Source organism: Salmo trutta, chromosome 4 (assembly GCF_901001165.1).
Source record: "Salmo trutta chromosome 4, fSalTru1.1, whole genome shotgun sequence".
Lineage (NCBI taxonomy): Eukaryota > Metazoa > Chordata > Actinopteri > Salmoniformes > Salmonidae > Salmo > Salmo trutta.
Genome location: NC_042960.1, coordinates 32,730,891 through 32,875,069, shown reverse-complemented (window position 1 = coordinate 32,875,069; position 144,179 = coordinate 32,730,891). Strand labels below are relative to the sequence as shown.

The 144,179-nt window shown below is 42.7% G+C and overlaps 3 protein-coding genes and 3 long non-coding RNA genes across 9 annotated transcripts; 2 read left to right on the top strand and 4 right to left on the bottom strand.

Moving 5' to 3' along the window:
• Window positions 1-78,161: 78,161 nt before the first annotated feature.
• On the bottom strand, window positions 78,162-101,797 carry LOC115192248 (uncharacterized). Its single transcript, XM_029750543.1, has 2 exons — window positions 101,249-101,797; window positions 78,162-80,281 (listed from the first exon to the last, which is right to left on the bottom strand). Exons 1-2 carry the CDS (start codon window positions 101,465-101,467, stop codon window positions 79,442-79,444), a joined length of 1,059 nt encoding a protein of 352 aa, XP_029606403.1. The 5' UTR covers window positions 101,468-101,797; the 3' UTR covers window positions 78,162-79,441.
• Window positions 80,703-81,858, bottom strand: LOC115192249 (uncharacterized). The gene is made up of 3 exons (XR_003877904.1): window positions 81,242-81,858; window positions 81,071-81,148; window positions 80,703-80,931 (listed from the first exon to the last, which is right to left on the bottom strand). It is a non-coding gene; the product is annotated as an uncharacterized LOC115192249 (long non-coding RNA).
• LOC115192251 (uncharacterized) lies at window positions 100,175-107,622 on the top strand. The gene is made up of 3 exons (XR_003877906.1): window positions 100,175-100,554; window positions 106,990-107,039; window positions 107,363-107,622. It is a non-coding gene; the product is annotated as an uncharacterized LOC115192251 (long non-coding RNA).
• Window positions 107,623-108,620: 998 nt separating this feature from the next.
• Window positions 108,621-111,572, top strand: LOC115192250 (uncharacterized). Its single transcript, XR_003877905.1, has 2 exons — window positions 108,621-108,724; window positions 110,488-111,572. It is a non-coding gene; the product is annotated as an uncharacterized LOC115192250 (long non-coding RNA).
• Window positions 111,573-131,081: 19,509 nt separating this feature from the next.
• LOC115192247 (tetratricopeptide repeat protein 4) lies at window positions 131,082-136,787 on the bottom strand. Its single transcript, XM_029750541.1, has 10 exons — window positions 136,498-136,787; window positions 134,142-134,259; window positions 133,884-134,045; window positions 133,488-133,565; window positions 133,042-133,166; window positions 132,785-132,871; window positions 132,428-132,666; window positions 132,093-132,177; window positions 131,888-131,970; window positions 131,082-131,788 (listed from the first exon to the last, which is right to left on the bottom strand). The coding sequence occupies exons 1-10, from the start codon at window positions 136,609-136,611 to the stop codon at window positions 131,665-131,667; spliced, it is 1,215 nt and encodes a 404-aa protein (XP_029606401.1). The 5' UTR covers window positions 136,612-136,787; the 3' UTR covers window positions 131,082-131,664.
• An 862-nt stretch (window positions 136,788-137,649) lies between these two features.
• Window positions 137,650-140,142, bottom strand: LOC115192244 (probable proline--tRNA ligase, mitochondrial). 4 transcript variants are annotated; one of them, XM_029750537.1, is made up of 3 exons: window positions 140,024-140,142; window positions 138,814-139,415; window positions 137,650-138,677 (listed from the first exon to the last, which is right to left on the bottom strand). In XM_029750537.1, the coding sequence occupies exons 2-3, from the start codon at window positions 139,390-139,392 to the stop codon at window positions 137,796-137,798; spliced, it is 1,461 nt and encodes a 486-aa protein (XP_029606397.1). In that variant the 5' UTR covers window positions 139,393-139,415; window positions 140,024-140,142; the 3' UTR covers window positions 137,650-137,795. The 4 variants fall into 4 exon arrangements, with proteins under 4 accessions (XP_029606397.1, XP_029606400.1, XP_029606399.1 ...); XM_029750540.1 differs by having other exon boundaries at window positions 139,933-140,027; XM_029750539.1 differs by lacking the exon at window positions 140,024-140,142 and adding an exon at window positions 139,807-139,908.
• Window positions 140,143-144,179: the final 4,037 nt, after the last annotated feature.

The window sequence follows — 144,179 nt, the reverse complement described above, 5'->3', positions numbered from 1 at the left end:
GCGCGCCAATACGTTTTATCTATAATTTATTTTCATATGACAAGGATTAAAAAGGATTTGCCAGTAGATTGTTAACTTGATTATTGATGATGACTGCTTGTCTAGCTTGCTAGCTTAGATTTTGAAAGTATGATGTTGACATGATCAGTCCAATCAAGCTATGGTAGATATAAGTGATTTGACGTAATTCTATCTGTGGCCAATGACCTTGAGCCTTCTTGGATGGGCACTTCTAATGTAAATCTATGGCTGCACCCAATGGGCTTGAATTTTCGAGCGGTGACGTAGTGTCCCCATGAGTGACAGAAACTGAGCCAATCACAGCGGAACTAGACAACATCACCAACCCCTACACTCGGTATTTTCCTTTGGCTGCCCCACCAACACGGAAAGCACTGAGCTAGGCTAAAAAACCTGCATTTTGGAGTTGCCTTACTCAAGAAAGCGAAAGAAAAAGACAAGGTTTATAAAAATCTTTATTAACTCAATGATTTCTTTTTTTGCATTGTTGGCAAAAATAATGCCTAAATAACATGCAAAACATTAGCGACCCCCTGAATGACAGGTCGCTACTGTTTGTAGGTAAGACAGCATTCACCATTCTATGGTCTATACTTGGCATGTAGGTTTGTCATTTATGGGTGACACAAACTGGGATATGGGGAAGGGGAATGGGCAGGATATATGCAAATTAAATACCGTAGTATATATTATAGTAGTTACTGTAGTGTTTTTGTAGACAGTAGTATTTTTGTGAACATTACTGTAGTATTTGCTGTGGTGTTTGTGCAGTCTGTAGTACACTGTAATATTTACTAAAGTATTCTACAGTATACTTCAAAATTCTATAGTAAGTACTACACATGATCAAGGGATATTTACAGTGTATAGAATAGATTTCTACAGTATACTACAGTTTGCAACATAATTCTATAGTAAATAGTAATACTGTAAAATAAAATCATCTGGGTGGGGGCAGATACTGGTCTGGGGTAGTTCACCAGACAAAGAGTGGACAGAGCCTGGGACTGGCTTTTGTTCATACTGACTTTCCCATTGATTTAGGTAAGTGGTGTGGTGCAATGGGCAGTATGGCCTGAAATGAATTGAAAATGAAATACAGAAATATCTCATTGACGTAAATATTCACACCCCTGAGTTAATACTTTGTAGAAGCACCTTTGGCAGTGATTACAGCTGTGAGTCTTTCTGGGTAAGTCTCTAAGAGCTTTCCACACTTGGATTGTGCAACATTTGCCCATTATTCTGTTCAAAATTCTTCAAGCTCTGTCGAATTGGTTATTGATCATTGTTAGACAGCCATTTTCAGGTCTTGACGTAGATTTCAAGTAGATTTAAGTCACTGCAACTCGGCCACTCAGGAACATTCACTGTCTTCTTGGTAAGCAACTCCAGTGTAGATTTGGCCTTGTGTTGTAGGTTATTTTTAGACTACCTTTGTGAGGCATTGGAAAACCTCCCTGGTCTTTGTGGTTTAATCTGTGTTTGAAATGCACTGCTTGACTGAGGGAGCTTACAGATAATTGTATGTGTGGGGTACAGAGATGAGGTAGTCATTCAAAAATCATGTTAAACACTATTATTGCACACAGAGTGAGTCCATGCAACCTATTATGTGACTTGTTAAGCAAATTTCTACTCCTGAACTTATTTAGGCTTGTCATAACAAAGTGGTTGACTACTTATTGACTCAAGAAATTTCTGCTTTTCAGTATTTATTCATTGGTAAAAATTAAAAAGGAAAAACATCATTCCACTTTGACATTATGGGGTATTGTGTGTTGGCCAATTAATTTAATCAATTTTAAATTCAGGCTGTAACACTTTTTTTGTTGTTGAAAAAGTCATGGGCTGTGAATACTTTCTGAAGGCACTGTACACACTTCTGTCGTGCTTAAGTCTAAAGTAATGGAAACAATTTGGCAAGTGACTCAAATGCCTTGGTCCAGTCATTATATGATTTGTGAAACATATAGCTTTATGTTGAGATCATGTTGAAATGATGTTGTACACAGGATTGATATGTGGATGTCTAAGAATCCTTAGTGAAAATATGACCTGTTTTACTTGACTCCTTACACTGCTGTATGAGAGATCATGCTGCTCTCTGTTGGTCAGATGATGTCAATGGATGTGATTTGATATTGAGCCTGTTCTCTGAAAGACTCATCCCGAATGAATGAATGGTTGACAAAAATGATGATTCGAGTAAATGAGGGTGAAGACTTCCCCTTAACAGAGTAAAGTTAAGTACTGGTTGCATACAGGTTGATATTATCATATTATGTATAAGGCAGTCATTGTAAAAAAAAATGTGTTCTTAACTGACTTTCCGAAGTTAAGTAAAGGTTAATAAAAAAAAATTAAAAAATAAATGTATAGATGTTCATATCTGATCATTTTCCTCTTACAGGCACATAAACCACGGAATGCCTCATCATGCAACTGAGTATGTTGACACTGTAATTACCCTTACATAAAGTTACGTTGCAAATGTTTGATAAACAGTTTTGCTTTAAAAAACCCATGATTAGAGTTGTTTAATACAACAGAGAACCAACGCACCTAATACAAGTGATTTAGAGAACTGCAAAAATGTACTTTGGAATGTACAATTTGTGGCTTGAATGAATGTTACTTGTGAGTTTAATATTTTTATGGCCTATAACTTTATTGCATTGGCATAGCAGTAGCTTAAGTTATACAACTTGTCTTTATCTAGTCTGTCGGGCAACATAGTCAACTTCTCAATGTAGAAAGTGGGCTAGATCTATAAATCTATAACCTTTCATCTATGTTCATCACTGCTTGTGCCTGTGGTCACCAATCTATTTAGAATTACATTATTAATGGGGGCTCATCTGGGATAAATCCATTAAACCCACCGGACCCTGCTGCACTGAACTCTCGGTGAGTAGTGATTGAGGTGTGATTGTAGGTTGTGAGTTTGGATGACTTGTTTAGTTTATGTGTGTTCAGTAGGCTGCAGTGTACAAGATGGATGCCTCAGTTTTTTTGAAGCGCCCTCTGTTGATCGTTTGGTGGGATTGCGGAAAGTAAGACCTTTTCGCTATAGCTGACCATTATGGACTCTTCGTCCCTGAGAAAGCCCAAGCTGTTGGTGCTAGTCAGGGAGGGTTTAGTGTTATGTTACGTACGCCTCTAGGAAGAGGGAACGCAACAGCCTGCTGCAACTCAACTCGCCGTGGAGTGAAAGAGCTATGGGATTGTAGGTGCGAGTAAGGATGACAAAAGGCAGAGAATTTACCATTTACAGGGAATTTACTCCATCACACAGTAATTTTGGGGAAAAGGGGCTGGACGGAACAAAAGCAAAGAAAGTAAATATCAAAGCCCCCTCTCCTACCTTACCTGCCTACCCACTACTTACCACCACCTGGTGCGCTAACCAAAATACAGGGGGTGGTCCGCCCAGGCAGGGGCGGAAATCCCGGGGGGGACGGGGGGGGCACACGACCCCCCCATCCTGGGAAAAATATGATTTGTCCCCCCCAATATATCACTGAAACATAACTATGTAATTTAAATAATATTAATAATACGCAATGAAAGCAATTGTGCTGATTATAGACACTTAATAGCTCGTTTTTAAGTTTCAAAAGATTGCGACCCCCCCACCCTTTGCCTCACAATGGTTTGATCCACTGCCAGTTCCTTAGTTGGCAAGGTAACAGAGGGGTTGTATCTACTGTCTGAAAGGCACTCAATGCACGTAACTGACGTGAGGTTCATCCAGTCAATCGCGCCAATGCAATGTTTTGTTTTATGTTGGCAGGGTTCACACTAACACTAGCTTAATATGCAGAGCTAGCGCTCAAATATTAACTATTAAGCTAGCTAGTACCTATTCCATTTATGTGGCGTCGTCAAAGATGGAATCTTTGCTATCGTCAATGTATTCCAAGATCAGCATGCAGATGATGTAAGTTAGTGCTTCAAAGTCCCTGCGATAAGGTTAGCGATAAACTGAAGTCCAAACTGAACAGAACTACACTCTCTTCTCCCATTGTCTTAAATATATTTAATGGTCTCGTTGCAAAAGCTAAATTGTCGCAAGGGAACTTTTATTTATTTATTTTATTTCAACCTTAACCCGGGTAGCAAAGATTATAGCAAACACCACTGAAACGGAATTGGTGCTCGCTAGCTTTGCAAATTCAGCTATTGTTGGAAGCCAGCCAATATGAAACAAACAAATGGTGAACTCATACAGCTGTCAACTCTTGTCACTGCAATCCATTTCACATTTGCTAGCTACCTTCCTTTTAGATCGAAGCCCAAATAGAATGATAGAAGATAAGATGATAGAAGCTCATCTCCTACTGTAAATAACCTACACACTGTGTGTGTGTGTGTAGCCAGCCAGCCAGGTAGAAAAATAAAATACGGACATCAGAGTATTTTTCAGTGCACCAAAACGCAAAGTAAGAACCCTAGTAGCCTAATATCTCAAAGACTAGTTGATAAAATGTTCATAAGAAAGAAATGAAATTCTAATGGAAATGTTTCACAATGATGTCATTAGGCAGAGCAGGCAACAGATGGCACACAGACAGCAGAGTTGGGGACAGATATGCAGGGACAGACTGGCAGAGACAGGGAGTCTCAGGTAAGTTTGTTGAGTCTTTGTTTGGCAACATTATGAAAGGTTCTCAATTTTTTTGACTTGTAAAATAGGAACATAATTGGAAAATGCCATCGATACCCCCACTCTCAACTTAAACTGGTGACTGAACTAAGATTTGTTAAAGGCAATGGTATTGCTGTTGTGATTAGTTGTGTAGTTTTGGGTACCGGCAGTTAGGAGTACGGCAAACACCTTGTTTCTTTGGTTCCTCAATATACATTTACCATATTACAATGTAGGCTATGTGTTACAGCACTACTTTTGGTGTCCCCCTCAGGAATTGCTCTTGAGAAAATTTCATGTAATTGTCCCCTCCAAAGTTGATATCAGATTTTTGCCCCTGCGCCCAGGTCTTACCTAGTGTGCATAGACAGTGAATACTACAGGTTATGTATGCCCGCGGGCCTCTTGCCTAAGCACTCCCCCTTCCCCCCTGGGAACAAATGAAACAGAATAACAAACAATTTCAATAATTAAAAAACACTACCTCCTATGGGGACACACATACCTTAGAAGCAGCAGCTACAAAGTACATAACAAAAACCTGTCTCTCAGCAATAACCAACACAGGACACACTCATCTCTATCTGAGAAACAACCAACACAGGATATAACCCTCATCTCCCTTCTGAGCAACAGAACACTGGCTTATATAGCTGGAGAAGGAGTCTGTAATGGGATACAGTTGTATCCTGACAAGGGGGCGTGGTCAGCTTTCCAATTAGCAATGGGGGCCGACCAATCAGCTGCTTGGGGGAATTTCAGGAAGCCATCCTGAAACACACACATACATACAAAACCACAACACAGAAACTGGGGAACGTAACACAAGGTAAAAGGGAAATTCCTTGCTGATTTACCCTGTCAGCATAACAAATAATAAGCAGTGGCACAAAGTACTTAAGTAAAAATACTTTCAAGTACTGCTTAAGTAGTTTTTTGGGGGTATCTGTACTTTACTATTTATATTTTTTGCAACTTTTACTTTTGCTTCACTATATTCCTAAAGCAAATAATGTTATTTTTACTCCATACATTTTCCTTGACACGCAAAAGTACTTGTTCCATTTTTAATGCTTAGCAGGACAGGAAAATGTTTCAGAACACTTTTCAAAAGAACATCCCTGATCATACTTACTGCCTCTGATCTCGCGGACTCACTAAACACAAATGCTTAGTTTGTAAAGATGCCTGAGTGTTGGAGTGCACCCCTGGCTATCCGTAAATAAATAAATAATGGTGTCATCTGTTTTGCAAACAGTGTAGTTATTCCCTCCGCAAGGCAATCAAGCAAGCAAAATGTCAGTATAGAGACAAAGTGGAGTCACAATTCAACGGCTCAGACACCTGGACACCGACGTCCAGACAACGTAATACAGTGCCACCGATGCGGCCCGCTACCAAGGACTGTGGGCTCTCCTCCGCGGCCGACGTAAGACATTTAAACGTGTTAACCCTCACAAGGCTGCCGGCCCAGATGGTACCGCTAGTCGCGTCCTCAGAGCATGCACAGACCAGCTGGCTGGTGTGTTTACGGACATATTCAATCTCTCCCTATCCCAGTCTGCTGTCCCCACATGCTTCAAGATGGCCACCATTGTTCCTGTATCCAAGAAGGCAAAGGTAACTGAACTAAATTACTATCCCCCCGTAGCACTCACTTCTGTCATGATGAAGTGCTTTGAGACTAGTCAAGGATCATATCACGTGACACCCTAGACCCACTTCAATTTGCTTACCACCCCAATAGGTCCACTGACGATGCAATCGCCATCACACTGCCCTATCCCATCTGGACAAGAGGAATACATATGTAAGAAAGCTGTTCATCGACTATAGCTCAGCATTCAATTCCATAGTCCCCTCCAAGCACATAATTAAGCTTGAGGCCCTGGGTCTCAACCCTGCCCTGTGCAATTGGGTCCTGGACTTCCTGACGGGCCATCCCCAGGTGGTGAAGGTAGGAAACAACATCTCCACTTCTCTGATCCTCAACACTGGGACCCCACAAGGGTGCGCTCAGCCCCCTCTTGTACTCCCTGTTCACCCATGACTGCGTGGCCAAGCACGCCTCTGACTCAATCATCAAGTTTGCAGACAACACAACAGTAGTAGGCTTGATTACCAACAGCAACGAGACAGCCTACAGGGAGGAGGTGAAGGCACTCGGAGTGTGGTGGCAGGAAAACAACCTCTTACTCAACGTCAACAAAACAAAGGAGATGATCGTGGACGTCAGGAAACAGCAGAGGGAGAACCCCTCCATCCACATCAACGGGACAGCAGTGGAGAAGGTGGAAAGTTTTAAGTTCCTCGGCATACACATCCCGGATAAACTGAAATGGTCCACGCACACAGACAGTGTGGTGAAAAAGGCGCAACAGTGCCTCTTCAACCTCAGGAGGCTGAAGAAATTTGGCTTGTCACCTAAAACCCTCACAAATCTTTACAGACGCACAATTGAGAGCATCCTGTCGGGCCGTATCACCGCCTGGTACGGCAACTGCACCGCCCACAACCGCAAGGCTCTCCAGAGGGTGGTGCAGTCTGCACAACGCATCACTGGGGGCAAACTACTTGCCCTCCAGGACACCTACAGCACACGATCTCACAGGAAGTCCAAAAAGATCATCAAGGACAACAACCACCAGAGCCACTGCCTGTTCACCCCGCTACCATCCAGAAGGCGAGGTCAGTACAGGTGCATCAAAGCTGGAACCGAGAGACTGAAAAACAGCTTCTATCTCAAGGCCATCAGACTGACAGCCATCACTAACACAGAGAGGCTGCTGCCTACCTACAGACTTGACATCATTGGCCACTTTAATAAATGGATCACTAGTCACTTTAATAATGTCACTTTAATGATGTTTACATATCTTGCATCACTCATCTCATTTGTATATACTGTATTTTATACCATCTATTGCATCTTGCCTATGCCGCTCTGTCATTGCTCATCCATATATTTATATGTATATATTCTTATTCCTTTACTTAGATTTGTGTGTAGTAGGTTGATGTGGAATTGTTAGATTACATGTTAGATATTGCTGCACTGTCAGAACTAGAAGCACAAGCATTTCGCTACACTCGCAATAACATCTGCTAACCACATGTATGTGACCAATAAAATTTGATTTGATTTAAAATGAGCTACCTTTCCTGCATAAAGAATTCCGTTCCAAGTACAGAGTTATTCTATATAATAGATCAACATTGTTAGTTTAAAGGCACTTGTCACGCCCTGACCAGGTGAACTCTTCTATTTTGGTCAGGGTGTGGCATTTCTATAGTTTATTTTCTATGTTTTTGGTATAGCCTTGCTTTGGGGCGTATTTCTATGTTGGGTTCTGTCGATTCCCAATCAGAGACAGCTGTCGCTAGTTGCCTCTGATTGGGGAATCATATTTAAGTTCCTTTTCCCCCCACGATGTTTGTGGATTGTTGTCTCTTTTTGTTGGAGCAGTAACGATACGTTTATTCTCTGTTTTGACCGTGTTATTTCAGTCTGTAATAAATAACATGTGTTCACTCCCAGCTGCGCCTTGGTCCACTTCTTCCTTTCTGCACGACGATCGTTACAGAACAACCCACCGAACCAGGACCAAGCAGCGGGAGGATAAGGAGCGCGAGAGATGGGCTCCCGAGGGGAAGGAGTTCTGGACCTGGGAGGAGATCATGTCGGGGAAAGGACCCTGGCGGAAGGATTCCCAGGTCGAGGAGGTGATGCCAGCCGGTGGAAGGAGTCGCAGGCGGCGGTCGAGGAGGCCCGGAAGACACCCCCAAGAAAATTTTTGGGGGGGCTAATGGGGTAGTCCGGAAGGGCAGAGGAGGAGCCCAGACCACTGCTCTCGTGGGGGATAACGGCGAAGGAGGAGGCAGAGATGTGGCAGGTCCTGGAGGACCTGCGTAGGGACAGCGTGGAGGAAGAGCCTTGGGTGGCAGAGGTGCGCACGGTATCGCCAGTGCGCCTGCACAGCCCAGTGCGCTCTGTGCCAGCGCCCCACATTTGCCGGGCTAGGGGGGTGTTCAGCGAGGACGTGTTGTGCTGGCTCAGCGCTCCTGGCCTCCGGTGCCCCTTCTCGGTCCGATGTATCCTGCGCCGAGGACGCGCACTGTGTCTCCGGTACGGCTGCACAGCCCAGTGCGTTCTGTGCCAGCGCTCCACACTTGCCAGGCTAAGGTGGGCGTTGAGCCAGAACGGGTGATGTCAGCTGTGCACTCCAGACCTCCAGTGCGCCTCCTCGGTCCAGGATATCCGGCGCCGCTTATGCGCACTGTGTCGCCGGTGTGCGGTCACGGTCCAGCACGTCCTGTGCCAGCACCTCGCCCTTGCCGGGCGAATGTGGTGCGTGTCCACAGTCCTGTCCGGCCCATCCCTGCTCCCCGCACCAAGCCAGTGGTGCGTGTCCCCAGTCCTGTCCGGCCCATCCCTGCTCCCCGCACCAAGTTAGTGGTGCGTGTCCACAGTCCAGTCCGGCCCGTTCCTGCTCCCCGCACCAGGTTAGTGGTGCGTGTCCACAGTCTTGTCCGGCCCATCCCGGCTCCCCGCACCAAGCCGGTGGTGCGTGTCCCCAGTCCAGTCCGGCCCGTCCCTGCTCCCCGCACCAGGTTGGTGGTGCGTGTCCCCAGGCCAGTCCGGCCCGTCCCTGCTCCCTGCACCAGGTTGGTGGTGCGTGTCCCCAGGCCAGTCCGGCCCGTCCCTGCTCCCCGCACCAGGTTGGTGGTGCGTGTCCCCGGTCCGGCCCGTCCCTGTTCCCCGCACCAGGCCCACGGCGCGTGTCCACAGTCCGGCACGGCCTGTGTCCGGTCCACCGGTGACCAGTCCTGTTCCGGTCGGCGGCTCCGCTCCGGAGCCTGAGCATGCCGCTCCACCGTGGTCCAGTCCGGGCCAGAGGGGTAGGGCTAGGGTGGAGGCAGGGGGAGAAACACGCCCGGGGCCAGAGCCTCCACCGAGGGTGAGGCGCCCACCCGGGTCCCCCCCCCCTAATAGACTTTAGGTTGGTGCGCCGGGAGTATGCACCGTTGGAGGGGGGGTACTGTCACGCCCTGACCAGGTGAACTCTTCTATTTTGGTCAGGGTGTGGCATTTCTATAGTTTATTTTCTATGTTTTTGGTATAGCCTTGCTTTGGGGCGTATTTCTATGTTGGGTTCTGTCGATTCCCAATCAGAGACAGCTGTCGCTAGTTGCCTCTGATTGGGGAATCATATTTAAGTTCCTTTTCCCCCCACGATGTTTGTGGGTTGTTGTCTCTTTTTGTTGGAGCAGTAACGATACGTTTATTCTCTGTTTTGACCGTGTTATTTCAGTCTGTAATAAATAACATGTGTTCGCTCCCAGCTGCGCCTTGGTCCACTTCTTCCTTCCTGCACGACGATCGTTACAGCACTTAAATATTTTGTCTTGCCCATTCACCCTCTGAATGGCACATTTACACTGATTGAAATGGATTTAACAGGTGACATCAATAAGGGATCATAGCTTTTACCTGGTCAGTCTATGTCATGGAAAGAGCAGGTGTTCCTAATGTTTTGTATAGTCAGTGTATATGGAAGTAGTTTAATGGCAACTTTTATTTGTTAAATATGTGTAAAAAAAATCCTGATATTTCTTATCTCTCAGATACAGGGCAAACACTTTAAAACAAACTTCCTTTTGGTACATTTTTTGACTGTTTTTCAATGTATGAATCTGTTATTCAATGCGTTTCTATGGGCTATTAGTGGTAATAACTAAATGTTTCAACAGTTAATTTTGTAATATTTTTTTTGATACCTAAAGAGATCTTAAAATTCTAAATCAAGTAGCTAAATGATTCATGGTATGACCATCTTAAAACAATTCCATATGTTAGCTTAGTGGAACCCCCCCTCCCCCCAACTCAGACTCTTAGGATTAAACACATCTGTACTTTTTCCAGGTGCTTATTCTTTTAGAAATTATGGCATCTATTCCAGATGTTTTACCACTTCTAAGAAAGGAAAATACAACTTGAAAGTGAATGCATAGACAAAAAAAGGCAAAAACAATAGTACAATTTGGACCAGGAGACTTTTTTAAATTGTACCTTTATTTAACTAGGCAAGTCAGTTAAGAACAAATTCTTATTTTCAATGACAGCCTAGGAGTATTGGGTTAATTGCCTTATTCAGGGGCAGAACAACAGATTTTTATCTTGTCAGCTCAGGGATTTCATCTTGCAACCTTTCGGTTACAAGTCCAACACTCTAACCACTAGGCTACCTGCCGACTTGGACCAGAGAACTCGGGCTAAGGCACAGTAATTAATCATCTATTGTACCGGACATCATGGATATATTAATCCTGTTGCACACCCAGAGCCCAGTACTTTACAATAAACTTAAAAACAAATAAAATACCTGAAATCATTATTTACCATCAAAAGTTCTAGATGAGATCAGGCATGTGCAATTGAATAACCATGTGTGAATCTCATACATATACTACATGACCAAACATCTCATTCCAAAATCATAGGCATTAATATGGAGTTGGTCCCCCCTTTGCTATTAAAACAGCCTCCACTCTTCTGGGAAGGCTTTCCACTAGATGTTGGAACATTGCTGCGGGACTTGCTTCCATTCAGCCACAAGAGCATTAGTGAGGTCAGGCACTGATGTTGGGCGATTAGGCCTGGCTTGTAGTCGGCGTTCCAATTCATCCCAAAGGTGTTCGATGGAGTTGAGGTCAGGGCTCTGTGCAGGCCAGTCAAGTTCTTCCACACTGATCTCGACAAACCATTTCTGTATGGACCTCGCTGTGTGCATGGTGGCATTGTTATGCTGAAACAGGAAAGGGCCTTCCCCAAACTGTTGCCCCAAAGCACAGAATCGTCTATGATGTCATTGTATGCTGTAGTGTTAAGATGTCCCTTCACTGGAACTAAGGGGCCTAGACCGAACCATGAAAAACAGCCCCAGACCATTATTCCTCCTCCACCTAACTTTACAGTTGGCACTATGCATTCGGACAGGTAGCGTTCTCCTGGCATCTGCCAAACCCAGATCCGTCCGTCGCACTGCTAGATGGTGAAGCGTGATTAATCACTCCAGAGAACAGTTTCCACTGGCGGTGCAATTTACATGTAAACCCATTTCATGATGCTCCCGACGAACAGTTCTTGTCCTGACATTGCTTCCAGAGGCAGTTTGGAAGTCGACAATGACTGTTGCAAACGAGGACAGGCGATTTATACGCACTTCAGCATTCAGCAGTCCCATTTTATGAGCTTGTGTGGCCTACCACTTCTCAGCTGAGCCATTGTTGCAGCTAGACATTTCCACTTCATAATAACAGCAATTACAGTTGAGAGCGACAGCTCTAGCCGGGCAGAAATGTGACGAACTGACTTGTTGGAAAGGTGGCATCCTATGACAGTGCCACGTTGAAAGTCACTGTGCTCTTCAGTAAGCCCATTCTACTGACAATGTTTGGCTATGAAGATTGAATGGCTGTATGCTCGGTTCTATACACCTGTCAGCAACGGGTGTGGCTGAAATAGACAAATCCACTTTGAAGGTGTGTCCACATACTTTTGTATATATAGTGTATGTTATAACGTTAATACATTTTCTCTTTTTCACTTTGTGATGCCTTATTTCTTTCCATCTGATTCCTATGAGATCAGAGTCAGCATGGACATGAAATTCAGTGGAGCGCATTTCCTGAACACCTCTGACATCCAGTCACTAGAGGCAGGCTGTAGAGAGTAATACTCCTTCCTTATTCAGCTACATAGCCCATGCTGAACCAGAGACGGTAATGTTCTTTGCTGTGCGTTCTTGTGACAAGGATTCTCTGAAGTCTGACATCTCTTATGTTGCTCGAGCCACAAACATTTGACCATTTGTACTATTTGTTCCGACTAAGTCAACTATATCATAATATTCAGGTCCAAACCTAAAGCAGTCCACTGGATCAAATGTAGTAGCACTGGTTGTATTAGTCATTGGTACTGCTGCCTTCGTTATCGCTGTATTAGTTGTAAGCAGGATGCGACAGACTCGGGAATAATCCCGACCTCACCGAGACCCATGTCACGACAAGCTTGCTGTAACAAATCACAGCAAGTATAGGCTACGTTCAACAGGAAAAAAATCTACGGGTGTTATTTCACTTGCCTCTTTTCATCATATTAATCATTTTTTGGGGGAAACTTTCTATTATTCTAGGACAAACACCTATTCACATATTGCATGTTGTGAATATCTGATTAGAGATGTATTTGCTTAGTTTAACCACAGGGTGGCAGTCAAGTACCAGCATTTGCTTATCATCACTGTGATTAGTCTGTAGTGCTTTAGTATTGTGGTCATATCATGTGGGCACATTTAAAACTTTAGCAATTAAACTGGCTACAAAAACACATCTACCATACTGTTTTGTTGTACTGTGATTGAAAGGGGCCTATTTTACATTCATTTATTCATACAATCGACTGGCATCCCATTTTTTTATATTATACAGTGTGTGATGAGTCAATAGCATGAATACAAATCATATAAAGTGCCAGTTAATAGTCAGGATTAAATTCCTAGAATTTAAAACAGAAACCACCAAAAGTGTGTATGTTTGTTTCCTGATTCTAACAGAAACTAGTCTAGCATCATAAGGGCTTACTGAGACTATCCCATTCCTGAGACTATCCCATTCCTTTGCCGTGTATATCATATCAGATGTTTCCCTCAAACAAATCATTCAAACTCCATTTCAGGTCCGAATGAGCATTTCATTTACTTGAGTGACTTTCCAAGGATATTTATTGTCTAGCATTAGCAAATCAAATCAAATTGTATTGGTCACATACATATTTAGCGTATGTTATTGCGGGTATAGCGAAATGCTTGTGTTCCTAGCTCCAACAGTGCAGTAGTATCTAACATTTCACTGTGAAATGATCTCCTACTATCTCTCTTCAATGGAAGAGCCAAAACATGTTTATAGCCTAGCTGATTTATGCCCTATTTAAAAACTTAACACTTCAAATGATGCATAGTATGGAGGAGAAAACACATCTAATTGCAGTGAACAGGGTTACCAGTAAAAGCACTAAGGCTAATGATGTCACCTAATGTTTGCATTTAGGATCGTGAGGATGTAACACCACTAAATACAGTAAAGGCATTTCTGGGGACAAGCATGGGCACCTCCCCAGGAAAAACACCCATTAAAGTATCATCAAATTGTATTTGGAGAGCTTTTGAGTTTACATAGAAAACCCCCCCTTATCACTCATCATACCAAGATTTTCATGATCACACATTAGAGCTGGAAAGATGGTGGCTGTTGAATGAGTGTTACACCAATGTGCAGGTAGTATTGGGTGACCTTAACCAGGTTAAAAACTACAGCTGGTCCATTTTTGGGCAAGGAAGGAAACCGTGGCTGTGTTGTTCTTTTCACGGGATTGTCCCCAAAACTCATTATGCTGAATGTCTGTGGGCCCCTGCATCCTGTAGAGGGACACTGGCTTAGATAAAGACAAACGCTATGTTCAAATACCCATACTAACATACTGTAAACTATATAGTATTAGTTCATTTTTAATATACTATAAACGAACGGTATTGTTTCAGTTGAGCGTATTAGCACTTTGCCGGTCTACCAGAAGTTGATCTTGTTGCTATGTAACCTCTTGCTAGCTTGTTAGCATAACAAATGACTAGCTAGATATTTTATGATTTCGGTGTGTTATTAAATTCAAACCTGGAGTGCCAGAGTGCGCTCTGGGCTTTCGTAAACCCAGAGCGTTGTCAGATTGTCCATTCGTAAATTCAGAGCGCTTTGCTCTTGGAGCGCACACTGGACGCTCTGGCCGAGGAGTAGGGTTGATATGAGTGTTCAACGGCAGTCAAGCACCCAAGCTAACTGGCTAACGTTGGCTAGCTACTTCCAGACACAAATGAGAGAACACCCCACTCTGACAATTTCTCGTCCTAGCATAGCTGGTTAGGCTGTTTTCATGTTGTCCAGAGCGTTGGTGACTGTGCTGCTGGCAACAATTTAATTACGCTTTTTTTTTTGTCAAAGTTTACTGACACCGGCCATATTCAACTGGTATTGAGCGTTTGTAAATTCATCAGGTATTTGGCTCTCTGGCAAACTCAGACGAGTGCCATTAACTCTATTGAAATGCACAATGACTATACCACTTAGCTAAGCATGATGTAAATAATCAAGTCAAATAACATTGTGAAGTTAGTTAGATAGCAGATAGTTAACATAATGCCTGGCAAGTTCGATGTATTAGTAGCCAACTACGTTAGGTAACTAGCTAACATACTGGTGCTGTAATGCTATGCGGTTCGTAAGGATAGCTTTGTTAAGCCACGGCCATTTTCTGAAGAATTGCATTATGGGCCATTAAAGTACGGAAATAGTGTCCGCCGCGTGTATGCTTCGTATTTTGGCGAATTTAGTACGACATCCGGGAACTTTTGGCATACTAACTATATCCATACTATGACCAATACCAATACTATGACCAATACTATATACTCAATTTACATCACAAATAGTACGATTAGTATGAGTATACTAATTTCAGGGTTTTTCTTTATTTTGACTATTTTCTACACTGTAGAATAATCATTTTTAGTAACCAAAAAAGTGTTAAACAAATCAAAATATATGTTATATTTCAGATTCTTCAAAGTAGCCACCCTTTGGCTTGATGACAGCTTTGCACACTCTTGGCATTCTCTCAACCAGCTTCATGAGGTAGTCACCTGGAATGCATTTCAATTAACAGGTGTGCCTGTTAAAAGTTAATTTGTGGAATTTCTTTCATTCTTAATGCCATTAATGCCAACCAACCAGTTGTGTTGTGACAAGGTAGGGGTGGTACATAGAAAATAGCCCTATTTGGATAAAGACCAAGTCCATATTATGGCAAGAACAGCTCAAATAAGCAAAGAGAAATGACAGTCCATCAATACTTTAAGACATGAAGGCTAGTCAATTGGGAAAATTTCAAGAACTTTGAAAGTTTCTTCAAGTGCAGTCGCAAAAAACATCAAGCGCTATGATGAAACTGGCTCTCATGAGGACCGCCACAGGAAAGGAAGATCCAAAGTTACCTCTGCTGCAAAGGATAAGTTCATTAGAGTTACCAGCCTTAGAAATTGCAGCCCAAGTAAATGCTTCACAGAGTTCAAGTAACAGACTCATCTCAACATCAACTGTTCAGAGGATACTGCGTGAATCTGGCATTCATGGTCGAATTGCTGCAAATAAACCACTACTAAAGGACACCAATAAGACAAAGAGACTTGCTTGGGCCAAGAAACACGAGCATTGGACATTAGACCGGTGGGAATCTGTCCTTTGGTCTGATGAGTCCAAATTTGAGATTTGTGGTTCCAACCGCCATGTGTTTGTGAGACGCAGCGTAGGTAAACGGATTATCTCCGCATGTGTGGTTCCCACTGTGAAGCATGAAGGAGGAAGTATGATGGTGTGGGGGGGCTTTGCTGATGACACTGTCTGTGATTTAGGCACACTTAACCGGCATGGATCCCACAGCATTTTTCAGTGATAGGTGTAACCGATGTGAAATGGCTAGTTAGTTAGCGGTGGTGCGCGCTAATAGTGTTTCAATCGGGTGACGTCACTCACTCTGAGACCTGAAGCAGTTGTTCCCCTTGCTCTTCATGGCTGTGGCTTTTGTGGCGCGATGGGTAACGATACTTCGCGGGGTGTCAGTTGTTCATGTGTGCAGAGGGTCCCTGGTTCAAGCCCAGGTTGGGGTGAGGAGAGGGACGGAAGCAATACTGTTACATAGACCATCCCATCTGGTTTGCATTTAGTGGGACCATCATTTTATTTCAAAAGGACAATGACCCAAAACACACCTCCAGGCAGTTTAAGGACTATTTGACCAAGAAGGAGACTGATGGTGTGCTGCATCAGATGACCTGGCCTCCACAATCACCCGACCTCAACCCAATTGAGATGGTTTGGGATGAGTTGGACCGCAGAGTGAAGGAAAAGCAGCCAACAAGTGCTCAGCATGTGGGAACTCCTTCAAGAGTGTTGGAAAAGCATTCCAGGTGAAGTTGGTTGAGAGAATGCCAAGAGTGTGCAAAGGTGTCATCAAGGCAAAGGATGGCAACTTTTGAAGAATCTAAAATAGATATTGATTTGTTTAACACATTTTTGGTTGCTACATGATTCCATATGTGGAATTTCATAGTTTTGATGTCTTCACTATCATGTAGAAAATAGTAAAAATAAAGTAAAACCGTTGAATGAGTAGGTGTGTCCAAACTTTTGACTGGTACTGTATCTGATTTTCAATCTCACCACAGACATGACTTCAATATCATAAATCTAGGGGAAAACACGTTACATCAGAAGTTTGGTAACATACCAAAAGTTGGTTCATCATGACTTAAAAATAGATCATCACTAACAAACCAACATAAAGAGATAAAATTGACAATTATTCTGGATTATTTTCTATTTTTGAGAGTGGTATAATGGTTAGCTCTACAGTGCTCTCTGTGCATTCTGCTCAGAGAGCAACTCATCCATAATAACAGTCCCCCTATCTCCGTGCATCTCCCCGTCTCCAGCTGTCTCCCTCCTGCCCGTCTCTCCTGCCTCCTCCCTATTTCCCCCGACCCAGTCCCTGTCCAGCCAACTGTGTGATGTATTACCGAGGGAAAGTCAACATACAGATATATATTAATGAATAACTCAGCCTAGGCTCTAGTAGGGAGCACACAGACAGATGCTCCATCTTGTCTTGGAAGGATTGTCTCTCTCTGTCCATCACTCTCCCTCCATCTCTCATTTACCAGACTTGCTTTGTCATTCTGTCTCTCTCTGCATCTCTCCTCCTCAATGTCATTTGGAACCATCCTCCACTTCGCAGTTGGCCTTCCCTGTTTTACCACCACTGCAGTTCTCTACCATGTCCTTCTAAGGCAGGCAAGAGAGGCCAAATACAAAGGGCCAAAAGATTATGCCGTGCAAAACATTTGATTGAGTAACACTATAATAAGGCTGTGTTGCTATGAAAGTAATGGTACATTATCAATGGTGATTCAGGGCATTCATTTCTGATTAAAACCGTGCCATTCTTTATAAAGACATTCAGGTCCTTCAAGATTATTTATCTTGGAGATGGATGGCTTTCATATGAGTGTATTTCTACGTGTCAAATTACCATCACTTAAGAGACCGTCTATTCGCCAGAGCTTGCCAAAGTAAATTAAATATTTTCCTTTCAGACAAAAAAAACATACCCTATTATTATTATTCCATCATTCATCTTAAAGAGCCACTGAACACGCCAATTGGCACATGTGTTTTCTGTTGCTCATTAGAAAAACAAGATTTCAGTGTTGGAGGTGTGTTTCCTGACCGATTCCTCATTTGGTTAATGATGTTTGTCCCCCATGACAATGTGTTTGTCCCCCCTGTAGCCTATTTCATTTCCTAAAAATTGTCAGAATGAATCTAAGATATAACTAAAGAAAGCAATTTTACATCTAACTAAGGTGTTTGGGGCAGTATTTCAAAAGTAAAAAAATGTGTGGCATGTTGTCTTATGTAAACAAAGTTGGAGCTGCTGGGCAGGTCTGTCTCACGGTCTATACTATTGGATAGACGGCAATCACCTCCGCTGTTCACCCCACGTTAGTGGGCAAATGGGCATCTTCAAATTAAAACCCAACCTTCATTTACTAAAAGTATCCTATTTACACTTTGTAGTACATTTTGACACTAGAATAACTGTTTCTGACTCATATCAATGCAACATAGGCCATTTTCAAAGGGATTCGTTGTTTTAGACTCCATCACTGACTCAAATAAACTCAAATCAAATTCAACATCAACGTAATTGCACACTGATACCACATGCAGATGGCTTTAGTTAATCATTGGCTTGCTGAAGGATTCCTAAAACAGTACCATGTTGTGTTTCTAAACACTAGTTGGTTATGAACATCGGCTCACCATTCAACCTCGCCTGTTCTGTCTGTTTCTCAGTGGACGGCTTGGCCAATACCATCGGAGGAAATATTAAAAACAGAGAAGGCGCAGCTTGGCAGGGTTGTGTTTCAAAGGACGCATGGCTCTCGACCTTCGCCTCTCCTGAGTCCATACGGGAGTTGCAGCGATGGGACAAGACTGTAACTATCAATGGAAATCACGAAATTGGGGAGAAAAAGGGGTAAAAAGTACTAAAAATGTATTTTAAAAAACCCAGAAGGCATCCAGTACCATCCGAAATTATAAGGCCTAATTCAATGCATTGCTTAAATCCTTTCCAATCTATAAGAGGACAATTACATCAGAAAAACATCAAGGGAAAAACCCTTTAGTATTTCTCCTATTATGGTGATCTGAACTTTACTGAGCAGGTAGTGTATTTGACATCCCCTATCTGTACCTGACCCATTGTTTATAAGCTGAGGGAAGGAGTTTAGCACAGGGTTGTGAGATAACACAGACCTGCAGAAAAATGCTGCCTGCACATGTGAGAGCTCTTCGGAGACCCGCAGATACAGAGCTTTCATCTGTGACTAATGAGCATCTACTGATCAGATTGATCTTCCTAAATCTATTAAGTTATTTGGAGAGGGTCTGTCGTAGCCCCAAAGGTATGTTGACAAATGGCACCCAATTAGATAGGATTATACTGTATTTCAGCCTAGACTTTGAATCTGCCGTTAAATACATCCTGTCTTTTCACTCTTGATTAATCTGGAATGAAAAGAGGGGGGAATTTCTTTAGCAGATTGCAAGTTTAAAAACCTTACTCAACTTATTTGTCAACTCGGAAAGTTGACAAATAAATTATTAAATTAAATTATCTTAGAAAATGTAATTAAATTATTAAATTATCTTAGTGAAGTTCGCTAATCATGATCTCAGGACCAGGAAATGCAGGCTCAAGGGTTATGTTAACAAACTGGAATCCCAATCAGACTTCATCTCCGCTCCAATAGTAAATCAATAGTAAGGACTTACCAGGATACAAATAAAGTAGGGATGCACGATATATTGGTAAGCAGATCGGAATCGGCCGATATTAGATAAAAATGCCAACATTGGCATCGGCTCTATGTATAGTTTAACGCCGATGTGCAAAACCGATGTCAAGGCTGACGCGCATACCTGTATAACGTAGGTAGATGGCGTAATACAGCGCTACACGTGTAACACAGCATTCCTAACGTAGCCCACAATGTCTGCTGTGTGGATCTATATTGAAGTTTCAAAGGAAGATAACAAAAAGGCCATATGCAACGTTTGTGCTGCTATTATTTCCCGAGGAGGGGAGAAGTGAAATCTTTCAATACCACAAATCGAATTACTCATTTAAAATTGCATCACCCCCAGACGTTCAGCAGCTACTTAGAACAAAAGCAGAAAAGAACTAAGGGCACACTTCCAACAACTTAACAAGTTCAAGTCGTGCATTCATTTGAATGAGCAGTCATTTGAAAGAGCAAGACATTTTCAGTGAGACAACTCAAAGGCGAAATCCATTAACGCCAAGATAATGGTTTTCATTGCCTTTGACAATCAACCGTTCTCTATCATGGATGATGTTGGCTTTTGCCGACTGGTGGAGCACCTCGAGCCCTGGTACACACCACCAAGTAGGTGCTATTTTTCAGATGTTGCCTTACCGGAGTTACACAGTATTGTTGAAACGCACATCCATAAGCTACTTGCTATGGGCGTCACTGCTATTAGCTTCACGACTGACATTTGGACCAGCGAAGTCAGTCCCATGAGCATGCTGAGTCTGACAGCACAGTGGGTCGACGAGGATTTCGTACTGAGGAAAGCCGTATTTTCCTTCAATGGCATTTGAGAAAATGTTTGAAACTTGGAAAATCCCCAAGAACAAAGTACACTCTGTGCTACGTGATAATGCACGTAACATGACAAAGGCTTTGGAAGAATGCGGAGTCGCCAGTTTGCCATGCTTGGCACACATGCTGCAACTGGCTGTGAACGAAGGTGTTTTGCCCTCAACGCAGCATATCTGACACAGTGGCAACAGGTAGGAAGATAGTGGGTCATTTTAAACACTCACAGCTAGCATACAGCCGCCTGCAAGCAATACAGGAGCAGCTTGGAGTGAAAACGAAAAAGTTTAAGCAAGACGTTTCCACTAGATGGAACAGTACTTTTTACATGACGGAGAGCCTGCTGGAACAAAAATGAGTGCTTGGCGTGTACGCAGCCGACTATGAGTTACCTGCAACAATCACTACAAACCAGTGGACTCTCATTGAAAACACTCCTAGCTCCATTCAAACAACTGACTCGAGAAATAAGCTCATCAACTGCGTCTGCAGCAGACGTCATACCCTCTGTCATGGCATTGAAAAGCCTGCTCAACAAAACTGCCGACACAGACCGTGGGTTTAAAACTTGCAAATGTACTCGACTAGTGGTTGTGAACAAGCGATTCCGGGGCATTCTCTTTGAGCCTCTTTACTGTGTTTCCACCATGCTAGGTGCAAGGACCGCTCCTTCGATGCAGACAACAAACAGGGTTTACATTAAATGTTTCAGACACAGCTGAACAAGATGGAAACAGACACAATGACAGTGTGCAACGAGGAAGAGGACCCACGACAGAAGAGGCCACAGACAGACAGAGCTGAAACTTCACTGCTTGACATGTATGATGAAATCCTGGTTGAGAATGAAACGGCTGAACAAATGAACAACGAAACAGCACAGCAAGTAAGTGAAAGAAATAGGTTTTGATTATGTTTTACTGGTAATGGAGACATACGTAAATGCCAACAAAATAACTTTTTGGTGTGTGTGTGTGTGTGTGTGTGTGTGTGTGTGTGTGTGTGTGTGTGTGTGTGTGTGTGTGTGTGTGTGTGTGTGTGTGTATGTGAGTGTGTGAGACAGAGATGCGTTGCATTTTCATTTTCTGCTACTACATCGGCCAACCTTTTCCAATGTGTTGATCTATGTAATGATCCTTTTGGAATGCAAGAATAATGCCATATGTTGTATTAATTGTACTAACCCCCCCCCCCCACACACACACACACACACATTCCCATTATTTGCAGATACTAGCATACCTAAAAGAACCTACTATTCCCAGGAATGAAGATGCACTTGGATACTGGAGAAGTAACAAGCACCGTTTCCCCATCCTAGCTAAAGCTGCGCGCAAGTATCTTGGTGCTCCTTGTGCTAGTGTGGACAGTGAGCGCCTTTTCAGTGCAGCTTCACACATTGTAGATGAAAAAAATAAACCAAGCAGGTCCTCTTTGTGAAGAAAAACCTCCCCCAAATGTTAAAATTGTAAATGGGCAGTCATATTGATACCCAGCCATCTAGAATCACTGGGGGGAAAAATGTACTAAGCCCAATGGCTTTTCAGTTGTTTATTCATGGCTGGTATAGATCAAGATTTTCATTTAATTAAAACAAAGCAGTTTTGTTCTTTTGTTCCTTTTTTTAATGTCCTAAATGAAAGATGAGAAGATGTGTTGTAAATTTGCTCGCATTTTACTAGTCAAGTCAGTTGAGAACGTTATAAAAGTTTAATTTGTGCCATTTATAGCAGTTTATGACAGCCTAGAGACCATAATTTTTTCAAGCAGTTAAAGCTAAAATTATTGTAGTTTAAACCAATATTTCTTTCAAAGCATTTTTAAGTTTCTCCATACAGTCAAGATTGGATAGTAAGAAGAGTCACCAACAACTTCATCATCTTTGTAATGCGGGGCAGCTAAAATATTTGTGTCATGAATATCTGTTGTGCGATAAATTACATTCATGGATTTGTCATTTTTCTAATTTACAACTTATTGAACAATCTGTTCCAAACTGAACAAATGAACATATGACACTTTGTTTCAACTATTTAACTGTACTAAATATCAGTATCTGTATTGGTTTGTTTTGGCAAGGAAAATATTGGATATCGGTATCGGCCAAAAATATCATATCGGTGTCACGGTTGTCGTCGGTGATGGAGGACCAAAACGCAGCAGGTATGTGTATGCTCATCTTGAGAATTTATTAACTTCAAAAAATTAACGTACAAAATAACAAAACAAAAGAACGAACGAACAACTACAAACAGTCTGGCTAGCATAGGCTCAACACAGAACAATCACCCACAAATACCAAACACAAACACACCCTACTATATGGGACTCTCAATCAAAGGCAGATAGACAACACCTGCCTTCAACTGAGAGTCCCAACCCCAATTAACCAAACATAGACATACACTCACTAGACTCCACATAAAAATACCTAAACATAAACCACCACCCAGAATTACTAACTCAAACACCCTTTTAACAAAACACACCACCCTGAACCACATAAAACAAATACCCTCTGCCACGTCCTGACCAAACTACAAAACAATTAACCTTATACTGGCCAGGACGTGACAGTACCCCCCCCTTAAAGGTGCTACCCCGGAAGCACCTTATCAAAAATAACCCCAAGCAACACCAAAAGAAAAATTCCCCTTTTCTAAAGGGAGGGAAGGGAGGGTGGCTGCCGTCAACGACGGCACTGTGCTACACCCCCCCTCCCCAACCCACCTATTTCTGGAGGTGGCTCCGGCTCAGGCCGTTCCAGGCTGTCTGGGCAGTCTGGCAGCTCGGGACAGTCTGGGCAGTCTGGCAGCTCGGGACAGTCTGGGCAGTCTGGCAGCTCGGGACAGTCTGGGCAGTCTGGCAGCTCGGGACAGTCTGGGCAGTCTGGCAACTCGGGACAGTCTGGGCAGTCTGGCAACTCGGGACAGTCTGGGCAGTCTGGCAACTCGGGACAGTCTGGGCAGTCTGGCCACTCCGGCAGTTCAGGGCAGTCTGGCCACTCCGGCAGTTCAGGGCAGTCTGGCCACTCCGGCAGTTCAGGGCAGTCTGGCCACTCCGGCAGTTCAGCGCAGTCTGGCCACTCCGGCAGTTCAGCGCAGTCTGGCCACTCCGGCAGTTCAGCGCAGTCTGGCCACTCCGGCAGTTCAGCGCAGTCTGGCCACTCCGGCAGTTCAGGGCAGTCTGGCCACTCCGGCAGTTCAGCGCAGTCTGGCCACTCCGGCAGTTCAGCGCAGTCTGGCCACTCCGGCAGTTCAGCGCAGTCTGACCACTCCGGCAGTTCAGCGCAGTCTGGCCACTCCGGCAGTTCAGCGCAGTCTGGCCACTCCGGCAGTTCAGCGCAGTCTGGCCACTCCGGCGACTGTTGACTGGCGGGCAGCTCCGACGACTGTTGACTGGCGGGCAGCTCCGACGACTGTTGACTGGCGGGCAGCTCCGACGACTGTTGACTGGCGGACAGCTCCGACGACTGTTGACTGGCGGGCAGCTCCGACGACTGTTGACTGGCGGGCAGCTCCGACGACTGTTGACTGGCGGGCAGCTCCGACGACTGTTGACTGGCGGGCAGCTCTGACGACTGTTGACTGGCGAGGCTGGGTTTACGCACTTGCAGGCTAGTGCGGGGAGCGGGAACAGGACGAGTCGGACTAGGTTGACGCACTTCCGGGTCCGCACGAGAGACAGGAACTGGAAACCCAGGGCTATGGAGGCGCACAGCCGGTCTAGATCTTACCTCCCGCACAACCCGCCTTGGCTGGATGGAACTAGTAGCCCTGTACGAGCGGGGTGCTCGTACAGGGCAGACTGGGCTGTGCAGGGGCCTGATGGTAGCCGTGCGTAGAGCGGGAGTTGGGTAGCCTGGTCCTCGGAGGCGTACCGGCGACCAGATGCGCTGCGCAGGCATCCTCCTACCAGGCTGGATGCCCGCTCTAGCACGGCACCTGCGAGGGGCTGGAATAACTCGCACCGGACTGTGCGTGCGTATGGGTGAGAGAGTGCGCTTCTCAGCGAAACATAACGCTCTCCACCCCATACGCTCCTCCATATAACCACGGGTAGCTGGCTTCCGGCTCTTCCTACGCCTAGCCAAACTACCCGTGTGCCCCCCCAAAAACAATTCTTGGGGGTGCCTCTCGTGCTTCTCCCTCAGCGCGTCCATGGCCTCGTACCTCCGCCTCTCTGCCTTGGCTGCCTCAATTTCCCACTGCGGGCGGCGATACTCCCCAGCCTGGTGCCAAGGTCCGGCCCCGTCCAGTACTTCCTCCCAAGTCCACTTCTCCCGCCAGTCCAACTCGAAATCCGTCTGCTCCTTCCTCTGCTGCTTGGTCCAATGTTGGTGGGTGATTCTGTCACGGTTGTCGTCGGTGATGGAGGACCAAAACGCAGCAGGCATGTGTATGCTCATCTTGAGAATTTATTAACTTCAAAAAATGAACGTACAAAATAACAAAAGAACGAACGAACAACTACAAACAGTCTGGCTAATACCCTCTGCCACGTCCTGACCAAACTACAAAACAATTAACCTTATACTGGCCAGGACGTGACAATCGGTGCATCCATAAAATAAAGTATTGTGAATTGTTCCTATTGTCCGATCTCTGATCTCCACCATCTCCGATCTCCACCAGTGATTCAAAGCCCAGGTGCTGTTTGCATATTTATCACTACTGTCAGCCTGTGGAACAAGGCTATGTTATAATCATCGCCTCACATCGCCCCCTCCCCTGACACCCCCCCCCCCCCCCCCTTTACTGCACGGCTCCATCCATCTGGAAAATGGCCCCCACGGATTCTCTCCGCAGCCTGCACAAACATTCCGCATAAGGCGTCTGTCCCATGCACCTCCCAGGAAATAGCTCTTAGGTATCGCAATAATCATAAAAATAAACATTTAGGGTATCTGTGATTTATCTACAAGGCGAATGCCTTCCATCATCATCTGGAAGTGATCAAATGGAGCAAAGCACTGTCCCTGACCTCGAACAGCATGGTGGAGGAGAAAGAGAAGAAAGAGGAGGAGGACAAGGAGGAGACAGACGAGGAGTAGGGCAGCCACTGCTTAACTACTGATAGCAGATCAAAGGTTAAGCAACTACTTGTCCAGTTCTGCTGAGTCTGAGTGGACCAGAAGAGTGCACCAGAAGTTCACCCGCATAAAATTTGTCAGTAGATTTGCAGTTGATAGTTTGATATCCAAATAAAATGTGACCTAACCTTTCACTATCGATTCAAGGAAGAACTCCTCCATCACTTTTCTGATTGTTACTGTAAAGGGTTTTGGGTGATCAATACACTTTCATCAAGTAGAAGAAAACAGCAGCTGTTATAACTTAATTTGACCTCACCGTGCCACCTGTCAGTCTTGTTTTTCATAATGAATTAAAAGTTCCCTTTAGATGCCTCCTGGCATGTAGTTGTTGGCTTTGCTTTGAGGACATTATATCAGAGTCAAAAGTCAGATCATGGCAAGTTCACACAGACAAAAAACACATGTCCACAAATGAAATTACAAAATCCTCTTCTCTTTTTCTCTCTCTCTCTCTTTTTCTGTCTCCCCTTCTCTCTCTCAGTCCTTCAGAGTGCTTTGATTCTTCTATCCTTTTAGTGTGCAAATAGGGGTAAAACCTCTTCATTTGTGTTGCCAGGCGCTGATGTAAGGCGGTTGGTTGAATGGATTTAGATTCAGTGGGGAATGTAAAGCCCCTCACTAAGCTGTACTCTTACTCTGCCTGACAGCATGTAGCTTCAGGAAGATTGACAACAGCACTCAGATGTTTTCACAGCCCAACCCAGTCCAAGTAGTCCTGAAAGAGAATAGCAGAGAGAGGGCAAGAGGGCGAGAGAGGAGAGATAGAGAAAGAGAGAATAGAAGAGGTAGGAACAGAATGAGAATGGAGAGGGAGAGTAAGAGAGAAATGAAAGGGCGAGAGAGTTTGGCCTCTGATTAGGGTCTTGAGATGACAGTCTACTGCCCTCTCGCCTCCTCCCTGGCTCTCTGTTCAGATTCCTCACATCCTGACATTATCACTGATAGAACTGTGGTGGTCATGACATTTTGTTAACAGGTTAATGGCATGCAAAATACTGACTCATGGTAATTGACAATTAATTAACATAACCACAAATGTCAAAGCTGTATGGGAGTTGAAAATGCAAACAATTTGGGATTTTCAACACGTTTCTTATAAAAAATAAGTGATGCAGTCAGTCTCTCCTCAACTCTTAACCAAGAGAGACTGGCATGCATGGTATTTATATCAGCCCTCTTATTACAATGAAGAGCAAGACGTGCCGCCCTGTTCTTTTTTTTCACCTTTATTTAACCAGGTAGGCTAGTTGAGAACAAGTTCTCATTTACAATTGCGACCTGGCCAAGATAAAGCAAAGCAGTTCGACACATACAACAACACAGAGTTACACATGGAGTAAAACAAACATACAGTCAATAATACAGTAGAAAAATAAGTCTATATACAATGTGAGCAAATGAGGTGAGATAAGGGTGGTAAAGGCAAAAAAGGCCATGCTGGCAAAGTAAATACAATATAGCAAGTAAAACACTGGAATGGTAGATTTGTAGTGGAAGAAAGTGCAAAGTAGAAATATAAATAATGGGGTGCAAAGGAGCAAAATAAATTAATTAATACAGTAGGGGAAGAGGTAGTTGTTTGGGCTAAATTATAGATGGGCTATGTACAGGTGCAGTGATCTGTGAGCTGCTCTGACAGCTGGTGCTTAAAGCTAGTGAGGGAGATAAGTGTTTCCAGTTTCAGAGATTTTTGTAGTTCGTTCCAGTCATTGGCAGCAGAGAACTGGAAGGAGAGACGGCCAAAGGAGGAATTGGCTTTGGGGGTGACCAGAGAGATATACCTGCTGGAGCGCGTGCTACAGGTGGGTGCTGCTATGGTGACCAGTGAGCTGAGATAAGGGGGGACTTTACCTAGCAGGGTCTTGTAGATGACCTGGAGCCAGTGGGTTTGGCGACGAGTATGAAGCGAGGGCCAGTCAACGAGAGCGTACAGGTTGCAGTGGTGGGTAGTATATGGGGCTTTGGTGACAAAACGGATGGGACTGTGATAGACCTCATCCAGTTTATTGAGTAGGGTATTGGAGGCTATTTTGTACATGACATCGCCAAAGTCGAGGATCGGTAGGATGGTCAGTTTTACGAGGGTATGTTTGGCAGCATGAGTGAAGGATGCTTTGTTGCGAAATAAGAAGCCAATTCTAGATTTAACTTTGGATTGAAGATGTTTGATGTGAGTCTGGAAGGAGAGTTTACAGTCTAACCAGACACCTAGGTATTTGTAGTTGTCCACATATTCTAGGTCAGAACCGCCCAGAGTAGTGATGCTGGACGGGCGGGCAGGTGCAGGCAGCGATCGGTTGAAGAGCGTGCATTTAGTTTTACTTGTATTTAAGAGCAGTTGGAGGCCACGGAAGGAGAGTTGTATGGCATTGACGCTCGTCTGGAGGGTTGTTAACACAGTGTCCAAAGAAGGGCCAGAAGAATACAGAATGGTGTCGTCTGCGTAGCGGTGGATCAGAGACTCACCAGCAGCAAGAGCGACATCATTGATGTATACAGAGAAAAGAGTTGGCCCAAGAATTGAACCCTGTGGCACCCCCATAGAGACTGCCAGAGGCCTTGGGTTCTGGGACAGCTGCAGCTTAACTAGGTATTTCCTTGCAGCCCTCGGCCACACGACTGGACAATAATCAAGATAAGACAAAACTAGAGCCTGCAGGACTTGCTTTTTTGAGTGTGGTGTCTTTATTAAGGACAGACCTCTCCCCATCTTTACAACCTTTGAATCTATATGTTTTGACCATGACAGTTTACAATCTATGGTAACGCCAAGTAATTTAGTCTCCTCAATTTGTTCAACAGCCACACCATTCATTACCAGATTCAGCAGAGGTCTAGAATTAAGGGAATGATTTGTACCAAATACAATGCTTTAGTTTTAGAGATGTTCAGGACCAGTTTATCATTGTCCACCCATTCCAAAACAGACTGCAACTCTTTGTCAAGGGTTTCATTGACTTCATTAGCCGTGGTTGCTGATGCGTATATGGTTGAATCATCAGCATACATGGACGCACATGCTTTGTTTAATGCCAGTGTCAGGCCATTGGTAAAAATAGATAAGAGTAAAGGGCCTAGAGAGCTGCCCTGCGGTACAACACACTTTACATGTTTGGCATTGGCTGCCACCTTGGGGGCGGCAGCGTAGCCTAGTGGTTAGAGTGTTGGACTAGTAAAGAAAAGGTTGCAAGTTCAAATCCCCGAGCAAGTTACACATCTGTTGTTCCGTCCCTGAACAAGGCAGTTAACCCACTGTTCCTAGGCCATCATTAAAAATAAGAATTTGTTCTTAACTGACTTGCCTAGTAAGATAAATTAGAGAAGCATCCACTATTAGAAAGATAGTTCTGAATCCATGATATGGCAGAGGTTGAAAAGCTATAACACACATGTGTTTTCAACAACAGGTTATGGTCAATGATATAAAAGGCTGCACTGGAATCTAACAGTACAGTTCCCACAATCCTATTATCAATTTCTTTCAACCAATCATCCGTCATTTCTGTCTGTGCAGTACATGTTGAGTGCCCTTATCTATAAGCATACTGAATGTCTGTTGTTAATTTGTTGACAGAGAAATTACATTGTATTTGGTCAAACACAATTTTTACTACCAGTTTGCGAAGAGCTGGCAGCAAGCTTATAGGTCTGCTCTTAGAACCTGCTCTTAGAAGTGGTAAAGGCCACTTTACCACTCGTGGGTAGCAAAATTACTTTTGCTTCCCTACAGACCTGAGGACAAAGATTTTCCTCTAGGCTCAGATTAAAGATATGACAGGAGTTGCTATAGAGTCATCTACCATCCTCAGTAGCTTTCCATCTAAGTTAACAATGCCAGGAGGTTTTTCATTATTGATCGATTGTCATTTTTCCACCTCTCCCACACTAACTTTACAAAATTCAAACTTTCAATGCTTTTCTTTCATTATTAGTTTTTTTTATGCATAAATACGATGGCTCACTGCTTCTTTGTTGGCATTTCTGGCCTAAGTTTGCCCACTTTGCCAGTAATCATTAAAATAATTGGCAACATCAAATGGTTTTGTGATGAATAAGCCATCTGATTTGATGAGTTTAATTTGTCTTTCTGCCCATAATTTCATTTCAAGTACTCAAGTTTTTTTCCATCATTCTTTATATCATTGATCTTGACTTCATAATACAGTTTCTTCTTCTTTTTGTTAAGTTTTGTCTCATCATTTCTCAATTCGTAGAAAGTCAGATGTGCAGCCAGACTTATTAGCCACTCCCTTTGCCCCAGCTCTTTCTACCATACAGTTGTTCAATTCCTCATCAAACCATGGAGCCTTAACAGTTCTAACAGTCAGTTTTGTTACAGATGCATGTTTATCAATAATTGGAAGAAGCAATTTCATAAATCCATCAAGTGCAGCATCTGGATGCTCCTTTTTAATCATATCAGACCAACACATATTTTTTAACATCATCCACATAAGAGTTGCAGCAAAATATTATAGGCCCAGCTTTCCTGGATATAGCCACTATATTGTGATCACTGCATCCAATGGGTACGGATATAGCTTTAGAACAAAGTTCTACAGTATTAGTAAAAATGTGATCGATACATGTTGATGATCTTGTTCCTGTAGTGTTTGTAATTACCCTGGTAGGTTGATTAATAACCTGAACCAGATTACAGGCACTGGTTACAGTGAGAAGCTTCCTCTTGAGTGGACAGCTTGATGAAAACCAGTCAATAGTCAGGTCCCCAAGAAAGTAAACCTCTCTGTTTACATCACATACACTATCAAGCATTTCACACATTATTTAAATACTGACTGTTAGCACTTGGTGGCCTATAGCAACACCCCAAAAGAAAAGGCTTTAGGTGTGCCAAGTGAACCTGCAACCACAATACTTCAATCACACTTGATATAAGATCTTCTCTAAGCATTACAGAGATATGGAATATATACCACACCTCCCCATAAGCTGTCTCTTCTATGGATGTTATATCCTTGTATTGCTACTGCTGTATCATCAAATGAATTATCTAAGTGAGTCTCATAAATGGCTAATATGTGAATGTTATCTGATATTATACATTCAGCAGTCCATTAATCAATTGGTGTGTGTTTGTGTGCTGTGGGGTTGAAGCTACAAACCCATAGGCTTGGCTCTCTTATCCCTTCCAGGCTTCTGGGAGGGAGGGTGGACAATGAGCCTGTCATAACGGATGTAAGCAATGTCCCCACGCGCTCTGGCAGCTTTCATGGCTGGGATAAGTTCTTTCCTCTTCCAGCGCATAGCTTTAAGGTAGTCCTCGTTGAGGAAGATATACGTTCCTCTCAAGTTCTTGGATCTTTCCAGAACAGCTGCCTTGTCCATGAACCTCAGGAATTTGACCACTATCGGCCTGGGCCTGTCACCTAGGCCGGTGGTGGGTTTTCCAATCCTCTGGGCGCGCTCCACCTCAATCTTCCTGTGGTCCATCTTCAACTTTGTGTCCCACAGTTGACAGTGCATGTCAGAGCAAAAACAAATCCTTGAGGTCGAAGGAATTGTCTGTAGAGCTCCGAGACAGGATTGTGTCGAGGCACAGATCTGGGGAAGGGTACCAACACAATTCTGCAGCACCCCAAGAACACAGTGGCCTCCATCACAATTGAATGGAAGAAGTTTGGATCCACCAAAACTCTTCCCAGAACTGGCTGCCCGGCCAAACTGAGCAATCGGTGGAGAAGGACCTTGGTCAGGGAGGTGACAATAAAACTACTGCTCACTCTGACAGAGCTCCAGAGTTTCTCTGTGGAGATGGGAGAACCTTCCAGAAGGACAACTATCTCTGCAGAAATCCATCAATCAGGCCTTTATGGTAGAATGGCCAGGCGGAAGCCACTCCTCAGTAAAAGGCACATGACAGCCCTCTTGGAGTTTGCCAAAAGGCAATTAAAGAACTCTCAGACCATGAGAAACAAGATTCTCTGGTCTGATGAAACCAAGATTGAACTCTTCGGTCTGAATGCCAAGCGTCATGTCTGGAGGAAACCTGGCACCATTCTTACGGTGAAGCATGGTGGTGGCAGCATCATGCAGTGGGGATGTTTTTCAGCGGCAGGGACTGGGAGACTAGTCAGGATCAAGGGAAAGATGAACAGAGCAGAGTACAGACAGATCCTTGATGAAAACCTGCTCCAGAGCGCTCAGGACCTCAGACTTGGGGCGAAGGTTAACCTTCCAACAGGACAACGACCCTAGGCACACAGCCAAGTCAACGCAGGAGTGGCTTCGGGACAAGTCTCTGAATGTCCTTATGTGGCCCAGCCAGAGCCCAGATGTGAACCCAATCGAACATCTTTGGAGAGACCTGAAAATAGCTGTGCAGCGACGCTCCCCATCCAACCTAACAGAGCATGAGAGGATCTGCAGAGAAGAATGGGCCAGCATTTTGCTTTGTCATTATGGGGTATTGTGTGTAGATTGAGGGAAAAATATACTGTTTAATACATTTTTGAATAAGGCTGTAACATAACAAAATTTGTAAAAAGGTGGGACCCTTGATCCTTAAAAAGGTGGGATCCTTGAAAAAGGTGGGATCCTTGATTCATCCTCAGTTGATCCATTCTCAGTTTTTCTCCTATCACAGCCATTAAACTGTAGCTGTTTTAAAGTCACCTTTGTTGTGACTGGGTGTATATACCATCTAAAGTGTAATAATGCCACCATGGTCTAAGGGATATCTAATGTGCCTTTCTTTGCGAGGCATTAGAAAACCTCCCTGGTCTTTGTGGTTGATCTTCTAGATAAATGTATGTGTGGGGTACAGAGATGAGGTAGTCATTCAAAAATCGTATTATTGCCCACAAAGTGAGTCTATACAATTTATTATGTGACTTGTTTAGCAAATGTTTACTCCAGAACGTATTTAGGCTTGCCATAACAAAGGAATACTTGACTCAAGACAACAACAAAAAAAATACAAATACACTTTCACATTAGGGGGTATTGTGTGAGACAAAAATACCAATTTATTCCATTTTAAATTCAGACAAATTCAAACATAACTACATGGGGGAAAAGTTAAGCGGTGTGAATATTTTCTGAAAACTCTGTATGCCATGGATTCTCCAACCCTGTTCCTGCAGCCAGTGCTTAGTTTGTGAAACCAAGTGAAATCTATTCGGGAACAGCAATTGTGAAACCATATCACTAAGAAACACATTTAATTAAACTATTGACTGTCACACCCTGATCGGTTTCACCTGTCTTTGTGCTTGTCTCCACCCCCCTCCAGGTGTCGCCCAACTTCCCCATTATCCCCTGTGTATTTATACCTGTGTTCTCTGTTTGTCTTTTGCCTGTTCGGTTTATTTTGAGACGCCTACCAGAATTTTTCCCTCTGTTCCTGTCTCTTGGCTGTTCCTGTTTTGACCTTTTCTGCCCACCCTGACCCTGAGCCTGCCTGCCGTCCTGTACCTTTGCCCCACTACTCTGGATTATCAACCCCTGCCTGCCTTGACCTGTCGTTTGTCTGTCCGGTTGCTGTAATAAACATGGTTACTTCAACACAGTCTGCATTTGGGTCTTACCTGAAACGTGTTAGTGACAGCCCCTCTCTCTGCACGCTCAAAAAAGGAATGAAAGAATGAGGGGAGCAGATGGAAATGCATGATAGTGAGAGATTATGTAGCTAAAGATAATGTGTCAGCCTATTAATTATGAAAATATAAAAAATGCCCTATTACTAGGCTATTCAAAATTAAATACTAATTCACTATAATTATAGCCTAATTCTATAAGCTGCCCTGCACAATCAATGAACCAACAGCATCGCCTAGGCCTATATTTTCTCTCCCAGACTCATGGATAGAAAGTTTGGAGAGTAGCGTAAGGTAACCAGTCCATCCAGTATGCATAATAATAGAATCCACACTCAAAGGTGATTACTAGAATTTGATTAATTTTGGAGTATAGGCTAGACTAATTATGTACCAATTATGTTTTTCTGCTGTGCGTAATATGCGGTAGGCTATGTATTGTATTGTATAAAGGCACAGTCATTATTTTAATTAGTTTTTTTATATATAGGCCTATGTATATTAATAAGCTCTAATATGCATATGGGTGTTTTGAATGAGTCATCACCTTAGAAAACGCTGTCCATTTCATTGTGTTGCATCTGCCCGGAGTAGTCAGCATGTATGTTGATTTTGTCCATCCACACCAGACACGATCAGGACACGCAGGTTGAAATATCAAAACAAACTCTGAACCAACTACATTAATTTGGGTACAGGTTGAAACACATGAAACATTCATGGACATTTAGCTAGCTAGCTTGCTGTAGCTAGCTAATTTATCCTGGGTTGTTATTTTACCTGAAATGCACAAGGTCCTTTTTTTCCTGGATGTTTGTAGAATTCTGACCCATTTTGAGTCACACAAAATTGGGTATTTTCTACTCCGACAATTGTCCACAGACAAAAGGGGAAATTTAGTTAGATTCTAGTTATATCTCCTCCTTCAGTCTTGTTCTTTGGTATAATGGCATTGGCAACAATTCTGTGCATTCTTCTACCTACTGTACAGGTGGATAATAAAGATCCCAAAAGGAAAAAATGAGGGTTAAAAATAATAATAATCAATAACGACATTTTAATGTAACAAAATCAGCCTGCTTTGCTGTTCTAGTTAGGTTCCTACACAGGCTCAGAAGGATGGTAGTCCTTGCCGTTTAGTCGAGGACGCCCAAAAACTTATTGGCTGCAGATATAATGATGTCCAGCTTCTTGGACTTCTTAGACAGTACAATTAATAACTGTGGCTATAACTTCTACACAATCCACCTCACAATAAGTGTATCCAGATCACTTGATTGACGTATAATATTTGCAACTGGTTGTGGTGCATCCACCGTCATATCTTCTTCAGAATTGTGGCCTCTTGCCCCTTCAACTCTCTTCATCGCCTGCACATAGGAGATTTGCTGTACAGCCCTGATCCTTGACACCTCAACCTCTTTCACCCTAACAGGGCACTCATGAAATTCGGAAATATGATCCCCACCACAGTTGCAACGTTTCACGTTCACAGACTTGACAGGTGGCCAAACTTTTTACACGTCTTGCATTGCATCGGGTCTTGCACGAACGCTCTTACGGCGTACCTTATATACGCCGGAGCCAAATACATACAATTCCTGACATTTAATCCCAGTTAAAAATTCCCTGTCTTAGGTTCTTAGGTGAGTTAGGATCACCACTTTATTTTAAGAATGTGAAATGTCAGAATAATAGTAGAGAGAATGATTTATTTCTTTCTTTCATCACATTCCCAGTGGGTCAGAAGTTTATATACACTCAATTAGTATTTGGTAGCATTGCCTTTAAATTGTTTAACTTGGGTCAAACGTTTCGGGTAGCCTTCCACAAGCTTCCCAAAATAAGTTGGGTGCAATTTGGCCCATTCCTCCTGACAGAGCTGGGGTAACTGAGTCAGGTTTGTAGGCTTCCTTGCTCGCACACACTTTTTCAGTTCTGCCCACAAATTTTCTATAGGACTGAGGTCAGGGCTTTGTGATGGCCACTCCAATAACTTGACTTTGTTGTCCTTAAACCATTTTGCCACAACTTTGGAAGTATGCTTGGGGTCATTGTCCATTTGGAAGACCCATTTGCGTCCAAGCTCTAACTTCCTGACTGATGTCTTGAGATGTTGCTTCAATATATCCACATTATTTTGCATCCTCATGATGCCATCTATTTTGTGAAGAGCACTAGTCCCTCCTGCAGCAAAGCACCCCCACAACATGATGCTGCCACCCACATGCTTCACGGTTGGGATGGTGGCTTGCAAGCCTCCCCCTTTTTCCTCCAAACATAACGATGGTCATTATGGCCAAACAGTTATATTTTTGTTTCATCAGACCAGAAGTAATTTCTCCAAAAAGTATGATCTATGTCCTCATGTGCAGTTGCAAACCGTAGTCTGGCTTTTTTATGGTGGTTTTGGAGCAGTGGCTTCTTCCTTGCCGAGCGGCCTTTCAGGTTATGTCGATATAGGACTCATTTTACTGTGGATATACTGTGGATACTTTTGTACCTGTTTCCTCCAGCATCTTCACAAGGTCCTTTGCTGTTGTTCTGGGATTGATTTGCACTTTTCGCACCAAAGTACGTTCATCTCTTGGAGACAGAATGCATCTCCTGCCTGAGCAGTATGATGGCTGCGTAGTCCCATGGTGTTTATACTGCGTACTATTGTTTGTACAGATGAACGTGGTACCTTCAGGTGTTTGGAAATTGCTCCTAAAGATGAACCAGCCCGTTGGAGGTCTACAATTTCTTTGGCAGATTTTTGATTTTCCCATGATGTAAAGCAAAGAGGCACTGACTTTGAAGGTAGGCCTTGAAATACACCCACAGGTATACCTCCAATTGACTCAAATGATGTCAATTAGCCTATCAGAAGCTTCAAAAGACATGACATAATTTTCGGGAATTTTCCAAGCTGTTTAAAGGCACAGTTTATGTAAACTTCTGACCCACTGGAATTGTGATACAGTGAATTATAAGTGAAATAATCTGTCTGTAAACAATTGTTGGAAAAATTACTTGTATCATGTAAAGTAGATTTCCTAACCGACTTGCCAAAACTATAGTTTGTTAACAAGAAATGTGTAGAGTGGTTGAAAAACAAGTTAATGACTCCAACCTAAGTGTATGTACATTTCCGACTTCAACTGTATCCCAGCTTTACATAGGGTGGTAGATACTCTTCATCAAACAACAATACAGATAAACTGCACATTTTTTTCCCATTTTCTATACAGGTCAATCAACGTGCATTAACTACTCCTGGAATTATTTGCCTAAGATATTTATTATCAATGTCCAATGGGATGCCAGAGAACACCTTTTACCAGTGTCCTGCTCCGAAAATCAAAGCTGTCCACATTATGCCTCGATAATTTTGCGAGCCAGATTGCACACTCCTTTTTCTCTTTAGATACACACAATATCAACACCATACCACTCCTGATTACTTTGACTGCATCCACCTTTCCTTAAATCTTTTTTAAACTTTTTACACCAATTGGTAGTAGGTCTTGTCCCATTGCTGCAACTCCCATTCGGACTCGGGAGAGGCGAAGGTCGAGAGCCATGCATCCTCCGAAAGACGGCCTTGCCAAGCCACAGTGCTTCTTGACACAGTGACCGCTTAACCCAGAAGCCAGCCGCACCAATGTGTCGGAGAACCATACATCCCGGCCGGCCAAACCCTTCCCTAACCCGGATGACACTGGGTCAATTGTGCATCGCCTCATGGGTCTCCCGGTCGCGGACGGCTGCGACACAGCCTGGGATCAAACCCGGGTCTGTAGTGATGTCTCTAGCACAGCGATGCAGTGCCTTAGACCGCTGCACCTCTCAGGAGGCCTTGCACCCACTTTTCCCAACTCCGTCCTTGTGACTTAAAAAGGGGTTCCCAAATGAAAATCCTTATCCAAAAACCGTACTCCAACAAGCAACGATTCATCAGACTCATTTTCCACAACAAGTTTAGCAAAGTTTGTTCCATTCTTGGACTTCACTGTTGTCCACTGATCTTTCTCGCTAAGTTTACTCCACATGCTTTCAGCTTCAAGCGACACTTCTGCTTCCGCCATCTCTTCTGTCTGTTGGTGCATTTCCACTAGTCTTCTTCTTCTTCTTCCGTCTTCTTCTTCTAACTTTATATTATATGGACGTTGGCAACCAACTTTAAGGTGCATTACCACCATCAACTGGACTGGAGTATGAACCTCAGTTCAGCTTTCAATTACCCATGTGGGTATATGCTCCTGGGAGAGGCGGGACAAGCTGAGCGTCAAAAATAGAAGCAAGTGATATTTTAATGTTTGGATGAAATGATTGAATAACATGTATGTGTACATTTATTTTGCAATGCTCGCAACTCACGGTGAGGTGAGTTTTTTTTAATTAAGTTTTCTTGTTTTTCAATTAACCAACAAAACACATTCCACATTCACAGATGTGACAGACTTAAAAAAAAAATATTAAAATATATATATATACACATATATATACACACACACACACACACACACACATATATATATACATATATAAATATATACATATATACATATATATATACACATATATACATATACACATATATACATATACACATATATACATATACACATATACATATACACATATATATACATACATACATACATACATACATATACATACATATATATATATATATATATATATATATATATATATATATATATATATATATATATATATATATATATACACTGCTCCAAAAAATAAAGGGAACACTTAAACAACACAATGTAACTCCAAGTCAATCACACTTCTGTGAAATCAAACTGTCCACTTAGGAAGCAGCACTGATTGACAATAAATTTCACATGCTGTTGTGCAAATGGAATAGACAACAGGTGGAAATTATAGGCAATTAGCAAGACACCCCCAATAAAGGAGTGGTTTTGAAGGTGGGGACCACAGACCACTTCTCAGTTCCTATGCTTCCTGGCTGATGTTTTGGTCACTTTTGAATGCTGGCGGTGCTTTCACTCTAGTGGTAGCATGAGACGGAGTCTACAACCCACACAAGTGGCTCAGGTAGTGCAGCTCATCCAGGATGGCACATCAATGCAAGCTGTGGCAAGAAAGTTTGCTGTGTCTGTCAGCGTCGTGTCCAGAGCATGGAGGCGCTACCAGGAGACAGGCCAGTACATCAGGAGACGTGGAGGAGGCCGTAGGAGGGCAACAACCCAGCAGCAGGACCGCTACCTCCGCCTTTGTGCAAGGAGGAGCAGGAGAAGCACTGCCAGAGCCCTGCAAAATGACCTCCAGCAGGCCACAAATGTGCATGTGTCTGCTCAAACGGTCAGAAACAGACTCCATGAGGGTGGTATGAGGGCCCGACGTCCACAGGTGGGGGTTGTGCTTACAGCCCAACACCGTGCAGGACGTTTGGCATTTGCCAGAGAACATCAAAATTGGCAAATTCGCCACTGGTGCCCTGTGCTCTTCACAGATGAAAGCAGGTTCACACTGAGCACATGACAGACGTGACAGAGTCTGGAGACGCCGTGGAGAACGTTCTGCTGCCTGCAACATCCTCCAGCATGACCGGTTTGGCGGTGGGTCAGTCATGGTGTGGGGTGGCATTTCTTTGGGGGGCCGCACAGCCCTCCATGTGCTTGCCAGAAGTAGCCTGACTGCCATTAGGTACCGAGATGAGATCCTCAGACCCCTTGTGAGACCATATGCTGGTGCGGTTGGCCCTGGGTTCCTCCTAATGCAAATAATTAGTTTTTAGATTTTACAGCACCTTACACAACATGTATCTGCTCATTTCCCTAATCACCCCATTCACTCTGTCCAATTTGAAATATATTTTAGTAGTGGAGACCAGAGTCTATCAAACTTGGGCTGTCTCTTGCGGAGGTCATAAGTGAGCTTTTCAAGAGGGAGAAAGTCAACAATTTGGTCAATCCACATTTTAAATGTATGAGAGGTATTAGAGGCCCACAATAGAATAATACATTTCTTAGCAAAGTATGTAATAGTCATAAGCAAATCTTCTCTGTCAGGATCAAAAACAAAGTCCTGCTGGGCATTAAGAAGATAGATACACGGGGTTATATCAAACTATACATACAAACTATACAAGATCTGGCAATCTCTCTACAGCTCCAAAATACATCCATATAGGTTCCACTTTCAGAGGTACATCTTTTACAGTTAGGAGAAATGTCTGTTTTCATTCTATGGAGTCTCAAAGGAGTGTAATAAAATTTGTACAAAAATTTGTAATTACATTATTTCGTTTTTACATTAGTAGAGGAGCAGTATACCCTGTCGCAAACCTCCGCCCATAACTCATCACTGATAGTCAGACAAAGGTCCTTTTCCCAGATTATTTTCAAAGGAGTAAAGGAGGAGCCTCCTTTCTCAGAAAGGAGTCTATAGATATAGGAGATTTTGCCTTTAATGGATTGTGCTGTGACAAGAAGGGTTTCAACTTCATTTAACTGAGTTCTAAACCTCCTCTTGGAACTAAATGAGGAAATGACATGTCTAATTTGAAGATATTTTTAAAAAATGGGATCTTGGCACATTGAATTCACTGCAGAGCTCTTGAAAGGATTTCAGTGTAGTAGTTTTCTGATGAAATTGGTCTGAAAATGTCCTGATTCCTAGAGTATGCCAAAGATTAAAGTTGTCATCCCTTAGGGCTTTTTCGCAAGTCTGGGTTGCCTACTATAGGTGAGTGAGAACATATTTGGGAGGAAATGCCCAGGTATTTCTTACAGTCCCTCCACGCTAGTAGGGTGCTGTAAATCACAAAGGTTTTGGCTATGTTGCCCACTCCACTAAAGTTATTAAAGAATATAATTGAGCTTAGGGGCAATGAACCACAGGATTGGGCTTCTATCTGAATCCACGTTGACTCTTGTCTGTTTGTGATCCATGTTAACATGTTGCGGATTTGGGCAGACCAGTAGTTCAATTGAAGGGAGGGAAGGGCAAGACCACCCTTAGATTCAGGTTTCGATAGAGTGGAGAACTTGATCCTAGGTTTTTTATTGCCCCATATAAATTTGGTGATGCTTTGGTTAGTTGTTTTGAAAAAGGAAACTGGGAGATAGCATGGGAGCATCTGAAATAAATAGTTCAGTCTAGGGAGGATGTTCATACGGATGACATTAATTCTTCCTACTAAGCTAATTGGGAGGGAGATCCAGGTTTGGAGATCATTCTTGATTCGATCCAGGAGTGGAAGATAATTTTCCTTGAAAAGGCTATTCAGATCTGGTGTTATGAAGATCCCAAGGTATTGAAACCCCTGTGTCTTCCATTGGAATGGACATAGTGTCTTTATAGAGCTGGTGAGTGTAATGTTGAGAGGGCAGAGAGTGGATTTGTTAAAATGTATCTTATAACCTGAAAACTTGCCATACTGAGCAATTGTGTCTAAAATGGGAGGGATATCTCTGGGTTGGATATGTAGAGCAAGACATCATCCGCGTAGTGCGAAATCTTGTGCTGCAGGCCGCCTGCAGAAACACCCATAATACTTGGATTGCTCCTTATCAACTCTGCCAGAGGCTCCACCCCCAACAAGTAAAGGAGGGGGGACAGCGAGCACCCTTGTCTTGTGCCCCGTCCCAAAGGGAATCTGTCAGTGTTCAGTCCATTAGTAGTCACCATGGCATTTGGATGAGAGTATAGTGATTTGATCCATTTAATAAAGTTTGGGCCCATATTGAACTTTTCTAAGACTGAGAACAGAAAGCTCCACTCCATCCTGTCGAACGCCTTCTCAGCATCCAGTGAAGCCAGCAGGACAGGGGTCTTCTGTGCGTTTACTTGATCAATAATATCAAAAAGACGGTGAATGTTATCAGAAGAGTATCTGTCTCTAATAAATCCAGTTTGGTCCGCTTTTATTATTTTGGGAAGAAGAGTGTTTAGTCTTTTGGCGAGCAATTTGGTAATTATTTTGTAGTTGAAATCCAACAAGTTTATGGGCCGGAAGGACGAGCAGGATAGAGGGTCCTTGTCTTTTTTGAGCAACACTGTAATGCGAGCTGTGTGCATTGAGTCTGGGAGAACTCCGTTTTTGCAAAAATCCTCCAGCATTGGCATGAAAATAGGGCTAAGCTGGGGCCAAAAAGCTTTATAGAACTCTCTGGGGAATCCATCTGGGCCTGGGGACTTATTAGGTGGCATGGAGGTAATTGCCTCCAGGACCTCCTTAGGAGTGAAGGGGGAGTTGAGATCTTCTTGGTCGGTCTCTGATAATTTAGGTAGCGAGAGTCCCTCTAGGAAGGAGTGGAGTTCTGCCTCAGTGTGTTTTCTCTCAGAGGTATATATTTTGCAGTAAAAATCATGAAAAGTTGAATTTATCTTTTTTGGGTCATATGTGACCTCGTCCTCTGCTGTTCGGGTAGCCATGATTGTACGCTCTGACTGCTCTTTTTTTAATTGGTAAGCAAGCAATCTACTTGGCCTATTGCTATACTCATGGTATTTCTGTTTAGTAAAGAAAACTTTTTTTTTTTTATCTCCCGAGTATATTCCAAATTCAGTTTGGTTTTGGCTGCTTTAAGTTGACTCCAGGAGGAGCTGTCTGTGGATTGTTTTTGTACTTTTTCACAGCATTCCAGCTCCCTCTCAAGATCTAGCCTGTGTGCTTCCATTGCTTTTTTCTTAGAGGAAGCATATCCAATTAGATGACCTCTTAGTGTGGCTATAGCAGCGTACCCCATTGTGGCCGGAGAAACAGGAGAAACTTTGTTGTCTTGTGTGTAGTTGTCTATCCATGTAGTTACCAATGTATGGAACGCTTCATTTGATAACATGGAGGTGTTGAATTTCCAGCTCTTTGACCTCGGGATGTTTTTGCAGAGGTCAAAGCGGAGGTGGACAAAGGCGTGATCTGAAAGTGCTATGGGTCCGACTGTACACGTGGCTGAATTTATGAAACTCTTTGGGATAAAAATGTAATCTATACAGGAGTAGGTGTTATGGACATTAGAGTAGTATGTATAGTCCATAGATTAACTATTAGTCTCTCTCCAGATATCTATCAGTCCCATCTCTTTAGTAAGAGAGTTCAACATCTTTGCAGATCTAGGATTTGTGGTGGGGACTTGAGATGATTTGTCTAGGGTTGGGTTAAGGGTACAATTAAAATCTCCGGCCACCACGCCAAAGAAAACACAATGCTCATTGAACAGGGTTATCATTTTTGGCATGAAAGCAGGAGTATCTGTGTTAGGGGCGTATATGTTTAAGATAGTAATTGGTTGTCCATACAGTGACCCAGATATCAAAATAAATCTCCCATCCGGATCAGATATGTTTTTGTCAGTAATGAATGGAACATTCTTATGGATAAGTATGGCTGTACCTCTACTGTTTGATTTGAAAGATGAGAAATACACCTGTCCCACCCAAGCTCTGCGGAGTTTGGCATGTTCGGCATCACAGAGGTGTGTCTCTTGTAATAGCGCGATGTCTGCTTTTTCCTTCTTTAGAGCACATAGTATCTTTTTCCGTTTTATTGCATGACCTAGACCATGGCAGTTCCATGTCAGTAGATTTAAGGTACTAGTCATCGTCATCGAAGAGTAATCAAACTTTAGTGCAAGTCATCTCTGTGTAAAGGTGGATAATAGTTACAGCTGCGTTCACATAAAAGGAAAATAAATGATGTACATAAAATAACAATCTCTGAACACCCCAGGCAAGTTCCCAAACAACTCGACATATCCCGTTGGATCTATTACCACCCCGCTCAGTCTCAATTCTGCATTAAAAAAAAAACGAGAACAGTTAACAACGCACAACGTCTACCCCTCCCCACCAAAGTAATGCCTCATCCTCTCCGCCCCGCATTGAGTAAATGACAAGGTAGCCCCCGTCCAGACCACATATACCTCCCCCAAGGGACATAGGGAACCACAAGTAATAATAGCAACAAAAAAAGGGAAATAAAAGTAGGCTGAAACGTTAGTATGCCTAGTTTAGGCTATAGAGCCTATCCCTCTCAGCTAAAGGAAAATAAATATAGATTTGACGGCTATAATGACATTTAGCGGGGCGGGTGGGTCTTTGGATGTCGGCTATATGTTGTCTTACCTCCTTTAATAATAACACTAATTGCATTTAGTCATTGGTCCATTTCTCATTGACCAGGATTGTCTTTTAAAAAACGTTTTGCCTCTTCGGGAGTTTTGAAGTGTTGCAGGGCTCCTTGGTGAAGAATCCTGAGATCGTTTGGGTGTCTGAATCCCCTAAAGATGCCTCGGTCAATGGAGTATTTCTTCACCTCGTCACACTCTCGGCGCTTTCAGCGTATTCCAGCTGACAGGTGGTGTTAAGTGAGTTTGTCTTTTCCCACTGTAATGGTGTTGATTATCGCCATCTGAAGGACTCGTTCCTTGTTGGTGAATCTCAGGAAACGTATGGTGATTGGGCGCGGTGGTTGGCTGGCTGCTGGTGGGGGCCTCAGTGCTCGGTGGGCTCTCTCGAGTTCTATGGGCCTGTCGGTGGACAGGTGGAGCCACTCGGGAAGTTTGTCTTGCAGGTAGCGGATCAGTGGCATGTTTCCCTCCTCTTTTTCGCCCAGATTTAATAGAACACAATTATTCCTTCGCCCTGTTTTCCAGGTCCTCTGTTTTCTCTTCCAGATGCTCTATTTTCTTTTTAGCATATGCTATTGATTCCATGGCGTCTGTCAATAAGTTTTCCATGGATAGGATTCACCCCTCTGCCTCGTCCAGGCGCCCCGCGTTTATGGTTATCTTGTTGTTGATGTCAGGTAAAGCATTTTCCAGGATTGTCACCTTGCCCCCTATCGCACTGAGCTGAGAGTTAATGGCATCTAATTTAATGTTGAGTTCTGTACGTTGGGATCTCAGCTCAGAAAGGATGTCTTCGACAGAGTGCGAGGTTGGCATTCGTTGGGCTTCGGGGGGGAACGGGTCCTCTTGCTCCTGCTAATGGCGCTAGGTTTTTCTGAAGCTAGCTGCTTCTTGGAGGCTTTTTCCGTCGCTATTGCTCGACTCCGGGTAAAAATGTCACCTGTAATGACTTTTTGACTAAAGGAGTTTAAACTTGAAGTGGAGGTAAGATTAGGAATTGGAAACTACTTGTGCGGAGCTCTTAGTTCATGCGGCCATCTCGTTCAAGGTTCACGTGACTCCCCCCGAGGTGAGTTTTAAAAGCATGATACTGTTTTGATAATAAGTGTGTGATGTGATTTTTCAATTGCATTTGCATTGATGTCAGAGTGGTTAGAGGGACAATAGAGCCCTGAGTACCAGTCCATTAGGACCTGATGGTAGTTAGCAAATTGGATACTACCAACTCATGTCCAGAGTGCATAAAAGGAGATTCCCGTGACCCAATGGTCACATGGAATTTTACTGCGGTCATGGTGTGCCGGTAATACGGTCACTGCAAAAGCCCTATTCACTGATCTCTTCCTCTCTTGTTCTCTCTCCCTGTCTAATCTCATCTCCAGATACACACTTCTGATCTGCTCTGCTATCTACACCCCGGTTTTCAATTGCACTGTATGGCCAATCCAAACACACATGCACACGAACACACACACACACACACACACACACACTAGCGCTCACAAACACAAACACACTAGCAGCAGCACTGGTCACAGAAAGAGAGAGAAAGCGGGGACATCATTGAACTCCTGTGCATCCATTGTTGCCTCAACTAGGTTATGTCCTGTACAACTGGGTCACCCGGACCTGTTGACGACCAAAAGCGTTAATGCTGCCAATACACTGCTATGCTGAGAGCCTAACACCACATAACGGAGAGCTCATTAATCCCCTTCTACAGTACACCATTAGTCCATTAGTCCACTTGTTTGTAGGTCGCGAAAGTGAGATGCTCATGCTAGGAACAGAGAGCCTTTGAAAATGTCCACGGCCAGTGGATAAAGGAAGCACATACATACTTAATTTGATCACTCTTTTGTTGCTGAGAATTGTCATGCGCAGCAGGATATGAAAACATGTATTCAAGGTTTATAAAGGCTTCTAAAGTTTGTAATTTCTACTTAAATGTCAGACTTGATTTTCCCTAATGAAAAATGTATAAACCCCTACAATAAAAATGTGCATGAATTATAATACACATAATAATTCACATTTCCTGTTCCTGCAAGATTATTTCCCCGCTGTAGCAAACTGGCTGCAATTAAGATTGTTTGGCTGCCTCTACTGTAAACAGGTTTGTGATGACCAGGACAGTGTCAGATGGTTAGTGTGTGTCTGTGTGTGTGTGGACCTCAGCTTTCAGTAGCTCCCAGGACTGTCTCTTTAGGAGGTGTTTAACACATTACTGGCAGGACCTAACATTCCTCAAGTGCACTGGAGGCCCACAAAGACAGCAGAACTATCAGATGTATACTGTATAGTTGTTCAATATGTGATACCTCTATGACCCTATGAAGTCAAGATGCTGAAGGAACAGATGTAATGTTAATAAATGTTAGTGAGCAATGCTGTATTATTAAATCAAAACTCAGTGCAGAACCTCAATACAACCTACAAAACTGATATGAGCCCTTTGAGCCAAATTGAATTCAGAATTGCAGTCTTCCTGCAGAGGTTTGGTCAGGTCTGAAGTGCTGGTCTGTGATCCGTTCTTGACAATAAATGCATAAACCAGATAAACAGTTTATCGTTCAGGGTTCACATTGCAAGGAACTATCAAGCTAGCTACCTCCTTATTTAACTCAATATCAAGCTATAGCTAACGTCCAAGCAGCCTACAGATGCGGTCAAATATATTGGCACTCTTGCATGATTTACTATTTATTTTCAAATAAGATGAAATTGAAATGTTTGGTGGGTGTTCACACGTGTATTTGTTTGATTTACAACTTCACAGGACCAAAAGTAATAATATGAAATTTAGATTTTTCACTTCAATGTAAAAATGGCATGGACTAAATTATTCAACATTTGAATTAATGTGGTTGGAGGCAAGTGATTCTCATTTACTGGTAATTTATCTCACTAGTTGTAAGTTACAGGTGCCAGAGTAAAAATAGCTATTCAACCAGTTTTGAAAAGAGAAAACTTAAGGTGACTTGAGTTACCCCGGTTCTCTGATGATATGAGTGAGATATCTCACTTATGGGATTCGCTCCGGCGATCACCAATGATGAAGAAATCAATCTTACAAAGTTAGTCGGAGACAGACAGGTCGAGTGGGGAATGAGGTGAGCTCCTACCTCCTTTTTTATTAGCCATTTGCCCGCCCTCTGGTCATTCTTGAGCATGCCTCTATTCCTTGCGCTCTTGCGAGCAGGAAAATTATATTTCACTTCTTTCATCAGAGAACCAGGGTTATGCAAGTAACCTTAAAAATGATTATCTGAAAGAGAACCTCTCTCATTTATGGGATATGGCCAACTCCCGTATCGCAGACATGCTCTCCGAAGCTAGGGTAGTCCCAACAACATCACCCCTTGGAGGCTCTGAAACTGAGGACAGTATGTGCCAACGAAAATGCAGTGACGTCTAGTCGGTAAAACCTCAAAATGTATGCCTCACCGCAAATCTCTTATAAAGAGATGCCCAAGAGTTAGCCAACCCTCTGGTGGAATAAGCCCTCTGGGGCTGTAAACCCTTGCTATTATAAGCCAATATAATAGTTTCCACTATCCAGTGGGATAGCCGTTGATGAGAGAGGGGCCTCCCCTTTCAGGGAGGTCCCCAAGAAACTAAGAGTTGGTTGCTGTTGTGTAAAGCTCTCGTTGTATCCAAGTAGAACGTTTTATTCAAGTAGATGCGCAAAGCACTTACTGGACATTAACGGTGGAGACGCTCTTCTTCCGTAGAAGTGAAGGGCAGCTGATGGAAGTTCACGAGCTCCAATGAGAGACAGTTGAAATTGTTGCTAACCTTAGGCATAAAGGCTGCTGTGGAATAATGTTAAGCACAATAGAAAAGGTCCCAGGGCGGGATTAAAAACTTGAAGAATGTGTGTAAGCGACGCACTCCCTTCATAAAACGACATAACAGGGTATGTCTCCCAGTGGAGAAAGCCTTCCCTCTATCCAAAAGGTCCTGGAAGAACCACAGAACCATGGAAAAAGGGCATGGGTAAGGGATGATCTGTTCATGGTCACACCAAGTCTCAAAAACGTGCCAAGTGTATTAATACAGTGAGCGTGTAGAAGGGGCTCTGGCACTCTGGATAGTCTAAATCAGTGGTTCCCAACCTTTTTGAATCGTGGCACACCATGATGAGATATACAATTATGTGCCACACCAAAAATTCCCCAATTGTATTTATTTTGTAGTAATGACTTCCATCTTATTTGATCCATACTGCAAATCATCCATTTTCCATGACAAACGGAAAATAAATGAAATCGGGTTTATTTGAACTATTTTCAGAGTTGCTTACTCATAATGATTAATTAGTATCTCCAGTAAAATAGGTCTTTAGTTTGGGTTTGGTCTAGAAACGAGTGTTTTTCGGCATTGTAAATGTAACTGGATTTAGTCAACTGTGATGAATGTTCACCAAATCACCACTTTTTCCCAAAAAATGTTTTGCTTGAATCTCCTACTAGCGTTTTGTTGGGCTCTGTGTGTGACGTAAGCGCTGAGAGCGCAAACTTGTTCAGAGCTATTTGCATCTGAAAGAGGGGAGGAACAGAAAATGCATAGCCTAGATGAAATGTCCAGCCCTGATGTCCCCTTTCCTTTTGCACTGTGATCCAGAAATGTGAATAAAGCCAACCCTCAGACCCCAGCATGACTACTCTTTTAAAGGCGCCAGAACACAACGCAACACACCATCTGACATAGGCGCAGCATCCCCCAGGTGTAACGTTTGTCGTCGGGAATGGAGGACCAAAACGCAGCGGGGTTAAGTGTACTCATCCTCTTTATTACCGAAAAAGAAGGAAAAACTGGAAACAACAAACACGTACACTGAAAACACAACGACAAAATAACAGTCTGGCAAAGCACACAGCTAAACACAGAACAATCTCCCACAAACACTACACCAAACAAATACCCATATATAGGACTCTCAATCAGAGGCAACGAGAAAGCACCTGCCTCCAATTGAGAGTCCAACCTCCCATTAACCTAAACATAGAAATACAAACCCGAAAGAACATAGAAATACCAAAACATAGAACATAGACCAAAAACCCGGAAATAATAAATCAAACGCCCTTCTACAAAAACACCACCCCGAACCACATAAAACAAATACCCTCTGCCACGTCCTGGCCAAACTACCATAACAAATAACCTTTATACTGGTCAGGACGTGACACCAGGCTACATTGGTGCTGCGCCAGAACTTCAAGCGTCTACATAAGAACTTCAAGCGTCTACATAAGAACTTCAAGCGTCTACATAAGAACTTCAAGCGTCTACATAAGAACTTCAAGCGTCTACATAAGAACTTCAAGCGTCTACATAAGCTCGATCACTGTTGGACACCCATTAATGTGGTCAGTTTCATTTTGCCGGGTGCATGTGTTAAAACTATTGGACTTTTTAATCTAAATTATGAGGGTTATTAAGTCAATTTTAGTGTAAACACCATCCCTAGTGTAATATTTTGTGTTTTCCCACCATTTTATTGTGTACATCGATGTGAACATGGAGCCGCTAAGCGGTGCAAGGCTCAGGTTTCAGAGGGAAATGTATGTCCTACTATATTGAGTTTGGGAGAGGGTGATTGTTCAGAAATGAAATGCTCGTAGAGTACGTCTGATGAAATCCCCCAATTTCCGTTCTACCAGAGTACAAGGTGTGCCTCCTAGAGGCACACACAGCCCACCAACCACTAGTAATGTCGACCTAGGTAGTCTCATCACACAGCAAGCTAATTCAGATTGTTCAGTCAATAACAGCTCAGCTGTGTGACATGGATAAACGTGTTGGAGACAATGATGCAGCAAAGAGTGTGTCAGCAGCGAGCAGAGCAGAGAGGGACCTACACAGTTACGTCTCACAGGGGTCAAGCTAGTGATGCAGTCTGTCAAAGAGCCTCCATGCTTAAGGGGAGGTGGTTCAGACAGATGTTCAGTACGTGAGTGGGAGGACAGGGCTATATCTGCTGAAGAGGGCAATACCAACACATTAGCAGTCTCGAGAGATCTTGGTCAAGCTTTGGGACAGGCTCATGATGTTGTAAAAAAAATCACACTGCATAACAACCCCTATCGTGACCGCACTCAGACCCCCCACGTTGTCTTTGACATCTTGAAACAGCACTTGTGAACTGAGCATACCCCTAGCCATCTTTCAACCAAAGCCGAGAGAAAGTGCAATGGCATATTGGATTCGGTTGAGTGCCTACGGGGACAGGGCCGTAGTGTTGAAGACAAGGCTTGAGAGGTGACTGTCCAGATCCTAGGCTTGCATGTGTGTCCCTCTTCAAACCACCAGAGCAATGGACAACCACTGATAAATGACTACTGCCTAAATGACTACTGCCCCGTAACACTCACTTCGGTAGCCATGAAGTGCTTTGAAAGGCTGGCCATGGCTCACATCAACACCATCATCCCGGAAACCTTAGATCCATACCGCCCCATATCGCATACCGCCCCAACAGATCCACAGATGATGCAATCTCAATCTTAATCGCACTCCACTCTGCCCATTCCCACCAGGACAAAAATAACACCTATGTAAGAATGCTATTCATTGACTACAGCTCAGCGTTCAATACCATAGTGCCCAAAATCACTAAGCTAAAGACCCTGGGACTAAACACCTCCCTCTGCAACTAGATCCTGGACTTCCTGACGGGCTGCCCCCAGGTGGTAAGGGTAGGCAACAACACATCTGCCACACTGATACCACACTGATACCCCCCAGCATCACCATCACCAGAGTACTATACTGCACGTTCCATTGGGAGGAACAACTGGAACAGAAGAGAGTGTGAAGTCTGTGGGGCACTCGACCTCTCCACTCTGATGCACCGCAGAAGAGAGAACCTCTGCCTGTGCTGTTTCACTCCAGGCCATTGGAAGAGAGACTGTCAAGGACGCTGATCCAGACAGGTGAGACAGGCCGACACCGTCCAGAGGGTGCCGTCGGAAAACTAGAAAATCTGCACTTTAAGAGGGCCAGTGTGGGAGTAGGGAGTAGGGCAAAAATCCCTAAAGGAAGAAGACTTGGATCTTTTCAACACAAACACAGAGTTTCAAATAATAGTTCAGGGGTCAGCAGAGGTGCCAGCTTTTAGTGAGTTGTTTTATGCACAGGTTTTAGTTAGTGACCAGGTTGAACTGAAAGGCATGCTCGGTTCAGGTTCTATTGCTTGCACTCTTAGTGAGACAGCAGAACAAAAGTTGAGAGGAGCAGTTGCCCTTCCAGACGAAAAGCAGACAACAAAGCAGATTGTTTTTTTAGTTGGCTGTGGGGGGAAGCAGACCCATCCAAAATGCATGTACAAGCTGAAGCTACAGCTCTATGGAGTAAAGTGTGTTATCCCTACTCTTGTAGTGCCAGGCCAGCGTCACGAACTCATCATAGGTTCCAATGTCCTAAAACATCTAATGCCTCAAATGAAGAACGATGACGACTACTGGAGACACATACAGTATCCAATGAGGATTATCATCCATCCCCTGAACATGAGCAGTTTCTTGACATGATGGCCTGCATGACCCGATGGAAGGAGATCAAGATGCCAAACAAGGTGGGTACAGTCAAGCTGACACAGGCAGTCACCATACTCCCGAAACAAGAACACCTGGTGTGGGGAAGGCTAGCTAGCAACGTTCCCATCTCTCCAGGCAGCAAAGTCATGTGGAGCCATGTTCATCTCAAGTTATAACGAGACATCCTCATGCAGAAGGTCATCACAACAATGTGGGGAGACAAGTGGATCGGCATGAAAATGACCAACCTGTGAAAGCCCTTCACACTTAAACAGAACAGCATCCCTGGCTGTTCGGCAATCGTAAAACCCCAGTTCGCCCTCACCCCTGGACAGAAGAGAATAGGAAATACTGGAAACGCTGGAAAGAACCCAAGCACTTACCGTAATTTGAAAGCGTCCAACTGGAGCCTGGAATGTGAAGAGGCCTTCCACAAACTCAAGAGCTCCTGAACTGTGCAGTGCTGGTTCCTCCTGACTTCTCCAGGCCTTTGATCTTATCTGTGGATGCATCTCTGGATGAATTTGGAGCAGTGCTATCCCAAATTCCTGCTGGAGAGGAAAAAGCATAACTAATAGCATGCACTAGCAAGACGCTCAGCAAGTCTCAGCAGAGATATCCAGCATACTGGCTTGAGTTCCTGGGTCTGAAGTGTGTCAATGACAAGTTCAGTCACTGGATGAAGGGCAACCACTTCACAGTATGAATCTACAACAACCCGCTCACCCATGTGATGACAAAGCCCAAGCTAGACGCATGAGCAGAGGTGGATAGCCAAGCTTGCCTCCTACACCGTCGACCAGAAGTATATCCCAGGTCCAAAGAACAATGTGGAAGAAGCACTGAGCCGGGATCCCTTTGCAATCTCCATCAGCAAACGGGTCATTAAAGAACCCTGTGATCGTCCGAGCAAATCCCATAACGATTATCTGAAAGAGAACATTCTGCTCCATTGCAATCCATTGTAAATTGCAAGGATGTCAAAAAATGTAATTTGAACATAGGAAACTATTACAGTACCTTTGGAAAGTATTCAGACACCTTGACTTTTTCCACATTTTGTTAGGTTACAGCCTTGTTCTAAAATGTATTATAAAGTTTTCCCCCATCAATTTACACACAATACCCCATAATAACAAAGCAATAACAGGTTTTTAGAAATGTTTGCTAATATATAAAAAATAAGAAATTAAATATCACATTTACATAAGTATTTAGACCCTTTACTCAGTATTTTGTTGAAGCACATTTGGCAGCAATGACAGCCTGGAGTCTTCTTGGGTGTGACACTACAAGCTTGGCACACCTGTATTTGAGGAGTTTCTCCCATTCTTCTCTGCAGATCCTCTCAAGCTCTGTCAGGTTGGATGGCGAGCGTTGCTGCACAGCTATTTTCAGGTCTCTCAAGAGATGTTCGATCAGGTTCAAGTTCAGGCTCTGGCTGGGCCACTCAAGGACATTCAGAGACTTGTCCCGAAGCCACACCTTTGTCTTGGCTGTGTGCTTAGGGTCATTGTCCTGTTGGAAGGTGAACCTTTGCCCCAGTCTGAGGTCCTGAGTGCTCTGGAGCAGGTATTCATCAAGGATCTGTCTGTACTTTGCTCCGTTCATCTTTGCCTCTATCCTGACTAGTCTCCCAGTCCCTGCCGCTGAAAAACATCCCCCACTGCATGATGCTGCCACCACCGTGCTTCACCGTAGGGATGGTGCCAGGTTTCCTCCAGACGTGATGCTTGGCATTCAGGCCAAAGAGTTCAATCTTGTTTTCTTTAGACCAGAGAATGTTTAGATGCCTTTTGGCAAACTCCAAGCGGGCTGTCATGTGCCTTTTACTGAGGAGTGGCTTCCGTCTGGCCACTCTACCATAAAAGGCCTGCCTGATTGGGGGAGTGCTGCAGAGATCGTTGTCCTTCTTGGAGGTTCTCCCATCTCCACAGAGGAACTCTGGAGCTCTGTCCCCTCCCTGACAAAGGTCCTTCTCCCGCGGTTGCTCAGTTTGGCCAGGTGGGCAGCTCTAGGAAGAGTCTCGGTGGATCCAAACTTCTTCCATTTAAGAATGATGGAGGCCACTGTGTTTTTGGGAACCTTCAATGCTGCAGACATTTTTTGGTACCCTTCCCCAGATCTGTGCCTTGACACAATTCTGTCTCTGGGGATTGTGTAGACAGGTGTGTTCCTTTCCAAATCATGTACAATCAATTTAATTTTACACAGGTGGACTCCAATCAAATTGTTGAAACATCTCACGGATGATCAATGGAAACAGGATGCACCTGAGCTCAATTTCGAGTCTCATAGCAAAGGGTCTGAATACTTATGTAAATATGGTTGCTTTTATTTGTATTAAGGGTCACCTTTATTTGCAAAAAATTCAAAAAATCTGTTTTCACTTTGTCATTATGAGGTATTGTGGGTAGATTGATAAGGACATGTTTTTATTTAATCAATTTTAGAATAAGGTTGTAACATAACAAAATATGTAAATAGTCCAGAGGTCTGAATACTTTCTGAATGCACTGTAAATACCACCTTCCCACTTATGAACACAGGGTTACTGCTCATGTGGCACGAGCTAGCTAAACAGATGGCTCTGTAGAGCGTCTGTGTGATGTCACGGTGCTCAAGAAGTCTCATCCAATCGCCCGACGTGTTCTATGCTGACACTCATGAACTTTCATGAGATTGCCCCCAGCCTTCCCACAGAAGGAAATTTCACTGGGCGGGAAGGAGAAAGAAAAGAAATCACTCTTAATATGTAATATTGTATACTATCTCATATTCATTGTTATTCTTGGATTCTTTTTTTCCTAGACATGGCCAAATAACTCAAGCATAGGTTTGTTACTTTTTTCTAATTTGGCCCACAGAAATTAGAAGCCATGAGTAATTTGGTTAAATAGAATGTCACCGATTGGCCTATAGGGTTAGGGTTGGGGGGGGGGTCTACTAAGATAACATATGGGATTGTTCTAAGATGGTCATATCAAGGATAATTTGGTTATTTGTTTTTGAATTTTAGGACCCCTTTAGGTATAAAAAAAATATAAGAAAAATTTATGAGTGAGTTTGGCCTTACTGCTATTAGCCCATAGAATCGCATTGAATAACAGATTCATAAATGTAATTGCAGATAGTCAAAAGATAAATGAAAAATTCATTTGGTTTAGTGTTGTCGTATATATGAGAGGCATGTTTGCAAAGGGGTGTGATTTATATATACACTGAACAAAAATATAAACGCAACATGCAACAGTTTCATTGATTTTACTGATCATCAGCCAATATAAATAAATTCATAAGGCCCTAATCTATGGATTTCATGACTTGGAATACAGATATGCATTTGTTGGTCACAGATACCTTAAAAAAATGGGCCTCACAATGGGCCATGGTATTTGTGTGCATTCAAATTGCCATCTATAAAATGCAATTGTGTTCGTGGTCCGTAGCTTATGCCTGCCCATACCATAACCCCACCATCACCATGGGGCACTCTATTCACAATGTTGACATCAGCAAACTCCTCGCCCACACAACCACAACGCCATGCATGTGGTCTTTGGTATTGCGCCGGGGTGGACATACTCCCAAATTCTCTAAAACGATGTTGGAGGTAGCTTATGGTAGAGAAATTATCATTTAATTATCTGGCAACAGCTCTGGTGGACATTCCTGCAGTCAGCATGCCAAATTCATGCTCCCTCAAAACTTGATACATCTGTGGCATTGTGTTGTGTGACAAAACTGAACATTTAGAGAGGCCTTTTATTGTCCCCAGCACAAGGGCCTCCTGTGTAATAATCATGCTATTTAATCAGCTTCTTGATGTGCCACACCTGTCAGGTGGATGGATTATCTTGGCAAAGGATAAATGCTCACTAACAGGGACGTAAACATATTTGTGCCCAAAAGTTGAGAGAAATAAGCTTTTTTTGTGTATGGAACATTTCTGGGATCTTTTATTTCAGCTCATGAAAAAAACACTTTACATGTTGTGTTTATATTTTTGTTCAGTATAGCTACGTAGCTACTCTAATAGTGGTAAAATGTGAATGTAGGGTGTCTGCAAATCTAATTTAAAAAGTTTACCGTATTGATCTATGGCATAGATACTTATACTGTATGATTCCCCCTTTCATCTGTGTCTGGCGTTAGCTAATTACGGGCTAGCTATGTTTTCAGCCAGCATGGAACAAAAGGGGGAGGGTTGTTCAAAACTCTGATACAGTTGCCATGGCAACACATCCGTCTGTGCTGCTGTGAACAGACCGCATCACAAAAGACATGCCAAATGGGAGGTATAAAAATAGATAATATCATTGATGCAATTTCAGTGTTGTTTGAGTTGCTTTGTGAATCACCAAATTAGTTTGAGATGATTTTACTGCAACTCTGCATCCAAGTTGCTTGACATAGGCGTTTCAAAGAGTTGTCAGTCAATATATATGCTTACCAAAAGTGGCCCACTAGGCGGCTCGCATTCCATGCCCGGCTCCAAGCCAGCGAGCCGGGCTTCTTACCCATTTAAAGTTTGAGAATAGGTTGAGATCGTTTCGGCCCCAAGACCTCTAATCATTCGCTTTACCAGATAAAACTGTGAGACTTCGAGCGCCAGCTATCCTGAGGGAAAGTTCGGAGGGAACCAGCTACTAGATGGTTCGATTAGTCTTTCGCCCCTATACCCAGGTCGGACGACCGATTTGCACGTCAGGACCACTACAGACCTCCACCAGAGTTTCCTCTGGCTTCGCCCTGCCCTGGCATAGTTCACCATCTTTCGGGTCCTATTGCACGCGCTCACACTCCACCTCCCCGACAGAGCGGGCGAGATGGGCCGGTGGTGCGCCCCAAAGGGCCGGGATCCCACCTCAGCCGGCGCACGCCGGCCCTCACTTTCATTGCGCCACGGGGTGTGAAAACCGTCTGACTTGCGCGTGCGTTAGACTTGGTCCGTGTTTCAAGACGGGCCGGGCGGGTTGCCGACATCGCCGCTGACCCCTGGCGCCAGTTTACGTGAACCGATCCCTGGCAACGTAATGCGGGCGGGTGCGCACTGAGGACAGTCCGACCCGGTTGACAGTCGCGCCGGGGGACCCGTACCCCACCGCAGGGGGATATGACGCAGCGGGTACTAAGTCCTCGGCCCTGGAAAGCGGCGAGTATGGAGCAGGGGCGCTGTAAAGCTCACGGCCGAAACCGGTAGCCACCTTCGCCCCAAGCCCTTCCAAGCCGACCCAGAGCCGGTAGCGACGCACCACCGACGGAGGAAATGCGCCCGGCGGGGTTCGAGCCCAACCGGGGTTCAGTCCCACGAGGGGATCCGACGACACCGGAATGGCTGACCCTGACCCGCCGAGTTGAATCCTCCGGGCAGACTGCGCGGACCCCACCCGTTTACCTCTCAACGGTTTCACGCCCTCTTGAACTCTCTCTTCAAAGTTTTTTTCAACTTTCCCTTACGGTACTTGTCGACTATTGGACTCGTGCCGATATTTAGCCTTAGATAAAGTTTACCACCCACTTTGGGCTGCATTCACAAGCAACCCGACTCCGAGAAGACCGGACCCCGGCATGACGGGGGCCGTTACCAGCCTCACACCGTCCACGGGCTGAGCCTCGATCAGAAGGACTCAGGCCCCCGATCGACACCGGGCAAAGCGGTCTTCTATACGCCAAACTTCCCATAATTTTTTTTTAATAAGTTGGGTGTATCAACAGCCGTCACGACTTCCGCCAAAGTCGGCTCCTCTCCTTGTTCGGGCGGCGTTCAGCGGTCGACTTCACCGGCTTCCTAGCCATCGCCGCTCCATTTTTCATGTATCCATTTGTTTTGTCTTGTTCCCTGCACACCTGGTTTTCATTCCCCAATCAATCTACATGTATTTATTCCTCTGTTCCCCATTATGTCTTGAGTGAAAGATTGTTTGTGGTACGTGTTATTTGTTGACGCGCCAGACTGGTTTGTTTTTTCCGTGGTATTTCACGAAGATGTTTATTGTTAAACATAATTCTTGTGACTGTTTAGCGCGTTTTGCACTTTTGCCTCAATAAAGTGTGCGCCTATTCACAAATCTCTGCTCTCCTGCACCTGGCTTCACTACCAGTACGCACACACTTGACAGAATCTTTCACCTACCATGGAGTCAGCAGGAGCATGTACCCCGGTCAGAGGAGTCGAGGAGCGCGTCCAGGAACACGCGGCAATGCTACATCATCTCGGTGCTATAATGGATTGTGTTGTCCAGACCATGGACCGCTGGGAGAGACAGGACGTCTCTCCCTTCCCAGGGAGTATGATGGGACGGCCGCACAGTGCCAGGGGTTCCGTTTACAATTGGACCTATACCTGGCCACCGTTCACCCAGCTCCCTCAGGAAGGAGAGAGTATCCACCCTCGTCTCATGCCTCTTGGGGAGAGCTCTGGAGTGGGCAAACGCCGTGTGGGGAGAGGAAGGCGCGGCGTTGTACCACTTCGAGGAGTTCACTCATCGTTTCCAGGCCATCTTCGACCATCCGCCCGAAGGTAGAGCGGCGGATGAACAACTCTTCCATTTGAGGCAAGGGACGAGGAGCGCACTGGAGTTCCGGACCTTGGCCACCAGAGCAGGATGGAACGACAGGGCCCTCATCGACCACTATCGATGCAGCCTGCGTGAGGACGTCCGACGGGAGTTGGCCTGCAGGGATGCCACCATCCCCTTTGACCAACTGGTGGATCTGTCCATCCGGTTGGATAACCTGCTGGTCATCCGTGGACGTCCTGAGGGGGCTCTGTCGGTTCCATCTCCCAGCACTCCCACTCCGGTGCCCATGGAGTTGGGAGGGGCTGCCCGTAGGGCTGCTGGAGGAGGGGCCTTCATGTGCACCATCTGTGGCCGCAGAGGGCACACTGCCGGTCGGTGCCGGGTTGGTCCCTCTGGGAGTCGAGGCAGCAGGCAGGGCACTCTAGCGTCACCCCAGGTGAGTCTGCACCACTCTCATCCAGAGTCTTCTGTTGTCCACCTGTTTGTTTCCCTGAGTTCTCCCAGCATTCCCAGTATAATGCGCTTGTCGATTCAGGCGCAGCTGGGAATTTTATCGACAGAGTGTTAGCTCTTAGTTTAAGGATCCCCATTATTCCTGTAGATAGACCTTTCCAGGTTCACGCTCTGGATAGTCGACCATTAGGGTCCGGGCTAATCAGGGAAGCCACCATCTCCCTGGCCATGGAGACGCAGGGGGGCTCACGAGGAGAGAATCAGTCTCTTTCTCATTGACTCTCCTGCGTTTCCCGTGGTACTAGGCCTTCACTGGTTGGCTCGTCATAACCCCACCATTTCCTGGCAACAGAGGGCTAACCCCGAAGATGTTTATTGTTAAACATAATTCTTGTGACTGTTTTGCACGTTTTGCACATCAGGATAATTAATGTGGCAGGTTAAGAGAATGAGGTTAAGGTTAAGAAAATGGTTGGGCTTAACTAAAATGTCCCAGGACCAAGTTTGGGAAACCCTGATTTAGCAAAGACACTTATCCAGAGCAATTAGGGTTAAGTGCTTTGCTCAAAGGCACATTGACAGATTTGTTTTACCTTGTCGCCTCAGGGATTCAAACCCGAGACCGTTCAGTTACTGGCCCAATGGTCTAAACCGCTAGGCTTACCTGCTACCCCAAATCAGTGTCTGATCTTTTGCTGTCGCACATGCACCTCCCACGACTTCACTCCTCGACTTTTGTCTGTTGCTTTAACCTTTCCACTTAATTAAACGAGCCTAACAACAAATTTCGTTCCCATTCTTTAACCAACAAAATGTCATTAAATATTAATTACATTTCTCAAAACTACTAAATAAGTGCACAGAATTGGAAATATGTTAATTCTATGTTGAGGAAAATAATTGAAAAAACATAAACGTTTGTTTACACATAGTATAAGAACTCGGTAGCATGTTTGTTAGCATGACTGGCGGTGTTAGCTAGTTAGCATATTAGACTGTAGCTAATGGTCGTTATCCATACGGTCTCTGTCCCTTTTTAATCAAAGGTCAATGCTAGAAATGGCAATGTTGTAGACACAGAATATCAATGACAAAAGAAAGAAACTGTGCCTAAATGTTTTTTGTAGATACCAGGATATTTGCAATCTATTGTGCCACAAAGCTAACTAGCTAAAAGTGCCATAATTTCTGAATGTAACCTAATGGATACTGCGACCTTGGTACCAAATGAATTAAATGGGATGGATTGATCCTGTAAAGTTGACAAGATCAATACATCCCATTTAATCCTCTGGACAACAACATGGTATGAGTGATGTGTATAACCTTGGAGGAACATTGTCACTTTCATATCATTTTTAACCAGGCAAGTCAGTTAATAACAAATTCTTATTTACAATGACAGCCTACCCCGGCCAAACCCTAACCTGGAAGACACTGTGCCAATTGTGTGCTGCCCTATGAGATTCCCAATCATGGCCGGTTGTGATACAGCCTGGAATCAAACCAGGGTCTGTAGTGACACCTCTAGCACTGGGATACAGTGCCTTAGACCGCTGCTCCACTTGGGAGCCCAAATTAGGGTGTGCACATGTCTGTGGGGATTATTTCCATCTCTCACAGTATCAGATATACTGTGAGAGATGGAAATAATCCCCACAGACACGTGAGGGAGTGCGTGCACACACACACACCTCTATAACATAAAACAGCTTCCTCTGTAACCATATTATGGGATATTGTTACCGCAAACTTTTGGGGTTGGGTTGCCATTGGAGATAGAATAACAACGCCCCACGGGCTACCCTCTAACCTCTCCTAGCTTCTGATTGCATCACTTTGTGGGAACTACGTGGCCTATTTCTGCCCCTTTTGTTCACTTCCCCCCTAATCCCCACATCAGGTTCCATAGAGACAGGCTACCCCATAGTATCACACTGGCAACTTAATTATATAATAACTATAGCTGCAATACAGGGTGTGGAGGGGACAACCCAGGAAATGTGAATATGAAAATACTACAAGCATGTGGCTGTAAGAATGTGTGTGACACTGATCATTTTCAAGCCAGAGCAAAACAACGCGTATGCCAGACTCCAGATAGAGTGGGGTTTTTTTTCTGTCACTGTGGTCTAAGAGTCAAATATGTTTGTGTGTGTGTGAGGGACTGGGAGGAAGGCCAGACAGAGTTACGGTTTGGCCTTAGAGAGGAAGCAATACCGCGGGCTTTCAGCACACATTACATCCAAAACAAAGCTCTGTCTGTAACTACTGAGCTATTCTCCACTGTCCTGGATTGTGATCCTCTCTCTCCTAGGAGTACTATGTTAACATTGTAAACATTTCTTGCAGAGGGAGACCAAAAGGCTCCTCTGGTGTTGATTTGTGTTAATTTTAGATGAATGTTGGATCCCCACCTCCCCCTGCTTTTTTGTTCAGCATCTGTGATGGAACCTGTCCTGATGTTGTCTAGCCCTGTGCTGAAGCTCTCCTCCCCACTGTGTCTATGCTCTTTTACTGCCTCACAACAATCTGGGTACAATGGGTAATACCCACCGCTGTGCTGTGGTTGGAGTCTGAGTCTGATGGTTAGATTCCCAGGGCGAACACTTGCTGACACGCAGACGTCAACACAATCCACATGTGTTTAGCCTGGAGCTTTAACAGCGTGCGGGCCTTTTTGTTGTATCCTAGCATTCTTTATTAGTCCAGCACCTATGTTTTTTAAGGATGTGCATTAGGGTTAGGGTCTGTAGTTATACCACACATTATCAGATTCAAACACAACCACTCTGTCTCCAGATAGTTCAAATAAAAGGCCCTGAAACTACACCAGAATCAGCCAGCGTCAGGCAACAAAGTGGCCCGTCACAGCTGTATCACCGCCTGGTACGGCAACGGCACTGGCTGCAACCGCAGGGCTCTCCAGAGGGTGCCCAACGCATCACCGGGGGTACACTGCCTGCCCTCCAGGACATCTACAGCACCATTGTCACAGGAAGGCCAACAAGATTATCAAGGACTTCAGCCACCCGAGCCACGGCCTGTTCACCCTGCTAGCAGGCGGAGACAGTACAGGTGCATCAAAGCTGGGGCAGAGAGAATGAAAAACAACTTCTATCTCCCGGCCAGCAGACTGTTAAACAGCCATCACTAACCTACCTCCGCCCAGTACCCTGTCCTGCACCTTAGACACTGTCACTAGCTGGCTACCACCCGGTGTTATACCCTGAACCTTAGAAACTGCTGCCCTAGGTACATAGATTCATTGAACACTGGTAGCCTAGTGGTTAGGGCATTGGGCCAGTAACCTAAAGGTTGCTGAATTGAATCCCTGAGCTAACAAGGTCAAAATCTGTCATTCTGCCCCTGAGCAAGGTAGTTAACCCACTGGGCGCCGTGGATGTCGATTATGGCAGCCCCCTGCACGTCTCTGATTCAGAGGGCTTGGGTTAAATGCGGAAGACACATTTTAGTTGAATGCATTCAGTTGTACAACTGACTGGGTATCCCACTTTAATAATGTTTCCATAATGTTCATTGTTCTGAAATCGTTTCTGTAGTTAGATACAGATATGATTAGCATTTCTGCAACATTCTGACATTTAATTTGATCTGAGAAATTAAGCTAATTGATAACTCACTTTATATGTACATACTGTATTCTCGACATAGCTCATCCTATATAACAACTGTACGTATCTTTTTCCTACTTAAAAAGTGTCCATACTGTCTATGCACACCATATATTTAACATTGCTGGTTCTGATATTGTTCGATCGGATATATCTTAATTGCTTCCTTCGATTTTGTGTATTACTATTGTGCTGACATTTACTGCACTGCTAGAAACACAAGCACTTTGCTGCACCTGCTTTACCATCTGCTGATCTGTGTACGTGACAAATAAACTTTGATTTGATCGGTGACTGACAAGGCTCCATACGCTCTGTTTTTCTACAATGTGGCGTACATTCATCCCGGTTTACATACACAGATCACAAGCTCACCCTTGGCACCCCCCTAGGCATAGAGCAGTACACAGAGGTGGTTATCAGATCAAAAGAGCTGATACCATCTGTTCACTAAAAGCTACTCTCAAAAGGATAAAACAGTCTAGTGACACTGTTACTGTAACCTCAATTCATATGAGCTGTAGGGCTAGAGGAAGGCTAGAGCGCAGTATCGCCCTGTCAATTCACTTTTCTAAGGTGGATGTTCAATTCAGTTTGGTGGAGTGTAATGATGAACCCTTATAGAATATCGTCTCCTCTTGCCCACAGTATGTAGCTATGGCATTGAGTGTCATGGTTGCCATGGCACCGTAAAAAGAGAAGCCAAAGCAGAAAGCTCTGTAAATATTTGAGTGATTAAGTGATTTTTTAAAATGTTTTTGATAACCTGTTAAGAGTTGAGCTACAATATGTAAGGGATATATGCCAACGTTCTGTATCGCAGGAGACGGCATCAGCCGGGGGACCAGGAACCACCGTCCTGAGGAGGGAAACATGAAGAGGGTGAGATGGTGGGGAGTTCTAAAGGTTACCTCATTGAAGGGCCCCACAAACCTGGTGCTCAGCTTCCGGCAGGGCAGTCGGAGTGGGATGTTCCTGGTGGAGAGCCAGACGTGAACACCAGGATAGAACACTGGAGCCTCACTGCGATGGCGGTCCACCTGATCCTTCTGATTGCAGATGACGCCCAGGAGCCTCACGTGGGCGGAGTAGAAGGGAGTCAGACCAATGGAGGAGTGACAAAAAGAGTTCTGGGCGTATTTCGCCTAGGGAAGGAACTGGGCCCACTCCCCCTGCAGGTTCTGGCAGTGACTCCTTAGGAACCCCCCCAGCTCCTGGTTGGTCATCTCCACCTGCCCGTTAGACTGAGGCTGGTACACGGATGTGAGGCTGACTGTGGCCCACAGCTTCTCCATAAAGGCTTTCCAGACCCGCTACATGAATTGGGACCACGGTCGGAAACTATGTCTTCTGGAAGGCCATAGTGCCGGATGACCTGCTGGAATATTGCCTCAGCAACCAGGAAAGCGGTAGGTAGACCAGAGAGAGGGATAAAACTGCAGAATTTTGAGAATCTGTCAACAACAACTAGAATAGTGGTAAAACCATCAGAAAGAGGGAGATCCATTATAAAGTCTATGGACAGATATGATCAAGGCCGCTGAGTCACAGAAAGGGGATGTAGTTTACCTGCTGGAGCGTGCTGGGGAGATTTGGATTGAGTACATACCGAATATGAATTGACATAGTGGGCAACGTCCTGCGCCAATGTGGGCCACCAGTATTTATCAGAGATGGATTGGATGGTGCGGGTGATACCTGGGTGTCCAACGGCGAGGATTTGTGTGCCCAGGTCAACAGTCGATCTCTCACCCCTGTGGGGACGTAGATACGCTCTGGAGGGTAGGTGGCAGGAGTGGGTTCCCTCTCCAAAGCCTGGTAGATGGCCACATGTATATCTCAAAACACAGGGCCAACAATACGGGAGAACCGCTTGATGGGCTGGAGGACACTCACAGGGCCCTCCACCGACGTGGAACCACAGGGTGCTTGAAAGCATGTCCTCTGGCATCCTGGCCCCAGGCAGTGATTCTCATCTTTGACCAGGAAATGGTGGGGTTATGAAATTGGAGCCACAGGAGGGTGAGGTTGACCTTGTGTGTGGGTGCAGTGATGATGAAGGGAAGGCTTTCCTGGTGCTTGGGTTCCACGGTGAGGGTGAGTGGTGCTGTGACGTGAGTAATTGTTCCAGATCCCAATGGTCGCATATCTAGGGCTTGAAAAGGAAAGGAGCGAAGAGCGGGTATGAGGTTAAGTTCAGGGAGGAGGCGCGGGCCTGGTCGATAAAGTTCCCCGTGGCACCGGAGTCCACTATAGCTGTAGAGACAACACTTGAGGGACAGTGAAATGGGAACCAGAAAGGGTTTGGCGGAAAACCATGATAATGGAACACTCACACCTACCCTGGGAGACGGAAAGTCACGGGGCCGCCCCTCTGCTCAAGTGGACCTCGGGTTAGGATGCACCAAACACCACTGAAGGACCACCTGGCCGCAATAGGGACTGAGCCAAAGCTGTCTCCGGCGACGCCGCTCTGCCGCAAAAAGGTGTGTGGCCCCTACCTCCATGGGTTCAGGCTCTGCCTCAGGACAGCCAAAGGAGGGAGGTGAGTGGGGAGGTGGACACCGACGCTCCCGAAGAAGGTTATCCAAATGGATGGCCATGGAGATGAGAGCGTCCAAGGATGTATTGTCATCCCGACATGCCAACTCCGTCTGGACCTCTTTGCGCAGTCCACTGCAGAGCGCTGGGTCATTCCATCCACTGGAGGCTGCCCCAGTCCGAAAGGTAAGGGTGTACTATGCAGTGGTGTGGGCACCCTGCTGAAGTTGGAAAAGTTGCGCATCTCCCTCTCTGCCCACTGGAGGATGGTTGAAGACCGCCCTGAACAGAGCCATGAACATCTTATAGGAACCCAGATCCTCCTCTCCCTTCTCCCAGATGGCCGTAGCCCACTCCAACACCCGTCCGGTCAGCAGGGAAATGACCATGGCAACCTTGGACCTCTCGGTGGTGGGGCCTACCATCTGATAGGCGAAATAGAGGGAGCACTGAAGTAGGAAGCCACCGCATTTCGATGGAGTGCCTTCATACTTCTCCAGAAGGGACACTGGGGCATCGCTGACCTGAGTGTACAGCTGGGTAGGCTGGGGGACTGGCTCACTGAGACAACCAGTGGTAGAATGCCCTCTGTCAGAGGTATGGAGAACCTCGCTGGTGGTGTCAAGGCGGTGGAGAACGCAGAGGAACTGCTTCATGGTTGTACCCAGTAGAGCCAGTTGGTCGTGGTGTTGGTAGAGTAGATGACCCTGTTCCTCGACCATCTGGAAGAGGGTGTAATCATCTGCTGCTCCCATTATTTCTTGAGGCAGTATTCTGTAAGAAGACGCAGGGAGTCAGGAAGCAGGTGCAGATGGTGAGTTTAATAACAACGAACATGGAGCGTTACAAAACAAGAGCAGCATCTGGACATGAAAACAAAACCAATACTGCCTGATGACTGAGGTTGGTGAGGGCTATATGAAGGGAGATTAATCAGGGTGGTTATGAAGTCCAGGTGTACTTAACGATAGGGAGCAGATGTGCTCAATGATGGTTGCCAGGTGTGCACAATGTGGGTTGCCAGGATCGGTGGTTAGTGGACTGGCGACATTGAGCGCTGGAGGGAAGGAGCAGGAGTAGGGGTGATACTTTCTCATCTTTTGGTTGCTAGAGATGCGACCCAGTCGTTTGTTCGATTAGTTCGATATTTACGGACGCGACCCAGTTGTTGCTCACAACGTTCTTGTCCCTTGCTTGCTAGCTAGCCAACTAGCTATGGCTGACACACTCATAACTTCTGCAGCCAGAATAACAGCAAAGTAGCGGCATTTTCATTTGTATAAGCTGTTTTCTATTGACATTCATTTGGATACATCCATAACAATGAGCTGATGATGCCTGATTTTGCATGTCATGGCTAGAAAAGTTTGCCTTCTCGTCAGGACACCGTTCATTACGAGGAGATCACATTGCATATCGAACACTAGTGTGAGGATCGACGCTGGAGACAGGAAGCAGGTACAAGGAGAACATTTAATAAACTACGGACATGAAACGGGACAAGAACAGCGTCTGGACAGGGGACAAAGTAACGACATCATTGCAGACACGGGGAACAAACAGAGGAGACAGACAGATAAAGGGGAGGCAATCAAATAATGATGGAGTTCAGGTGGGTCAAATGAGGCGCAGGTGCGCGTAACGAAGGGGACAGGTGTGCGTAATGATAGGCAGTCTGGCGCCCTCGAGCACCAGAGAGGGAGAGCGGGAGCAGGCATGACAACTAGGCTAACATTAAAAACTAGCTAAACAAGTTTGTTGCTAGCAAACCTGCCAATATGGCAACCAAATTAAAAAATACCAGTTGCTGAAAACAGCTGGTCAAACTAGAAACGTGGGTAGAATTAAGAGCATAGCGTCGGTTGTGTCAGGACTGTAAGAGTAGGGACAAGAGAAATTCATGTTCATCACTCACCACATTTGGTCATCAGATGCTCTAAAAAAAATATGTCTCTGCAAAAACAAATCAATGCTAGCTAGCTAAACTTCTCCTCGTTGGACCTGCGTTTATAATGTGTGATTGTTGGTTTAGCTTTCTGCAACTTTGTAGCAAGTACGGTCTGCCTGTGTAAGCACATATTGCATCATGATTGCAAGGTATCTCTACCAATATATTTTCCAACTGTCCAGATATCTTTTCCAACTGTCCCGTTTTCCGGTTTTAATGTCCATTCTAGAATGGCTTCTAGCCAATCAGAAACAAGTATTCAATAATGCTGTGGTATAACTGGTGGTAACCCATGGATTTGCTGACCATGGTAAATCTGGTAAACCATGGTAAATCTGTTTACTTGGCTTGGCTAGGTATACATTTCAATGATGCACTGGCTGTTGGTTTCACCTGCCCCGGTTTCTGGGAGGATGTGGACTGTGGTGTGAGGGGATGACAGAGGCTCGCCTCCTAGGAGACTGTTGCTGTTTACTGCTAAGGTGTGGTGTTGATGAGGTGGTTTCAGCCTACCTTCCTACATTGTAAAACGTTTTACTGTAAATTTGCAGCATTATACTGCCACCAGAGTTGCCAGCTTAATACTGTAATTTTGCTTTACAGCAGAGATGATGTAATTTACTTTACATTACTATTTTCCTTACTGTAAAACATATTTTAGCATTCTGGTGTCAGGATAATGCTGTACATTTAGGGTGAAATTATCTCTGAAATATAAATGTAAGATTATTTATTATTTTATACGTAAATACATTTATTCAACTTGGCAACAACATTAATAACAAATGTAACAACATAATTTATAATAGAAGTAACCACAGTTAACACAAATAAGAGCATCATTACAACACTCATTTAAAAACTATATTGTGTGCCAGTGTGTGGGGGTGTGGTGGAGAGACAGACAAAGAGAGAGAAGGAATTAAAATTGGGATTGAGTGGGTCTAGAGGGGTCCAGAGGTGGTGAAACAATGGAACAGTTTCGGCAGGAGAGCATCCAGGAGAGAGAAGTCAGGGCAGCATCAGATGTTTCTTATTGGGCTATGTAACAATCCTCCTCATTTGTAATTGGTCAGCTCTTCTCACCCCTAGGACAAGCATAGAAATATAAATAATTCAATGAGCAACAGGGCACACCAGGGCTGTTACTCTGTAGGTAAAAAGACAGGGGACAAGGGACATATCAAGCTGTTGTATGTGTGTGTGTGTGCATGTACTTACCTCGCAATAGGTCTTCATTCAAACTCAGTTGAGAACAGCTGGCTTCCTCTAAGCCACCTTGTCAAACACTTTGTCCGATCTTCAGGGTTCATCATCTCAGGTGGATTTGAACCAGGAATCTGTACAGCCATATACACTGAGTATAAAAAACATAAGGAACTCCTTCCTCATATTGAGTTGCACAACTCCCCCTTTGCCCTCAGAACATTCTCAATTCGTTGGAATGGACTTTACAAGGTGTTGAAAGCGTTCGACAGGGATGCTGGGCCATGTTGATTCCAATGCTTCCCACAGTTGTGTCAAGTTGGCTGGATGTCCTTTGAGTGGTGGATCATTCTTAATGCACACGGGAAACTGTTGAGCGTGAAAACTCCAGCAGTGTTGCAGTTCTTGACACAAACCGGTTCGCCTGGCACCTACTACCATACCCCACTCAAATGCATTTAAATATTTTGTCGTGCCCATTCAACCTCTGAATGGCACATATACACAATCCATTTCTCAATTGTCTCAAGGCTTAAAAATCCTTCTTTAACCCATCTTATCCCCTTCATCTACACTGATTCAAGTGGATTTAACAAGTCACATCAATAAGGGATCATAGCTTTCACTTGGATTCAAATGATAGTCCCACTAAGCCTTGTGAATGTTGACCTGTTTAAAGGTCTTACTCACATCGGCTATGGAGAGCGGGCATGGAAGTAATTTAGCTCGACACGAGCCTACCAGATGAGCTGAATTACTTCTATGCTCGTATCGAGGCAAGCAACACTGAAGCATGCATGAGAGCATCAGCTGTTCCGGAAGACTGTGTGATTACGCTCTCCGTAGCCGATGTAAGACCTTTAAACAGGTCAACATTCACAAGGCCGCAGGGCCAGGCGGATTACCAGGACGTGTACTCCGATCATGCGCCAACATGTTTCAAGCAGACCACCATAGTCCCAGTGCCCAAGAACACTAAGGTAACCTACCTAAATGACTACTGACCCGTAGCACTCACGTCTGTAGCCATGAAATCCTTTGAAAGGCTGGTCATGACTCACATCAACACCATTATCCCAGAAACCCTAGACCCACTCAAATTTGCATACCTCCCCAAAAGATCAATAGATGATGCAATCTCTATTGCATTCCACACTGCCCTTTCCCACCTGGACAAAAGGAACATCTATGTGAGAATGCTATTCATTGACTTCAGCTCAGCGTTCAACACGATAGTGCCCTCAAAGCTCATCACAAAGCTAAGGACCCTGAGACTAAACACCTCCCTCTGCAATTGGATCCTGGACTTCCTGACGGGCCACCCCCAGGTGGTAAGGGTAGGTAACAACACATCTGCCACGCTGATCCTCAACACGGGGGCCCCTCAGGGATACGTGCTCAGTCCCCTCCTGTACTCCCTGTTCACTCATGACTGCATGGCCAAGCACAACTCCAACACCATCATTAAGTTTGCAGATGACACAACAGTGGTAGGCCTGGTCACCGGCAATGATGAGACAGCCTATAGGGAGGAGGTCAGAGACCTGGCCGTGTCGTGCCAGGATAACAACCTCTCCCTCAACGTGATCAAGACAAAGGAGATAATTGTGGACTACAGGAAAAGGAGGACCGAGCACGCCCCCATTCTCATCGACAGGACTGTAGTTGAGCAGGTTGAGAGCTTCAAGTTCCTTGGTGTCCACATCACCAACAAACTATCATGGTCCGCACACACCAAGACAGTTGTGAAGAGGGCACAACAAAGCCTATTCCCCCTCAGGAGACTGAAAAGATTTGGCATGGGTCCTCAGATCCTCAAAACGTTATACAGCTGCACCATCGAGAGCATCCTGACTGGTTGCATCACTGCCTGGTATGGCAACTGCTCAGCCTCTGACCGCAATGTACTACAGGGGGTAGTGCGTTTGGCCCAGTACATCACTGGGGCCAAGCTTCCTGCCTTCCTACCATTCCTACCAGCCTCTATAACAGGCGTTGTCAGAGGAAGGCCCTTAAAATTGTCACTCCAGCCTTATTTCTTATACCGCACAGCAAGAGGTACCGGAGCGCCAATTCTAGGTCCTAAAGGCTTCTTAATAGCTTCTACCCCCAAGCCTTAAGACTCCTGAACAGCTAATAAAATGCCTACCTAGAGTGTGCAAAGCTGTCATCAAGGCAAACGGTGGCTACTTTGAAGAATCTCAAATATAAAGTATATTTTGATATGTTTAACACTTTTTTGGTTACTAAATGATTCTATATGTGTTATTTCATAGTTTTGATGTCTTCACTATTATTCTACAATGTAGAAAATAGTAAAAAAATAAAGAAAGAAAAACACTAGAAAAAATAGGTGTCCAAACTTTTGACCGGTACTGTACATCTTCAGTGACATTCAGTCTATTTCTTCATCCTTTGCGGCTGGTCAAATGGACTTCTTCCCTTCTCTCACTTCCTTGGCTGCCCTCTCAAGCTACCAGCTCTCACAGTATCCCTCAGAATTAGATGTTCATCCATGTTTCTCAAACGTCAAATTTCAAAGTTGTTCCAAACGTCAAATTTCAGTGTTTATGGTTAAGTTTAGGCATTAACTGCACATGTTTAAGGTTAGAGTTAAGTTCAGGCATTAACTCCAAGTTCTTAAAGGTTAAGCATTAACTCCGAAGGATTAAGGTTTGGGATAGGCTTAAAACAAAAATATCAAAAACAACTTTCTATCTGGATTCGAATTTGAAACATTTGGAATCAGAGGGAGATACTTACTTTGTTCACATTATTCATTTTGGGTATGGTTCCTAGAAACAAGGGGTGGCTCAACTAGCCTTTTGGCTCAACTTATCCCACTCTCCCCTATGAGTATAAAACTCAAATATTGGTATTTCATATGAGCTTGGTCACTGTCTACTAGGTTGTAAGACATTTTTGCATTTTATTATCAGATGCCCAGTATAGTATGTTTACTCATCAGGTGTCCAGTGTATAATGTTTGGTTTGACTCCAGGTGCCAAACACTCATAATCTATTCTGAGCAGCTGGCAAACAGAACATGATTGTACACAGTAACAGATATTGACTCAGTTACCATGGGAATGATCCCAGGTTATACATATTTGAATATTCATGGCTGTAAAGTGTGTGTATTGACTTTGTGCTACTAAACAAGACAATGCTGTCATGTTCAAATGCACAAAATACTGTATTCCCTATCCTTCCTAGGGAAAGTCTAGTACAGTTAAAGGAAATGGAGTTGTCTTCATTCTTGTCGGCCTCCTGTATGGTCTTATCAGCGACGTTGCCAACAGGTCGTCAGAAATGTTCACACCAACCATCATTCTATGAACCTGTAGCAGCTCGTCATGGAAGATATTATCATCTCTGTCATAGGGGAAGCTTTTAACCAGTCACCTTTCAGCATCGGGTTGCTTACAGTATTTCCCACATTCTGGATTAGAAAGCCAGTCTGTGTTTCAAACACATAAAAGACACACCCTCCTCCATTTACCCTCACCTTATGCTCTTTGGGGAACCCCCGGGGCCATCTTTGCCGTTAGTCCAAACAATTAGCCAAGCAAGGGAAGTTGGCAACGTAAGCCCCTCAGTCCTCGTTTGCAATCGAGTGTGTGAGTGTACAATTATTTTCACTCCGGGGCCTGAAATGCCCCATAATTCAATTGGCGATGATTGTACATCTGCTAAGAAAAGTCAGCCACAATTGAAAACCAACATCAATATGGAGAACTCGACATACAAGTGTAAGTAAAAACGAATGTCAATGAGTTCTAAATTGTGCTACTAATGCACATGACGGCAAAAACACGTATCGTAAAAGTAATGAGGAGCGGGGGATCTGATGACGGGCCTTTCGTTGGTGGTGGTGAGGAGGTGGATGATCCATTGGAAGTCAGAAACAAACGGTGAGTGACGAGTGAGAGACAAGGGGTGAATTAACATAGAAATACTCCTAGATGTATGCCTATGGTTTGAATGGACGGAAAGGGATTATTGCACGAGTAAGTTATTCAGGAAGCGTGGTGGAATTGCCTTAGTGTGCCATGCTCATAGGCTGAAGTTAATAGGTGAATGACATTCTGCACGCTTGCTAATAGTGAAGGAGGAGAGACGTGATGCTATACTGACGAGGTCACATTAATAACACTACCATGTAAATGCCTGCTAAGCTGATTAGGCAATGTTAGACACTACCATAAAAATACCTGCTATGCTGATGAGATAGCATTATACACTACCATAAAAATACCTGCTATGCTGATGAGATAGCATTATACACTACCATAAAAATACCTGCTATGCTGATGAGATAGCATTATACACTACCATAAAAATACCTGCTATACTGATGAGATAGCATTATACACTACCATAAAAATACCTGCTATACTGATGAGATAGCATTATACACTACCATAAAAATACCTGCTATACTGATGAGATAGCATTATACACTACCATAAAAATACCTGCTATACTGATGAGATAGCATTATACACTACCATAAAAATACCTGCTATACTGATGAGATAGCATTATACACTACCATAAAAATACCTGCTATGCTGATGAGATAGCATTATACACTACCATAAAAATACCTGCTCTGATAATGAGGTAACATTATAAATGCTACCATATGAATACCTGTTATGACTGTGAGATAGGAAGTGATGTGAATTATATTGTGCATACTAGATACAATTAAAAGTGACGAGCCATTCAGAACAACCTTACTGATTGAACTTCCGTAAACTACATTTATTGCATTCATCTTAAGATAGCTGGGTGAGACAACCACATATCACAGTCAAATATACAGGATACGAACATTCCATTCCATCTAAACAATGGATATATAGCATTAAGGTAGGCAATCATTTCTGATGAAAAAACACAAATGTGAAAAATGTGTGTATATAGCATTTTGGAACTAAACTCTTCATATAGATTCTTACAGTGGGTCTTGTCTCAGTCTGTAATACAAGTTAAACCATTAGGAAAATATCTGGTATTTATATATGATCTGACATGTTTGTTGATCATGGGATCCTACACTAAGAATCTGTCTCCTCCATTTGGGGTGGGCTAATTTGAGAAGAAATCCACAAACTAGGAGGGAAACACAGACTCGTTGGCATGCCATGACTTAGTACCAGCCAACCCATCTGTGAAATACCATACCTAACGGGACACCCAACATCTAACCATGGACAGTCTTTTACTTTATTAGCAGGCATGCACATTCTATTTCTTACCATAGGCCCAGACAGAGAGAGAGACAAAAGAGGCAATAGGGATTTAAATGATGCAGTCATGGGTCTGTAAGGCAAAGCATAAATTTGGAGGCCAGTTTTGGCATAGTCCCCCCTCCTCATCCCCAGGATTGAGTTATGGCCATTGTTTCCCCATTGCAGTCCTTATCGTACCATGGCCCTTGAGTAGACGAGCACAAAATGTGCATGTTGGCACTGGACATGTATTTCCAGCAAGTCATTGTGGTGGAAAGCAGGATGAAAAAAACTGGAGGAGGAGAAAGAAAAACACAGTTTAAAAGTGAAGGAGGTGGAGTAGGGGGGTGGAAATAGGGACGGGTGGGAGGATGGGTGTAGTGTGGCCAGTGACGTGCGGTGAGGTTAGAGGCTGGGTAAGGACTGGCTATTATCAAAGCCAGATTTACTCACAAATAAACCTTGATGAAGCCCAAGTTCACCATACAACAAATAGCTCCAACAACCAGAGTGACATTGGTTATTAACCAAAATTGACGAACAATTTTCACCAAATGTAAATACCAATGTAGCTAAGGTACACAAGCGATAGTCTCCGATGGCGGCATATTTAAATTACATCTGACAAAATGACACACTGCTCAACTCAGCTCAGCCAAAGACCGATGTGGCATCCACAGTTACAACTGAAAGGTGGCACTAAAATACCAATATTGGCACATTTCATCAGAATAATTTGCAACACAAACTCCATAGTCTTTCACAATGGATTTACAATTCTTCCAATGCACGGCGTGCGCAAACACACACGCACATAATAATATTATTATATGAAATATTATTACACACACATATAAAATAAACAAGGTTCTAACGAAATGTCCATATCAACAATCGAAATTACTGAAAAATGTAGTTCAAAACGTTAAAAAAAGTGTCTCATCAAACAAAACTCTAGCTGGATAAATCAAATGCACTCAAATGGATGTTGTCTATTCTCATGATTCAACAGTAGCCTAACCTGCAAATTGCAAAGAAAAAATAATTTAGTCCTACATTGTATATTAAGTACATATGTCTGTCCTTCAACATGGAAAATAGTTTGAGGTGCAATAGTGTCCATCTGTCAGGTAACATGTTGTTTTTGTTAGCTAGCTAACTTTGTTCAGTTCAGGGGAGGATACGAGTGCCAAATTACGTAGATGTGACCGGTGTAGATTGTTACTGCGTTGTGTTTTGATCGGCTTACATATGACCAAAGGATCAAGGTTGGTGTTGATCTTTTATTCTCTGATAATGACAGGAAAAACTTCCATAAACAAATGCTGTACTGCCCTTTTATGCCAACTCCTCTCTTCCACATGGGTACAGTCGACAGGGCCCATATAACAATAATCTGAAGAATGACATAACAATGTAATACAAACGCAATTTACATTATGAAATAGAAACTTACAGTACAGACTATAGGCGTTATGTACAGTGACATGGTGTCCGCTCACAGTCAGTAAGATATTGTCAGAATATTTTAAGAAACAAAAACACAGGACATACCGGATAATGACAGGAAATACTTCCATAAACAAATGCTGTGCTGCCCTTATACGCCAATTCCTCTCCAAAGTACACATTAACAATGAAAGGGGATATGAATAGCCATGCTAGGTCAATGATGTACAGAGAAAAGGACAGTAACTAGCTAGCATGTACAGCATTCACAAATCAACAGATAAAAAGTTAATAAATAACTGAAATACATACACTACCGTTCAAAAGTTTGGGGTCACTTAGAAATGTCCTTGTTTTGAAAGAAAAGCAAATGTTTTTGTCCATTAAAATAACATCAAATTGATCAGAAATACAGTGTAGACAGTGTTAATGTTGTAAATGACTATTGTAACTGGAAACAGCTGATTTTTTATGGAATATCTACATAGACGTACAGAGGTCCCTTTATCAGCAACCATCACTCCTGTGTTCCAATGACACGTTGTGTTAGCTAATTCAAGTTTATAATTTTAGAAGGCTAACTGATCATTAGAAAACCCATTTGCAATTATGTTAGCACAGTTGGAAACTGTTGCCCTGATTAAAGAAGCAATCAAATTGGCCTTCTTTAGACTAGTTGAGTATCTGGCGCATCAGCATTTGTGGGTTCGATTACAGGCTCAAAATGGCCAGAAACAAAGACATTGCTTCTGAAACTCGTCAGTCTATTCCTGTTCTGAGAAATTAAGGCTATTCCATGCGAGAAATTGCCAAGAAACTGAAGATCTCGTACAACACTGTGTACTACTCCCTTCACAGAACAACGAAAAATTGCCTCTAACCAGAATAGAAAGAGGAGTGGGAGGCCCTTGTGCACAACTGAGTAAGAGGACAAGTACATTAGATTGTCTAGTTTGAGAAACAGACACCTCACAAGTCCTCACCAGTCTCAACGTCAACAGTGAAGAGGCGACTCCGGGATGCTGTCCTTCTAGGCAGAGTTCTTCTGTCCAGTGTCTGTGTTCTTTTTCCCAACTTAATCTTTTCTTTTTATTGGCCAGTTTGAGATATGGTTTTTCTTCCCAACTCAGCTGTGCTAACATAATTGCAAAAGGGTTTTCTAATGATCAATTAGCCTTTTAAAATGATAAATTTAAATTAGCTAACACAACGTGCCATTGGAACACAGGAGTGATGGTTGCTAATAATGGGCCTCTACGCCTACGCCTATGTATGCCTATGTAGATATTCCATTCAAAATCAACCATTTCCAGCTACAATAGTCATTTACAACATTAACAATGTCTACACTGTATTCCTGATACATTTTATGTTGTTTTAATGGACAAAAAATGTGCTTTTCTTTCAAAAACAAAGACATTTCTAAGTGACCCCAAACTTTTGAATAGTAGTGTATATATCACAATATATTGGTGGGAGACCATTATAATACACTGTCAGTGAACATATAAACTCATTATAAGTGTTTTAACATATACAATTGATAATGATTTTCATGGGACAGTTTTACAGTAACCTAACTCTTCCGCATACAGTTGAAGTCGGAAGTTTACATACACCTTAGCCAAATACATTTAAACTCAGTTATTCACAATTCCTGGCATTCAATCCTAGTAAAAATACCCTGTTTTAGGTCAGTTAGGTCAGTTTATTTTAAGAATGTGAAATGTCAGAATAATAGTGGAGAGAATGATTTATTTCAGCTTTTATTTCTTTCATCACATTCCCAGTGGGTCAGAAGTTTACATACACTCAATTAGTATTTGGTAGCATTGCCTTTAAACTGTTTAACTTGGGTCAAATGTTTCGGGTAGCCTTCCACAAGCTAAGTTGGGTGAATTTTAGCCCATTCCTCCTGACAGAGCTGGTGTAACTGAGTCAGGTTTGTAGGCCTCCCTACTCGCACATGCTTTTTCAGTTCTGCCCACAAATGTTCTATAGGATTGAAGTCAGGGCTTTCTGATGGCCACTCCAATACCTTGACTTTGTTGTCCTTAAGCCATTTTGCCACAACTCTGGAAGTATGCTTGGGGTCATTGTCCATTTGGAAGACCCATTTGCGACCAAGCTTTAACTTCCTGACTGATGTCTTGAGATGTTGCTTCAATATATCCACACAATTTTCCTGCCTCATATTGCCATCTATTTTGTGAAGTGCACCAGTCCCTCCTGCAGCAAAGCACCCCCACAACATGATGCTGCCACCCCTGTGCTTCACGGTTGGGATGGTGTTCTTCAGCTTGCAAGCGTCCCCATTTTTCCTCCAAACATAGTGATGGTCATTATGGCCAAACAGTTCTATTTTTGTTTCATCAGACCAGAGGACATTTCTCCAAAAAGTACGATCTTTGTCCCCATGTGCAGATGCAAACCATAGTCTGGCTTTTTATGGTGGTTTTGGAGCAGGCTTCTTCCTTGATGAGCGCCCTTTCAGGTTATGTCGATATAGGACTCGTTTTACTGTGGATATATATACTTTTGTACCTGTTTCCTCCTGCATCTTCACAAGGTCCTTTGCTGTTCTTATGGGATTGATTTGCACTTTTCGCACCAAAGTACGTTCATCTCTAGGAGACAGAACGCGTCTCCTTCCTGAGCAGTATGACGGCTGTGTGGTCCCATGGTGTTTATACTTGTGTACCATTGTTTGTACAGATGAACGTGGTACCTTCAGGCGTTTGGAAATTGCTCCCAAGGATGAACCAGACTTGTGGAGGTCTACAATTTTTTTCTGAGGTCTTGTCTGATTTATTTTGATTTTCCCATGATGTCAAGCAATGAGGCACTGAGTTTAAAGGTAGGCCTTGAAATACATCCACTGGTACACCTCCAATTGACTCAAATGATGTCAATTAGCCCATCAGAAGCTTCTAAAGGCATGACATAATTCTCTGGAATTTTCCAAGCTGTTTAAAGGCATGTCAACTTAGTGTATGTAAACTTTTCACCCACTGGAATTGTGATCCAGTGAATTATAAGTGAAATAATCTGTCTGTAAACAATTGTTGGAAAAATTACTTGTGTCATGCACAAAGTAGATGTCCTAACCGACTTAGTAACACTATAGTTTGATAACAAGACATTTGTGGAGTGGTTGAAAAATGAGTTTTAACGACTCCAACCTAAGTGTATGTAAACTTCCGACTTCAACTGTAGATACAGTAGACAGGGAAGAGGTAAGGGGGGCAGGGGATGTTGATGAGGGGGAATGCAGAAGTAAAAGGAAGTGTGCGACATTAAAAATAAACTTACAACAACACACGGAATGTACACTAATATCAGACGTGAACTTTTCAGATTTTGTGTAATTATACAACATGAAATGTAACACTCGTTACATAGACACGCCCAAATATGCACAGCTTACCCCAGGGCAATAACCACACAACATAGTGAGGCAATACGCATGCACACAATATGAAATCTGAATCTTGAATGAAGCTACGAAAAACTAGTCAAAGCTGAACCTGTCCATTAACAGTGACTGGGATGGAATCGGGAAAGTCAGTGCACGTCAAGGATTTCAATGGCTTTGATGGATGGAAAGGCATGAATACCCTGGTTCCTTTCCTGAGGTTTTGATGCAGTTTTAGGAAATGATTCGACTTTTAAGGGTGTTTAATTATTTCATAACAGCTTTTTTTAATTAGACTATCACAGGGTAAGCACCGCCTCCCCTGCCTGCCCGTCACTGAGTCTTGCTGAGGTCTTTAAGTGAAAACTCATCTGAAACATATTAAAAGGTTGCTCGGATAGGAGTGCTGAGTGGTACAGAACTGGAGCCATGCAAGCAAAGACATCACACAGAGACAGACACCCTAGAACCATAGAACTAAGACAGCTAACAAGGAAATAAAGGCATGAGTATACAGAATTCAAAACAACACGAAGGGAAATCCTAACTTCATTAAATTGAAAACAGTCCTTCCTAAATTGATTTGTTACACTAATCTAGTTCCATGATATGCATAATAGATCTGATAACATTCACAATGCTTATGCAATACACATGCCTTATATGATGTTATCTGGTATCCATTATCTATCAAATACAGTGCATAATTCTCCCAGCATAAATATGACTAATGGCGACAGGGAAGAATGGGATGGGACGGGAGTGGGTGATGGGGTGAGGCAATTCTTATTGATTTCTTTTACATGTTCTATTCTTACATACACCAGATAGGTGCAGTGAAATGTGTTGTTTTCCCATGATGAAAAAGAAGGGGATAGCCTACTGAAGAACAGACCCATGAGACGCCTCCATCCTCATCTAAATCTAGCAGAGCAGCTGTGCACAGCAGCCAGTTGCAAACACAAATGTGCACACACACACACACACATTAATGCATACACGTGCACTCACATGGACACACGCAGACATGTACATACACACGTGAACTCTCTCTCTCTCTCACCCTCTCACTCAGTTGTCCTGGCAACCCCTCCCTTGGAGTGTTGAGATATTATTAACTTTCAGTGGTGATGGTTCTGTGTGAGAGTGGGTTGTTTATAACCAAATACAAAGGCTTCGAGGGAATATTGCTTTTCTTCCCTGATGATTGTATTAAGCTTTTCACACATTTTTCATGGTGATTTACACCAATAAACCAGTCAGCACATGACATGCAATTTTCACCCACCCAAATTACTGTAATAACTTCACACCACTCAACACTGAGTAAAAGAACAGAGACAGTTGGACTCATTAAGACACAGACAGCAGAGTACTGAAAGAGGGCAAATCAGTCATTTAAACAATCAGGATTATCAGAAAAACAGTGCAGTTATCTTGGAACGGGAGATACAGGCATAATAGTTTAGGATTACAGCAATGACAACATCTGCTTTCCAAATGAAAAATACTGTATAATCCACAAAATGACAATATTAATACTCAGCCATATTGACACATTTATCTAAACACATCCACCCACATAAGAACCTGATGCACAGATTCATTGCATTGCGATTCACTGATTATACATATTGCATTGACTGGTTAAGTACTTTAGGTAGTTTTAGGACATCCACAACAGCAATTGTGTGCAAACAGTAGGAACATTCTAGATGCTCTTTGCATGCTATGGTATAGTATGTATGAGAAGGATTCAGGTATCTATAATTCATGGATAGGGTGTTTTACAATCATTTTGACATGAGATTGATCAGTAAGGGCAAACTTTGGTCATTAACAAGGTTCTATAGATGTGTGTGTAACAAATATATTTATTTTCTCTGGTACTGTATGTTACAATGCACACAGGAAGAGAGGGTTAACAAAAATATCAACTTTATCCCTAATATAATACTGTCAATGTTCTAGAACGTTAGTGCAGTCACATTTAGAGTGAATAGAACATAATGTAATGATGTTGTATTCTCCTACTCATCCACACCTGATGTCTTGCACAATGGCAATGGTAGAAGTTTGTATAATAACTGCAATCAACCACAACACCAGTCCAAGGTCCCCTCTCTCTTAACCTATGACCTGTTTGGTCATCACATGGGAGCGGGCTAAGTGTCTTTAGTGGCGTAATACATCCACCTCACAGAAATGTAACATCATCCTGCGACTGCACCCATCGCCAATGGGCGTCATACTCCAGATGCATCGTGCCGTTCATCTTGCAGCCATCCAGGTCTATCTTGCCGTTCTTATAGGGTTTGAGTTTGGGGCTCTGGTTTTTCCCCAGCTTCTCAGCCAGGCAGGCCCGGGCCGAGTCAGCAAGTCCTCCTGCTTGCCTGACTGCCTTCTCCAGGACGCCATTGCTCTTACTGGGCTGCTGCGTTTGGTTGGAGTCCTTGGTGTCCTTGGTGATGGTGGTTCCTTTCACTACCTTTTTGGCCTTAGTCCAAATGGGAGGCTCCTCTTTGGGGATCTCTGGCTTGACTTGGGGAGCCCCAGGCCCAACAATTACCTTGCCCCCTGTGCCTGGTCCTAACCCAGCTCCTGCCCCTCCTGTCCCAGCCAAAACCCCTGCCCCAGACACTGCCCCTGCTCCAGCACCTCTCCCCGCCTCTACCCCAGCACCTGTCCCTCCGCCAGTCTGAGTGGGCATCTCAGTCCCCAGTGGAGTAGAACACAGCGCATACTCCGAACTAGAGGGGCCGTACTCATCCATGTCATCCGCCAGGGTGTCCAGGTAGCTACCTATAGAGATGTTATCCAGCTTGTCGTTGAGGGGGTCCTGCAGGCTGCTCCAGCTGTCTCTCCAGGAGGTGTCTCCTCCAGGGCCCTCTCCCAGGCTGTACTGGCTGCTGGTCAGGCTGCTGCAGCGGCTGGCCAGGGTGCCGCGCTCCTCCAGGAGCCACTTACATGCCTCGATGCCCTCGTGCACCGCCAGCAGCTGCTGCAGGATCTTCACATCCACCGAGCGCAGGTGGGCCTATGGAGAAGAAGACGACTTTGTACTTTATTGATCCAGCAAAGAGGAGAGAGGGTGGGAGAAAAGAGGAGAGAGGGGAGAGGGTGGGAGAAAAGAGGAGAGAGGAGAGAGGGCGGGAGAAAAGAGGAGAGGGTGGGAAAAAAGAGGAGAGAGGAGAGAGGGTGGGAGAAAAGAGGAGAGGGTGGGAGGAAATCAATGGACCCAGGAGAGAGGAGCACCCTTAAAAATAAAAGGTTTCGGAGGATCCTTTACGGGTTCTTCAAATTGAAACTAGGGGGGAATCCCCATAATTTCTTTGAAGAACCCCCATTAACAGTTCCACAAACAACCTTTTTGTCGTTCCCTTTTTAATCCCCCCCCCTCCCCGTTATTATTATTAATAATAATAACAATCAGCACAGAAATAACAACAATAATACAATGTTTGACTTGTCAGTGTTTATTAGGATTTTAGTGGCAAAGCAGAATCTAAAAAATCTAAAAATGAGGTACACTGCCAGCCCCAAGTCCAATAGATATATCCTCTGGCGTGTTGATGTTGATGTCCTCTGTAGGCTATCCATAGCCAGAATGATTTTGCATTGCATGGTGATCGAACAGGTTTCATGTTATATTCATCAAAGGTGTAGGCAGGGTGTGAATACAAAAGTCTGTGAACACCAAAAAATATATAATTACACAGATGATTAACAAAATGTGCACACGACAGTATTAATATCTTGGTTTTTGTGGTAAAACTTATGTGAATTAAAAAAAGGTCACTTTTGACAACGGTTTTCATACACATACCTTGTCCATAATGTAAAGGCCTCTGGGATCTTCATTGAAAAGTTGACGGAGGAAGAAGATGGCTGCTGTGACTGAGTCCTATAAGGTTTTAGAGGAACCATTCATTCAAATTAACTGTAGATGATACATGTGCATAACATTATCAGACAAACCAATACCAATTGTTCATACCTTTGTGTGCCTCCTCGTCAGTATACCTGCAAACACAGACACACACAAATAAGTGAGCAGTTCAGTCATCTGTGCCCATTGCAGCTAAAGCCTTCAACATATTCTTACCTCTTTGTTGATTCATATCCATTGAATTGTGTTCATTTTCTGGTTTAGATATGTTTTTTAAAAGGGAGAAAGTGTCAAATAACACAACACATCTGCACATAAGAAGATAGATGGTATCATCATAAAATAATATACATTTAGATCGTGAAGGGAGGAACCTTACCTGAAATTGAGGAGATCTTAAAATGTTTCTGTTAAGTGCCTGCACCTGCTGTCCTTCAGTTGGGCAGTTAGGTTCCAGCAAGAACCCCCAAAGAACTAAATAAGTTCCTTGATGAACCCTACCTCCTATGGGGTTCTTGGAAGAACCTTTTGGGGGCATTTTTCAGTGCCAAAAACGAAGGTTCTACAAGGAAGTTTGAGGATTTTAGAAGAACCGTTGTTGAACCCTTCATTTTTTGAGTGAGGGAGGTGTGAGAGAGTTAGGGGAGAGATAGAAGAGGTAGGTGTGGTGGAGGATGGAGGGGTAAGAGGAAGACAAGGAGAGGAGCAAGGTGAGGGAAGAGAGAGGTGAGAGAATAGCGGAGGGAGAAGAGGATGAAGAGAGTAGAGATGAAAGTGTCGGGATATATACAATGCCTTCAGAAAGTATTCACACCCTTTGACTTTTTCCACATTTTGTTGTGTTATAGCCTGATGAAAAAAAGTATTATATTGAGATTTTGTGTCACTGGCCAACACGCAATACCCCATAAGTGAAATAATGTTTTCAAAATGTTTACAAATGAATAAAACATGAAAAACTGAAATGTCTTGAGATAATAAATATTAAACCACTTTGTTATGGCAAGCCTAAATAAGTTCAGGCGTAGAAATGTGCTCAACAAGTCACATAATAAGTTACATGAACTGTATGCAATAATAGTGTCTAACATGATTTTTTAATGACTACCTCATCTCTTTACCCTACACGTACAATTATCTGTAAATTCCTTCAGTCAAGCAGGGAATTCCAAACACAGATTCAACCACAAATACCAGGGAGGTTTTCCAATGCCTCACAAAGAAGGGCACCTATTGGCAAAAAAAAGCAGACATTGAATATCCCTTTGAGCATGGTTAAGTTAGTAATTACACTTTGGATGGTCTTTCAATACACCAAGCCACTACAAAGATACAGGCATCCTTCCTCCTTAACTCTGTTGCCAGAGTGGAATGTAACCGCTCAGGGATTTTACCATGAGGCCAAAACAGTTACAGAGTGAAAAGAAGGAAGCCTGTCTAGAATACAAATATTTCAAAACCTGCATTATGTTTATAATAAGGCACTAAAGTAAAACAGCAAAGAATTTGGCAAAGAAATTAACTTTGTGTCCTGAATACAAAGAGTTATGTTTGGGGCAAATGCAACACATCACTGAGTACCACTTTTCATATTTACAAGCATGGACGTGGCTGCATCATGTTATGGGTATGCTTGTCATCAGGAAGGACTAGGGAGTTTTTTAGGATAAAAAAAAATGGAATAGAGCAAAGCACAGGCAAAATCCTAGCGAAAACCTTGTTCAGTCTGGTTTCTAATAGACACTGGGAGACAAATTCACCTTTCAGCAGGACAATAACCTAAAACAAAAGGCCATGTAGCCACTTGAGTTGCTTACCAAGAAGACATTGAATGTTCCTGAGTGGCCTAGTTACAGATTTGACTAAAATCGGCTTGAAAATCTATGGAAAGACGTGAAAAAGGCTGGTGGGAGGAGCTATAGGAGGACGGGCCCATTGTAATGGCTGGAATGGAATCAATAGAAAGGAGTCAAAGATGCTCCTCCCACCAGCCTCATCTGATCTACCCTCCTGGCTTCATCTGTTCCTCCTCCCCTCTTCTCTCAACTTTGAAAACACTTCTGTTTGATACCGTTCTATTTATTCCATTCCAGCCATTATAATGAGCCCTTCCTCCTATAGCTCACCAGCCTCCTCTGGGGGAGATATACTTTTTTTTAAATTAAAATCATGTGAAAGAGAGAAAAAGGTATAAAGTAATGAGTGGAAGATGAATGTAGTAGCAGGGTGATGGGAGCAAGAAGAGAAAATATAATTAGGGGTAAGTTTCATTCCTCACAGACAAAAGAAGTTGCCAACAGCAGTAAATTATATATTTTTTAAAAAGGGTTTATTTTACGAGTCTACTTATGGAAATAAGTAGGCACCACTGCTTTTTTTATTGCGTGTAGGAGGGATGTTGAATAAGCTAAATGGAGAGAGAAGAGAAAAAGCAGTGCATGATGGGAAATCCAACAGAACACAATAGCAGAGATGTGCTCCAGTCCAGTCAGGAGCTAGGGCCTCTCTCTCTCTCGCTCTCAATGAGTTACATGTATAAGAGTTGTTCTGCTGATGGCAAAGTCACACTGACTGTACGCTTTGCTGTAGTAATGAGTGCCTCCCTGTCTCTGCAGACCCTCCAAAGTATACTGTGTTTTCTGGACTGGCCCCAGGGATAGCAGAACCAACTGCCAACTGAATACATCACACTCTTAGAATGCAACTGTGAGTCTCATAGCCTAAAGTCTACAGTTCCAGGACAGTGGATTAAGCACGTACACCTCAAGCACACAAGATCTCTGATCTTTTGCAGTCTTTGTGTACCCCCCCACCATGACCCTGCAGGTCAAGTCAATGAAAAAGGCTACTGATGGATTTCCACAGCCTTAAAACATGGTCACTGCATAGTATTAACGGCTGTATCTTCAGGTCTCTGTATCCCTTAGGCAGAGCAATACATCAGTCATGTGGATATTGATTAGCCATTCATCTCGGTCAGGCTGCATCATCATAACTACAACCACAAAACACTCATTTCGAAATAAGAGAAATGTGATCATATGAGTAATATGGGAAGCACAGATGTAATAGAGGACAATGTTGTTTATCAAATCAAATCCAATTTCTTTGGTCACATTCACATGGTTAGCAGATGTTATTGCGAGTGTAGCGAAATGCTTATGCTTCTAGATCTGACAGTGCAGCAATATCTAACAGGTAATATCTAACAATTCCACAACCAAACCTAATATCTAACGAATTCCACAACAAAACCTAATACACACAAACTAGTAAAGGAATGGGATGAGAATATATAAGTATAAAATATATGGATGCGCAGTGACAGAACGGCCAAGATGCAATAGATAGTAAAGAATAGATAGTGAAGGACACGGTATTCACATATCAGATGAGTAATGCGAGATATGTACACATTCTTAAAGTGGCATTATTAAAGTGACTAGTGTTCCATTTATTAAAGTGGCCAATGATATAAAGTCTGTAGGTATGCAGCCGCCTCTCTGTGCTAGTGGTGGCTGTTTAACAATCTGATGGCCTTGAGATAGCTGTTTTTCAGTCTCTCGGTCCCAGCTTTGATGCACCTGTACTGACCTCATCTTCTGGATGGAAGCGGGGTGAACAGGCAGTGGCTCGGGTGGTTATTGTCCTTGATGGTCTTTTTTGCCTTCCTGTGACATCGGGTGTTATAGGTTTCCTGGAGGGCAGGTAGTTTGCCCCTGGTGATGCGTTGTGCAGACCGCACCACCCTCTGGAGAGCCCTGCGGTTGTGGGCGGTGCAGTTGCCATACCAGGCGGTGATACAGCCCGACAGGATGCTCTCAATTGTGCACCTACAAAAGTTAGTGAGGGTTTTCAGTGACAAGCTACATTTTTTCAGCCTCCTGAGGTAGACGAGAGGCTATTGCGCCTTCTTCACCACACTGTCTGTGTGCGAGGAACTAAAAACTTTCCACCTTCTCCATTGCTGTCCCATCGATGTGGATAGGGGCCTTCTCCCTTTGCTGTTTCCTGAAGTCCACGATCATCTCTTTTGTTTTTCTGACATTGAGTGAGAGGTTGTTTTCCTGACACCACATTCCGAGGGCCCTCACCTCTTACCTGTCTCGTCGTTGTTGGTAATCAAGCCTACCACTGTAGTGTCGTCTGCAAACTTGATGATTGAGTTGGAGGCGTGCATGGCCACGCAGTTATGGGTGAACAGGGAGTACACGAGAGGGCTAAGAACGCATCCTTGTGGTGCCCCAGTGTTGAGGATCAGCGGAGTGGAGATGTTGTTTCCTACCTTCACCACCTGGGGGCGCCCCGTCAGGAAGTCCAGGACCCAGTTGCACAGGGCGGGGTCGAGACCCAGGGCCTCAAGCTTAATGATGAGTTTGGAGGGTACTATGGTGTTGAATGCTGAGCTGTCATCAATGAACAGAATTCTTACATAGGTATTCCTCTTGTCCAGATGGGATAGGGCAGGCGTGATGGCGATGATGGCGAGGTGTGATGGCGATTGCATCGTCTGTGGATCTATTGGGGCGGTAAGCAAATTGAAGTAGGCCTAGAGTGACAGGTAGGGTGGAGGTGATATGATCCTTGACTAGTCTCTCAAAGGACTTCATGATGACAGAAGTGAGTGCTACCGGGCGATAATCATATAGTTCAGTTACCTTAGCTTTCTTGGGAACAGAAACAATGGTGGCCATCTTGAAGCATGTGGGGACAGCAGACTGGGATAGGGATTGATTGAATACGTCCGTAAACACAACAGCCAGCTGGTCTGCGCATGCTCTGAGGACATGGCTAGGGATGCCTAGCGAAGGTTAATACATTTAAATATTTTGCTCACGTCGGCCACGGAGAAGGAGAGCCCACTGTCTTTGGTAGCGGGCCGTGTCGGTGGCACTCTATTACCCTCAAATCGCGCAAAGAAATTGTTTAATTTGTCTGGGAGCAAGACGTCGATGTCCGCGACGGGGCAGGTTTTCTTTTTGCAATCCATGAATGTCTGTAGACCCTGCCACATACGTCTCGTCTCTGGCGATAATATAAAACACAATGGATATTGTTTCCTCAATCAACCTTCCACTGAGTGACTGACTGAGTGCCCTTTCAGTGAACTACTCTCCATCCAGGGAAACAAAGGGATTGGTTATGGAATAACATTGCCTTAGAGTCAACTTCTTTGGCCCTATACTTTCCAATAGAAAATGTATGTACTCCTGCCAGCTCGAGTTCACTTTTTCTGTAAGTGTAGACAGCAGGGCTGGGTTTTGTTCAGGATCGAGATTGTTGAGGTTTGGGGTTTAAGCCGACAGTTTCTCTAGAAGCTGAGTGATAAACTGCTGAGCATAGCTGTAAATATTATTCCCATGGCTCAGCACTGAGGGCCTCCAGGACATCTACAGGACCTTGTGCCACAGGAAGACCAAGAAGATCATCAAAGACCCCGACCACCTGAGCCACGGCCTGTGTGTGTGTCCCCCTCCCCCGCTTTAGTCACCCCGCTACCATCTAGAAGGCGGAGACCGTACAGGTGCATCAAAGCTGGGACCGAGAGGCTGATGAATAGCTTCTGTCTCCAGACCACCTTCGAGGCCACCTTCGAGACCGCTGCTCTATGAACATAGAGTCATAGAACACTGGTCACTTTAATAATGATTACATACTGTTTCCCCCACTTTATTTCTATATAGAGTATTTTAGTCTTGACTCATCCTATATAGCTACTGCTATACACACCTATTCTATTCACATTCATACAGTGTATATTATTTATATTCATTCCGACATTTCTTCATTTCTTTCTTTTTACTTTTTGGATTATGTGTGTATAGTTTTCTATTGCTCGGTATTAGTGCACTGTTGAAGCTAGAAACACAAGCATTTCACTGCACCTGCAATAACATCTGCAAATCTGAAATCAACTTTGATTTGATTTGCGGTGGCAGGCACACCATGCTATGTCGCTGAAGAGGCTCAGGTCTGGCTGAGTGTCCATCTGTATGCTCTCTCAATGCCAGTCTGTGTGCCAGTATCAATGCCAACCTTCCTATAGGGCTGTCTTACGAACAGTCTGCAGTAGGATGGGGAGAAGGGAGTTTATTGCCTTTGGAGTTTAGCCCTCAGTGGCCTTGAGGATGGTAGAGCTGTTGTCGCAGCCAAAAAGACTCCAGTTTTCCAAAGGAGGCGCTGGGCCAGACAGCTCCCGGCTAATCCACAGGATTCTGGAAATTCTTTCACCGGCATTCGGCTTGTATTTCATGCACCATGCCGCGCTCAGCTGAACTCACACCGAATAAACAGCACTCTGTGTGTGTGTGTGTGTGTGTGTGTGTGTGTATGTACGCGCGCAGCACTTTTAACACTCTAGGATCCTCAGCCTTCATCACAAAGTGACAAGCTAGCGCTCGATGCTTCTTGAGATGTAACTTAATCGACAGGGCCAGGGTTACGACCTCTTTCTCTAGGGGGGAAACCAGATTTCCGGGCTCGATGTGCCATTTCAACAAGCAGATATCTAGACGTGCACGCGCATGCCACTCCCACGCACACACAAACACACACGGTGTTAGTATTTCGTTTGAATGCACACAGCTGACCCTACAGACCAGTGAGCCATAGACACGCTCCAATGCTGAGACCAGTCTGGCAATGTCACACCGCAAAAAGGCTCCGAGACGCGCTGCTGTGGCCCTGCAGGGGAATAAAACCACACACTCAATCTCTCACTCTCTCAGGCTTTATTGGCTTTTATTAAAGCAAGTGAAATGTCAATGAACAAAAACGGAAATAAACAATCAGAAATTAACAGTAAAAATTGAACTAAAGAAAGGTTTTAAAAGAATATAGACATTCCAAATGTTATATTATTGGCTATGTACAGTGTAACAATGTTCAAATAGCTTAAGTATGAAAGGGAAAATAAATGCACAGATAGGTTGTATTTACAATGGCTTTTGTGCTCAACTGGTTGCCCTTTTGTTGTTGCAACGGGTGGCACACTGTGGTATTTCACCCAATAGATATGGGAGTTTCTCAAGGTTTGATTTTCAATCAAACCTTGTTTTCTTTGTGGGTCTGTGCAATCTGATGGAAATATGTGTCTAATATGGTTATACATTTGGCAGGAAGTAAGAAAGTGCAGCTCAGTTTTCTCCTCATTTTGTGGGCAGTGGGCACATAGCCTGTCTTCTCTTAAGAAACAGGAGTGCTAATGGCGGCCTCTCTCAATAGCTATGCTCACTGAGTCTGTACATAGTCAAAGCTTTCCTTAATTTTGTGTCAGTCACAGTGCTCAGGTATTTTGCTACTGTGTATTCTCTGTTTAGGACCAAATAACATTCCACTTTGCGCAGTTTTTGTTGTTGATTCTTTCAATTGTTACAAATGATTCTATTTTTCTTTTGGTTGGGTCTAATTGTATTGCTGTCCTGGGGCTCTGTGGGGTCTGTTTGTTTTTGTGAACAGAGTCCCAATACCAGCTGACTGAAGGGATTTTGATAATTAATGGGAATCATCCTAATTCTGCTCTGCGTGTATTATTATTTGGTGTTTTACATTGTATACGGAGGATGTTTTTGCAGAATTCTGCATGCAGTCTCAATTTGGCGTTTGTCCCATTTTGTGAGTTCGTGGTTGGTGAGTGGACCCCAGAAATCACAACCATAGAGGGCAATGGGTTCTATAACCTTTTCAAGTCTTTTTGGCCAGATCCTAATTGGAGTGTCAAATTGTATGTTCCTTTTGATGACATAGGCCCTTCTTGCCTTCTCTTGTAGCGGCAGTTAGCCTAGTGGTTAGAGTGTTGGACTAGTAACCGAAAGGTTCAAGATTGAATCCCTGAGCTGACAAGGTAAAAATCTGGCGTTCTGCCCCTGAACAAGGCAGTTAACCCACTGTTCCTAGGCTGTCATTGAAAATAAGGATTTGTTCTTAACTGACTTGCCTAGTAAAATGTACAGCTTTGTGGAAGTTACCTGTGGTGCTGATGTTTAGGCCGAGGTAGGTATAGCTTATTGTGTGCTCTATGCAACAGTGACTATGGTTACATGCACATAATGATGTGGATAATCAGATGAATATAATAGTTTGATTAAAACGTGTACATGCTTTGCAAGAAGAATGACTTCCCTAATAATCCTGTTTACATGGACACGTCTGAAATAAGGCAACCTGATGACATTCTGATAAATGCAGAAAATGGCCAATCAAAATAAATGTTCTACCACAGCGACCATGTTATTTTTGGGAAGCATATTTGATTCTGAGTTTGTACATACAAAGTTTGTATGTGAAAACCATTTAACATTTTTAGTCATTTAGCAGACGCTCTTATCCAGAGCGACTTATAGTAGTGAATACATTTCATTTCATGCATTTTTTTAACATGTTTTTTTTTGTACTGGCCCCCCATGGGAATCGAACCCACAACCCTAGCGTTGCACACACCATGCTGGTGTTGCAAACACCATGCTCTAACAACTGAGCCACAGGGAAGGCTAAAACCACTTCTAAGACACATACATTTAGATGTCCTGAACTCACTTCACTCTAGCTAAAGAGGAAGCTCTCTCGGTTGGTGCTAGCACATGTGCTAGAACGCCGATTAAGGTGTTTACATGTCCTAATAATTAGAAAGATTGCTCAGATAATTAGGTGTTTTAATTGGCGTATGCTTACTTCGATTTTGACCTTATGCCAATTAAGATAAGCAGAGTAAAGTGTTTACATGACTATTGCATGATCTGCCTGCTGCCATAATCAGTTTAATATCAAATTATTACTGTGTATGTAAACATAATTATTGTCTATGTGGAATTTGTATTTACGGTCCTGGCAAGTGGACTTTTTTTGGAACACCATTATTTTTGTCTTACTGAGATGAACTATCAGGGCCCAAGGCTGACAGACTCTGTGCAGAAGATCTAGGTGCTGCTGTAGGCCCTCCTTGGTTGGGGACAGAAGCACCAGATCATCAGCAAACAGTAAACATTTGACTTCAGATTCTAGTAAGGTGAGGCCTGGTGCTGCAGACTGTTCTAGTACCCTCGCCAATTCATGGATATATATGTTGAAGAGGGTGGGCTCTTTCACTCTATCTCTCGCCAATTCGTTTATATATATATGCTGAAGAAGGTGGAGTTTGTTCACAAAATGGAACAAACACCAAATTGAGACTCTGCATGCAGAATTCTGCAAAAACATCCTCTCTCTCTCTCTCTCTCTCTCTCTCTCTCTCTCTCTCTCTCTCTCTCTCTCTCTCTCTCTCTCTCTCTCTCTCTCTCTCTCTCTCTCTCTCTCTCTCTCTCTCTCTCTCTCTCTCTCTCTCTCTCTCTCTCTCTCTCTCTCTCTCTCTCTCTCTCTCTCTCTCTCTCTCTCTCTCTCTCTCTCTCTCTCTCTCTCTCTCTCTCTCTCTCTCTCTCTCTCTCTCTCTCTCTCTCTCTCTCTCTCTCTCTCTCTCTCTCTCTCTCTCTCTATTGTCCTGCAAACAGAGTGAAGTGGACACATCCTTGAGCAGGGGGATACTATCTCTATCTAACTCCATCAATCTCTCTCCCTCTATTTCTTTCTAATAAGAGCACGTTCAGATACAGCAGAAGGGTGACCTCTCAACCCAGCCCTCCTGCTGTTCCATCTGTTTGCATACTCCCTTCCGCTCTGTTTCTTTCTCTCCCTCTATCGATACCTCCCACTTTCTCTCTGACATGGAAAAGTACAATTCAGTCTCCACAGACTTGCACCACTCAATATACATTGACTCTCTCCCTTCTAAACACTCTGGCTTCCTCTGAGTCTGTCTGTCCTGCCATCACTCTCTCTATCGAATTCTTTCGCTCCATCTCTGTGAAAACCAGTGGCTCTTAGAGACTGAACAGGCCTCTCTCCACAGCCAACCTTCTGGTCTGCACAATGTCACCCTATCTTTCCATCTCTCTCTCGCTCTCTCAGACAGACAAAGGGACAGTATACCTACCTCGGCCTTAACATCAGCACCACAGGTAACATCCACAAAGCTGTGAATGATCTGAGAGACAAGACAAGAAGGGCCTTCTACGCCATCAAAAGGAACATACAATTTGACATCCCAATTAGGATCTGGCTAAAAATACTTGAATCAGTTCTAGAACCCATTTCCCCCTATGGTTGTGAGGTCTAGAGTCCACTCACCAAATAGAGTTCACAAAATGGAACAAACACCAAACTGAGACTCTGCATGCAGAATTCTGCAAAAACATCCTAACACAAAATAATGCATGCAGAGCAGAATTAGGAAGATTCCCACTAACGATCAAAATACAGAAAAGAGAAATGAAATTCTTTCAGCCACCTAAAAATGATTCTTTCAGCCACTCAAATCTTCCATAACAAAGCCCTCACCAACAGAGATGAACCTGGTGAAGAGTCCCCTCAGCCAACTGGTACTGGGACTCTGTAAACAAACACAAACAGACCCCACAGAGCCCCAGTACAGCAACACAATGAGACCCAACCAAATTATGAGAAAACAAAAAGATAATTACTTGACACATTGGATAGAATCAACAACAAAAAAAAGAGCAAACTGGAATGATATTTGTCCCTAAACAGAGAGTACACAGTAGCAGAATACCTGACCACTGTGACTAACACAAAATGAAGGAAAGCTTTGACAATATACGGACTCAGTGAGCATGGCCTTGTTATGGAGAGCGGCCACCATAGGCAGACCTGGCTCTTAAGAGAAGATGTGCCCACTGCACACAAAATGAAGTGGGAACCGACCTGCACTTCCTAACCTCCTGCCAAATGTACAACCATGTTAGAGACACACATTTCCCTTAGAATACACAGACACACAAAAAAATGTGAAAACAAATCCAATCTTGATAAACTCCCATATCTATTAGGTGAAATACCAGAATGCGCCACCGCAGCAGCAAGCTGCATGACCTGTTGCCACAAGAAAAGGGCAACCAGTGGATCTGTTTATTTATTTCCCCTTTCGTACTTCAACTATTTGCCCATTGTTACAACACAACCTATATTTATCCAATAATATAACATTTGAAATGTCTACATACTTAAAAAAAAAAAAATTAAGAATATGAGTGTAATGTTTACTGTTAATATCTGACTGTTTATTTCCCTTGTTTATTGTCCATTTCACTTGCTTTGGCAAAGTAAACATATGTTTCCCACGCCAATAAAGCCCTTTGAATTGAAAGAGCCCTCCTCCTGTCCTTTTTTATCTGCCTGCAGACCGTCTCTCCCCTGTGACTTCCATCTGTGCAGCACAGCAGCCGTCGGTGAGAGGGAGGGAGAGAGAGTGAGTCATCCACTGGGCTACGACAACGCGGTGTGGCATTCACATTCACGGGACTTGTCATTTTGATAGGACACGCACAGGTACAATTGGCAGACAGTAGCCTATACGTGGACATAAAAATACTTATTTAGATGTTTATTTCATTACAGTTGAGCTCCAGACTGAAAATACAGTCGAAGCCAAACAGGCAGCTATGTAGCTGTCTGATAAATAGACAAGAGGCTCGTCTGTATGTCTTAGTCCCTACGACAGGGAGCTGGCTGCCCGTCATTGAGGACGGAGCGTCCGTTAACTTTAACTCAATAAAGCTGTTCAGAAAGACAGCTGAGATTTGGCAGCAGCTGTGGACTTCTGGAGGGAAAGTAGTCAGACAGTGATCAGACAGCCTGACACTGAGCACATAACAGTCTCAGACCAGACTCTGAGCATGATCTGTGTCTCGGTCTGTCTTCACCTTCCAGTGTGTCGCAACAAAGCCATTTGTGTCTGAACAATATGATCAGATGATGACGTGCGTTCACTATAACTATAAGACTGAAGTGGAGGGGAAGAAAAGACTTGCATGGTAAAAGACTCACAACGTCCCTCGTGTTGTGTCTAATTTATTGAGACGTAACAGAAAGTTCCCACATAGGAATGTAAATATTTATGGAGTGGTATTCTCTTACTGTCCTAGCTAGCCTCCCTATGACCTTCAAACGAAACAGACAGACGCTTCATCTCTGCGGGAGAGGGTCACACAGACGGACGGACGGACAGACACACACACACGCGCGTACGCACCGCCGTTCTAATCCTATCGTGGAAACAGGCCATTTCAGAGTGTTTAACTAAAATCAATCTGTGAAATCAGTCTGTTTTGAATTATGCTCCATCATGGAGCATCATTTTAGGAGACTTTTAGGAGTCTCTCTGATACTTGGGCTAAATAAACAGAATTGTCTTTATTAAGGAATGATTCCATAACCGTTTGCTCATAACAGAGCCCTGTGTTAAAATGTTAGCAGTTCTTACTCTGCTCTGGTGGTAGTATCTTGTGAGTCCTCATTGATTGTCCATGCATCCATGTGTTCTGTCCACGCACATGCCCGAGCAGGCACGCACACATGCAGTGAGACAGGTGAGATTCAGTGACAGCCAGCTCCCTGCATTAAATCTGGGCACATAATCAGAGGGCAGTTCGAGAAGGTGAGAAAAAGCCACAAAGGACGGCGCCACCGCCCTATGAGTGGGAGTGTGCTGCAGTGTGTGTGATCTGTGTGTGTGATCTGTGTGTGTGTGTGTGTGTGTGCGTGCGTGTGTGTGTGTCTGTGTGATATGTGTGAAAAGACAATCAGCGGGCAGGAGCATAGGTGAAAAATGGTGACAAAGGACACCGTCGCCAGTGGGAAGGCGAGAGCGTGCACAAGCATGTCCAAGCAGACATGTATGTGCATGTGTGTAGCCTATTCTGTGTACGCAGAATTCTGATGAGAGTGCAATGTCCGGTACCCCTCTGTTCTCCTGCTATCCAGCCCCGCTCAGAGAGATGAAATACAGGTCCAACACCGAGCAGCCCAGCCCTGTACTGGCTAAGAGGTACGCTAGCTCTTAATCACTCGAGCCTCTGGCTTGCATCCCAAATGGCATCCTTTCCCTATATAGTGCACTACTATTGACCAGACCTCTGGTTCGAAATAGTACACTATATAGGGAAAGGATGCCATTTAGGACACAGCCTCTGTCTGCATCCTCTGGCTCAGCAGGGCTGGTGAAATCAATGGGGTTGTTATGTGATGCTGGCCGCCCATAGATTTATGACCCTCTTCATGCCCTCTGACCTCCAAACCCTCCCTGTTAAACCACTCACTATTGGTCCACCATGTCAGCACCGTGTAAAGTACCATCAGCACTCAAATCATACAATGGCTGTCTATTCCCTTTAAGTAAGCCTATTGACTATATTGCTGGCAAAGCAAGAAAGTTTGGATTAGCATTATAGACTGGATTGTTATGGGTACATTGTCTACAACATATGGCATTTTGTTAAAGTTTTTTTTGCCAGTATCTTGGCGGTAGTCTGTGATCATTGTCAGGCCAGTCAGAGCAGATGACAAAATGACACCTGAGGGAAGACCAGTCTGTTCATGGGTGGTACAGATGTTAATTTGACCAGTATTGTTGGAGCAAAAATATCCTGCAGCAACAGGATTTGAACGTTTAGTCCATAATGTTGCTTGATCTTTGGTTAGGCTATTAGCTGCCAAAAATCTGGCCACATGAAAAGTGCAATACTGTTAATATAGCCTTGTGTTACTGCAAATGTTCAGTGAATTTATGTAAATCACGAAGCTCATCTGCTTTTCCTGTGGTGCAGGAAAACTCTCGGCAACGAAAGATTGATCAAATTAAGATCCTTTGTATATATAAACTGCTTTGTGTGTTTTCAATTCAAACCAAGGCGCCAAACGTATCTTGTTTTGGTTTCTAGAAGGACACATCCATCGGGACCTTTTGTGTAAAAACTTTCCAATGCCACATTGATGTGCTGTCAGAACTAGTGGTGGCCACTGATTGGTTGAATACCCGGGGCGCAGGGTGGTTGGAGTTGTCAACAAAGCAGCATGACAGAAATATGACACCACATTTTAAAACTACCGGTAGTTTCTTTGAGAACATAATTAAAGCAATCTGTGCATTTGAACAACAGCATAAATACACCCATTTCACATTTGCATGGCAAAAACCGAATGACCACTGCTGCACATGCTGCCACTGGTTAAAAACAGATTAGATTATAATATTCAGAATGAGCAGCAGGGTTACGAAAGAGCACAGCCGTGGGAAGTAGGGGTGCTGAGGGGGCTGCAGCACCCCCAGAAAAATCCCTTAAAAAAATATATAATAATTTTTAAAAAACACATTGAAAAAAATATTTTTCACATAAGTAGTGCACTGGGCCTTTACTAGTCCTCTATTAGTGGACCAATGCAGCCCTCTGTAGTGCATATAGATTTTTGTTTTAGCTATCTACTTATCAAAAGGTAGATAACTGGCTAATTTGACCCAAAAAATTTACCAAACTACTTCTCAATGTTTTTCAAAATTACTGTAGCTGGCTAATTAATTTGATCATGCTTTATGATACACACGGTTTTATACTGTTTTAGTCCACACAACATGTCGCCCTGTAACCCTCAGTAGAACCTGAGGGAAACGATCAAATTGGCCAGTCAACGTCATGCTTTTTTGTCCTACCAGATCCATGATGAGAAGGTTCAAATCAAATCAAATCAAATGTATTTATCTAGCCCTTCTTACATCAGCTGATATCTCAAAGTGCTGTACAGAAAGGTTCTAGCTAGTGTACCCCTTTGTCTGACTCTTGTTGGATGTAGATGTCCAGTTTATCAGGTCCCAGGGTCCCATGACTATTATGATTATTTATTTACAAGTTAATTGCAATTTTCTTTTCGCTTTAGCGCCATCGGTACCTGTTAGAGCAGATCGAGTCTCACGTGCGGAAGTAAGCCGTCTGGCACGGGAAACTCATTGGGAGGGAGACTAGAGTAGACCCAGAAGTTCTGACTGAGCTCACATTTGAGCGCCCCAGCACAGTCCATTATCTTTGTGCTGTTATAATACCGAGTCAAATGCTATGAAATCCTGTGATTTCATTGGAACAGTTCCCCCCTCATAGCAAATAGTTGGAAAAAACTATCCGAGCAATGTTCACACGGCCAATGCGCCCGCGGAGCTGCTGGGAGTCACTGAGCGGCAGAATACTAAGTAACTGAATATTTTGTTTAGAAGCTGTACACATTTAACACTTTTATGAGCATTTTAAAACATAATCCATGGCAGTGTTATTTATTTTTTCAAATGTAGGGGGTAGATCAGCTTTAATATTGCAGTTAGATTGTAGCTTCCATCAACGCAGTTGTCTGCATCACTTCCAATCCCCCATATATTTGTTTGTAAATGTATATATACGCACACACACACACACACACACACACACACACATATATACACATCTTTTTTTAATATATTTTCTTTATTACCCTCCAACCATACCACCCCTCCCCCAATTGGAGCAAACTAGTGAACAACAACGCTTAGGCCTGTATTTCCAGCTTATACATACTATATACATTTTCTGGACACAGTCTATTTTACAATAGTTTTATTTTGTTTGTTTTTAACTCTTGTCCTTCCTCTGCCCTCAACCTCTCCCATATATTTAGGATGTCCATCCGGTTTGATTTCCATATCTTTCAAACTGTACTCTTTCAAAAAAGTTCCTAGCCTATATACCTTTTATGGGCACAGTATGTTTTACATCGGTTATCTTGGTGTTATTAGTCACAACCTTCAGTTCCATTCAACCCCTCCCATCTATCTCTTAACACCATCCATATTGGATTTCTATTTGCCATATATTTTTCAACTGTGCTGTGATGTTTCACAAAAGCTTTGAACCTTTCTATTCTCATTGTTTCTACAGATTGTAAATTGAAAATAAATATTTTTGCTAAAAGTATTATTATATTATTGATCGATTGACTATGACTTTTCAAATCACCCAGTATTGCTATCTGCAGGGTTAGCTTCAGGAAAATATTGCAATTCTTCAGCCATTCCTGGACTTGTGACCAAAAACAGCTACCGTAAATTCCGGACTATAAGCCGCAACTTCTTCAGGCTTTGAACCTCGCGGCTTAGACAATGACGCGGCTAATATATGGATTTTCCCGCTTTAAAATATTTTCTTCCAAAAAAAACACATTCTGTGACGTGCTCAGTTTTTTGGCGGCATGAAGCTTTCATTAGACCAATGAAATTGCCGAACGGGATAAGGTCAAACAACTTTTTTGTTTACTGTTTAGATTAAATCGAGCACTCTCAAACTTCATCATTCTGATTACGGTAGTCATTTTGTCACCCTCATCATGGCAAAGACATGGAGGAATGCATATGATGCAGCTTTCAAGTTGAAGGCGATTGATCTGGCTGTTGGAAAAGGAAATAGAGCTGCTGCACGGGAGCTTGGTCTTAATGAGTCGATGATAAGACGTTGGAAACAGCAGCGTGAGGAATTGACTCAGTGCAAAAAGACAACTAAAGCTTACTGATTATTTTTTATTTTTTGTTACAAGCCGTGTTTCGTTAAAGCCTATTTATTTTTGTTACAAGCCGTGTTTCGTTAAAGCCTATTTATTTTTGTTACAAGCCGTGTTTCGTTAAAGCCTGTGTAAAGTTCATTTGTTTCAATGTACCGGTAGGCACCTTCGGCTTATAGACATGTGCGGCTTATTTACGTTCAAAATAATATATATTTTTTTTAATTCAGTGGGTGTGGCTTATATTCAGGTGCGCTTAATAGTCCGGAAATTACGGTACATATGGACAGTACCAAAACAAATGATCTAATGATTCTGCCTCTTCGCAGCAAATTCTGCAGAGCTGGGAAGGTTGTATCTGTCACGCCCTGATCTGTTTCACCTGTCCTTGTGATCGTCTCCACCCTCTCCAGGTGTCGCTTATTCTCACCAGTGTATTTATCCCTGTCTCTCTGTGCCAGTTCGTCTTGTACGTTAGTCAAGTCAACCAGCGTGTTTTTACTGTACTCCTTTTGCTATTCTCTTTTTGATAAGTTTTCCCGGTTTTGACCCCTGCCTGACGCTGGACTACTTTCCCACCTGCCTGATCATCCTGCCTGCCCTGACCTTGATTCTGCCTGCACTTTGGTACCTTTTGGACTCTGAACTGGTTTTGACTCTTTTGCCTCTCCACGACCATTCTCTTGCCTTACCTTATTGGATAAATAAATACTGTAAGACTCCAACCATCTGCATCTGGGTCTCGCCTTGTGTCATAATAGTATCCCCCATATAAATAACATTCTGTTGGTTGCAAAAATTCTGTATAATAATTTAAAAATGTTAAGTTTTGAATCAGGCATCGTTTTGCGTATCAGTTCATAAACCAAGTGCTATGGAATCGGTAAGTCAAAAATCTCTTCCCAACTATTTAGCAATCTATATGGCACGGCTATCAATTTTTTGGTCCTTACAAGCCCTTTTAACCAACAATGCAGTTTTAAGGAAAAAAGTGTTAAGTAAAAAAAAATAAAAGTAACAAATAATTAAAGGGCAGCAGTAAAATAACAATAGTGAGGCTATATTCAGGGGGTACCGGTGCAGAGTCAATGTGCAGGGGCACCGGTTAGTCGAGGCAATTGAGGTAATATGTACATGTAGAGTTAAAGTGACTATGCATTCCTCATGAAGCTTGTTGAGTGAATGCCAAGAGTGTGCAAAGTTGTCATCAAGGCAAAGGGTGGCTACTTTGAACAGTCTGAATTATAAAATATATTTTGATTTGTTTAACACTTATTTGGTTACTATATGCTTTCATATGTGTTATTTCATAGTTTTGATGACTTCACTATTACTCTACAATGTAAAATAGAAAGAAAAACCCTTGAATGAGTAGGTGCATCCAAACTTTTGACTGGTACTGTATATACACACTGAACAAAACGCAACATGTAAAGTGTTGGTCCCATGTTTCATGACCTGAAATAAAATTTCCCAGAAATGTTCCCTATGCACAAAAGGCTTATTTCTCTCAAATGTTGTGCACAAATGTTCTTATAATCCCTGTTAGTGAGCATTCTCATTCACCTAGATAATCCATCTACCTGACAGGTGTGGCATATCAAGAAGCTGGTGCACCTTGTGCTGGTGACAATAAAAGGCCACTCTAAAATGTGTAGTTTTGTCACACACCATGCCACAGATGTCTCAAGTTGAGGGAGTGTGCAATTGGCATGCTAAATGCAGAAATGTCCACCAGAGCTGTTGCCAATTAATTTACTGTTAATTTCTCTACCATAAGCCGCCTCCAACATTGTTTTAGAAAATTTGGAAGTACGTCTAACCGGCCTCACAACCACAGACCACGTGTAACCAAGCCAGACCAGGACCTCCACATCCGGCTTCTTCACCTGGCAGTCACTCGGACAGCTGATGAAACTGAGGAGCATTTCTGTCTGTAATAAAGCCCTTTTGTGGGGAAAAACTCATTCTGATTGGCTGGGCCTGGCTCCCCACGACTGTTTCCCTATCTAGTCATGTGAAATCCATAGATCAGGGCCTTTTGAATTTATTTCAATTGACTGATTTCCTTAAATGAATTGTGAAATTGTTGCATGTTGCGTTTATATTTTGTTCAGTATAATTTCTACATTTGTTTTTGCCACATTTATTCTGGATACTGAATACTTTTACATTACATTATGGGAGCTAAACATTCAAATAAAACAAAATGATATATATTTTTAAAAATCCTGAAAGTAGAATTTTTTTGAAAGTACTAAGGACTAATGTTACATGTAATTTTGTCTTTGAAACATGTAATTGAAATACTGTAGAATCCATTAATTCCAATGGAGGACAGATTTTCTGAGGAGTGCCAATATGGCCGACCAGTAGCTTCAAAGCCTGTCATTGGCCAATACATAGCATCAACAATCCAGGTTTATATACATCATTAGTCCACAGCCACCGTCTTTACCACTGAGGTATAATAAGAACTGGAGACAGCGACCAATATATCCGACTGTTGTTTTCAAGGTAATCTACTCACGTTCGGATACGCTGATCCATGGACCGTCTATATCCGGGTTGCATCCGGTTTATACAGGCCAACATCACATGCGCACTAGCACTCAGTGTGCACAGGCAGAAGTGCAAGCAACAACGACGTCATCACGTCATCCAAAAACATGGCAAACATTGGGTGAATTTATAATATCTTCAGCTGTGAGTGATGAAGAAAAACAAATTGGCCTCACGGACAATTATTTGAATAGTTCAATTGATATTTTACGCACAAAAGTGATGACCAAAATGTCTTATTAGGAATTTCCAAATCTGCCTTCTCTATGTGGCCTTGTATGGAAATTGTATTTTTGGACCGGGCGTCAGATAAACTGCAGTACCGAAGCAAAACTATAGGACCGGAATCCTGGCCCCTTACCATAGGAATGCAAGACAGGGGAAAACAACAGCAAGCCCAAAATTCTCCGCCGGAGTCCCGTTTTTGCACCAAGGGAAGAGCTGTGATGGCATCTGTTATGGTAAACCAGGAATGTATCCTATCAATGAAAGATGGCTGGCCAGGCCTAATAGGCTTGGGAGTAATAGGCTAAATAAACGATAGTTAGATTGTAAATGAAATATACTGACAGATGTTTGTCATTATCTAAAAACTCCATCATTGGACCTATTAACAGGCCAGGTCTCAAACAATCATGACCTGTCAGCAAGAATGAATAGAACCACAACTTCATGTTTCATAGCAGTACGTAAGTCTGTAGCCCAAGGGCCAAGTTATCGCTTTATTTCCTCGCAACTTCAGCCAACTGCCGCTGTTTGCATGGTGAAGGGCCACTCTCCTCAGTCGTAATAAAGCGGATTGTTTCCGGTTTTCAGGGATACAGTATTTACAACCTTACTTCCGTTTATTCTGAAAACGTATTTGGGGTCTCCGGTCAGGCGACGTTAGGTTAAAGACCAGCTGAATTATTGATTGGATGGATGCCTTATTTTCAGGAAGAGGATTTAGGACTAATATGAACAGTAAATAAATATATTGTTCACCGTAGGGCTACAATATACTTCAAGATTATTAGGGGATATTTAATATTAAATGCCAAAAGCAGAGCAACTGTTGTAGCCTGCTCATAATCTATCTAATAGCAAAATAAAACAACATGTAAATAACTATATAGATCGGCCTACAAAAGTCATAGCCCCAATACAAATCCTTACCATATCGACTTTTAATTTTCGAATCTTCTCATCCAGGCTCTTCCTCTCTGTGATGTCTCCGTCTTTGGTCTCCAGCGAGTTCAACTTGGCATCTCCGCGTTGCGTGGACGCCTCTTCCCGCATCCACTTTAGCAAACCCTCCGGTGTCTTCCGTCCGATTTTCACCTCCAAATCTTTTAAATCTGGAATAGCGTCGTTGGAAACTGTGCCTTCATCCATAATCTTCCGTTCTTTGTCAAATCAAAAGTACACTACGTCCTCAGCTGTGTTTCTTGGATATCCTTGTCTGTTAAACTGCAATAACAGAAATCTCTAATTGTAACGTCTGGCATCCTATGACCTACACAACTCCTCCACAATCAATGCGCCAGAGAGATAATATGATAAATAATGCACCAGGTCCTTTTATAGTTTTTTCAAATATGCCGAACACTGGGAAACATTAATAGACTATACTGCTGTTGAGCTCATGGATGTAGAACATAACCTATTACCATTGCAAACACGTCGATAGTGAAGTTAGTGCGCTGTTATAGCCTATTCCCAGTATGCAAAATGACGTTCCAGAACTTTGACATCAAGTGCATTTCAGATGCTGAATTAAAGGTTAGAAGACCTATTTTCCAGATGTCGAAAATACATCTTATATGGATGTCAAAAAAATATATTTTCCACACGTTGAAAATATGTCATCTACAGGATATGAAAATAGTATTTTTCCATCATTGATCATGTGGCCAAATTTGAACTGCTATACATTCTCAATTATCACAATAATAATTGTTCATACTTAATAGCACAGAGAGCCCAATTAAAGATTGCTCTCATCTATTACATGCACTTATGTTAGCTTTTTCAAATTCTTTGAAACTGAGAGCAATGATTCTGAAATTAGTGCAAAATATAGAGTAAACCAACAGACCACTTCAACTACAATAACATTCTGAGTAATGGTTACAGATTTTTTTTTCTTGCTATGACTGATATGTTGTTATTTATTTAGCTTAGTTGAATGCACTGACTGTAAGGCACTCTGGATAAGAGCGTCTGCTGAATGACCAAAATGTAAATGTTTTTTTAATTGCAAAGCATGCTGGGTATTATTCTAATGAGTTCCGCCCCCAAACAAGTACAAATTTGGTTGTTGCGGACCAGATCCAAACCTGAACTAATCATAGACCTCGGCTATGTTTCACAAGTTGGAACTTCACTGTACAGTGCAGCACAGTTTAGTACAGTAGAGCATAGTAGAACACAGAAGACAGTGTACAGTACAATACGCTACAGTGGTTGCTCAACTAGAAGTTTAGAGATTATGCTGCGGAATTCAGAGGTAATTTGTGGTTTAGTACGGTACCCTGCGTCACTCATTCATTGCTCCAGACCAACGCAAGGGGGAGTTAGAGCACTGATTATGCTTTTGGGTCCCAGGGTGCTACTATGTCACTAACTGACAACAAATGGGCGACATAAACCAAATAGAAACTGATAATTGTGCACAACTTCAAAATGTAATTTCAATGAACTGAATGATGAGGATGAATAAGGTGATTGAATTTATAACAATAGTTTAACAATTGCTATTCCTCTGTCCTGCACGCGCACCCCAGGAAAAATACAATTTTGGGGGGTTTCTACTCGTCAGTATTACTTACTAAAACTGTTGTTACACTAAGGTTTTTATTCTAAGATAAACTAAAATGTTCAATTATATTCCATGATATTCTTATGTGTTGGACTGAATATAAGCAAGTGATGTCTGCTAAATAACCAAGTTGATGGTGTAGTAATAGCCTCGGCACCAACATAAAGCTGAGTGACTCACTCATTCATGGCTTTGGATCAAAATAAATAAGTACAAAGATTCTTTCTGATAGTCTCTAATAAAGATATGTTTTGGTTATCCTGACCTGTACACCATGTCTCTAAAAGGAAAAATATTACCACAGTCTCTTGCGCATGTCATTTTCCATATGGATACATAACAAATTACTATGGGAATAAATATCACTGAATGACAGAAATGTTGGAACAAAGTATGTTAATGAAGGTAAACAAATTGTTGCTTACAGGAAAATACTCTTTCAAAATTAATGGAAGAGGCAAGCGGAAGGGGGAAAAGACAGATTCAGAGGTCAAGACAGCACTGTTCTGAGACAAGCATGGGGACTGGTCTTGATAAATCAACCAGATTTTTATTTTCACTGAATCTCCATTTGGGTATAGGTTAGACTACAATTACGGTGTGGAAATGTTAGGATTATTTTGCTCTTATTGTAGTACTGTAGCCTACTCCCGACCGGTCACGTTGTACAGCGCCATTATGGGCTATTAGCAGGACAATGGACCCTTGCCAAGAAGGAGGGTATGGGGAGAATTGTATCGTAAAATGTATTTCTTAGTTAGGTTGGCTGTATCACAACCGGCCATGATTGGGAGTCCCTTAGGGCGGCACACAATTGGCCCAGCATTGTCCAGGTTTGGCCGGTGTAGTCCGTCATTGTAAATAAGAATTTGTTCTTAACTGACTTGCCTAAAGGTCACATTGTACAGCATTATATTTTCCTAACGGAAACCTGAGAGTTTCGTTATTAGTTTTTCTTGGAATAGAAACACCATAATATTAATCAAATTAATTAAGCTACATTTCTTCAAATCAATCCCATATACTATGTTCTTACAAAAAAGGTTTATGAGGTGACGGTGGGCTTTTGGTTTCTCTCCCTCAAAAACAGAAATAAATAATTCTAAATAACAAACTGGCTTTATTTACAAATTAGTAAGAATGTCTCACCTCATGTTCAAGAATGGCCTTTTTCTCGCTCACTTTCGATTATTTGATAACAAAATAATCTCCAAAATATTGTTATTTTTTAAACAAGCCATAGAAAGTTGGTTGCAATTTCAGTTTAATCCACCAGAAAAGACAGAACAAATAATAAACAAATATTGTGGTTAAACTCAAATATATTAATTGATTAAAAAAAACTTTATCAATTGAAACCTTTAACAAGTGGAAGGGGGGAAAAGTATTATTATTATTAACCCTGTTTTTCACAAGCATAGCAGGCTGTGAATTCTGAAGAAAAAAAAACGTTTCTAGGTGCTGTTAGCAGGACAATATATACTGCTCAAAAAAATAAAGGGAACACTAAAATAACACACCCTAGATCTGAATGAATGAAATAATCTTATTAAATACTTTTTTCTTTACATAGTTGAATGTGCTGACAACAAAATCACACAAAAATAATCAATGGAAATCCAATTTATCAACCCATGCAGGTCTGGATTTGGAGTCACACTCACAATTAAAGTGGAAAACCACACTACAGGCTGATCCAACTTTGATGTAATCTCCTTAAAACAAGTCAAAATGAGGCTCAGTAGTGTGTGTGGCCTCCACGTGCCTGTATGACCTCCCTACAACGCCTGGGCATGCTCCTGATGAGGTGGCGGATGGTCTCCTGAGGGATCTCCTCCCAGACCTGGACTAAAGCATCCACCAACTCCTGGACAGTCTGTGGTGCAACGTGGCGTCGGTGGATGGAGCGAGACATGATGTCCCAGATGTGCTCAATTGGATTCAGGTCTGGGGAACGGGCGGGCCAGTCCATAGCATCAATGCCTTCCTCTTGCAGGAACTGCTGACACACTCCAGCCACATGAGGTCTAGCATTGTCTTGCATTAGGAGGAACCCAGGGCCAACCGCACCAGCATATGGTCTCACAAGGGGTCTGAGGATCTCATCTCGGTACCTAATGGCAGTCAGGCTACCTCTGGCGAGCACATGGAGGGCTGTGCGGCCCCTCAAAGAAATGCCACCCCACACCATGACTGACCCACCGCCAAATCGGTCATGCTTGAGGATGTTGCAGGCAGCAGAACGTTCTCCACAGCGTCTCCAGACTCTGTCACGTCTGTCACATGTGCTCAGTGTGAACCTGCTTTCATCTGTGAAGAGCACAGGGCGCCAGTGACGAATTTGCCAATCTTGGTGTTCTTTGGCAAATGCCAAACGTCCTGCACGGTGTTGGGCTGTAAGCGCAACCCCCACCTGTGGACGTCGGGCCCTCCTACCACCCTCATGGAGTCCGTTTCTGACCGTTTGAGCAGACACATGCACATTTGTGGCCTGCTGGAGGTCATTTTGCAGGGCTCTGGCAGTGCTCCTCCTGCTCCTCCTTGCACAAAGGCGGAGGTAGCGGTCCTGCTGCTGGGTTGTTGCCCTCCTACGGCCTCCTCCACGTCTCCTGATGTACTGGCCTGTCTCCTGGTAGCGCCTCCATGCTCTGGACACTACACTGACAGACACAGCAAACCTTCTTGCCACAGCTCGCATTGATGTGCCATCCTGGATGAGCTGCACTACCTGAGCCACTTGTGTGGGTGGTAGACTCCGTCTCATGCTACCACTAGAGTGAAAGCACCGCCAGCATTCAAAAGTGACCAAAACATCAGCCAGGAAGCATAGGAACTGAGAAGTGGTCTGTGGTCCCCACCTGCAGAACCACTCCTTTATTGGGGGTGTCTTGCTAATTGCCTATAATTTCCACCTGTTGTCTATTCCATTTGCACAACAGCATGTGAAATGTATTGTCAATCAGTGTTGCTTCCTAAGTGGACAGTTTGATTTCACAGAAGTGTGATTGACTTGGAGTTACATTGTGTTGTTTAAGTGTTCCCTTTATTTTTTGGAGCAGTGTATATTGGTCATATTATTCATGAAAAAAGGTTTTACATTTTCTAGTACAGCCAATATTGAAGACTATCAAATGATTCTCAAAGATGTCCTCTGGTGGTCCAACTAGCACTAACTAGCATTAATGGCAACAATGACGGACATTTAAATAACGTGCCATAGAATTCTGCGGCAGCCCGCAAGGTGTGATGCAGTATGACAACTTTTATAGGAAGAACCACTGTATGATACGGTACAGGACAGTAGTTTTATTCATTAGAGCACAGTATGGTATAGTATAGTTTAAATTAGTAGAGTACAGTTTAGTTCAGAAGAGTGCAGTACAGTACACTGTATACTTTACTTTAATGTACTGTAATCTGCTGTTCTCTACTGTACTGTACTGTGCTGTCCAAACTTGTGAAACATAGATGTCTATATTTGGCCTAAATCAAGGCCGATCCTAATCGCACCCAAAAATATGTCCAAAAGACATTGCCTGAAGTCAGTTGCTTAGTGGGTTGAATTGATGTGCCCATCAGCTGAAATAAATACACTTTCATTGGACTGTATTATGTTAAATTCCCACTGGAATTTATCAAAAAGTACATTGCTTCTCGGTGGAGGTATATCTATAATAATGTGAATCTTCCTCAGAAAAAACAGTCGCATAAATGTATGCTATTATTTCATAGGTTTATCTGGAGTCCAGACATTTTGTTTTGCTTCAGTTCTCACTATGGAATAGTCCTTTCTAGGTAAGGCTAGTAGTTAGTTAGACTATTCATGAAATATGCAACGGAGAGCTGAATCCAGGAGTCCAGATTCCACCTGCATGATGACAATGACAGCCGCAGAGGGAAGGGCGCGAACAACTTAGCTGCCATAAGTAGCCTACTGTAAAACATATTTATTGAGTACCACAGTATGAGTCATAATACCCATAAAACCTAGCGGTAAAACTCGGAAGTGGTTCCAATCGTTTTTTCACCATTCATTTTTTGCGTCTGGGATTTTTAACTATATTTTTAACCTATATAAGGTCTGTGTTTTGTGTAGGTTTACCCTGGAGTGACGTATTGATGACGTGCAAATCTCTCTCGGATAAGGTAACTTATATCAATATATTTGTCTGTAATTGTCCCACAAAAATGAAACACTAAATAGCCACTAATGTGGCTATCATAGAGAACTACACATCCTGTTGCAAGCTTTGGCGTCATCCCTCAAAGCATATTTCACGATGTAGTAACCTGTCAAGTAGATATTATAGCCTTTTTAGTTTGATAGTTTATTTCTTGTGTGTATTCTTGTTTAGAATTTTTCTAAATTACCTAGCTAGCTACCTTAAAAACATTTAATTACTAGAATTACCATCTGGCCTTTGTAGCAAACTAGCTAACCTTAGGTCTATCTGTCGATCTGAACCCAGCTAGCACAGTGGATCTGGGCCACTTCCGGCTGAGAGTCGGGGCACTCGGCTGAGAGTCAGACTCGGCCTACGTCATGTGGCCCGAGTCTGGGCCACCCTCGGCAGTATTACCTACGGCTAGGATGCGGGGAATGAGCTCGGGCAGATTCTGGTGTAAGTTATCTGGTCCAGATGTATCACTAGGTGCTCGGGACGATTCCGGTGTGAGTTATCTGGCCCAAATGTATTACTTGGGCATCGAGCCGATTGTGGCTACTCTCTGGCAGATGATTACAAGGGCTGCTTTATATAATTAACATTTCATTAGTTATTTATTTTTCCATATTTTCTCATCGTTTCCGTGATAAAAAAATAAAATGAACATTTCAATGAAATTGTTTATGAGTCCTGTTTAAGTAGTATTTTAGTATTTTGATACTTTGTGCAAGGCAAATTGATAAGCATTCAAAACTTTGTGGATGGGGCCTCCTGAGTGGTGCAGGGGTCTAAGACACTGCATCGCAGTACAAACTGCATTTGATTCCGGGCCGAGTCCAACACCCGATTCCGGGCCGATTCAATCAGTTCCGGCCCCCCCGGAAGAGGGACGTTTCTGGGCCGATTCCTCATTGCTAGTTGGGAAGCCAGCTGCAAGGATGGTTCTGTGCTATGTACCGTGGCACTACTCCGATAAGCAAATGTGCATTTTATTGTTTTCCGACCTCTGTAATCGAGAGGCGTTGCTGGAGCCTTGTCATAAGGTAAGCTTTGCTTGCTAACTGCTAACAAGCTGTTTTGGTTAGGTCAAAGATCTGTGATTAGCTAGGTGCTTAAGCAAATTTGCTAGATAACCACCGACTGTAGTAAAAAGAAAACCAGCATAGGCTAGCATAATAACTGTCGTGACCTTTTTATTGACAAGTATTTAGTGAGCTAGCCAGCTAGTTAATGTTAGCTCACAGTTTAATAGTCACACTTTTTGACATGGTGACATGCTAGTTAACGTTAGCAAACATTAGCTAGTTAACATTAACTCATCATTCGTGTAATCAGACTTGCTAGCTAAATATTGCCTGGTGGGTTAGCTAGTTAGGCTCTTTGGTTGACCAGTTAGCTACATTAGTGAAAATTGGCTAGCTAGCTGACAAATAAATGATTTTACCATTCAAAACACAAATTTACTAAATATGATACAATATTGTGTAAAACATTGAATTTGTATATGCATCAAAACTGACTTTATGTCCCCTTTGCCCCATGTTTTAGACATGAGGCGTGACATGCGGAACATCAGGCTCACCCCATGACAAGCAGTGCATGATCAAAGCTACCCTCAGCAAGGAGATCTGCTTCAAGTGATGTACTCTCTCTCTCACTCTGGGGGTAAGACGTAATTTAACCTCTCTTGGCTATGTGGGACGTGACCGTCCCAGCTGCGGGACACACTATTCAACAGCCAGTGAAATAGCAGGGCGCCAAATTGAAAACAACAAATATCTCATAATTCAGATTTCTCACACATACAAGTATTTTACACAATTTTAAAGATAATCTTCTCGTTAATCCAAACACATTGTCCGATTTCAAAAAGGCTTTATGGCGAAAGCACAGCATTAGATTATGTTAGGACATCACCTTGACAAGAAAAAACACAGCCATTTTCCAAGCAAGGAGAGGTGTCACAAAAACCAGAAATACAGCTAAAATTAATCACTAACCTTTGATGATCTTCATCAGATGGCACTCATAGGACTTCATGTTACACAATACATACATGTTTTGCTCGATAAAGTTCATATTTATATCCAAAAACCCCATTTTACATTGGCGTGTAATGTTCAGTAATGTTTTGCCTCCCAAAACGTCCGGTGAATGAGCACATCAATTTACAGAAATACTCATCATAAACGTTGATAAAATATTAAACTGTTATTCAAAGAATTATAGATAAACTTCTCCTTAATGCAACCGCTGTGTCAGATTTCAAAAAAACTTTACAGCGAAAGCAGACTTTGCAATAATCTGAGTACAGCGTTCAGACACGAAACCAAACCCGGAGTCAATAAAACTCAGAAAAAATATTACAAATATTCACTTACCTTTGATGATCTTCATCAGAATGCACTCACAGGAATCCCAGGTCCACAATAAATGTTTGTTTTGTTCGATAAAGTCCATCATTTATGTCCAAATACCTCCTTTTTGTTTGCGTGTTCAGTCCACTACTCCAAATGCAGGAAGCGCGCGAAAATGTCACGACGAAAAGTCAAAAAAAGTTATATTTACGTTCGTAGAAATATGTCAAACGATGTATATGTCACGACGAAAAGTCAAAAAAAGTTATATTTACGTTCGTAGAAATATGTCAAACGATGTATAGCATCAATCTTTAGGATGTTTTTAACATAAATCGTCAGTAATATTCCAACCGGACAATTCCAATGTCTTCAGAAAAGAAAAGGAACTCACGTGAGCGCGCTCCTCTGAGCTCATGTCATTTCCTCACTCATCTACTTCCAGGCCCTCTTGTTTGCTCCATATTCACAGTAGAAGCTTGAAACAATGTTCTAAAGACTGTTGACATCTAGTGGAAGCCTTAGGAAGTGCAAAATGAACCGTAAGTCACTGTGTACTGGATAGGGAATCACTTGAAAAACTACAAGCCTCAGATTTCCACACTTCCTGGTTGGATTTTTCTCAGGTTTTTGCCTGCCATATGAGTTCTGTTATACTCACAGACATCATTCAAACAGTTTTAGAATCTTCAGAGTGTTTTCTATCCAAATCTACTAATAATATGCATTATGCATCCTACCTTCTGAGCCTGAGTAGCAGGCAGTTTAATTTGGGCACGCCTTTCATCCGGACGTCAAAATACTGCCCCCTACCCTAGAGAAGTTAAACATCACAGATATAAATTCCCATTGTGCCCATGATAAAATGCAATGTGAATTGTGTTGTACTACTGAATGAAACTGTGAGGCGATGCACTCAGACCAGCCTTTGTGATTGAACTTACGTTAACGACATTACTTCAGTTGGCTGCTTTGAGCAACACTTTAATGTAATGTAACCTATTCTAGGAGCCTATTGTTTGTGTAGCTATGATCTTTATTCATTGTTCGCTTGTTTTTCAACAACGTCAGGTACAGGCAGGGATGACTGGGGCCTTCAACAATTAAGACACAGGGGGTAAGAAATCATTTGAACATCATAGATAACTTTATCATGGGCACAGTGGGAATTTAACTACATTACTTTAGGTGGCTGCTTTGAGCAAAATGTGTATGTAATATAACCTATTCTGGGAGCCTAGTGTGTGTGTGTGTGTGTGTGTACATGAAATATGTGGAATATTTTTTGGACCATTGGCTTCCCTGAAATTGGGTACTGACAGGAGGAGCAATACGAGTCTGTCAGAGGTTGTCACACTGGATGGGGATGGTGAGAGAGGCTTTGGTGGTCCACACAATGAAGAAGCATCACTGTCCCTTCCAGTGATGTGGAGCTGACCTTGGACCTGATGCCAGTAAGGATGTAAAAAATGTGCTATATGAATAAAGTTTGATTTGATTGATGAATTTACAGCTGTAGAATATTTAATAAATGAATGTTCACGTCTAGTGTTTTTTTATTTTATTAATTGATCATTTGGGATATTATCACTTGAAATATCAATCATATAGTGGGAAGGATCATATAAATCAAGACAGTGTGAATGCATCTACCACTCCGAATAAATAAATACTTTGCCTCCGAAGATTTGTCTCTGGTCATGAAACTACAATACTGGCTGGATGTCTAAACAAAGTCAATTCTGAATGTCAATAGGTTTTTAGATTTATTCTCCTCAATGACAACATTCTACAACTGAGTTATCACTCATCTAAGTCTGATATCCGGGGTAATCTGGTTAATGATTATATAATTAAGTGTATTTTTCCTTGTAGAATGTTGACAGCTGTATAGAACATTGTATTGCTAAAATGCTCAAACTTAATAGCTAAACTCACAAACACAGGATAAACTTTCCCTCATGCTGGCCCTGACCAAACCAGAGTTCATGGATTGGACACAGCCTCTGATCGCACTGGTGAACGGCAGCTGTCAGTGTTGGCTAGAGATGACGTGAAGGAGCTTCCTGCAGGAATTTGTAGTTTTGCTGAGGTCTTCTCTCCTACACTAAACGCAGACCTAATATGAAGTAGTTCTAAAATCCCAGATGCAAAAATGAATGGAGAAAAAACAATTGGAACTGTTACCAGGTTTTACTGCTAGGTTTTATGGGTATTATGAAGCATCCATTGTGCCAGACTATATGCCTACAATAATAGAACACTTTAACACCAACGTAATTAGCCAGTTCACCCGTGATACAAGTCAGTATTTGACGTCCATCCATGTCTGAGGTCGTGAGATGACGTGAAAACCAGCCACTAGGGGCAAAAATGAGCAATGTTACCTTCAAGTTGGTTTTGGTTTTGCTAGGATGTTGATAGGGAATACGGTTGGGCATCAGTATCTGCCTTTGATTCCAAAGGTTGCAAATTCAAATCCAGCAATAGAAACTTATTATTATATTTTAAGCCTATCCCAAACCTTAACCATTCGGAGTTAATGCCTAACCTTGAACATTTTGAGTTATTGCCTAAAATTAAACATTTAGAAATTTTACATTTGGAAAAATGTATATTTTTGATGTTTGAGAAACATGGATGAACGTCTAATTCTGACGTGAGACTGTGAGAGCTGGTTGGACGTAATAGTCTACTTAAAAGCCTTCTTACATGGCTGATGTTGATAGATCTCTTCTAGAAAAGTAGGCTATCTGTTCAGTGGCAGCAGCACCAGTGAAGCTCTAGCTAGGCAATTGGATGGGTTTCATATTAACAGATCATTTCTGTCATGATCCCCCCTATCCCCAGTGAAAGTTGCACCCCTGTTTTTGTTACATCCCAGTAGGCATACGATGTGATAAAGACATTTTACTGGATGAAATCTGGTCGGGACGTCTTATAACCAGATTACAACCATATTAAGATATATTAGTTAGTCTTTTTGACATTGGTTGATATCTGATATTTGGTTGATATCAGTTTTTTGGTTGAAATCTGATTGAGCTACTGACCAGTTATCTAAGTGCTAATCAATTAAAAGACGCCAATCTATATAAACATGTGCATAGTGTTTGTTGGCAATGCGCCCATTGCATGTAAGACAATAAAACCATTACAATAATACAAATTGGAGTAATGTTCTTTTTTCAGCAAGGTTTGCATGATTCAGCTTAGCACACTTGGCAAACAACACCTGGCAGAGCGCACCAAAGCGGTTTAGGGTCTTGTGGCATACTATGCCCAGTCAACACGCTGGACGCGGGCCTATTTTTTGGGAACTCAGTCAGGATCTCAACTTACTATTAAGAATAATACTACTAGAATGCATCAGGTGCAATTTTCGAAGTTTGGTTGTGCATAAGCAGTTTTTCTCTTGTTATGTCAGTCACTGACAGTGATTCAATTAGCCATGTCAGCTAACAATTTTTAGAATAGTAGTCTAGTAATCATGGTGGAATACCGACCGGGCACGTGCCCAGGGGCCCTGACCTCCAGCGGCTCCCCCACTGATTTCGTTAGTCAGTGTCACTCAGATATCATATAAACATGGCATAAGTCATTACAAAATGGGTAGAATTGCAGGAAATGAAATGTAAAGGTGCAATTAGGTACCTTACTGTGATTCTTTTGTAATTATTTTAATTGAAAACAAACAAATAACACTTCTTAGCAAAGAGCAATTTCTCAAGCAATACTTTTGCTAGGACTGTCTGGGAGTGGTCTGAAAACAGATAATTAGCTGTTATTGCAGAAAGGTTTGGAACTCACTTTCTTATTGGTCTATTGACTACTTTACCGCATGGTGATGTCACCACGGAAGGCCAAAACTCCATCACACCAAAACAGGATGACATTTTAGGTGGCCTTTTCAAACAGCTTTTACACTAAAATGGCATTATCATGTTCACAATTTCACAGTATTATTCTAACCTCATATTGTGGAAATAAATAGTTTTTGACTGCACTGGACCTTTAAAACTGCAACATTCTCTACGCCACACAGCAAAATGTGTAGAATTGCAGGAAATGTATTTTAAAACATGACATTCTCTCTCCACTGTCAAGAGGGGGGACAGTAAAATGTTTTGTAGCGAGGTGGGGTGCCTGTCATGCCAAATAATGTCCCCCGGTCAAATAGTGTCCCGCTCTACGTCACAATGGGATTCGATAAACTGTTAGTGTCCGTTGCAATATCAACGGTGGGATGACCTAATGATTAGAATTTTGGAGATCATTTCAACCTAAATGACGTTCTTTTCATCATCGCTATGCAAACAAGGCTGATTTCTGCGACAATTTCGCTGTTTAACACGTTTTGTTTAACTAATAAAATGAAAACATTAATTCGAACAACTTTTGGGTACCTTGTTAACCTTACAACATGAAATCCATGTCTTAAACATTGCTACGTTTCGGAAATGCCAAAGAAAACGTGTAATCTTTTTGATACATTAAAGTTACTTACCTGACAGATCAGGAAGTCAGCTAATTTCCACTCCATTCATATGCAAATCCATTTGATTCATACATTGGCTGTCATGTTTTTATTTTAACTTATGGCTTGAATCCGTTAGCGGGATCGATATGACAACAGCCAGTGAAAGTGCAGGGCACCAAATTCAAAACAACAAAAATCTCATAATTAAAATTCCTCAAACATACAAGTATTATACACCATTTTAAAAGCTTTACTTCTTGTTAATCCAGCCACAGTGTCTGATTTCAAAAAGGCTTTACGGTGAAAGCAAACCATATGATTATGTTAGGTCAGCGCCTATACACAAAAAAACAGCAATTTTCCAGCCAAAGAGAGGAGTCACAAAAAGCAGAAATTGAGATAAAATTAATCACTAACCTTTGATGGTCTTCATCAGATGACACTCATAGGACTTCATGTTACACAATACATGTATGTTTTGTTCGATAAAGTTCATATTTATATCCAAAAATTTAAAAAAAAAAAAAAAAAAAAAGATTTTTGGAGGCAAAATAAATTTTGCCTCCAAAACATCCGGTGATTTTGCAGAGAGCCACATCAATTTACAGAAATACTCATCATAAATGTTGATGAAAATACAAGTGCTATGCATGGAACTTTAGATAAACTTCTCCTTAATGCAACCGCTGTGTCAGATTTAAAAAAAGCTTTACCGAAAAAGCAATAATCTGAGTACGGCGCTCAGACACAAAAACATGCCATACAATATATCCGCCATGTTGGAGTCAACAATAGTCAGAAATAGCATTATAAATATTCACTTACCTTTGATGATCTTCATCACAATGCACTCCCAGGAATTTTGTTTGATAAAGTCCATCCTTTATGTCCAAATACCTCCTTTTTGTTCGCGCCTTTAGTTCACAAATCCAAATTCACGACGCGCAGGTCAGATGAAAACTAAAAAAAATTCAATTACAGTTCGTAGAAACATGTCAAACAATGTATAGAATCAATCTTTAGGATGTTTTTATCATAAATCCGCAATAAAGTTTCAACCGGAGAAATCCTTTGTCTTCAGAAATGCAATGGAACTGAGCTACCTCTCACGTGAGTGCGCATGGCTGAGGCTCATGCCCTGCTGGCAGTCATCTGACTCCAGGAGCTCTTATTCATCCCCACTTCACAGTAGAAGCCTCAAAAAAGGTTCTAAAGACTGTTGACATCTAGTGGAAGCCTTAGGAAGTGCAAAATGACCCCACAGACACTCTAGTTTGGATAGGCAATCACTTGAAAAACTACAAACCACTTCCTGTTTGGATTTTTTTCTCAGGTTTGTGCCTGCCATATGAGTTCTGTTATACTCACAGACATCATTCAAACAGTTTTAGAAACTTCAGAGTGTTTTCTATCCAAATCGTTTCTGGGAGTGAGTAGCAGGCAGTTTACTCTGGGCATGTCAGTCATCCAAGCTACTCAATACTGCCACCATCCATAAGAAGTTTTAACCTGTCCTTCCCTTATCTACACTGAAATAATATAATTTCAGTAGTCCTCTATTATGATCATTTTTTCCTGTCTGGCATAGCTCATTATTAGACCCTTGTGGTTGAATATATATGTATCTGTTGTAGGTTCTAGGCTACAACAATGAATAATGTGGAACAAATAAATACCACCAAAGGATACTTTACAACTTACAAGAATGAACACCTTGTGAAACAGCTGTGAAAACCAAGCTGGCAATATTTAAGATATTTAATACATAAACTTTGATTGTTTTTGGTGCAGTTGTGTCATTAATATTTTTTCACAGATTTGTTGTGCACTCACGTGGCAATCATAGACTAAAATACTGAATTCTGCTGTGTGGAATATAGAGAAGGTGGTTGTTGTGTGGGTGGGAGGTTCTGCCTGTCACTTGTTCTGAACAGGCAGTCAGTCTCAGATGGGGGACTTGAAGAGGGAGACTGCAAAGTCCAGGCACTGCTGCTCTCTTTGTTCTGAGTGTTTGCAGTGCTAGTGTTTTTAGTTAATCTGTGTATCTCACATTTTATGTGCCCAGTATGATAGTTTTCTTGCTCTTTCTTAGCAAATAATGACAACAACAGTAGCTGTAGATGACGTAATGAAAAGTTGGAGGGTGGTTGGTAATGGAGGACATCAGGTGGATTCACGTCTGGGTGTTGGGCAGAACCCCTAGGTCCTGGAGAACAGGAGCAGAGTTAAAGGGAACAGGGTAGGAAACAGATACGTAAACAAGCAAACACACAGGTTACACTTTACTGTGAGAAAATGTGATGGATTAGTACAGTGTTATAAGTGGGAGATATGTACTTTTCAACACATTTGGAAGGTATGGCCAACATCTAAATTGCTAACCCATCCACCAAACTCACTGGTTCTGGTGGATGGGTTACTTCCTGGGGGGCTCGGACAGTCGATGGTCCTAAAGTAATTTAGAGAGGTAAATTGAAGAGGTACATTTTTATAAGCTTAGCATAACTACCATTTCTTGCTTTCTCAAATGTCAACCAAAGCTTAACATACTTTATCTATTGGGCTTCACCGAAGTGTAGGGTGTCAGTGCTTCCAGTGGTCGACCATCCAACTGCTCCAAGTCAAGATTGTTGACTTCCACCAAGGTAACCCTAGGAAGACAAAGAGAAAAATATCAGTGTTAGGGAAACTAAAACTAGCTTCAGGTTATTTTGTTTGCAAATGCAAAAAGTTATTATCAAGATTTTTTATATTCACTTTAACAGATGGTGACCTCAGCTAGGAGAGAGAAAGCAGCGAGGTTTCCCAGGTCTCGCCTTCCTTTCGTCCTTCTTCCAAACCATTAATTCGCTCGGATGTCGTAGCACTTGGTCCCCTTCTTGATTCTGCTCTGGTAGCTCTCCTTTTGTTTCTCCTGCGCCTTGTCCATGTTCAGTCTCACCGTAATTGATGACAGGAATACATGCAATGTATAATATTTCATGTTACAAATACATTTCTTACATATCTCTTGGAGGGCAAGAAAATAAATGAACAGCGGGCAATCATTTTTACCTGGTCAAAAACCTCCACATCCTTCTCAGTCCGTGCCTGAAGGTAGTACTCGAAGGTGTTCTGATCTGGTTTGACAACTTCCACCACATCAGGTGGGGTTTCAGTGATCTGAAAGTACGTTATACAAAAATAGCAATAGACAAACAACAACACTAAGTCAATCACAAATTTATAAGACTACAGTATATGCAATAATTGTATATACAATCGCATTGTTTGCCTCAGTCAACAGCTGCGGTTCCCGCCCGTACTCGGCCTGGATGCTGCTGTTGTGTGCAAAGAGAATTACCTTCAGGTTGTTCTCCCACCCTTCCTGGTACCAATCAAGGGATTTGCCATTGGCAGTCTTGAGGGTCTGGTTGGTCAATTCACCAAATCTGGAGGAGGGGGTAGGAAATCGATATCTATTAACAATGTATGATATTGAAATATGGCTGATTATGTACCATGGAAAAACGAAAACAACTTGTAAAAAATAAATAAAACAAACCATTGGTGACAGAATAACCTATAACATCCGTACCTTGTTCCAGCATTAGAGAGATTACTTTATTCTTACCCGTATCTGTGTCATACCGTATGCATATTTTCATATTTGTAAGGATACTGACACACACATTCTATAATATTGAACTCTGCTGTGGTCAAATAAAGAAACCATTACAACATTTTAATTGGGACACTTACTGATCATGTGCCATGGTGAAACAACTTTGATGGGCTTCAGCTCCGGCGCCACAGTCTTCACCCTCTCAAACTTCAGGCAGGCTAGACAGGGTACTGACCTTTAAAACCTCTTAAGGACCGTACCCTTTTTTTCAATTTTCGCCTAAAATGACATATCTAACTGCCTGTAGCTCAGGACCTGAAGCAAGGATATGCATATTCTTGATACGATTTGAAAGGAAACACTTTGAAGTTTGTGGAAATGTGAAATTAATGTAGGAGAATATAACACATTAGATCTGGTAAAAGATAAAACAAAGAAAAAAACATGCATTTCTTTTTGTTGTTTTTTGTTCCATCAACTTTTGAAATGCAAGAGAAAAGCCACAATGTATTATTCCAGTTTAGGAGCAATTTAGATGTTGGCCACTAGATGGCAGCAGTGTATGTGCAACGTTTCAGACTGATCCAATGAAACATTGTATTTCTGTTCAAAATGTTGTATGAAGTCTGCCCAAATGTGCCTAATTGGTTTATTGATACATTTTCAAGTTCATAACTGTGCACTCTCCTCAAACAATAGCATGGTATTCTTTCACTGTAATGGCTACTGTAAACTGGACAGTGCAGTTAGATTAACAAGAATTTAAGCTTTCTGCCCATATCAGATATGTCTATGTCCTGGGAAATGTTCTTGTTACTTGCTTATCACTAATGTTAATGCTAATCACATTAGCGCACGTTAGCTCAACCGTCCCGTGGGGGGGGGTCACCGATCCCATAGAGGTTCAATTATTTATTCCTATTTAACAATATGGACTTATATAAAGACAAACACATGGTAAAGAAAGTGTTATCTTTCCAGTCATTTCAGCCCTCTGAAGCAGCAGGTAGTAGGCAGGTTGTCACTGTCCAAAATACCGTCCTTGGAGAGCAATTCTGAGGTAATAATTTTGCGCGGACTGAGTGATCGTTTTTTTTGTGAAATAGAACTAGAACTGCCCGCATCCTCCTTACTTTGCAACAGCTATGAGGTAAAATAGAGCCAAGCAACCAGCATAGCAACGGACACTTTGGTTCATTATGTAATCCGGTCAGAATGTTGCAAGTTCTAGCAACAGCCCTAGCAACAGAAGCTAGAAGTCATTGAATCCCATTGTGACTTAGAGGGGGACACTATTTGGCATGACAGGCCCCCCAACCAAATCTCACTTAGGGCCCCTTAAAGGCTGTCTGTCTGTTTAACTTTTTCAGGAGTAGGGCCACTTGAGGTTTTTATTCGGCAGGTGATGAAATACCAATTTCAAAAAACAAATGAATTTGATATATTTCACCTCCAAGTCATCGAATTTGCTAGGTCAATAAAAGCTCAAATCTGCGACAGTCTCTGAGGTCCTATAGCAATCAGAGATGGTCCCTAATTTAGAGTCTCCGATGCTATAAATGCTTTTGCTTTTACTACAGGCTATGGCAGTGTTTTTCGTAGTTGCAGTCCACCCAATTGCAAAGTGCACATTCACTTCCATAACATTTGTTCTAGGCTACCAGCATGTAAGATAAACATGCACAATAAAACTGCAGTACAATGAAATAATGGTTGTTTAGTTAATGGTATCTGGTAGCTTGCTGTGTGTGTTTGCTTCTAATGGTAATCTTTCGTCTGTGTTAGCTAATTGCACTGTTTATTGTGCTGCACATCTTCTGTTCCACTAAATGCTTGTTTGATGTTCTATTATGACTAGCTCAATTTGTTTTGAGAATCGCATGTATTTCCAGCGATAATTATTACACCTGAATTTTACCTTAAAAATATTACCATTATATTTTCCCGTAAAGCTTTTAAGCAACTAACAATGTGTGTAGTAATTGTATTTTTATTTCAGTAGCTAAATAAAGGAGGTAGACATATCAGCTCCAGCTAAAACTTGGATTGGAATCTGTTCGTCACACAGAGCAATTAGATCTCTGTGTGCAGGCAGCCTGCTTGTTCAAGTGCACCGGTCAAAATACCATACAACAGTTTGGACAGAGCGCCCAGTTGGCTACACAACAACAGTGCTGGAAAACAATGACAATTTCTCTAAACTTCGAAAAGATTTAACTGCTAAGTGGTAGTCCCTGTTCTCCTTCATTCTTGTTTTACTTTTGTACGTAAAGCGGTGGTTTGTTGTGGAGAAGAACGTCAAGGAAAATTTTCTAGCTAGCTAACGTTAGCTCACTGGCTAATCCTCCATGGACATAGTACGTTTTAAATTTTACCTGTTGTAGCCATTGGTTGTAGCTAGCTAGCTAACGTTTTGAAATGTTGATATCTGTTTAGTTAATGACAGTAAATGTATGTGTGTGTGTGAGAGAGAAAGATGGCTGGATGGAGAGAAAAACATTGATTTATTAGTTTTGTGTGTAAATGAGCGAGAGAGAGAGATGGTTGGATCCTTATATTTTTGTGTATTTGACAATCCAATACATTTTGCCTGTCCCTGCTCCCCATCAACATTCATTCAACATTCATTCTAACATTACAACTCTCAACTGCTTTTTTAAATTTTTGATTCTTTTTTTTCCATGGATCTTCTATGATGGAAGATTGGAGGAGGGAACAAACACAAGGAGTACAGTAGTTATCCAGCCTGCTGACTAAGAAATGTAAATAGCCAATATTTTGCTGTCTATATCTCTCCGAATGTCAGCCTGACTGCCAGATTGCTGAGGGGCAACGCAGTCAATGTCCTTGCTATGCTAAGTCTGACTTAGTGAAGACCTTAGGTAATGGTTAATCATGATTTGTTTCTTTCCTTACAGTTCTTGAAACATGTCAATGACCTCATGCATGGCCTCAATAGCAGTACTTGGCCAAGTTACCAGTGACCTATTCCTCCACATCGCAGGGAAAGGAGAGAGCAGAACCACCCCTCCTTAAATCCAGTCATTGACTAAGTTTAGTGTGCAAAATGTTTTTTTTTCTTCTGTTTGATCCTCTGATCTTCAATGTGTATTGATTCCTTCTAACCAGCTTTGTAAGAGCTAGGTTTGTACTAGCTATGCTGATGATCATTAATGTTTTTTCTCTGCATCAGGTCTCACTGAGACTGGATTCCCCAAGATACATGATATTCAGCTGCCCATGATTGCCTGATCTTACACTCTTAGCACCTTTCTTGCTATCTAGAACCTAAAAAGGTTAATCCGCTGTCCGCATAGGAGAACCCTTTGAAGAACCCTTTTTGGTTCTATGTAGAACCCTTTTGGTTCCGGGTAGAACTATGGGGACAGCCGAAAAACCATTTTGGAACCATTTTTTCTAAGAGTGTAGTGTAACTAGATCCAATTGAAACAGCACCGCTTTAAATAATATGTTTGTAAAGCAAATACAATCCTATTTTAACTCAACTTTTTTTCAGGTGGAAAACCCATTCAACAGACACCTCCCTTGGTGAATCATGCGAAGTTTCTTCCATTTCTCTCTTACTCATTCTCCATGTCCCTCACTCAAACACGTGTGCAGTTGCAGAGAAGAGGAATAGATTTGACAAAAACACAGTTTTCTAACAATGTTTGTTGCAGGAATGATATGACAGACACTTTTAAAATATATAATTTTATTGTCTCTTTATTGCATCCATACACATACTTACATTTTTGCATTTACTTTTCTTTTAAGACTGCCAAGCTGTCCTCAATTGGAGGAACCTCTGTCCGGGTCAATCTCCTCAGCATTCTGGATGGTGCTGATTATAAAAAGGTTGTTTGAATATTACCACATTTATTAGGATTAAGCAAAACTTTACCATTTAGAGATTAATTTTAAAAAATGTAATTATCCAACTACTGTCTAATTTTGATATCCTCTTTCTTAAAATGTTTGTGATTGATGACCAATTAGTTAATGTCCCACTATAATATAAGGGACAGAGGAGAAAACATGTCTTTGCATGCCTTTACTCGTGTGCTCCGTTGTAGTTGGTAAGTAAATCTGAGCAGTTGAGACATTTGACATAGACCATGAGACATTTTTAGTATTTTCTGGCTGTCAAAGATATGTTACTGTTCTGTCGTGTCCTGCATGCCCACATTATGCCAATTGTTCATTTATTTTCTTCTCTTTTTATTCTTCCAGTATGTGTCATGAAAAGCCAGAAAACTCATTAGAATAATACCCAGCAGTGTGATTTTCAAGTGTTCATTTTTACATTTTGGTTATTTAGCTTGTCCAGAATGACTTACAGTCAGGGCATTAAACTAAGGTTGATCAAAAAAGAAAAATATCACAGTCAAAGCAACTAAAACGTTTCTGTAACCGTTACTGAGAATTTTGTTGTAGTTAAATGGGCTACTTGCAATTTTATTTTAGTATTACAAAATACATTAATGAAATGAAATACGAATGACAAACTAGGGTATTGAAACTATTGAAATACCTTCATCAAATACATCCCAGCGGGCAAAACCTGGTTGAACAGACATCAGAATGACTTCTTATTCTGGTCACAAACTAGTTGAAAAATTACTTTTTGTTTTATCTGCAACATAGAGAATGTTGTTTTAGTTAAGGACACATTGGTCTTCAAGGCATTTTGTGTTTGTAACAAGATACCTTTTGATGCATCTCTGCCCATTTCTGGCAAGTGCAAAGTATGTTACTGCAAAATTCACAGTAACTTACCACCAGCTTGCTGTTACTGTAATATCAGAGCAAAGATACAGTATAATACCTCAAAATTTGCCTACTATACTGTAAGAAAGTAAATGCTACTGTAATCGTAATATTGATATTTTACTTTAATACATGGGATTGGTGGAAGCAGGTTGGCTGCTAGGTATTTGTATATTACAGCATATTTATGAATATTGGGTGTTTTATATCAATTTTACTGCTACAGGCCTAACCAAAGGCTTCCAAACTGGCTGTGATTACAAAGCAAAACACATCAATTGGACCTTGCAAAATACTCAACCAGGAAAGATTTAAGACTTGCTGCCACACTGATCTGTCCCTTATACACATTAACCTGTTAAGGCACTACTATCACATATCAGTTAAAATTGGTACAGCATTCTCACTAACGGGCGAAACAAATATAGCTAGCCATTTACAAGGCACACCTCCAAAATATGTTAAACCTGTTGAGGACAGACGAACGCCTCGCCAAATATCCAATGGTAGAGCGTGGCGCGAAATACATAAACCTTAAAAATGATATAACTTCAATTTCTCAAACATATGACTACTTTACACCTTTTGAAAGATAAGACTCTCGTTAATCCAACCACATTGTCCGATTTCAAAAAGGCTTTACAGCGAAAGCAAAACATTAGATTATGTCAGGAGAGTACCCAGCCAAAAAGCAAGCATATGTCACAAAAACCCAAACCGCAGCTAAATGCAGCACTAACCTTTGATGATCTTCATCAGATGACACTCCTAGGACATTATGTTATACAGTACATGCATGTTTTGTTCAATCAAGTTCATATTTATATCAAAAACAGCTTTTTACATTAGCATGTGATGTTCAGAACTAGCATACCCAGAACTAGCATATGATGAGTAATTTACTAAATTACTCATCATAAACGTTGACAAAATACATAACAATTATTTTAAGAATTATAGATACAGAACTCCTTTATGCAATCGCTATGGCAGATTTTAAAATAGCTTTTCGGCGAAAGCACATTTTGCAATATTCTGAGTACATAGCTCAGCCATCACGGCTAGCTATTCAGAAACCCGCCAACGTCGGGGCTCACTAAACTCAGAATTACTATTAGAAAAATTGGATTACCTTTGCTGTTCTTCGTCAGAATGCACTCCCAGGACTTCTACTTCAACAACAAATGTTGTTTTGGTTCCAAATAATCCATAGTTATATCCATATACCTCCGTTTTGTTCATGCGTTCAGGTCACTATCCAAAGTGTGACGCATGAGCACATTTCGTGTCAAAGAAATTCAAAATATTCCATTACCGTACTTAGAAGCATGTCAAACGCTGTTTAAAATCAATTTTTATGCTATTTTTCTCGTAAAATAGCGATAATATTCAAACCGGACAACGTTGTATTCATTCAAAGAGAGAAAGAAAAAAATGGCGAGGTCTCGTGAACACGCATCTCCAGTCTCACTGTCCCCAGGCAGACCACTTACAAACTCTGCTCCTGTCATCTGCCCAGAGACAGGAGACGCGTCATTCCGCTTTCTGAAGGCTTTAGAGAGCCAATGGAAGCCTTAGAAAGTGTCACGTAACAGCACAGATACTGTAATTTCGATAGAGATGCAACAGAAGGACAACAAATTGTCAGACAGGCCACTTCCTGCATGGAATCTTCTCAGGTTTTTGACTGCCATATGAGTTCTGTTATACTCACAGACACCATTCAAACAGTTTTAGAAACTTTAGAGTGTTTTCTATCCAAATCTACTAATATGCATATTCTAGTTTCTGGGCAAGAGTAGTAACCAGATTAAATCGGTACGTTTTTTATCCGGCCGTGAAAATACTGCCCCCTATCCACAACAGGTTTTAACAAGCAAATTACAGTAGTTAACTGTAATTGTTTTGCTGAAAATGTACAGCAATTTGATACAGTGTGGGAGAGAGGGTGATCTGGGTCTAATCTAGTGGGACATACAGTATGTCAATGTAATTTAAGACTGACTCAGTCATTCATCTGGTTTATCTTGATCTTTCTCTTCACCATCTGATATGCCATACTGCTAAATCGGACCATCAAATCACACCTATCTCAAGAATGTGTGCACTCACACAAATAGGCTACACCCACAAATGTACAGTATTTGTGTAAAAACACACACACACAGCTGCTGGCCAGATGACTTCATGCCACTAGCTATAGCTACATATAGCTACAACACCCACTGCCCAACATTTTATGGGTGAGCTGTTTAGGCAGTTTAGTGCCTATTTCTCAACAGGGTTGTATTCATTAGAGCACACCATAGCAAAATGTTTTGCAATGGAAAGTGATAACAAGCCTTTCTTAATGGACAAGTTTAGGTAGTCACATACTTAAAGGTCCAGTCCACTAACAGGCAGAGAGCCAGTTGGCACTAGAGAGACCTTTAGATCTCTAATCTGCAGTCAAACAGTGCCTCTGGAGAGCTGTGTGTGTGTGTGTGTGTGTGTGTGTCAGGAGTCAGGACAGACCTAGTTATTAATACGATTGATAACTGGGCTAACTGGGGCTTAGTTTCCCAACATCGGCCTTTAACATTTACAGTATGTTGGACACACGTCATAATCCTCCAATGCTGGGAAAGTCTCTTGGGATTATTAGGGGTCAACACAGGGTTTCCCAAGCTCGGTCTTCGGGACCCCAATGGGTGGACGGTTTGGTTTTTGCCCTGGCACTACACAGCTGATTGAAATAATCAACTAAACATCAAGCTTTGATCATTTGAATCAGCTGTGTAGTGCTAGGGCAAAATCCAAAACGTGCACCCCTTGGGATCCCGAGGACCGAGTTTGGGAAACGCTGGGTTAACATCTCTCCTATCCTCTGCCATTCCCATTTGTCTCGGTTTGTAGGAGGCCTCTTTGGGGCTGATGAAGTAGAAAATCTAATGTTAAAACTGTACTGATGACTCAAAAAATATAATGTGCAATGTTCATATTAAGTAATTGCACTGGCACTTGAGGACGGGTGAATACCATGGAAAGTACAGAGAAATTAGAAAATGTTAAAGTGTATAATTCAACCCCACACGGTCACAGTTTTGCCCACCAAAAAGCTGTACCTTTGAGGTTTTACAACTGTACAACAGAGACATACATTTAGGAACCCAAGAAAACTGACTCTCTGTCAGATTACATGACTAAGCAAGGAACAGAAATGACTTCATGCACATCTGTTCAACAGACTAATAACAGGTAAATTATAGCAGATCGCTACAGTACACAAACGATCCCCATGAAATCCTGACTCGTTACATGACAGACTAAGGAACAAACTGACTTCATGCACACATCCCTCTGGGCAAACACTGGTTGAATCAACGTTATTTCCACGTAATTTCAAAGAAATTACATTGAAACAATGTGGAATAGACATCGAATTGACATCTATGCCCAGTGGGACGTGTGTTCCTCTTCTTCCCCATCCCTTCTTTCCCTCTTCACGCTCATCCTCTCTGAATCCCAATTGCATACTCCTTGTGTCCTCTCTCCTCGCCTCCTTGTCAAAACCATTGGAGGGGACCTCTGACTTTCTCATCCAATGGGTTTTGAGATGGAGGCAAGGAGAGAGGACACGAGTATGCACTTGAGATTTTTTCTCTGTCAACACTCACCTTGGTGTTCTCCCTGGTCCTTGTCCTGGGCTGATGACATCACCAAGCAGCTGCAGACAGCACAATGGTGGGTTCCCTCCTGTTAAAGTAATTTATGAGGGAAAAAGAACAGAAAAAGGAAGGCACAAATAAGATGGGAAAAACATAGACTCAGATTTTCCAGCTGAGGTGAGCATAACCATTTGGCAGTAGAGGTGGAGGGAGTCCGACTAAAGATAAAATGTCTGACTAGGAGAGAAAGGGCTCTGTTAACACACTTTACAACCTTGGCCTCTTAGAAATGGTACTATTACAAATTGTACTATTGTCTCAAAGGGTTCGCATAGATCACAATTCCTGCTCTTGAAGCAATTAGAGGACAAAAGAGAACTTCCAAAAATATATTCTAAAACTATTTTATCACTTTTAACATTAATTCATCGCTATAGTCAGATGTTTCCGTTTTTAGTCAACACAGAACACAGTCAATCTGAGTTTGTCACACAGTATGTTAATGCATGTTCACCCTCTGGTGGTGAGAAGAGGACTCACACTTATATGGTTGAGAAAACAACTGGTGTTATCATAAGAAAAAAATACTCCTAATATATACTGTACAGATCGTAATACAACAAAAAAATATTATCAGTGTTGATAGAAGTTTATTGACATTTGGAGGATCTGCACACTGTTCTTCATCTCAGCGTACGTGCCAAGTCAAAGGGCTCTTTGCCAAGACTCTCATGCCTTCTCATACAGCTGCAACTGTATATGCACTTGTAAATCTAGGCCTTTCTTGAGTGGGGCTCTGGGATGGAACAACTGTTGAGCATCTGAGTGTATGGTTGTTTGTGGAGGAAAGGGGTTGAGTGTATCAGTGTTTGTGTATGTATGTATGTGTGTGTGTGTGTGTGTGTATGTATGTATGTATGTATGTATGTATGTATGTATGTGTGTGTGTGTGTGTGTGTGTATGTATGTATGTATGTATGTATGTATGTATGTATGTATGTATGTATGTATGCATCCCACAACTGTTGCTAGGCTTTAAAGATGTTAAGGACAATATAGGATGAAACAACAATTGTTCGCTAAAATAATAATTGCTTGCCAAAATGTAATTTTTGGAACGGCAATACTGGTAAGTGGTAACGATCCTTTGCATAAACTACCTACGTTATTACAAATATGAATTGTTAAATGAGGGCGATGGAAATGCTTTTGGCAGCTGATATGCTTCTATTCTGTGGGTGGCACTAGCTGTGTGCTCTTTTCAAAGGATGGGTCGCGTGCTCTCGGGGGCCATGGGATCTGGGGTGGTCGGGGGTAGTCTGCCGGTCACTGGGATGACAACCCAACTCGGGATGAAGAGGAGTTTTAGCTGGTGGAATATTGGGGACCAATTAGAGGTTTACTTAGTAGCAATGCAAATATCATGGACACTCAATCACTATGGTACTTTCTAATGATGAGTTTACAAACATACACTACCGTTCAAAAGTTTTGGGGTCACTTAGAAACGTCCTTGTTTTCAAAAGAAAAGCACATTTTTTGTACATTAAAACATAAAATTGATCAGAAATACAGTGTAGACATTGTTAATGTTGTAAATGACTATTGTAGCTGGAAACAGCAGATCTTTTTTTAATGGAATATCTACATAGGCGTACAGAGGCCCATTATCAGCAACCATCAACGTTCCAATGGCACGTTGTGTTAGCTAATTGATCATTAGAAAACCCTTCTGCAATTATGTTAGCACAGCTGAAAACTGTTATTCTGATTAAAGAAGCAATATATCTGCTTTCTTTAGACTAGTTGAGTATCTATCTGTAGTATCAGCATTTGTGGGTTCAGTTACAGGCTCAAAATGGCCAGAGGCACCAGGCTTTCTGGTAGGGCAGGCCTATCTATGCCCATCCCTATGACATGATTTTCATATATCACAGAAAAAAAAGAGATGGTATTTCAAAATGGCAACAATCTATAAGGGAAATTGTGTCTTGAGTCCTGAATGCTTCAGTCGATAATATCACCAAGTTAATGTGAGAATAATGTAAAGCAAATCAATCTTTCCTTGTAGACTAGATATTGAAAAGGACATGGACTCCAGACAGCCTCACTACAATAACGGACTGAAGCTGCTCACAGAGACCCTGAAGTCAGAGAAAACATATCAGAAAGGTATGCATATACTGTATACTGAACAAAAATATAAAACGCAACATGTAAAGTGTTGGTCCCATGTTTCATGAGCTGAAATAAAAAATCCCAGACATTTTCCATATGCACATAAAAGCTTATTTCTCTCAAATGTTGTGCACAAATTTGTTCACCTCCCTGTTAGTGAGCATTTCTCCATTGCCAAGATAATCCATCCACCTGACAGGTGTGGCATATAAAGAAGCTGACTGAAAAAGATGATCATTACACAGGTGCACCTTGTGCTGGGGGCAATAAATGGCCACTCTAAAATGTGTAGTTGTCACAAAACAATGCCACAGATGTCTCAAGTTTTAAGGGAGTGTGCAATTGGCATGCTGACTGCAAGAATGTCCACCAGAGCTGTTGCCAGCGAATTGAATGTTAATTTCTCTACCATAAGCCCCCTCCAACATAGTTTTAGAGAATTTGGCAGTATGTCCAAATGGCCTCACAAAAGCAGACCACTATGGCGTCATGTGGGCGAATGGTTTGCTGATGTGAACAGGGTGCCCCATGGTGGTGGTGGGGTTATGGTATGGGCAGGAATAAGCGACGGACAAACACAATTGCATTTTATCGACGGAAATTTGAATGCACAGAAATACCGTGACGAGATCCTGAGGCCTATTGTGCAGCCCATTTTTTTTTAAAGGTATTTGTGACCAACAGATGCATATCTGTATTCCCAGCCATGTGAAATCCATAGATTAGGGCCCAATGAATTAAATTCAATTGCCTGATTTCCTCATATGAACTGTAACTTAGTAAAATCTTTGAAATTGTTGCATGTTGCGTTTATATTTTTTGTTCAGTATAGGAAAGGAAAACATTTATAAATTATTATTGCTCTCTCGTTCACTCTTTATCTGAACCCACAAGATGAGTGATGTCTAAATGTATTGATTCATCATTTAGTATCTTCCTACCTGCCCCCCTTTCCCCCACAGCCCTAGCCTTGAGTGGTTACCGAGCACTAGAACAAGCAGTAAAGCCACAGCAGTAAAGCCTTACGACACATTTGTATAATGCTTAGCTGAAATAAGAGCTAATTTATCTGCCTGCTTCCTGAACAAATATAAAGGGCTATAGACTTGGCGCCAGCTCCTGAGAGGGGTTATATTCTATTCATATCTCTTCCCTTGTGTGGGGTTGAAAATCTTTCATAACCTCTAGTGCCGTCTCGTAGGTTTTTAGGCACCTGCCAGGTTTTACAAGAGAGCATAACCGGTCATTATAGAAGTTAGTGTAAAAGAGAATGTAAAATTGACTGTCTGACTGCAGGCCATAAAACTAGCCACAGACAATGTGTTCATCCTGAACAGGCTGGCCAAGATTTTCTATCTGCTGAGGAAACACAAGATGTCCACAGGGATCTGAAACATGGCTCTCAACTTGCTGCCTGACCCTGAGCTCAACTGGCAGGTCTACTGAACCCGCATAAAGGTACAGTAGGCCTACTGCAGTAGCCCTAACACGTCTAGGCACAATGTTCAACTTAGTTTAACACACTTGGCACTATTGTTATTCCAAAGCAATGCCACTTCACTAATGTCAATGTCACTAAACCAAATAGTTAATCTAAACCAAGAGAACATGACACTCTCAGGGAGAGATGCATGACAATCATAGAATACACACAAAATGTAGATAATAGGACATGTGTATACTCTCAGATCAACATGATGGCATATGTGAGGGACCTGGAGAGGTCTAAACAGGGTCAGGGAGGGCTCCCTGATAGACATAACCTGACTGAGCCCAAGGCTGACTTGGAGAAGGTGCTCCGTGTTCACCCCTGTCTACACACACCTGGAGATGGGACAGGCGGGCGGGGATTGTTCTGCCGGCTTTCTGCTGTTCGACAACGCACTGCAAGCACTATGACAGCTGTCACATCAGGTGTGTAGAAATAAGGTGTGTGTGTGTGGAAAAACAGAATATCTAGTGAAACAATGTCTCATTGTGTTTCTGTTTGTGATAGGCAAACATGAATGCAGGTGTTACTACAGGTGTATCACCACACAAGTATAACAAATCTGGGTGTATCTTACCAGGTGTATTACTACATGGGTGTGGATGCCCTCCAGAAGAGCCGAATGGTGGATGAGGTGGCGTTGAACAGAGACCTGGTGTCTCTGTCAGGCCCTGTAGTGTGACCTGGGGGACAGCCTCCCAAACCTCCACCAGGGGCGCTGTCTCCTGCTGAAGGACAATGAGCAGAATGCAGCTGACTGCTTAAAGAGGGCACTAGAGCTGGAGCGGCCTGGGAGCAGGGACACCACGGTTTGACGGTGCCTTCTGAAGTCCCTGCTGGGACAGTTCACCCAGAGCGGCCCCAACCCTGGACCATCACTCGGCTGTTGGTGTGGGTACAGAGGGCCCAGGAGAGGTACGCAGAGGATGAAGTGCAGGCCGAGCTGAAGAGCCTGTGCAGGGCATACACTGCGGAGGTGAAAGAGCTCTCCAGGGCTCTGATCAGCAGGGGCAGACTGGAGCTGGTCAGGAGCCTGTTGTGGACAGTGCAGCCCAACCGGACAGCCAGGAAGAGACCTCTGGCTAAGTCTAGCCTATGTCCTTGGGAAGTGGGAGTTATGTCGATGGAGAACCAAAGATCAAGCGCTGATTGGAACTGACAGGTTCCTTTTCTAAAGTGTTCCCAGTCTTGCAAGAAGAGAAAGCCATTTTACCATTTCCTTGTTCCAATGAAGATTTTGGCTTGTGTCAAAAGACTTTGCACTAAACATGCCATGTTCATATTCTTTTGGAACCCGTTTCTGTCTATTATGTCTTACTTGAATCAACCCACAAACTAAATGTGCCTCAGTCATTCAATGAGTTTATATAAGAGACAAACTGCTGATTACATCTGATTCATTCAGTAAGCAATGAGGACACACAATACTTTAGTGATGAACCATACCTTCCCGACAATGGTGATAATCACACAGCTAATTTTGACTCAACGATAATGCTGGGCGACTCAATGGTTTATTGATTTAATCTGGCCCAGGGGTTTTTACAGACCTATAAATAAATCTTCCCATGACAATTAAACTCGATTATTACTCCTCCCCCTCTGTGTAACCATGTGAACGGGAAAAAACAATAACAGTATTTTCACAAGGACAGACAGTTTATTGGGTAGTACTGCTTTGGGGCTATGCAGTACTGTTACACACAGGCAGCTGGAGAATGTTCTTAACTTCCTACCAAGAGAGAAAAGCTGGTTTAGTCAGATTGAAGTTTGATAAGCGCACGTGCAACTACATGTTGTTGTGACAGTGAGAAGAAAATGACAGCCAGAAACTTTGATGTACATTTCGTTAAGGCGTTTTAGTTACAATCTGTTGTAATATTGTCACTGTATGACAGGTTACACCCACTCTAAAATACAATTTGATCTCTAGATAGAGTATGCACAGCTTATGAGTATGCACAGCTTATGAGCACCGCAGCATTCTCAATCCCTGAGCATGGGGATGCTGCTTGCAACATTGTCTCTTCTATGCAATTTAACTCAATTTGTGTATTCATTGTTCATTAGATTGACAGGTCTAGGTTGACTGATTAAGAGAATGTGTTAAAAGTTGTGTTTTCCTTTCTGATAAGAACTTCTCGCAGAACGGTGACCCCTTTGCCAGAATGACGAAGCTAGGAGTTCCTGCCTTTATAAAACACCTGTCAAATAAGCAGGGAAGAGCCATGAGAAAACAATCAGCAAGTCGCAGTATACAAGTGAGTTCAAACAACTTTGTGAGAAAAAAATACATTCTGTACCTTTTATGCTGAAGGATTTTAATGAGAGGCGTCTCGGGGTTAACTTGATGTAATGACTCTTTCTCATGGTCTTCAAAGAACAGCTAAGGAATAGAGGGTTCAGAATGGCAAAATAGTTGGAACCAACTAAGGAAAACTATTTCAGAGACTGTATAACCCAAAAACTGTTGAATGAAACCAACAAATCAAAGTAAAATATAATAACCTGAAGGTTTTGGGGAGAGTACTTCCTGTTAATGTCCCAGGGTGGGAGTTCCTCTCCAAACATGAGAGTCAGGTGATCTAGGAAGCTGAAAAGCAAATGTCATGATCATCATTATGCTACGTTACGTATTATTTTGAGCCATTTGTTACTTAGCAATGTAATGTTGGTCTACTTTAGACACTACTTGTAGTCATATTTGGGCTGAGTTGGGGTTGGTATTGTAGAGTATTGGATGATTTATAGAACCAACAAACCTACATGTAATGTCTGCTTTTATGTAGATCTTTCCAACCCCACATTCTGTTTAGAGAGCGCGAGCAAAGTGGGGATCATACCTGGAGGACTCGCTGAAGGCTGAGATGAAGTCTGTTTGTTGGTATTCGGGGTACAGGAAGAGAACTGGCCAGTGCATGATTCCCTGTTCGTCCAGGAACACCTTCACACCTGTGGCCTCCGTAGAACACAGACCATCCAGTTCCAGCCCTGCCATGGCTCTACAGGAGCCTCCATCATCCTCACTGTCAGACCTGCGCTTAGGACGCTGATGAGGCATTAGTAACTGGATGCCACGCTCCTGTAAAGCAAATACAAGGCAAGTTAAATGATGAGCAGCTGTTTCCTCGTCAACTTATACAGGAATCATGAGATATGATGCACGTCTTGTGATTTTTACATTCTACCATCCAACTCACCTTGATGGCAGCCAGTAGGGCCTCTCTCTCACTGTGCTCCTTCTTCTCTTTGACCTTTGCCTTCCTTGCATCTCTCTCTGCCGCTCTCTTAAACCACAAATACAACAATTTCAGCATAGGTTTATATAAAATATGGACTCCATTTACAAAGATCCACCAAACTGCTTTATCCACCTATAATCCTTTCAGACTGTGGTGACAAAAGAAAAGTACAAATGAAGGTCATTAAGCCACTGGATCATAGCCTCTTGTCATGCCTTGTGTCTGTCTGCTGTAGCTCTCAGCTCCAGTAGCTTCTTGTCTGTCGGCTGCAGCTTGAGTCCCTCTTCACACCACTGCAGGGCGTCGGCGTATTTTTTCAGCTCCGTGCAACACGTGGCACCTGGGAACAGTCAAGACAGGACATGGAGGATGAAAGAGGAAGAGTAATGAATGCAGAACTGCAAACTAAACTTAAATACACATCGGGGTTGGGGTCGATCCACATTTAAATTCCAGTCAATTCAGACACTAAACCAAATTCCAATTTGTCCTTATTGAAAAGCATTGAAGAGAATTGGAATTTCACTGTACTTCCTAAATTGACTGGAATTTAAATGTAATTGACCCCAACCCTGACACACACCTGCCTCATAATAAATTTGTGGTGTCTAGATGTCTTCCAGTAGAACAGTAAAATGTGATGTTTATTCTATAGACAAACCTCTGATTAATGCTTTGAGGTGGCCTGGTTTAAACTTCTTTGCAGCGGCAGCATCATTCAGTGCAGAACGCATGTTACCTGAAAGGCAAGAGTATGCGAGTGAAGGATTGCAACAAACATCCCGGAACAAGCTTTGGAAAACTCACAGACAGACTACAAGACCAGTGGCTCCCATCCAGGGGTACTAGGACCCCTGGAGGTACTTGTCCTATCCACAGGGGGTACTTGAGAAGAGTCACGAGACCATAGGCCTGCTGTTAAAATGCACATGTACTTCAGGGGTACTCTGGGCTGAGCAAAACTCAGTTGGTGGTACAGTAACTGAAAAGGGTTGGGAACCACTGTACTAGACCAATATCATGAGATCTAACGATGGAAAGATTCTAAGAACAGTACCCAGGTGGAAGTGTGCCGCCGCCCGGTTAGTGTGCAGGATGGCATTAACATTATAGTCACTGCAGTTCTTCTTCAGTCCAGCCGTATAGGACACTATAGCCTTCTTGTAGTTCTTCTCCTTGAAGTAGTCGTTCCCCTCATCTTTCAAACTCTCGGCTTGCTCTGAGAAAAAAATAACAACATTCCCCTTGATTCTAAGGTCTGGACTGCTGGTCCTACATCAGCACTGGGTAGAAAGTACAGTAATGGCTGTCATACCTTCTAGTGGTCTGTCATCGTCATGTATAATGGACTGAATAGCAGCCAGCTCCGGGTGTTTCATGGGGTCGATCTCCTCAGGGGCTGTCTTCATGAACATGGGCACCTTATCAAACTCCTGCAGGGCAGGGGAATAAATGATGTAATTGAATTAGAAATAGATTGGAGCCTGTGGCCCCTGAAACCCAAAGGGACAGTGCTGGGCATAGCAGTGTGCACTCAACTCAGTTGAGTAACGTTAACGTTACACACAGATATGGGCATTGCTGGCCTTTTCGTAACTAATAACCAACTAGCTAGTTATATAGCCAATACGTGAGACTTGACAGTATCACAAATTGTAGAGAAAACTGTTTTAACTTAAGTATAAAAAAAGGATTTGGCTATTTAAAAACATCTTTGGTAGTATTCTAGCTAGCTAACGTTTCTTGTGGTTAGCTCCCATCCACAGATACAGTTGAAAGTTTACTTACACTTAGGTTGGAGTCATTAAAACTCGTTTTTCAACCACTCCACATATTTCTTGTTAACAAACTATAGTTTTGGCAAGTCAGGAAGGACATCTACTTTGTGCATGACACAAGTAATTTTTCCAACAATTGTTTACAGACAGATTATTTCACTTATTCACTGTATCACAATTCCAGTGGGTCAGAAGTTTACATACACTAAGTTGACTGTGCCTTTAAACAGCTTGGAAAATTCCTGAAAATTATGTCATGGCTTTAGAAACTTCTGATAGGCTAATTGACATCATTTGAGTCCGTTGGAGGTGTACCTGTGGATGTATTTCTTTGACATCATGGGAAAATCAAAAGAAATCAGCCAAAACCTCAGAAGAAAATAGTAGACCACAAGTCTGGTTCATCCTTGGGAGCAATTTCCAAACGCCTGAAGGTACCACGTTCATCTGTACAAACAATTGTACGCAAGTATAAACACCACGGGACCACGCAGCCGTCATACCACTCAGGAAGGAGATGTGTTTTGTCTCCTAGAGATGAACGTACTTTGGTGCGAAATGTGTAAATCAATCCCAGAACAGCAGCAAAGGACCTTGTGAATGTAACAGTGTAGGTTCCGTCCCTCTCTTCGCCCCAACCCGGGCTCGAACCAGGGTCCCTTGCACACATCAACAACTGACACCCCACGAAGCATCGTTACCCATCGCGCCACAAAAGCCGCGGCCCTACTTCAAGTCTCAGAGCGAGTGACGTCACTGATTGAAATGCTATTAGCGCGCACCACCGCTAACTAACTAGCCATTTCACATCGGTTACATGAAGATGCTGGGGGGAAACAGGTAGAAAAGTATCTATATCCACAGTAAAACGAGTCCTATTTCAACAAGCCACTGCTCCAAAACTGCCATAAAAAAAGCCTGACTACCATTTGCAACAGCACATGGGAACAAATATTGTACTTTTTGGAGAAGTGTCCTCTGGTCTGATGAAACAAAAATAGAACTGTTTGGCCATAATGACCATCGTTATGTTTGGAGGAAAAAGGGGGAGGCTTGCAAGCCAAAGAACACCATCCCAACCGGGAAGCACGAGGGTTGCAGCATCATGTTGTGGGGGTGCTTTGCTGCAGGAGGGACTGGTGCACTTCACAAATTAGATGACATCATGTGGATGGAAAATTATGTGGATATATTGAAGCAACATCAAGGCATCAAGAAGTTAAAGCTTGGACGCAAATGGGTCTTCCAAATGGACAATGACCCCAAGCATACTTCCAAAGTTGTGGCAAAATGGCTTAAGGACAACAAAGTCAAGGTATTTGAGTGGCCATCACAAAGCCCTGACCTCAATCCTAGAGAAAACTTGTGGGCAGAACTGAAAAAGTGTGTACGAGCAAGGAGGCCTACAAACCTGACTCAGTTACACCAGCTCTGTCAGGAGGAATGGGCCAAAATTCACCTAACTTATTGTGGAAGGCTACCCAAAACGTTTGACCCAAGTTAAACAATTTAAAGGCAATGCTACCAAATACTAATTGAGTATGTAAACTTCTGACACACTGGGAATGTGATGAAAGAAATACAAGCTGAAATAAATCATTCTTATTATTATTCTGAAATTTCACATTCTTAAAATAAAAGTGGTGATCCTAACTGACCTAAGAAGCTAAGACAGGGAATTTTTACTGGGATTAAATGTCAGGAATTGTGGAAAAACTGAGATTAAATGTATTTGGCTAAGGTGTATGTAAACTTCCGACTTCAACTGTCGCTTGCTAGCTAACGTTAATCAGTTGGCCATATATATAGCTAACTAGCTATCAACTACAAATGACACTGACAGTAATAGCGGTCTGTCTTTTGTGTAGATATGTAGTTAACGTTACGTCTTACCTCTTCCCAGTTCTTTTCAGAAAAGGCATTGCTATATTTCTCTTTTTTGAATTTCTCCATAAAGTCATCCATGCCATCGTCGCTATCATCGCCCTGTTGTGCTAGTGAAGCCATATTCGCTCCAAAATAAGGTGGATGTGTTTAGATTGAACTAGTTGTTGAATTACAGTTTCTTCGTATTGACTACTGAAGCGACACGTATGAAAATATGCAGAACAAAATCATACAAGTTGTTTACACGTGAATGTTGCGGTGCCACATCAAAATGCTTCCGTAGAGGGAACAGAAATTTGATTGAGATTGTTCCGTAGCAACGTGTGTATCTGACTCGAGTGGAGAGATCAATGCACTAACTATATTTTTCACGACAGACAAACATGTATGGCTACTGAACCATATATTTATTGTCTCCTATTACAACCTACCCAACCACCTGCATGTCCATCTCAGTGTGATAATAGATTTCATTTCAGTCCATATCAGACAAAGATTGGTGTTAGTAGGTATAGGTCTGTTGAACACTAGCCTCTTTGCTACTTGTCATCATCCCACCCAACCACAAGAATGACCATTTCAGAGGCGCAATAGAGTTCCACGTAGTTCAATAGTTTAGTCAAATCAAACTTTAATTTGCCACATGCGCCGAATACAACAAGTGTAGACTTAACTGTGAAATGCTTACTTACAAGTCCGTAACCAATAGTGCAGTTCAAGAACAAAATATTTACCAAGTAAGCTAAAATAAAAAGTAACACAATAAGAATAACGAGGCTATATACAGAGGGCACCTGTACTGAGTCAGTGTGCAGGGGTACAGGCTACTTGAGGGGGGAGGGGGGGTGTCAATGTAAATTGTCCGGTGGCGATTTTTATGAATTGTTCAGCAGTCTTGTGGCTTGGGGGTAGAAGCTATTGAGGAGCCCTTTGGTTCTCGACTTGGCGCTCCAGTACCGCTTGCTGTGCGGTAACAGAGAAAACAGTCTATAACTTGGGTGACTGGATTCTGACAATTTTATGGGCTTTCCTCTGACACCGCCTATTATATAGGTCCTGGATGGCAGGAAGCTTGGCCCCAGTGATGTACTGGGCCGATCGCACTACCCTCTGTAGCGCCTTGCGGTCAGATGCCGAGCAGTTGCCATACCAGGCGGTGATGCAACCAGTCAGGATGCTCTCCATTGTGCAGCTGTAGAACCTTGAGGATCTGGGGACCCATGCCAAATCTTTTCAGTCTCCTGAGGGGGAATAGGTTGTGTCATGCCCTCAGTAGTCCAGTTCCATGTCAAGATCAGTCCAACTCAGACTGTCTCCACACATCTGAGTAGGTCTACCAGCCCATCCCTACTGAAGAACGTTGTCTCACCAGTCTGCTGACAGATCACCTCAAACCTGGGCGTCTCCTCGGCAGCCTTCTGCCCCACTACCACCACGTACGGGTATCCAAGCCGACTGGCGTCCTTCAGCCTCTTACCAATGGTCATCTGTGTCCGGTCATCCAGAACCACCTCACCTCTTAGCCTAGGCAGAGCCTCCCCCAGAGTGAGGGCCAGCTCCTCAGCTAAACCAGTCACCTCATCCACCTTACTGCCCCTTTTAGGGGGCAGAACACAGACCTGGTAAGGGGCAAGCAGCCCAGGCCAGCGGATAGCCTCCTCTGTGGACATCACCTCAATGGCAGCAGCGAGGATCCGGGTCACACCCAGCCCGAAGCAGCCCATCTCAGTGACAGCAGGCTTGTTCTGGGTGTTGTTGAAGGTGGCGTTGAATATGTGGGAGTACTTGGTGCCTAGGTAGAACGTATGGCCTACCTCTATGCCCTTAGACTCCACCAGCGTTCCCTCCTGGCACTGTGGGCAGTCTGTCCGGCCAGGTTCCATGGTCTCCACATTGGCAGAGAAGGAGCAGCCCCCACAGACCAGTAGTCTGTCCTCTCCGATGTCTGCGGGGAGCTGGAACTCATGGGAGAGTTTACCTCCGATGTTCCCTGTATCAGCGTGGACCTGGACAATGCACAGGCCTAACCGAGAGAAAAGTCGGGTGTAAGCCTGACACACAGATTCATATGTGTGGTATGCAGCTTCTTCGCTCATGTCAAATGTGTACATGTCCTTCATGTAGAACTCCCGCCCGCGTAGAAGCCCAAACCGAGGCTTCGGCTCATCACGGAACTTGCGGGTGATCTGCATATACAAATGAAACACACGTCAGTTTATTACCATTATAATATCAACCCAAGTGTATGAAAAGATGAAAGAAGCCACACTCTGAATAAACTAATTCATCAGACTTAATTGGGTGCCATACTGTATCCTATACCTGGTAGAGTAGCAGAGGCAGCTGTCTGTAGGACAGGGTTCCCTGAGAGGCCAGCAGCTCTGTCACAGCCTCCTCATGGGTGGGGCCCAGGCAGTATTCCGCCCCGTGGCGGTCCCTCAGGCGGAACAGCTCTTTCCCCATCAGGTCCCAGCGCTCACTGCGTCTCCACAGCTCTGCCGAACACAGGCTGGGCATGTCCAGCTTCTGCCCACCGATCCCCTGCATCTCCTGGTCGATCAGCCTCACCAGCTTCTCCATGGAGCGCACGGTGGCTGGGAGGTAGTAGTAGCAGCCAGGGTTGGAGGGGTGGATGAGACCTGCCTGCTGCATCAGTCTCTGGCTCTTGCAGGTCATATCCCCCTGAGCACGCTTCTCCTGGCCCACATCACGCAGGTTGGAGGGCTGGAAGAGACGGGAGACTAGGGGAAGGTGTGTGCTAAGTCGGGAGATGGAGTCAGTGGGGGTTGGCTTTGGGGCATGTCCAGCAGCACAGCTCAAATTGCTTTTCCAAGGAGTGCTCATGGCTCTGGGTAGGCGGGGCAATACTCTCTGCCAAAGGTGATGCGTCAGCACTTCCATTGTAGCAGACTGGTGTCAATATCCTTGAATTAAGAAAAATAATGCATATAATTGCTTGAGGGTGGGTATAATTTGTGGAAAGTTCCAACAGGAATATGTTCCAAAAACTTCGTAAATAACAAGGTTGCCAACAAACAACGCATACAAAGTTGTATAGCGGCCGAATAAGACACCGGGTAGGGAGTGGGCTATTTCATTAAGTTTTCACTCACCACGTTTATTCAGAAAAATGTCTCTGGTAGCATATGGACAAACATTAATAATAAGCTACGTGGTGAGTTGATGCCTATTCGGCAGCTAGTTAGCTACGTGACTTGATCATGTTACTTTGTATGCATTGTTTGTTAGCAACCTTGTGCTTTACGAAGTTTTTCGAACAGATTCCTGTTGGAACGTTCCACAAATTATACCCACCCAGTTACATCATGACACTTCTTTTGTTGGGCAATGCAATACCATAACAACATTACATCCTCCAATGGTAAAATATTTAACCGTTGCTAGCTAGATGCGTTCAAATAAAAGGGGAAATCCACAAACCAGTATCTTTGATTCAACCTTAACGTTAGCTGTCTGTAAAGCTAGCTAAGCTCTCTACAGCAATTCAGGAGCAAGTAAGAGAGCAACTCACCTTGTGTAAGAAAGTGAAACGATGAGCTAGTATTTTGACTCAATGCTAGCCATGCTTCCTCTTAAGAGTAATGTAGATCTCCCTGGATAACTATTCCCAGTGTACTGCCACCTACTGTGCTGGAGTAGCTATCGTTAGCTAAAAATGTGTTATTTTTTTTTAATCCAAAATTATATTTTCAAAACTGATCCATTTAGAGAATGCATGATGTTATGTTATGGACAAGCACAGTCCAGAAAAGCAGACAACGGAGTCCCAAAACGAGGTTATTCATCTCTGTCCTGACCAATCAGGATCTTATCCGTTTCAATGGATGTTAAAATGTAAAAGATTATGGGAGGAGTATGTTTCTATGGTAATAGGAAATAAGAAACTGTGAAGCTAGCTTGCTTGCGGCTTTAAATGTGTTAACATAGCTAGCTAGCTTACTAACGAAGTAAAACAACACCGTATAAACACCACTATTTCGTCGGTACTTAAGACGACGTAAGACCACCAAAATGTCCACCACCACAGCAAAACTAAAGAAACCCACTCTGAAATAGTGATTGGTGGTTCGCGAACGAGTAGGGCTCGAAGAGCCGGCTCTTGTAGGTGAACGTTGGGAGCCGGCTCACATATCTGAAGAGACGAATCTATTTATAAAAATATGAAAAAATTAAGATATGAATAATCAAAATATTTAAATTAATAGAATTAACTAATCCAAAGAACGAAAAAATAAATAAAATAATATAGGCCTGTTGGAAACGGGCTAAACTTTGAACATTGAGATATTAAAGACATGATCGGTCAGAAGCATAGAATATAAGGCGTGAATGAGACTGGGTTTTATGTCAGAAGGTAATGGTTTTCTGTGGAAAGACAGGCTTTGGAAGAAGAAGGCTTTGGAATGTTTTTTTTTTAGGCCAAATTGATATTGCAGTGGCTAAAATGATTGCCACCGATTTCCCGCCGTTTTCGATTGTGGAGGACAGAGGTTTTAGAAATTATAGCAATAGACTAAATCCAATGTACACAATTCCAAGCATGAAAACCCTTTCAAAATCACTTATTCCACAACTGTACGAGAGCACACAGGTTTCAGTGCGGGAAGGAGTCTGAAAAACTACTGCAGTTTGCCTTACCACTGACTGCTGGACATCAAGGATAACCACTTCTTTCATCCATGTCTTGCCCACACAACCAACCTGATTGTAAGAGATGCTCTGAAGGTGATGAAGCCCACTGTGGACATAGTAAAAGCAGCTGTGGAATACTTCCACAGGAGCACAGTAGGTGCTGAAAAACTAAAGTCTACACAACGCCAAATGAGGATAACTGAGCTGAGGCCTAAACAAGACGGCACTACAAGGTGGAATTCAAAATTGTATATGTTGAAGTGGTTTCTTGAGTCAAAGGAAGCCGTCATCTCTACCCTGGCCATTGTCAATGTACCTGTTGATGCTCTGACCCAAGAGGAATGGGAGGTGGTGGAGGAGGTGTGCAGAGTCCTGGAACCCTTTGAGCAGGTCACTGTGGAGATCAGTGGAAAGAGGTACAGTAAGCAGTTATTACTACATCATTATTTAATCCAGTATTATATATGTATATGAGCAGTAGATGAGAATGTAGTATCAGTAGACAAAACATGAACCTGCACTAATAAGTTACTGTTCTCTCTTTTCAGCTATGTGACTGCCTCAAAAATGATACTCCTGTGTAAGTGTCTGCAGTGAATCACAGCCAGCCATCAGAGAGAAGCAAAGGTAACCACAAGACATGTGACAGAGGTCATGGACACCCTATGTTCATCAATGGACAGAAAGTTCCACAGAATGGAATATGCTATCAGAAACCGCTGCACTTGACCCCAGGTTTAAGAAGTTAGCCTTTAGTGATGCCAGAGCATCAGCAGCAGGGAGGGACAGCCCCAGCAGTCAGCTGGCTCAGGCACCAGGGCAACAGGAAGAAGAGGGATCAGATTGAGCAGTAGCACCAGCAGTAGTGCCACAAACGTCTGCTGTTTGGATGCTGTTTGACGAGAGAGCAACTGGGGATGCAGCACGAAGGAATCCCTCAGCAGATGCCATAATGGAGGTCCGATCCTTTTAGGAGGAGCCAAAGATCTGCAGATCCTCTGAGCTGGTGGAAGAACAAGGCCTCTGTCTACCCATGGCTTACTAAAGTCATGACAGGGAGACTCTGCATAGTGACCACATCCGTTCCCTCTGAGAGGGTCTCCGCGAAAACGGGACAAATAATTACTGAGAGAAGAAACCGCATCAGCCCCTCGAAAGTGATTCAGCTTGCATTTCAGAATGCAAATCTCTCATAAAAGCTAAATATGGTCAGCATTGCTGTGTACTGCTGGTTATAACATGGCAATAAAGAAGAGAGAGAAAAGAGGGACCAGTTTAATGTTTTAAGTGGGATGCTGCAGATTTGCACATTGGTATTTATTTTTCTTTGATATGGTGCAATATTCTATTATTATGTTGTTCAGATTGTATTCGTTTTGAATTGTTACATTTATATGCACTTTGTTTATATACATTAAAAAATGTATACTTTAAATGCACATGTGTAATAGCATCTTTCTTTTTTACATTTATTTCAATTTGTGGCATTCTGCAGTTTTGCAAATTGTTATTTATTCTTATTTGATATGGTGCAATATTCTATTATGCTGTTCAGATTGTATTCATTTTGAATGGTTAGATTTATATGCCCTTTGTTTATATACATTAAAAAGTTATACTTTAAATGCAAATGTTTAATATCATTCTTTTTCATAAGAAACCAACGCATTTTTAAATACATTGTGGTTAAGGTAGAGTATCATTTCATTTAATAATTTAATTAGAATTGTTTAACACCAATCCGAGTCAAACTATCACAAACTGTTTGATTTGAAAAAATACAAAACATATATTTTTTTAAAGAGCCGTTTGGGAGCCAAAAGAGCCGGCTCTTTTTGGTGAGCTGAGCCGAACGAGCCGGATCACTGAAAAGAGCCGGAATGCCCATCACAACGTAAGTTGGTACCCTAAAAGCTAACGTAGCTAACATATTAATGGTGATCCCACTGACAGCACTTACTCCCACTATTTACTTTTATTGTAAACTTTTATTGTATAGGCTATGCTTTCCAAGACATTTCACTATTTAACACCCTGTCGTCTTACCACCCAGATAACAATTCAAGGGAGAGAGAACCCTTTTGTAACATTACACATTTCCCCTAATGTTAGTTGGGGGAACATTCTATCTACAGTAACGTTACCAGTTAAACATTTGGGCACACCTACTCATTCAAGGGTTTTTCTTTATTTGTACTATTTTCTACATTGTAGTATAGTGAAGACATCAAAACTATGAAATAACACATGGAATCATGTAGTAACCAAAAAAGTGTAAAACAAATACAAATATATTTATATTTGAGATTCTTCAAAGTAGCCACCCTTTACCTTGACAGCTTTGCACACTCTTGGCATTCTCTCAACCAGCTTAATAGGGAATGCTTGTCTTGAAGGAGTTCCCACATATGTGTATCACCACCTGGATTCGGTCTTATGTAGCAAAATTTGAAATTGTCTTTTTTACATTGGATAAATGCAGAGAGTCAGAGCTACAAAATGGTATATCATACACTGCATTTGAGGAATAATGGGAAAGTAATTCTGATTTTAAAGTTGATCATCTTGTAAACTCACTTTTGGGAAAATGGCCTTTGAATGTTTTGATATCTAGTAAAGAGCTCTTCTTTGTCTACACCCATTCAGCATCGTTCACACACTCTTAAGCTTCAGCCCCACCCATCTCGTATCGCTCTCGGAGCACACACTTGACACTCTGGCCGATGATTAGATAACATGAAAACAGCCTAACCAGCTCTGCTGGCAACAATTTCATTAAGCTTTTTGGAAGACGTTTACTGACATCGGCCATATTCAACGGGTGTTGTACACACGTCACGTAACATTAGCTAGCTAGCTGACAGTACACTTTAGCTTAAGACATATAGCTAGCTAGGTAAACGATGAGCCTAGCTATGTAAACAAAGTGTAAGTTCACACATGTCACGTAACGTTAGCTAACGAGCCAGCGAGCTAACATTAGCTAGTTAAACAACAATGAACAGTGCCAACAATGCCACAGTGCTGGGAGCTAA

What these genes read in the sequence shown, in the direction of transcription:
- LOC115192248 (XM_029750543.1), bottom strand. Translation starts at nt 101,467, where the DNA reads ATGGATGAAGGCACAGTTTCCAACGACGCTATTCCAGATTTAAAAGAT. An exon ending in GAAAATTAAAAGTCGATATG is followed by an intron (nt 80,282 to 101,248) that starts GTAAGGATTTGT and finishes TCTTCTCCATAG; the next exon opens with GCCCACCTGCGCTCGGTGGA.
- LOC115192244 (XM_029750537.1), bottom strand. Translation starts at nt 139,392, where the DNA reads ATGGAAGTGCTGACGCATCACCTTTGGCAGAGAGTATTGCCCCGCCTA. An exon ending in TGCCTCTGCTACTCTACCAG is followed by an intron (nt 138,678 to 138,813) that starts GTATAGGATACA and finishes TTGTATATGCAG; the next exon opens with ATCACCCGCAAGTTCCGTGA.
- LOC115192247 (XM_029750541.1), bottom strand. Translation starts at nt 136,611, where the DNA reads ATGGCTTCACTAGCACAACAGGGCGATGATAGCGACGATGGCATGGAT. An exon ending in CTGAAAAGAACTGGGAAGAG is followed by an intron (nt 134,260 to 136,497) that starts GTAAGACGTAAC and finishes CCTGCCCTGCAG; the next exon opens with GAGTTTGATAAGGTGCCCAT. An exon ending in CCCTACTGGCTGCCATCAAG is followed by an intron (nt 132,667 to 132,784) that starts GTGAGTTGGATG and finishes TTTGCTTTACAG; the next exon opens with GAGCGTGGCATCCAGTTACT.